Source organism: Parasteatoda tepidariorum, chromosome 6, assembly GCF_982258835.1.
Source record: "Parasteatoda tepidariorum strain Cologne lab strain chromosome 6, Ptep-v5.0, whole genome shotgun sequence".
Lineage (NCBI taxonomy): Eukaryota > Metazoa > Arthropoda > Arachnida > Araneae > Theridiidae > Parasteatoda > Parasteatoda tepidariorum.
The window spans coordinates 71,208,859-71,335,154 of NC_141760.1; the positions used below are offsets into that span (position 1 = coordinate 71,208,859).

A 126,296-nucleotide genomic window follows, 5' to 3' on the forward strand; every position below is an offset into this window, starting at 1 on the left:
ATATTATTTCTTCATTTTGACAAGTATTTTTTTATAATTAATCCCCTAATCAGTCAATTTTGACTTCTAAAAAATACTATTTATTAATATACTCTAAAAAAACTATTTAAAAAACTGTTTAAAAAAATAAAAATCTATTTACACATTTATTTCGCCAATCTTCCTATTTCTAAACTAAGAAAATTGTACTACTCATGAAGTGAAATTATGAAAGTTGCACCTACTAATTTTATTAAGAAATTACGAAGTTTATTAGGAATTTATTAAAATATTACGACATATTTTGATTCTCACAATCAAAATATAAGTCAGTGAATAAGAATTAATCTAAAATAAAGTAAAAGCATAAAGTAAAATTAATACTTGACCCATGAACATCATGCGCTTTTATCACGCACTTTTAATTATACGAGTGTTTTACAAAGTTTTGAAATATTAAAAATTCCAACTCACAAATTTTTTTCCCAATTTAAATTCGAAATAAAATATTCTTAGATCAAAAAATCATAACAAGTAAACAAGCCTTTATTAATATGTAATATTAATATATAGTATAAATAAGGATGTATAATAAGTATTTGGATAATGAATTAGAGCTGATAAAATTGAAGTTAAGATAAAGGTATGAGTAAGAATTAGCTTAGGTAAAGCCATATTAGACAGGTCTCTTTAAAAAAAAATTTTTTTTAAGTATGTTTTAGTCTTACTCTGTAATACAAGCTTGATTGTTAACATACAGGGTGTTTATAAAGTCCCGGACCCATTTTGATGTCTAATAACTCATAAAATAATAAAGATAGATTAAAATTAAAAACATAAATGGTTAGATAGACTCAAAAAGTTTCATGACCCCTGTCAATGAACTTCCACGTGTGCTCCCTTCGTCGCACGGAGAATATCAAGTCGATAGTCAATTTCACGCCAGGTAGCGGCCGGAATTGGCCGCTACCTGGCAAATCAGAGTTGTAATAGTCACCCTTTGGGGGCGTCGCCTTGAGGGAGGAGTGAATTGGTACAGTGACAGTGATATATGATAGAGGGTCAGTTAAACTATCCCATCCTTCCCTTAGCAAAACTGAACAATATAAGCATTAGTTTCGAAAAGTGATTCTGGGTACGCGGTCTTTTATTTTTAAACCCATTCTTAGTTTCGTTGTGAAATATCCAGAATAGACATTCTAACTATTTATTTGTATGTAAATAGGTGTTTACAAGATAATGGGGATTACTTATATCTTACAATTAATTCGTTTCAAATTAAAACACCAAGAAGAATATAAATTTTTATTAATGTGTGTGGAATTAATGGAATTAATTAAAGTAACTTAGTTTTAATAATCGGAGCTAGAACTGCTAATTATATTGAGCTGTAAATATATGAAGAAATATAATTATAAAAATTCTGAAAAATACATAATTTATTAAAACGTAGGCAATTTATTAAGTCATAATACAGAATTGAAAAAATTATTAAAACTTTTACTAATATAATAAAAAGTTATAAAAATAAAAAATAAGAATTAATTATAAAATATGATAAAAGAAAAATCAAACGCTTTTTAAATTGCATCAAAGAAAATTTTTGTTTTGATGTATCTTTTTCAAACTTACATTCACCATCCGGGAAAATTTTATTTTCCGTAAATAAGTATAATAATTTCTCAATAAATTTTTTAATTTATTTATATTGCTTTGTAATTTTGCTGAATTACAAATTACATTGTTTTGTATTTGTCTGAGAATTTTTCTCCTTTCATTTTCAATAGTTTAAGACACATACGTATATTAGAATATGGGTGTGTGTTTGTGCAAAGGAAAAAGAAAATTTAAAAATAAATATTTCTACACAAAAATAATTTTTTATTTTTTTCCGTTTCAATAATTTTATATTCTTTTCTGTTTCATACATTTCAATCTCCATTTGAATTATTAAAATTTCTGTTTGAGTATTATTTATTTTTGTATTTTAGTATTATTTATTTACTCTCCTTTTTTAAAGCGAATTCTCACCACATGTTCCATATTACTTCAGCCTCAGAAAGATGGAATTCAGATGAAACATCTGTTAGCGTATAGTTTGATAATCAACGAATTAAAAAAAAATTTCCCCTCGATTTTTATTTTTCTGCTATTCTACTTTGTTCTCTAAAGTTTTAAAATTTTGTTTTGATCACATCTTGAATTCTTTACTTTCATTTTAATTGTGTATCTATGAGCACACACCTGTTCATACAGATACATATAAAAGCTAAGAGACACTATATTTAAAAAAAAAATGGTCATTTTGTTATTTTGGGTGTATTCAGTGAAGAAAATTTTCTCGAACTACTTTTTTGATGTATGAAACATATGTTTTGTAACATATGTTTGAAACATATGTTACTTTTTTGTTGTTATTTACGTAATGAAATATAAACTTATTTATAACGCAGATAAGTTTGCAGACATATGTCAGAACTTCGCAAACACAAAAATAAATAATAAATCAAAAATAGAGAAAATGACTGTAATATTACAAAAAACTCTAATTTTGTGGGCGAAGCATGCAATTAAAAAAACTCTCTAATTAAAAGCATAAAAAATCTTTATTTATAACCATCCTGATCTTTTACTTCCGTATAATCAAGATAAAAACATAAAAAGGAAAGAATAAAAAATTTAAATTACAAAATAGAGCAAATATAAATAGTTTACATGTGTGCATTACAAACAGTATAACTTGAGTCACAAGAAATGTATAATTGCAATAGATTTATTATGTTTACATATGGTGACAAAATGAGGGCTAAAAGCAAGAACACAACTCTTACTTTATCACAGATGGAAAAAAGGAATGTAATATCAAAAAGTTAATTAAAGGTAAAATTGGCAAAGTAAATAATACAATGCTAATTATGGGCATTTTGTAGTAGTTAAAAGTCGAAGTAAACATTTATTTTCTTAAAGTGAACATTTTTCTGTCAATTTTAAATAGCCATCGAAATATCCTGCAAGATATAAAAACGTATTTCTCAACAAAAGATTTTTAATATAATTTTCTTTAAAAAAGTTTTTAAAGATAAAAGCTATTTTGCAATAAAATACTAAAAATTGGTGTTATATTTTTTTTTCTAAAAATTTTAATGCAACTCGCTAATATCACCTACATACTCCCCTATCCCCATTGTCTCATGATTAAATTAATCTGAATACATTGTATGTTATTAAATTTATGGTGTGTCTTAATGGATTAAAATAAATTAATTGTGACATGAATTAAAAATTGATTTATCCAAAATGTAGTTTTAGCGATGATTATTTGAATACATATAAAGTAACGACTTTTAATAGCAAGTCTGTCAAATTGCTATAACTACTTATTTTAGAGAATAATAATTCTGATTCAATAATTGCAAATAATGCTGACAAAAAAACAAAAGAAAAGAAAAGAATACTGAAATATAGAATTAAAATATAAAGTCAGGCAAGAATAAATAAAGCAAATAGGCATTATGATGAGCAGGCAATAAAAATTTTAAGAAATGTTAAAATATAATATTCATGTTTAAATCTAGCATTAGTATATAAAACAAAATAAATAAAAATCTGAGCAACAACATGTGTTGCTGAGAAATATAGAGCATTTGCGAGAAGGAAAATTATAATATACAATCGTTGACACTGTGAAAGCAAAATTTTACTGAGAAAACTCATGATACTAGGCAATTCTGCAAACTAGCACAAGTATTTTTTCGGGCAAACTCATGGTGCTAAATAAATGTGGAAATTTTGAAGATAAAATATGAGTAACTAAAACAAATAATAGTGAAAAAAAAAAATTCTTTTCAAGAATATACACTATGATGTACAGTTGCAAACATTAAATTTGAAAATAATAATAATAATAATATATATACTTGTATGTACATTTAGCACTGTCAGCAATGTGAAGAAAATATAACATTATTAATAAAATCTGGAAATACTATACAAAATAAAAATCTGGATGCTGAGACATAAGAAGCACTTGCTAAAGGGAAGGGAAAATTAAAATGTATGTATATGCATGTATATGTATGTATGTATATGCATGTATATGTATGTATATGCATATATATATATATATATATATATATATATATATATATATATATATATATATATATATATATATATATATATATATATATATATATATATATAAAACTAAAAACTTTAAAAAATGTAGATTCAATTCACTGTTTTGATTTCGAAAACCTCTATACTTCCCTTCCAACTAATAAAATTCATGATGACCTTCTTCAAATTCATAGCATGTTTAATCTCAGTGATATTATTAATGAAGATAACTGGAACTTTCTAGTACATATTAACCTTAACAACAATTATATTCTTTTCAATGACCACCTTTTTCAACAAATTAATGGTATTCCCATGGGAAATAATTTCAGTACTAACATCTGCAATATTTTTCTTTTTCTACAAGAATATAGATTTGTAAAATCACATGTTAATCTTCCAATTGATTCTCTCTTTCTCAGATTCATTGATGATCTATTAGTTATTAATTTTAATGATTTCGATATTCTAGCAAAACATATTTATCCAAATGAATTAATTCTTAATAAAACAAATAATAGTAATTCTTCAGCAAATTTTTTAGATTTGACTCTTAATATTAATGCAGATAAAAATATTACATTTAAACTTTTTGACAAAAGAAATGAATTTAAATTTCCAGTTAAAAAATGCATAGATTTCAACTCTAACTTAGCCAATAAGGTTTTTTCTAATATTATTGCCAATCAAATTCATAGATTTTACAGGAATAATTCTAACTATAACGAGTTTTTATTAGATACTGATATATATAAAAACGATTTAATTAATAGCCATTTTCCTAGTTCATTTCTTAATTTCTATTTTAAAAAAATCTTAAAAAACTTGGTACATTAATTTTTAATTTTTATTTAATTTTTCTGTTTTAAGAATAAGCTCTGATTTTTTCAAGGTAGGAACTAACTATGATAAACTATTCCTAAAGCCACTGGACGGAATAGTTTGGACCTTTTATACTGGATTAGTTAAATATTTTTTAGTTACTTTTTAATATTTGTAGCCTCTTAAAATTAATTTATTTTTAATTGTCCAGTATAATAAACAGTTTATTTATTTATTTATTTATTTATTTATTTATTTAATTATTTTTATTTTTGTATAAGTGGAATGGGCTCTGGTTCGTAAAGAACCACCCCAAATGAATGCAGGTGATACGTGTATACTTTAAAATTATGTAAGGTTGTATGAATGAAGAATAAAATCTATAAACGGTTTTCTATTCCTGTATGCAGGCTCTGATTTTTAAATAAGTCACCCTATGAAAGATGGATATGTGTATTCTGTAAAATTATGTTAGATTTTATGAATGAAGGGTAAGTCTATAAACGGCTTTCTATCCTGACAGACTGACTTTTAAATTAATTTCCCTATTAATGATTTTTTTTTTTTTTTTTTTTTTTAAGACTGCTAATTTATTCAATCCGTTAAATATTTTTATTATTATTTCAATTTTATTACCTTTTTACTAATTGTTTCTCATAGATGGCAGCACTAATATTTTACCTAAACATTTTTTTCTTCTTCTTCGATCAAATGTTTTTTTTAATTTTATTATATTCGATTCAAGCTATAAGCAATATTTTACATCTTCGCGATTTTTGTTAACTGTTTTATTATTGTACTTTTAAACCTAAACCGCGTTTTAATTCACGCCGGTAAGTTTGATTTCCTTTTACATTTTTCTTTTATTTCATGATTTTTACAACATTAGGTTTTTGCGATATCGACACATATAAAGAATAATTTTTATCTTAGGATAATTATTCTTTATTCAGAAATATCGCATTATTTATGGCAATTAGATGTGTCTTGACAACGACTATTTGCCTTTACCATTCTTGTTTCTCTACCATTTAGTTTTTTATTTTTATTTTATTCATGTTTTTCATGTTAATTTGTGTTTATATATATATATATATATATATATATATATATATATATATATATATATATATATATATATATATATATATATATATTTGGTGGCATTATTAATTATAAATTTAAAATTATGAAAATTATACTGCGATTTTTGAATTCTTTTCATTAATAGCTGCAATTATGTACTGTGGGTTTCTTATAGGAAGTGATCTTGTAAAACGAGGATCAATTATTTCTGGCAGCAGGCAGTCGAAATAGAAATTCTTTAATTTTTGTTCCATTTTATTTTCCCAAAACTCGTCATCTCGTTTTATGTTTTCTATTTTGATCCCTTTGGGTGTCCATAAAACAAAAAGGCAAAAACTTTTTCTAGTAATGTGTAATTGTCCTTGGACTTGATAATAAAAAATGTGGTTTGTATTGATTCCAAGGATATTTGTTTTAGTTTTATCTACCTTCCAAAATGTTACTTTTCGTGATAAAATTCCTTCGTCAGGAGTGATATCGTAACATTTGGCCGGGCATTTTACTTCGATTATACCATCATTACCTACTAAACCATCCGGCGAAGCAGCTAAAAATGGTAAGTCCTTATCAATGAAGAGACCGCATGGGGAGACATTGTGGTTTAGATTTTGCAAAGCATTTATTGCATCAACTTCATGTCTCTTCCCATACCTCATTGCTTCAGTGCTGAGATCGAAATAAAGAAGCTTCTTTATGATGGTGTCGCATTTCGTTGTGGGGAGTTTATTACAAACGACACCAAAATTGGAAGCTGTGAGGCGCTTCTTTCTCTCAAGCATCCATCTCGCCGAATTTTGTTGACCACGAGTGTCTTTCTCGATTTCTAGTATACCGAGTTCGTCGATGTTTATTTCAGCCAAGAATTTGTCTTTTTTATATGAGTAATCTTCCTCATTCAAATCCGGTCTCTCTGCATAGACGCCGTATGCCGCATCACCCGTTGTTTTATGAAATAGGCGCTTTCGACCTAGTAATTTTCGGCGAGCTTCTGTCTGCTGTCTCTTACGCACTCTGCGTTCTTCCGATCTTTTTGAATGAACTCCTGGGCTTCTCTGAAACATTTGTTTATAGAGAGCCCGTAATGGAGTTTTACTGTTGTGAGAGACAACTGCAGCGTTACACCGTGTTTGATAGGAGCCACGCTGACTATAATTGACCCTCTTTCCTCCAACAAATTTAGCAATTATGCTGTTGAACTGCTCAACGCTATTGTTGTTGGATTTGAACAGTAAGCTTCTAGAGTTGTCAGCCAGGTGATTCACTACTCCCATTACTTTCTCAAGTAGGCCACTAGATTTAAGATCTACAATGAAATTTTTTGGCATTTTCTGGTATTGCACTAGGCTACATTAATGCCAAGTTGAAAGCCTAAAGGCCCTTTCAACAAGCACTTCGCATTCTGGCTTTGTCTATGTGAAAAGTGAGAGGCTTAAAAAATGTTTTGTGTGAACGGTTTCTGTCATATATTCCGCAAATGTCTTTGCAAGTAGTAACAATGATCCAGGTGCATGATATGAAAGGGTAAATGTTGCATTTCACACTGACGTAAAGCGGCATCCAAGAAGATGATGTATATTTTGGAACTTGCCAAAACTTATTGGTTTTCTCTGTTCATGTCTAAAAAGAAAAGAAACAGGGAAAACCGATTCTCTCTTGTTTCTTGTTATGCTTTCTTCATGCACATTAATGGATTATTTTTTTTTTTTTTTTTTTTTTTGTGTGTGTGCTTTGTGCCCTTGCTATACCAGATATTTTCCGATGAGGTTCATTAAATAAACGTATTAATGATGACAGATAATTATAGTATAAATATCCAACGTAACCCACACGTATTATTCATTTCAACAAAATAACTAATTTTAAACACGCCTTTAAATGTGTATTACTCCATTTGTAAAAAAAAGTTGAAGTTATATACTTTTAAAAGTATGAGATAGTTTGAAACATATAAAAAAATTTAAATACCTGCGAAAAAAGAATTTGAGCTTACTTTAAACGAATTGCTAATTTTCTACCTGCTCACTGTATCTGGGTTTTACTTATTTTTACAGAATAGCGATCCTGATTCATTAACTGTGAATAATTCAGACCGAAAACATAATAAAAGGAGAAAATTATACTAAAATAAAGAACTGAAATACAATTTTAGACAAAAATAAATATAGCATACATGCATTACAGAAAATTAAATTACAACAAAAGTAAAAATATAACGGAAAAATTTATTTATGTCTGGTCGCACCGTGAAAAAAACCTTTTTTACAATTAAACTAAAGCATAACAGCTGTGAAAGTTTGCAACTATAAGAATAACATGTTAAACCTATTATTGCTTCTACTAAAATAACGTTTTTTGGAAAATACATATGATGCTGAAAAATAAGAAAAACATGCAAATATGCAGTTAAAATATGAACTATAAATCAGTAAACACTGTGAACGCAACATTTCTTTAGAATACCATAATACTAAAAAATAATTAGAATTTGCAAATGTGGAATACTACAAGGATCATAAAATTTATTGACACAGTCAAGAAGTATCTTTTCGAATAAACACATAATGATAAATAGTGGCAGAGATTTGAAAATGGGAAAATAAAACGGGAATAAAACAAATTATACAGGGAAAAAAATTTCCTTTTCAAAAATATACATGACTCTGCACAGTAATAAAAATTAGATTTGAAAATACTAAAATGAAATATGTTCATTTAACTCTGTTAGCACTGTAAAGAAAATGAAACGTATTTTCAGAAAAACTCATTATTATTGAACAGTTAGGAAAATTTACGAAATGGGAAAATATAATATTCATATTTAAAACTAGCAATCTATATTTACGACCATAAAAACCTGAGTAACATTATATGATGCTCAGAAATAGTTAGCATTTGCTAGTGAAGAAATTAAAATATAAATCGCATATCGGTTATTATATCGGATAATTTAAAGAAATTGCCAATTAATAATTTTAGAAAATTAACTTTTATTTAAGAAAAAAATAAATAAAACAGAAGAGAGAGAGAGAAGGAAATATGAATTGCCTGTTATGCACATAATTTCAGCCAAGGATTTGCCCGAAATGGATTTGCACACTGTAAAAATTGTATAAATTAACGAAGAAGTTTTTTAGTAAATTTATTCACAATAACATACAATTAACTTAATGTTTTTATATAGAATTTAATTACTTTATTTGGGTAACCATTGTTTTTTTTTTTATCAAATTTTGTCTATTTGTTTTTTGGATAACTAAACATTACTACATAATCTTTTAATTCTACACATTTGATTAAAAATGGTATTAAAATAGATATTTTTAAGAACATTAGAATTCCAAATAATTTATTTGCCTTAAAATAAAAATAATTTCTTTTATAAAATAGACCAACAAAGCAGATATTTTCTCCTTTTATAATACCCAAATCCAAAAAATTAAAGCTATCATTATGATTACGAAGCGAGGTTAATTCCTAGGGGTAAATATTATTAAATAAAAGAGTATATTCATGAAAATTGAAGATAATTAAATCATCAATAAATCTAAAAACAAATTTAATATTAAGAGTACAATTTCTTTTTTTTAGTGCAAACAAAAAATTAGCTAAGAGAGATGAAACGTTAGGTCCTTCCGGTATTCCATCAACTAGGAAAAAAAAATATCTTTTCCATTTTAAAGATAATTATTGAAAAGACAAAAATTAATTGGAATTTCCCAATAATCAAAATCGCAATTAAAGATTTTTTCAAAACATAGTAATAATTCAAAAGAACATCTTTTAGTTTAGAAAGGGGAATGCTATTGAAAAGATCTTGGAAATCATAAGTGACAATAGAATTAATTTTATTATGTTTAATAAATTCTAAAATCGGTGGATTATTAGTGATAATCCAAGAAAAATCCTCTTTAATAATATTGTTGATAATTTTATTTAAGTAGTTAAAGAAAAAGGTGCCAAGTTTAATTAGGAAAGTATTAGACCCACATGTGACTGTTCTGAAATTTATTGTAATTTTATGAAATTTAGGACTGATATTTAAGTAAAGAAATTTCATATTGCTAGTTTCAATTTTTAACCTCTTATATAAAGCTAAAAAAAATTTAATGACAATATTATAATTTAAATTACGAAGTTTAAAATTTTTACTATTTTTTAACTCCGTATTTAAAAGTGCTACATAAAATTTTTTACAGAAGATTGCATAATTATTGTTAGCTTAATTGATATATATAATTAACTAATTAAATATATTTATCCTATAATGTTTTGATAAGTTGTTATTGCCAAAATTAAGAAGAAAAAATAATAATAAATAACATAAGAAAATTCGAAAGAAAGTCTTCCATCCTAACTCATTCTAAAGAAAGAGAATGAAATAAAAACTGTTTTCAACCACAACAGAAGACCCCAAGGCTATTTAACCCCTCAACTATTCAAAGAAAGTAAAGAGGCTTTTCTCCTAACCCCCCAAAAGATCTCCCCACTAGAACTTTTACTCGTATTGGTAAATGAAGGGAGGACAGATGGGAGGCGTGGTTTAGGCTCTTTTCCCAATTTTTTTAAGAATTTTTTCATCTTTCTTTCCTAATAACACATTTCATAATTGAAGAAAATAATTACTAGTTATTTCTTCTGGTAGCTTGAAATGTATAGTTCGAGTAAGTGAACTCAAAAATAAGGATTTACTAAATGAATTTTGATAAAAAACGGATTTCAAGAAGATGTCTCTATTACCGATATTTAAACTCCATTAATAATTTAAAATTTATGGTAAAACAAAAAGTGATTTCATAAGACCTTAGAGTAAACTACGAACTTTCAAATGCTGAAAGAATTTTTCCAAAATATCAAAATGCAAAAAAGTTATTAGCAAATGAAGCTCCCATAGAAAAAGCATTAGCAGCTGGCATTGAGAGGGTAGGTATTGCGTCCTCTTAATATCCGCTCGAATAAAACATCACATAGAAAGTAAACGTAACATTGCAATAGTTGCCAAAAAAAAAATGCAATTAATAAGCAGACGATATTTAGAAAAGTACAGATATTTAGGCAGGAAAATGAAATTATCTGAAATTAACCACACGCGCAGACGATATTTACAAAAGTAAAGATATTCAACCCTGAAAAGGAAAATATATGAGTTATCCCATCAATAAATGCCATAAGTTTGTTTATATCTTCATTATTTTATGAGTTATTAAACAGCAAAATGGGTCCGGGAATTTATAAACACCCTGTATATATAGAATTCAATCAATTTAATTTAAATCAAGCAATTATATTTCATTTAAGTTTAGATTTTCTAATAAAATAATTTAAAAATTTTACCGCTGAAACCCTTGTTAAAAATTATAATATTGAAGAAATCTTAACTATTCAAAAAAAGAAGAGAAAGAAAATAATAATAATTTAATAACTGCTCAAATTTGTTTTAAATTGTTTTAATATTTGCTTAAATATTTAAAATAATTCTCATATGACTGTAAAAAAAGAAGAATTTAGTCCGTAATACAAGGTTGATTGCTAATATATAGAATTCGATCAATATACCACTGAACCACTTGCTAAAAATTATAATATTAAAGTGATCTTAACTATTCAAAAGGATTTAAATAATTATTTAAATTCTTTTAAATAATTTTAATATTTGTTTAAATACTTAAAATATAAGTCCCATATCTCTGTAAAATATATCAAAAAAGTGAAGTTAACTATCTATTAAATATCTGATGCAAAAATAATTTTAATTGACTGAATGCTTCAAATGATTTCAATCAATGACAATTAAATAAAAAATAAAGAATTAAATAAATTTCTCCAACTTTAAAATGAATATTAATCCAAACCTTCATTAAGTTTATATGCTATGTTTTAGTTACAGAAAATAACATTCTTTGGGAAAAACTGACCAAGTTTTGATGTCCTAAAAGTTTTCTTATGGAGTTTTCTTATGATTTCTAGAAAAAAAAATTTAAAAATAAGATTCCTTAGTTTTAGAATTTTTTAAATACGATGTTCCTCTAAAGAGAATAAATCAGAATTAAAAGAGAATAAATTTTACAAATTATTAATATCGAGTTGCTCAGATACATATTAAATTTAATGCAATAAGTACTATTCATGAAAAAGTATGATATAATTTAGGGTCGAATGTAGGTATAACTGTATCTACATTTTGCAAAATGCTCTGTAAGACTAAACCTATTGGGTGCTGCTATGTCGATTGAGAATATTTCTTTTTCTTTTCAATTTCTTAGAATTATTGCCTTTAATAATGAACATATAAAGCAAAAAAAAAGATTTTGTATTAAACAAATTTCTTTACTTTTATAGATAATTCCACACTTCCAACCAAAGCTCCCATTTCGGGACAGACGAACTGGGAGTCATTATCAAGTGCTAGTAATAAATTTTTTGAATTAGCTGGTATTAAGGAAAGCTTATTACCAAGCATTTTTTGCAATTAAAGTTTTTAGCATTGTGTTAAAAAGAAGCGATGGAAAAAAAACCACTATTTTCGTATTTTACTTATTTTTATTATAAAAATCGAATACAAATAATTGAACTTCTGGGGTTGTATCTAATATAAGGTTTATACCCTCTCTTGATGTTTGCACGAAATATAATGTCATAATATATTTAGCCAAGAAAAATAAACGGCTATGGAGGATAAGTTTTGCGATTTTTGAGAAAGAAAGGGATCTACATCTTTTTTTTTAGATTAATATTTTGGCAAAATAATCTGCTGCGAACTCGTCCGTTTGTGGAATGAGTATTTATAACATCAATTTCTACTTATGATATCGATATTGCTAGCTAGGAGTGCGATTTTCCATTATTTTGCAGTTTCGATTTCTCGAGCACGCGCAGTCAACTTTTTCAGGAGAATAGGGGTATATTTTTACGTTATGAGCTGCCAAGTTGCGATTCCCCACATGGCGAAACTTGTATCTAGTCCTTGGCATGACAATGACTGCAAACATACACTAACCCCTTTGCCCTACCCAGCCACTCCCTTTCAGCGATTGGAAGGGGGGTGTCAAACACGATGCGAGGATGAAAACTACATGTAACCGAAAAATTCTGGTATAATTAGCGCACTGTATTGTAATGACATTTCTGGTTTTGTAAAAAAAAAAAAAAAAAATAAATAAATAATTATTTCAGTTCATAAAACCAAAATATACAGTATTTAGACCATTTATTTGTTAATTTTTCCGTTCATTTAATAACGGTTCACTGAAAATTCTGTTTTTTTAAATTATAGTCCTTATTACCATAAATTTAATAAAAAGTACGAAACACGCTAAAACGTAAATTTAACCGAAAAAAATTATTTTTATGCCATGCTCTAAGGCATCATTACAAAATTACCAACTTTTTCCTCATTTTCTGAATTTTACCGCAGATAATAAAACCATATTTAATTGTTATTTATACCAAAATTATAACCAAAGTGCATCGACAAAAATTACCGAGCTTTTTGATGTTCCTTAGAACCAAAAACACAGCAAATTTTACCATATTTTGGTAGTTTTGTCCATACTTTTGATATCCGCAATATTTTCTAAGCTCTTTATGTATTGTATATTAGTAATAATTGAAAATCTGCCTGGCAGTCATTAAATCACAGAAACCAACGTAAATATAAGTTCGAGATATTTCAGCATAAAAAGTAAAAGTATTAAAACTATTTCCATCTTTGTCATGAAAATTTAAAAAAGAAAAAAAAAACACATCTTATTGCACATATACTGTACTACTTTCTCACTCACCTATTGAGCCATAATTTGAATACAGTGTAATATATATGCTATCCCTCGAATTAACTAATTATTTATCGATTTGCATGAAGCTTTTTATCCTATTTCATTTATCCTGAAGCGTATTTTCGCCGTTTAAATATTAATTGATAATCCCTGATGTGTTCAATTTTCAACTTCATATTTGTCAAGGATTTAAAAAATTTATATTAAGTGCGGTGATTACGAAGTCACTCTACATTAACTTTAACAACATTTATCCAAATTAATAATTAATTTTTAAAATTGTGAGTTGCGAATTATTAATTTATTAGCGTGAAACGTTTTAATCTATTCTGTGTACAGTGTACATTGCGTATCCTATTCTGTATTAAAAATAAAATGCATAGCACGTTTTAAATCATATAAATGGGAAGAAAAAAACTCCTACACCCATACTTGAAATACAGCCAAACCATAGAGCAACAATTTTAACATTTTTTTAATTCCCTTCACTCTTTTTTTTGAAATTCACTGAGCAACCGTCACCAAAGAAAAAGAAACAAAAGAAGACCTTTTGATGCATCCTTTTTTTCCTGATGGTTGCTAATGCAATGAGAACGATGTTTGGAAAGGTACTTGGGTGGTCTAGATTTGTTTGAGCGTCATCTGGTTCACCCAAGAATAACAATCATCCTCCAAATCCCCCATCTTACTAAAGGCATCTAAATATTGGCAATGCCTCCTCATCCAAGATTGTTTCCTTCTGAAGAGAACAAGTCTTCTTCGTCAACTCTGGGATTGTCGACCGATTTCAGTTACCTAGGTAAACACTCCACATTTTAAAGACGGGTATCCAGTCTGCGATTGAAAAGCGCCGACTCGGTCCTTGAACAAATCTCTAGTGATGATAATCGGCTAGGATGAAGGAAAAAAAATAATAAAAAGAGCTTGATTCTCATAAAGAGTAAACGTAAGGAGATAGAGACTATTTGCAACATTTTAGTGCGTAGTTTTTTGACCATCTTGAATCCAAAGCAAAAAAAAAAATAAATAAATAAAAAAAAAAAAAAACGAATGTAAGTTTTTTTTTTTCCTCGACTTCCTCTAGGTCTCTGACTTTTAACCTTTGATTTCCGAAATTAGAAGTAAAGGAACTTGAATGTATACAAGAGGGATTCAGTTCAACGGCTACAAACTGATTCTCACAAAGGATAAAAGTAAGGATATTGACTATTTGCGACATTTTAGTGCGTAGTTTTTTGACCATATTCAACTTCATATTTGCAAATAGTTCATAATATGCATGTTGCAAATAGTCCATAATAGACTATTTGCCTATTTGCAACAATTTATTGCGTAGTTTTTTGACCCTCTTGAATCTTAAAAAAAAAAAAGAAAAAAAAAACGTATGCAAGTCTTTTTGCAATATATATTTTTTTCCTCGACTTCCTCTAGGTCTCTGACTTTTAACCATTGATTTCTGAAATTAGAAGTAAAGGAACTTGAATGTATACAAGAGGGATTCAGTTCAACGGCTACGAACTGATTCTCACAAAGAATAAAAATAAGGATATGGACTATTTGCAATATTTTAGTGCGTAGTTTTTTGACCATGTTCAACTTCATATTTGCAAATAGTCCATAATAGACTATTTGCAACATTATAGTGCGTAGTTTTTTAACCATCTTGAATCCAAAGCAAAAAAAAAATATAATAATAATAATAACGAATGTAAATCCTTCCGCAATATATATTTTTTTCCTTATCTTCCTCTAGGTCTCTGACTTTTAACCTTCGATTTCCGAAATTAGAAGTAAAGTAACTTGAATGTATACAAGAGTGATTCAGTTCGGCGGCTACAAACTTAGAAGAAAGGAAGGGCACATCATAGAGAACAACGTATGGCTGGAAATGGTATCATGTAAGGCTAAGAGTGTCTCCTCTATAATGGACTGGCTGTCCGTGCGCATGTGAACCGGTACTTTTATTTAACTAAATTATTGTAGTTTTATATTAATTTCATGTTTACACAAGAATAAGAAAAACTTCCATCTTACCAAGGCATATGAATATTGGAAATATCCCTTCATTCAAAATGTTTTTCTTTAGAAGAAAACAAGTATTATTCGTCAACTCTTTGATTGTCCACTCAGGGAAAAGCGTCTTTCAGCAAATCTCTTATGGTAATTATCGGTAAAAATAATAATAATAAAGCTTGATTTTTCACAAAGAATAAACGGAGGATATAAACTATTTACAACATTTTAGCGCGTAGTTCTTATACCGTCTCAAATCTGAGCTAAACTTAACTTTTAAAAAAAAAAGAAATTGAATGGAAATCTTTTAAAAATACATATTTTTTATCGTTTTTCTCTAGTTTTCTGACTTTTAACCCCTGATTTTCAAGATACGAAGCAAAATAACTTTATAGGTTGATACTAAAAGAAAACACAAATATTTTTAATTCTAAATAGAAAAAACTTCTTTGAAAAAAATGCGCTAAAAAGCAACAGAAATTTCAGAAAAAAGTAGCAATAAAGAAAAAGAAAATGAAGGAAATAAAAATGAAAATATGACCACCGAAGCCGACGTCTTCAGGGGGTACCGGCCCGGTAGCCATAAAAACAAAACCATTTCTAATTGAGGGAGAAGCAAATGCTTAAATTAACTCCCTCAGTACCCCGATGGTTTTGTATAGAAGTCCAGGGAAGAAAAAAAAAGCATGCAATATAAATAACAAATTAAGAAAAGAAACTCAAACAAAATCATCAGAAAAATAAAAACTCACATAGTCACAGGTCAAACATCAATTTCACAAGCAAGCCGAATGAAAAGAAAAAACTAAAACCTAAAGAAAACAACAAGCATTCTATTAATTTGTAACGTTTTTCTTTCTCTTGACATTTTTCATTTTATTCTTCATTTGCGCATTGTAATAGAGGGCGTTGTTTTCTTCAGGTTTTAGTTTTTTCTTTTCATTCGGCTTGCTTGTGAAATTGATGTTTGACCTGTGACTATGTGAGTTTTTATTTTACTCATGATTTTGTTTGAGTTTCTTTTCTTAATTTGTTATTTATATTGCATGTTTTTTTTTTCTCCCTGGACTTCTATACAAAACCATCGGGGTACTGAGGGAGTTAATTTAAGCATTTGCTTCTCCCTCAATTAGAAATGGTTTTGTTTTTATGGCTACCGGGCCGGTACCCCCTGAAGACGTCGGCTTCGGTGGTCATATTTTCATTTTTATTTCCTTCATTTTCTTTTTCTTTATTTATAGGTTGATTTAATGCTTCGATGGCAAACTTAAGTGGGGAAGGGGAGGTAGAGCCATCATAAAGAATGATGATTGCATAACAACATATGACTGGAAATGACATCGTACGACTCTAAGGGTTCCTCCCCCATTAAGGACTGACTGCTCATGCGCATGCCAGCCTGCACTTTAATTTGTTAAAATTATCTTAATAAATTTATGTTTTTTAATAATTGCTGTCGAAAATTGCGTCCATACCATAGAAGTGCATTGAACTGGTGACTGACTTTCAGAACTCGCCAAATAAATAAGTTGAGTTAATATATCGATTTAAAGAAAGATTTAAATGCATTTATCCAAAATAGTCATTGAAAAATGCAAAATTACGATAATTTAAGTTTTGAAAAAATACTGATTCAAATGCAGCCTATATTAAACAGTCTATGTTAGACAGTCTACATTAAAGTCTCAAATTAGCGCTTGATCAAGGAAAATACAATTTCGGTACCGTAATCGGGGGAACCATTACGGAGGAAGGTAGGATGAGAAACATCTAAATGCGATTGATTGTTAGAGGAAACAATAATAAGATGAAAAGTGATTGTTATAGACACCTCTAAGGAAAAAATCATTACAGACGCATCGTATCGTCAGACAATCAAACTGGTTTTGATGTTTTTCATCCTACCTTCCTCACAAGTAATTTGGAGCTTTTGATCGCATTTCTGTTTCTTTCGCGCTGAGGCATTATATTGAAATGTCTAATTTGTTCCCTTTTTATTCCTTTTCTGAAAATGATTCTTAAGTAATGTCAAATTAATTATCATCTGTTATAAATAAATAATTATTATTTATTATTATATTAATTAGTATTAAATTATAATATAGAATCAAAATTATATTAAGAGCAGTCATTACAGAAAATCCTGTAAATGTTCGAAATCTAAATAAAAATATGATTAAACCAAATAAATATTGTAAAATGAAAAGAAGAAAAAACTTCATATCCTGATTTATTAACAACATTATAATTAACAAAAATAAAATTAATCTTCACTATTAATTTTGTATAATTAGACTAAAAATAACTTCTTCAGATGGAAAATAAGTATTAAAAAAATTTAAATACTCACTCTCAACTAAATTTAAATAGTAAATATAATCAATACTTGAAAAAAAAATCTTGAAATACATTTATTTTTTGTACTCCATCTAATAAAATTTCATTTCAAATAAAATTATACCGCTAAAGCGAAACTTATCATTTTCCAATGAGCCTACTTAAACACATTAAAGTTTCTCCCAAAATGTAACCCTTCGCTTTTGTATGATGAGAAAATATCGATAATTCTTCATATCCAATCCATCTTATAAGCATTCATATCCTGGCAATCCTCAGCGGAAACGTGTCCCGCAAGATCTGCAGAGAAAGCGGCTTATGTAACCTCAATATCAATAATCCTCCAGGAACGTCAATTGTCATTAATATTAGAGCCATCGCTCAAAATGGCTTCCCATCCTCCACCGTTTATGTGTTTAGAGAAAAGGCAAGCTGGAAGATATCGAATTTCCACTTCCATTATTGTGGAAAGGAAAGGCCGATTCGCCGCCAGCGACGCCAAGCCAGTTCATATAATTCCAACACCTCAACAATATCGACCCGATTTGTAACCTAATGGCTAATGTCTTTTTGACGTTATCCTTTCAGAGCGAGACAAAAAGTGTGTGTAAACTAGGATACAGTTACAGTTATGTTCTTAAGTTGGGATAAAAGTTTTAAAGTGGATGGATTGGTTGATAAAGAGAAATGGATATCATGACTTGGATTTTATGTAGCTTTACTTCCTGATATAATAAAATTATTCTATTGTTTTATGAATATATTTCATATCTTTTAAACAATGAATGAGTACTGATACTGAGCAATGAATGATAAAATATGTTATTGGTAGCATTAATTCCTGAAATAATAAAATCATTCTATAGATTTTGGTATAGATATCAGATCTTTTAAACAATGGTAGAATATTGATATTTTAGGAAGAATACTTAAATATGTTATTATAGTTTAGTCACTTTACGGATATAATAAAAAATTTTTATTGATTTGTGTATAAATTTCAATTTTTTTAAACAATGAAAGAATATCTATGTTATATGAATAGTAAAATATGTTATCTATGTGAAATGTTGTGAATGTTTCACATAATATGTTATCTATATATGTGAAATTAAAGTTAAAATATTATATGATATTTATATAGGTAATATTATATGAGTAGTAAAATATGTTATTAAAGTTCAATAGACCACAGACAGACATATTTTAATTCTGAAATAATAAAAGTATTCTATATATTTAACGACACACATCAAATCTGGTAGACTCTGAAAAAATAATATTTCTGAATAAATAAATTGCGTAACATTTGTTTGCTTCACGGGTGATTCATAAAATTATTTTAGAAATTATTGAGCAGATTTTAGGTCATGTAAGCAATGGTATGTAATAATATTGTGGTATGTAATACAGACTATGTTATTTTAGTTTAGTAACCTTACTTCCTGGACTAATTAAATTTTTCTTTAGATTTATCTGCGTACATAAAATAATTCTACAGAATCAGTATAAACAGTAGGAAAATATTTACATTGAAAAATTTATTGGATATTATGTAGTAATATTCTGGGTGTTTAATAAAATTATTCTATAGATTTATCTATTTACTTCAGATCTTTTAAGTAATCGATGAATAAATAATGTAATAACACTGAAGAAATATAGGTTATGGGTTAGAACTTACTGCTGGAAACAAAATTACTTCATAATTTTATCTACACCAAGTATTGCAAGCAGAAATAAAATATCAACAATATTTTGTTTATAAAACTGAATGTTTGTTTGCCCCACAAGATCTTCTAAGCCAGGGAGGGGATAACAAAGAATGATCTCCTAAACCAGGGGGGGGATAGTCAAGAAGGCTCTCCTAAGAAAGGGTTAAAATAGCTAAGAATGATCTCTTAAACCAGGAGATCATTCTTGGCTATCCCTACACTAGTTCAGATTATCATTCTTGGCTCTATCCCTATCCTAGTTGGAGGGTGGGGATAACCAATAAAGATATTCTAAACCAGGGTAGAAATAACCAAGAATGATCTCCTTAATCATTCTGAATGCCATGAAGCCATATAAATAGCAAAAGAAAGTAATAATAATCTTAATAACGTTTTTTTTTTTTTTTAATTTTCCTATTTGTTTATTTCTTATTTTATTTTATTTCTTTATTTCTTTGTCTTGCTTCTTTTTCTGCTCAATAATTTGAATTACTGTCCAATTGCAAACTGTTACGTGTTTGAATTGAGAGGTAAAATTTTGATTACCATAAGTTGGATAAAAAAAAGTAGCCTCATTTTGGGTACTAAATAATACTGTGTGTAGTGAACCTTTCTTTTGGTGATATCCACCTCTATAGCGTGAAAATGTTTGTAAAAAGATTAGTTATGTCATTGAGAATCACGATTATGATTATTAAAGCAGGGAATACTAATTATGTAAGTCAAGGATTTACCGTAAATCTTGACTTATACGAATTAGTATTGAGTAAGTAATGAGCAATCTCTAGAATTTTTTTTTTATTGTAATAACCCCTCTAAAATGTGTTTTGATGAATTTCTAACAATGTAAAGTCACTGGAAAGAGAAAAAATATAGTTACATACAAAGTGTTAGCTCAGAGGGAAAAATTTGTAACAGAGTTTTTAAAAAAACTGTCACTAGTACCTCGTCAGACCAAAAATTAGTCACCCCTGCCTACCATTTCTTATTACACTTTTTGTTTGAGCAACATCGGGCTCAGTCACTTGTGCAATAAATTATATAGTAATAATTTTATGCGTATGCACTGTTTAAAAAAATTGCTATTAAATTTACGGGAAAAATTGTCAGCTGATATGCCAGTATAAAATCGTTTATTTCACAGAAAATACTGTTATTTAAAAAGAGGCACCATTTTTTTTAAGCAGATAATTACTGTTATTTCACCAAACTCTTATGACAAGCACACAAATTTTAGAAAAGAACTACGCATTTTGGTCGGCGCCACCCGAAAGCAGCATTTGTAGGACCAAAGAGCAGGGATTCGAACCTCGAGCACCTCATTGAGAGGCGAGAGCACTATCCTGCGCACTTCCGCAGCTCTAGTATCACAGTAAAAAGAAAAAGCTTAAAATGACTTTATCTTCAAAGTCTTATTAATTGATGTAATATTTTAGTTCAAAAATATTTAAAACTATAGTGGCCCTCGTGTATAAAAATGTCTTACAGCTTCTTTTACCAAAAATTTATATCCAAAGAAATATGATAATCAAGTACAGTACCAATTTGTACCATATGATATTCAAAACCGTGAAATAATTACTGAAATATAAGAGCAAGTATTGAAAATATACGTAAAATGATTTGTAAAAGGGTAGAGTAACCAACCGTATACTAAGCAAAACTGCATGCCAAAAACTGGAATTTGTACTAACCGTTTTAATCCGTTTATGATTAGGATGAAAAACAGAGAAAAACCGTTTTGACAAAGAAACAGCTTTAAACCGTTATTGTACAGAGAATGTCAGTAAATAGAACGCGATTATTTTACAGTGTGTATCCTATGGAAAGAGCACAAATCTTTATTTTTGAGAAATAATATACTTAAAACGGAATAGACGTTAAAACGGAAATGCATAAAAACACCTATTTCTAATTCCAAATGTAAATTCATTTTAAAAACTACTTCCCGTTTCTTATTTCGCAGTTTATATGTTTTTATATTCATTTCGCCTTTTTTTTTCTTATCTGTTTCTATTAGGAATAAAAAAAAATCATTATTACATTCTTTACAAACTGTTTCCAATACAAACAAAATATTCGTAAAAGTAATTTGATAAAAGTATGTTTTTGTTTATGTAAGAAAGCAAAATATACTGGCAAATCAAGTGATAGAAAAAAAAAATTTCTTTCTACCTTATCAAAACCTAATTGAATATAAAAAAGACGTTGTCTGAAAATTTCAAAAAATGTTTCTATTGGCGACAATTAAATTAGAAAGGAACTTCAGGCTAGAAGGTTTCGTTTAAAAAAAAAAAATTTTTTTCTGTTTTATTTCTCAGAGACGTACCCTAAAGAAAACAAGAAAAGGGGAGGGTTTGAAAGAAGTAGAATAAACTTAATAAACACCCTCAATTCTGTTTTTTATTTCTTTAAAACGATGAAAATTTGAAATGTATATTTGTTATTGATATTTGTGTCAGCAAATGTTCACTTTCCTTTTTGCATTTTATAATAACAATAATGTTTCTTTTAACAATTTTTTTTTCAAACAATAATACTGATGCTCAATAAAATAAAAAAACATATCATAAAATAAAATATTACTTATACACATTAGCTATTTGTGTGAAAGGACTATTTGTATATAAAACTTTCGAAAAAATTCTGATGAGCACTTTTTGCTAATAGCAAGTGTAAATTACACTCTAAAAACTGTACCTCTGATTTCAGAGGCACATTTGAATCATTTGTGCCTCTGAATTTTAAGGGCACAACGTACCTTTAAAAATGAAAGGCACAATGTACCTCTGATTTCAGAGGCAAAATCAGATGTACCTCTTAACTTGGAAGGTACATTGTACCTTAGATTTTGCTTTTATGTACCGCTCATTGAAACAAGCATTTAATGGTACCAAAACCTGTTATTTACCAGATTTGAACACATTTTTTTTTTACCTATTTGTAATTTGCTAGCACTTTATATAAAAAGGGACTTTCTGTTTGGTTTACATTATTACCAAGATATTAATTATAATAATTCTTAATGAAAAATATTTCTCAATTCTTTGAATATTGGCCACTTGAAAGTGATCATTTCAAAAGATTCCATCTAAGGGTTTTTCATAGACAATTATAAAATATGTAAATTTATACCATTTCTTTAATTATGTAGCGTTTAATGATACTTCAACAACTACAATGATGCTTTTCTAATCAGATATAGGTACAAAAAGATAATATTTATTTCTGTTAAGCCAAGTCAATATAATTCATGGATTTTTTTTCTTTTCCAAAAAGCATCCTCAAAATGGAAATTTATTATAAATTTAGATATTTTTTAAATATTTAGAGATTTCATAAAATAGTTTTATAAGGATCAAAAATTAAACACTAAATATCATGAAATCTAATATCTTTTATTTTCACACATAAAGAACAATTTTACATAATTTAGTAACAGTTGCAATATGATGTATACAGTTGCACAAATTTGGAAAAACATAGAATATTTTAAAATGATAGATGTAGATTTTGACAACTTGGATATTTTATAACATGAAATATGCTTTAACAAATGACTTAACAAGTGTAAAATAAAAGATTTCTTTCCATTGAAATGAATTTTTTTAAAATCCAGATTTTGGCGAAACATATTAACCAGTTAGGCGCCATCATTCCCATTTTGGGAACATTAGCCTTCGATTTTTTTAGAACTAACTGTACTTAATATTATTTAATCGATGATTTTATTTGAGCTCAGAATATATGAAAAGCCTTCTGCAATTTTTTTGGAAAGCTTGTTTCAGAATTTTTTTTAAATTTTATTTTAAAAAACGTAAAATTCTGCATTTTTGCCCCAATCATTAAACATGCATTTGTTTTATAAATATTATTAAAATAAAAATTACTTTCGTGCTTAAACTTGATTACAACAATCGGATATAATTCTCTTTTCTATAATCCGAATTTCGATGTCTACAGTAGTAGGGGAAAATTGAGCGTTCAACCCCACTTTTTTTACTATGGGATGAGCGTTCAACCCCACTTTGGGTCGATGACCTCTTATACTATAGTCCTATGGGATGAGAGCTACACCCCACTTCGGATCAAAGACTTCTTGTCTACGAGATCCCCTCTTTAGATAAAGTTTTATCAAAGGGAAGATTTTTATTATCTCTTCTTTGGAAAGTGGAAGAATTATTTTTATTTTCGGGACTTAGAAATTTTTCGCAAACTAATATATTTTATTATTCTTTCAATATTTAAATTAATTTGCGAATTATTATTTTCTCAATTAAGCATTATAATTTCAATGACTTAATTCTAAAAATGAACTTTCAAAGATTACATTTTTATTAATTTTATACTATATAACTAAAATTTCTAAACTAATTAAATAGTTTCATAATCAGAATGTTTATATTTAATTAGTTTTCTTCAGTGAGTTGATCGCTAATGAGATGAGGAACGTTTTTTTCCCGAGGGACTTAGAAATTTTTCGCAAGCTAGTATATTTTTCTTATGTTTTTATTATTTAAATTATTGTGTGAATTATTATTTTCTCATTAAAGCATTATAAAAACATTAATTTACTTTCTAAATGAAACCTTCCTTAGAGATTAAATTTTTACCAATTTTGAATGATATGTCTAATAATTCTAAACTGATGAAATAGTTTATTAGTCAGAATGTTTGTATTTAATTAGCTGAGATAGTATATATATAATAATCATTCTAAGAGATAACTATACATATTCAGTTGAACAAAATGGTTTATGTTTTCATTACTTAAATTAATGTGTGAATTATTATTTTCTCATAAAAGCATTATAAAAACATTGATTTAATTTCTAAATAAACACTTCTTTAGAGATTACATTTTTACCAATTTTAAATGATATGTCTAATAATTCTAAACTGATGAAATAGCTTCATAGTCAGAATATTTGTATTTAATTAGTCGATATAGTAAATATGTAATAATCATTCTAAGAGGTAACAGTACATAATCAGTTGAATAAAATGGTTTATGACTTCAAAAAAACTTTACGAATTTTTCTACTCATTATCAGTAATATAGTGTAATTATTTTTCATTATAGTTTTCCGCTAAAACTCATTTGATTAACATAGTTTTCGGAAATATCGACAAAATACTAGCGTCTTTGACATTAAACTAAGAAAGTTAAGTAAACTCATATCGTCACTCTGAAACTAAAGTTTTAGGTAACTATGTCCCGTTTTTAATCACCTGTGTTCCAAAACTCTTCAGATTGGTTGTTAATTTGAAGTTAGAAAAATTTTCAAAATGCAGCAGAGTAGCAGAAGTTTGTATTTTGAGTAATTTTCAACTTGCTTCGACTTTGAAAAATTTTACAATTATATATAATTTGAAAAATTTTGAAGTTGTTTGAACATAGAAAAGTATTTTAGTAGAAAAAAACGGGATTATATAAAGTCGCAGAAGTTTAGTTGCGGTAAAAATTCGAAACTGTTTTGGATTTGCAAAACTTTCAAATAATTCGTAGTTTGAAAAATTCAGAATAGGTTTGTTTTCCAAAAACTCTGATAATGCTTAGAATTAGGAATATTCTGAAGGTGTTGTTATTTTGAAAAATTCCGAAGTTCTTAAAAACGGGTATATAAAGAATCGCAGAAGTTTGAGGTTAGAAATATTTCAAAACTTTTACGATTTTGAAAAATTTTCAAATTATTTGTACTTCAAAAGAATTACGAATCAGTTTGTTTTCAAAAAATTCTGAAAATACATAGAATTAAGAAAATTGTGAAGTTAGTGTTGCTTAGAAAAATTCTGAATCTTTTAAAAACGGGTATGTAAAGAATCGCAGAAGTTCGAAATATTTTAAAACTGTTTGTACTTAAAACATTTCTGATGTTATTGGTACTTAGAAAATTTCTTAATTTATTTGTACTTTGAGTAGCTTTCAAATTGTTCCGACTATGAAAAATTTTCCAAATTTTTCTACTTAGAAATATTTTAAAGCTTTGCACATTAGAAAATTTTCGTAGTTGGGAAAAAATGAAATTATTTAGGGAGTTACAGAAGTTTTATGTTAGAAAAATTTCAGATTTGTTTCGACTTTAAAAATTTTTCAAATAATGAGCACTTAGAAAAAATTCCGAAGTTGTTTTTTTTTTTTTTTATTTCCAATGCAGCAGGCGATACGGACATTATCCTAACGCTGTACAGAGATCAAAATGAAATAAAAATACAAATACAGAAGGAGATGAAATATACAAAATACAAAAACAAAAGCAAAACATCAAAGACAAAAATTAATTCATGAACTTAAATTGAACAAAAGTTCTCTGGCCTCCCAGTATCGGGAGTAGATACAGTTCTTTGTGAGAACAATTCTGAAGTTGTTTGAACGTAGAAAATTGTTTTAGTCGGCAAAAAAAAGTATACAAGATGTAACAAAACATTTTTTTTCTTTCAAATTGTTTTGATTTTGAAAATTTTTAAATTATTTATACTTTGAAAAAATTTTGAATCTGTTTGTGTTAGAAATATTCTGGAGTTGTATGTACATAAAATTGCTATTAGTAGGAAAAAAATGAGTATATATCAAGTAGCAGATGTTTGGTCGTGGAAAAGTTTTCAAACTGTTTTCAACTTTGAAAAATGTTCAAATTTTTTGTAATTTGCAAAATTTTTAATTTGTTGGTTTTTAAAAAATTCTGAAAATGTTCAGAATTAGGAAAATTCTGAAGTTGTTAGTACTTTTAAAATTTCTGAAGTTTTTAAAAAACGGGTATATTAAGAATTGCAGATGGTGTAAGTAATACTGTTGTACGGTATGTACAAACTGTTTGTACTTTGAAAAATTCTGATGTGGTTGGGACTTAGAAAATTTTTCAAGTTGCTTGTTCTTTGAATAATTTTCAAATTGTCTTGACTTTGAAAAATTTTGATTGAAATTTCTGATTTCTTGAAAAGTCTGAATTCTTCTTGTTTTGTACATAGAATTGTTTCTAAATTCTTTGAACATAGAAAATTGTTTTAGTTGGGAAAAAAGGGTATATAAGATGTCGCAGAAGTATTTTTCAAAATGTTTTGATTTCGAAAAATTTTCAAATTATTTATACTCTGAAAAATTCTTAATCTGTAGGTTTTAGAAATATTCTAAAATTGTTTGAACATGGAAAACTTTTTTTAGTTGAAAAAAAAAAAAAAAAACGAATATATCTAGAGAGTCGCAAAAGTTTGAAGTCAGAAAAAGTTTCAACTTGCTTAGGTTGTGAAAATTTTTCAAATTGTTTACACTTAGGAAGAATTCTAAAGTTGAGTGAAGTCTAGAAAAGGTTTCAAATTTTTGTTCTTAAAAATATTCGTAAGTTGTTTAAATATCGAGCTTTTTTTTTTATGTAGGAAAAAAAAAACGGATTTATAAGGTGCAGCATGTGTTTGGACGAGGAAAAATTTTTGAACTGTTTCGACTTTTAAAAGTTGACAAATTTTTCTTGCTTTGATAAATTCTGAAACTGTAGAATTTAGAAAAACTCTGAAGACGTTTAGAATCAGGGAAATTCTAAAGTTCTTAAAAAACGGGTAAGTAAGGAGTCGCAGAAGTTGGAAGTTAGAAAAAAGTTTCAATCTCTTTATATCATTCTGATGTTTTTTGGCATTTGAAGTTGCTTATACTTTGAATAATTTTTTTCCTTTTTTTGTACTTCGAAATATTCTGAAGATACGTGAATTTGAAAATTTCTGAAGTTGGGAAGAAGAAAAGGAATTTTAAAGTTAGAAATTTTTTTAACATGTTTCGACTTTGATAAATTTACGAATTCTTTGTACTTTGAACAATTCTTAATCGGTTTTAGAAAAATTCTGATGTTGTTTGAGTATAGAAAATTTTTTGAAAGTGAGAAAAACTGGTATTTAACGTATAGCAGAAGTTTGTTTTTGGAAAAATTTTCAAATTTTTTTGTAATTAGAAAAACTCGGATATTTTTATTACTTAGAAAAATTCAGAAAATGTTTTAACTTTGAATAATTTTCAAATTCTTTTGGCTTTGAAAAAGTTTCAAACAGCTAGTGCTTAAACATATTTTGCAAATGTTTAAACGTAGAAATTTATTTATGCCGGAAAAAGCAGCTTTATTACGCCTAACAGAAGTTTGATCTTGGAAAAACATCAATATGTTTCGGCTTTGAATATTTTTCAAATTATTTGAACTTAGAAAAATTCTAAAGTTGTTGGTACTTGAAAAATTTTTTAAATTGTTTTAAGTTAAAACATTTAAAAAATTTATGTACCTAAAGTTATAACGAAGTTGTTTGTACTTTATTATAATTTCAAATTTGCTTTGACTTAGAAAAACTTTAAAATATTTTCTTCTCAGAAATATTCTAAAATTGTTTGAATATAACACAATTTTTGAAGTTGGAAAAATGGGTATATACCGAGTCATAGATGTTTGGTCTAGGAAAAATTTTCAAATTGTTGCGATTTTAGAAAATTTTTTGAATTGTATGTACTTTGAGAAATTATGAAACTGACGGTATTTTGAAAAATTCTGAAGTTATTTGTGCCTAGAATTTTTTAAAATTTATTTCGATTTAATTTTTTGTTGATGCTTTTAATGTTGTTGCTGATTTTAAAAATTCTGAAGTTGTTTGTACTTTAAATAATTTTCAAATTGTTTTAAGATTTAAAGAATTTTTAAGCTGTTAATACTTAGAATCAAATCTTAAGATGTTCGAATTTAAAAAATTTTTCGAGCTGTTTGGACTTTAAAATATTCTGATATTCCTTGAGTATAGAAAACTTTTGAAATTTGAAAAAATGGCTATATACTAAGAGTAATCAGTAATACCTAATCAGTGGGGTTGAACTCACATCCCTACTAGGGAAGCGGACTGTAGCTCTTGAATAATTTTCACATTGTTTTGATTTTAAAAACGTTTTCAAACCATTTGTACTTACAAATATTTTGAAAATGTTTATACACAGAAATTTATTGAAGTCGGAAAGAAACAGTTATATAACAAGTAGCAGAAGTTTAGTCTTGGAACGACATTGAATAATTTTAAAATTATTTAGGCTTGGAAAAATTCTTAAGTGGTTGAGGCTGAAAGAAATTTTAAAATTGCATAGATTTGAAAAAGTAAAGAAACTTTCTTTACCTAAAATGATTATGAAGTTGCTTGAACTTGAAAATTTTTGATGTAAGAAAAACAGTGTATAAAGAGCAGCTGAAATTTAGTTAAAAAATGCTTAACTTATTAGGACTTGTTACTTACTTGACACTTAAAATTATTCAGAAATTCCTTGAACATATAGAAAATTATTTTTGTTGGGGAAAATGGGTATATAAGAAGTCGCTGAAATATTTTAAAATTATTTTGACTTTGAACACTTTTCAAAGTGTTCGTACTTGAAAAAAAAAATTCTGATGTTGTTGGTACTTAGAAAATTTCTGAAGTTGTTTGTACTGAGAATAATTTCAAATTGTTTTGACTTAGAAAAACTTTCAAATTTTTTGGTCTTTGAAATATTCTGAAATTGTTTGACCATACGCAATTTTTGCAGTTGGAAAAAATGAGCATATAACGACTCATAAATGTTTGGTCTAGGAAAAATTTCCAAACTGTTTCGATTTTTTTTTTTTTAAATTTCGAAATATATGTACTTTGAAAAATTATGAAGATGCAGGTATTTAGAAAAATTCTAAAGTTGTTTGCATCTAAAATTGTTTTTTAGTTTGTTTTGATTAAAAAAGTTTTAGTACTTTATTCACAAAATGATTCTAAAGTCGTTTGTACTTAAGGAATTTTTGAACTTCAATCTTCCGCAAATCATTATGTATACGTTTATTTTTGTTAAGAAAAGAACTTCAAAAATTCCTTAAGTACAAACGACTTTAGAATCATTTTGTGAATAAAGTACTAAAACTTTTTTAATCAAAACAAACTAAAAAACAATTTTAGATGCAAACAACTTTAGAATTTTTCTAAATACCTGCATCTTCATAATTTTTCAAAGTACATATATTTCGAAATTTAAAAAAAAAAAAATCGAAACAGTTTGGAAATTTTTCCTAGACCAAACATTTATGAGTCGTTATATGCTCATTTTTTCCAACTGCAAAAATTGCGTATGGTCAAACAATTTCAGAATATTTCAAAGACCAAAAAATTTGAAAGTTTTTCTAAGTCAAAACAATTTGAAATTATTCTCAGTACAAACAACTTCAGAAATTTTCTAAGTACCAACAACATCAGAATTTTTTTTTTCAAGTACGAACACTTTGAAAAGTGTTCAAAGTCAAAATAATTTTAAAATATTTCAGCGACTTCTTATATACCCATTTTCCCCAACAAAAATAATTTTCTATATGTTCAAGGAATTTCTGAATAATTTTAAGTGTCAAGTAAGTAACAAGTCCTAATAAGTTAAGCATTTTTTAACTAAATTTCAGCTGCTCTTTATACACTGTTTTTCTTACATCAAAAATTTTCAAGTTCAAGCAACTTCATAATCATTTTAGGTAAAGAAAGTTTCTTTACTTTTTCAAATCTATGCAATTTTAAAATTTCTTTCAGCCTCAACCACTTAAGAATTTTTCCAAGCCTAAATAATTTTAAAATTATTCAATGTCGTTCCAAGACTAAACTTCTGCTACTTGTTATATAACTGTTTCTTTCCGACTTCAATAAATTTCTGTGTATAAACATTTTCAAAATATTTGTAAGTACAAATGGTTTGAAAACGTTTTTAAAATCAAAACAATGTGAAAATTATTCAAGAGCTACAGTCCGCTTCCCTAGTAGGGATGTGAGTTCAACCCCACTGATTAGGTATTACTGATTACTCTTAGTATATAGCCATTTTTTCAAATTTCAAAAGTTTTCTATACTCAAGGAATATCAGAATATTTTAAAGTCCAAACAGCTCGAAAAATTTTTTAAATTCGAACATCTTAAGATTTGATTCTAAGTATTAACAGCTTAAAAATTCTTTAAATCTTAAAACAATTTGAAAATTATTTAAAGTACAAACAACTTCAGAATTTTTAAAATCAGCAACAACATTAAAAGCATCAACAAAAAATTAAATCGAAATAAATTTTAAAAAATTCTAGGCACAAATAACTTCAGAATTTTTCAAAATACCGTCAGTTTCATAATTTCTCAAAGTACATACAATTCAAAAAATTTTCTAAAATCGCAACAATTTGAAAATTTTTCCTAGACCAAACATCTATGACTCGGTATATACCCATTTTTCCAACTTCAAAAATTGTGTTATATTCAAACAATTTTAGAATATTTCTGAGAAGAAAATATTTTAAAGTTTTTCTAAGTCAAAGCAAATTTGAAATTATAATAAAGTACAAACAACTTCGTTATAACTTTAGGTACATAAATTTTTTAAATGTTTTAACTTAAAACAATTTAAAAAATTTTTCAAGTACCAACAACTTTAGAATTTTTCTAAGTTCAAATAATTTGAAAAATATTCAAAGCCGAAACATATTGATGTTTTTCCAAGATCAAACTTCTGTTAGGCGTAATAAAGCTGCTTTTTCCGGCATAAATAAATTTCTACGTTTAAACATTTGCAAAATATGTTTAAGCACTAGCTGTTTGAAACTTTTTCAAAGCCAAAAGAATTTGAAAATTATTCAAAGTTAAAACATTTTCTGAATTTTTCTAAGTAATAAAAATATCCGAGTTTTTCTAATTACAAAAAAATTTGAAAATTTTTCCAAAAACAAACTTCTGCTATACGTTAAATACCAGTTTTTCTCACTTTCAAAAAATTTTCTATACTCAAACAACATCAGAATTTTTCTAAAACCGATTAAGAATTGTTCAAAGTACAAAGAATTCGTAAATTTATCAAAGTCGAAACATGTTAAAAAAATTTCTAACTTTAAAATTCCTTTTCTTCTTCCCAACTTCAGAAATTTTCAAATTCACGTATCTTCAGAATATTTCGAAGTACAAAAAAAGGAAAAAAATTATTCAAAGTATAAGCAACTTCAAATGCCAAAAAACATCAGAATGATATAAAGAGATTGAAACTTTTTTCTAACTTCCAACTTCTGCGACTCCTTACTTACCCGTTTTTTAAGAACTTTAGAATTTCCCTGATTCTAAACGTCTTCAGAGTTTTTCTAAATTCTACAGTTTCAGAATTTATCAAAGCAAGAAAAATTTGTCAACTTTTAAAAGTCGAAACAGTTCAAAAATTTTTCCTCGTCCAAACACATGCTGCACCTTATAAATCCGTTTTTTTTTCCTACATAAAAAAAAAAGCTCGATATTTAAACAACTTACGAATATTTTTAAGAACAAAAATTTGAAACCTTTTCTAGACTTCACTCAACTTTAGAATTCTTCCTAAGTGTAAACAATTTGAAAAATTTTCACAACCTAAGCAAGTTGAAACTTTTTCTGACTTCAAACTTTTGCGACTCTCTAGATATATTCGTTTTTTTTTTTTTTTTTCAACTAAAAAAAGTTTTCCATGTTCAAACAATTTTAGAATATTTCTAAAACCTACAGATTAAGAATTTTTCAGAGTATAAATAATTTGAAAATTTTTCGAAATCAAAACATTTTGAAAAATACTTCTGCGACATCTTATATACCCTTTTTTCCCAACTAAAACAATTTTCTATGTTCAAAGAATTTAGAAACAATTCTATGTACAAAACAAGAAGAATTCAGACTTTTCAAGAAATCAGAAATTTCAATCAAAATTTTTCAAAGTCAAGACAATTTGAAAATTATTCAAAGAACAAGCAACTTGAAAAATTTTCTAAGTCCCAACCACATCAGAATTTTTCAAAGTACAAACAGTTTGTACATACCGTACAACAGTATTACTTACACCATCTGCAATTCTTAATATACCCGTTTTTTAAAAACTTCAGAAATTTTAAAAGTACTAACAACTTCAGAATTTTCCTAATTCTGAACATTTTCAGAATTTTTTAAAAACCAACAAATTAAAAATTTTGCAAATTACAAAAAATTTGAACATTTTTCAAAGTTGAAAACAGTTTGAAAACTTTTCCACGACCAAACATCTGCTACTTGATATATACTCATTTTTTTCCTACTAATAGCAATTTTATGTACATACAACTCCAGAATATTTCTAACACAAACAGATTCAAAATTTTTTCAAAGTATAAATAATTTAAAAATTTTCAAAATCAAAACAATTTGAAAGAAAAAAAATGTTTTGTTACATCTTGTATACTTTTTTTTGCCGACTAAAACAATTTTCTACGTTCAAACAACTTCAGAATTGTTCTCACAAAGAACTGTATCTACTCCCGATACTGGGAGGCCAGAGAACTTTTGTTCAATTTAAGTTCATGAATTAATTTTTGTCTTTGATGTTTTGCTTTTGTTTTTGTATTTTGTATATTTCATCTCCTTCTGTATTTGTATTTTTATTTCATTTTGATCTCTGTACAGCGTTAGGATAATGTCCGTATCGCCTGCTGCATTGGAAATAAAAAAAAAAAAAACAACTTCGGAATTTTTTCTAAGTGCTCATTATTTGAAAAATTTTTAAAGTCGAAACAAATCTGAAATTTTTCTAACATAAAACTTCTGTAACTCCCTAAATAATTTCATTTTTTCCCAACTACGAAAATTTTCTAATGTGCAAAGCTTTAAAATATTTCTAAGTAGAAAAATTTGGAAAATTTTTCATAGTCGGAACAATTTGAAAGCTACTCAAAGTACAAATAAATTAAGAAATTTTCTAAGTACCAATAACATCAGAAATGTTTTAAGTACAAACAGTTTTAAAATATTTCGAACTTCTGCGATTCTTTACATACCCGTTTTTAAAAGATTCAGAATTTTTCTAAGCAACACTAACTTCACAATTTTCTTAATTCTATGTATTTTCAGAATTTTTTGAAAACAAACTGATTCGTAATTCTTTTGAAGTACAAATAATTTGAAAATTTTTCAAAATCGTAAAAGTTTTGAAATATTTCTAACCTCAAACTTCTGCGATTCTTTATATACCCGTTTTTAAGAACTTCGGAATTTTTCAAAATAACAACACCTTCAGAATATTCCTAATTCTAAGCATTATCAGAGTTTTTGGAAAACAAACCTATTCTGAATTTTTCAAACTACGAATTATTTGAAAGTTTTGCAAATCCAAAACAGTTTCGAATTTTTACCGCAACTAAACTTCTGCGACTTTATATAATCCCGTTTTTTTCTACTAAAATACTTTTCTATGTTCAAACAACTTCAAAATTTTTCAAATTATATATAATTGTAAAATTTTTCAAAGTCGAAGCAAGTTGAAAATTACTCAAAATACAAACTTCTGCTACTCTGCTGCATTTTGAAAATTTTTCTAACTTCAAATTAACAACCAATCTGAAGAGTTTTGGAACACAGGTGATTAAAAACGGGACATAGTTACCTAAAACTTTAGTTTCAGAGTGACGATATGAGTTTACTTAACTTTCTTAGTTTAATGTCAAAGACGCTAGTATTTTGTCGATATTTCCGAAAACTATGTTAATCAAATGAGTTTTAGCGGAAAACTATAATGAAAAATAATTACACTATATTACTGATAATGAGTAGAAAAATTCGTAAAGTTTTTTTGAAGTCATAAACCATTTTATTCAACTGATTATGTACTGTTACCTCTTAGAATGATTATTACATATTTACTATATCGACTAATTAAATACAAATATTCTGACTATGAAGCTATTTCATCAGTTTAGAATTATTAGACATATCATTTAAAATTGGTAAAAATGTAATCTCTAAAGAAGTGTTTATTTAGAAATTAAATCAATGTTTTTATAATGCTTTTATGAGAAAATAATAATTCACACATTAATTTAAGTAATGAAAACATAAACCATTTTGTTCAACTGAATATGTATAGTTATCTCTTAGAATGATTATTATATATATACTATCTCAGCTAATTAAATACAAACATTCTGACTAATAAACTATTTCATCAGTTTAGAATTATTAGACATATCATTCAAAATTGGTAAAAATTTAATCTCTAAGGAAGGTTTCATTTAGAAAGTAAATTAATGTTTTTATAATGCTTTAATGAGAAAATAATAATTCACACAATAATTTAAATAATAAAAACATAAGAAAAATATACTAGCTTGCGAAAAATTTCTAAGTCCCTCGGGAAAAAAACGTTCCTCATCTCATTAGCGATCAACTCACTGAAGAAAACTAATTAAATATAAACATTCTGATTATGAAACTATTTAATTAGTTTAGAAATTTTAGTTATATAGTATAAAATTAATAAAAATGTAATCTTTGAAAGTTCATTTTTAGAATTAAGTCATTGAAATTATAATGCTTAATTGAGAAAATAATAATTCGCAAATTAATTTAAATATTGAAAGAATAATAAAATATATTAGTTTGCGAAAAATTTCTAAGTCCCGAAAATAAAAATAATTCTTCCACTTTCCAAAGAAGAGATAATAAAAATCTTCCCTTTGATAAAACTTTATCTAAAGAGGGGATCTCGTAGACAAGAAGTCTTTGATCCGAAGTGGGGTGTAGCTCTCATCCCATAGGACTATAGTATAAGAGGTCATCGACCCAAAGTGGGGTTGAACGCTCATCCCATAGTAAAAAAAGTGGGGTTGAACGCTCAATTTTCCCCTACTTACAGTATTTCTTAAAATGTCCTATTTCACCACAATAGAAACATTCACGTTCAGATCTAAATTTTTTCACAATACTTGGCGAATTCCATTTCTCATTAAAATGTTCTTTCTGCCGATCGTTATTACACGGAATAGCTTGTGGATCATACTGAAAATTGGCAATGAGATTTTCTTTAAAGTAATAATAATTATCATCATAAATTTCTAACCTTTCAGCAGGAATAAGCTGTAAAGCACACGAAAACCAAAGATCGAAATTCACACTAAATCTCTTCACTTTCTGTTCAAAGAGTTTGAAGTACCGTCGAATTCCACACTTCTTGGCATCAATTTCAAACATCTCATTCACTAATTTTTTCTAAAGTAGGAAATCCTTAATAACAATAATATGTGTCACCAATTCTTTCAAAAACTTAATAAAACATTTCTGGAACGGATCCCATCGCTGCCACCAATTAATACATAGCTGTAGCGTATCAAGCTATATTAAAGAACTGTTCAGTTTTTTTATAGAAACATTTATTTCACACCACAACAAATACAATAAGAAATATAAAGTACCCATAACGGGATAGTTAGATCTTATAAAGGAAACTAGAAAAAGTGCCCGTAGCGGGATATATGAAAACTCACCCGTAACGGGATAGATAAAATATCATAAAACAAACTAGATAAACCCGTTACGGGTAATATGAAAACTCAAATTCCACACAAAACTAATTCTAAAAAATCAACAACTTTCTGGTGTTCTAATTTTATCGTCTGCTTTTATTATTTGTATTTCGTCATAAAATATTTCATTGATGTGCGCATGCGCTTCTTCTCCGTTACATCGTACCGAAGAAAAAAAAAGGGAAGCCCATTTGAGAGGCACAGGGAACCGGTAAAATCCTTTCGTACCGCGCATTGACTTGCGTTTGCTTTGGTGCCTTTCATTTCTTCTGGTGCCTCTCATTTTTAAAGGCACATTAGTTATGTGCCTCTAACGTGAGAAAATAAAGGGTACATTTAGCATGGGCCTTTTATTTAAGAGGTACAGTTTTTAGAGTGTACAACTAATTATTACTTTACTAGAAAGTAAACACATGTATTATAGTGCATCATAATAATCATAATCGAGAAAATTAAAGTTCATTCAACAATAAAGTCCTTACTTTTTTTTATTCCAGCGTTATAATGTGCTCATTGACATTGCAATAAGTTTGCACACAATAAATAATTTTACATGTGTAAATGATACCTTGAAATTGTACAATATTTCTTTTATAAGAAACAGGGATATCTCTGTTAATCTCCTTTTTACTTATCTATCTTTGATTAGTGTTCAATTATTTTGTTTATTTTATTTTCCTGAATACTCGATTTTATAGTCTACATTTTACATTTATACTATCGGTATTGCAATTCTTTTTTTTTTTTTTTTTTTTTTTTTTTTTTTTTTACTATACATTTACCTTACACTTACACTTTGCCTTTTCTCTCTTTAAAAAAAAAATTTTTTTTTTTAAATATATTTTAAACATTATAGTTTTCGTTCCACACCAATCGTATATCATGCATGAGCATGAGCTACCCAGGCTAACCCTTGTAAACATAAAGAAGAAGAAAATTAATTCCTAGGAACACGTGACCACACTCCACGCTCTAATGTAACATTTTAATGGCCCCCGTAAAAAGAAACTCAAAATCTCCCACCTTGAATTTCACCTTTGACGCTTAGTGATGCCGTCCGAAGTTCTGTAATAAGGAAAACAAGGGAAGTTTGACTCGATTAATTCGAAACCATTACCCACTCTAAGAACACAACACCATATATAATAAAATTGCAGATATTTTGATAAGCAAAACTATTTAGAATTAAAGATTTATCCTAAAATCTTTATCTTTGACACGCAGAGTAAGTTCATCGTGCATAGTAAAATTACAAATATTTTGACCAAAAAAAAAAAAAAAAAATCAACTATATATCTTCACTGTAAAATCCTTATCTAGTGCTTCTCTGAGCATATGACATTGTCTATAGCAAATGCACTAATATTTTGATAAGAAAAAAAAATTAACAATAAATCTTTATCCCAAAAACTTTATCTGGTGTTACTCTGAGCACGTAACATCGCGTGTAGTAAAATTGCAAATATTTTGGCAGAAATAAATAAATAAATAAAATTAATTTAAATTTTTTTCTAAAAGCTTTTACCTGGTGTTATAACAATTGTTTTATAAAATTATCAATATGTTGAGAAGAAAAAAAAATTAAACCTTTTCCTAAAATCTTTATCTGTTATAAGTAACATTGTGTAGTGTAGAACTACGAATATTTTGACAAGAAAAACAATGATATTAAACTAGGATAAAAAAGTAAAAAATATGTTAGGACAGTTAAACTTTTATCCATTGGACAAAACCAGATTAAAAATAAAAAAATATTTATCAAAATAGTATTATTTTTCAAAATCTTACGTAAGCATCATTACGTAAACACTTGAATATTTTTTAAAGAAATGTAGAGCGGTGGATATACCCGAAAACGTAGATACATTTACAGTCTATCGCAGTCACTTTTAAGCAATTTTTTTCCATGCAATAAAACACAATTTTTTTTCCCAAAAAAAGAAGAAGAAAAAAGGATAGAAAAGAAAAAAGAAAGAAAGAAAGCTTCTTACACTGATCGCTTCAGAGCTGTAAAATCTTGCCTTAATATTGCTCTAAACATGAAATAATAAAAATCATTTACTCTTTGAACTAACAGATTTTTTTTCCCTCTCCCAGCATGAAACTTGAAACATGAACCATTAAACATACATAAAGATAGAAAACAAATGTCAACTGGTGTACGACTCCAAAATTACTTAAGGGATTGGAAGAAGAAGAAAAAATTAAAAAGATAGAAAAGAAAAAAATAACTCAACATAAATTTAGCAAGTTGTAATAGTGAACTTAGGTAACAAGGAAATTCCTGCGGTGAGGTAGGTTTTAATTACCACCGTTGACAAATTTCGTATCAGCTCAATTCTGTGTCGAGCAGACGACATCCCGCCGCGTTGCCATCTGCTACGGATTAATGTCAATCTTTAACACGTCAACGTTACTTAGTCGTCGCCAAATTTTTATTTTCTTTCGTTGGATTGTTTTCGAATGGTGTTCTGAAAGATTTAGAATGTGTGTTTCGACTTAAAAATAAATCTCGCTATTGTTATTTTAGAAATGATTCTCTTAGAAGCTATTGGCTTAGAATGAAGTGATCAAAACAAAAGATTAATTTTTATTTTAATTGTAAATTTTGGTTTCTCGAAAGAAACTGTAATATTCAATTTATAAGACAACTGCCTCTATCACATATAGCAAAACATCATTGTCTCTATCACATATGGCGAAACATATATCATTGAATCTATTACATATATTTTATTATTATTTTTTTCATTTGATAAACATTTTAAAAGCCAAATTTTTTATTTCATTTTGTTAGCTTATTTTCAAATGGAGTTTGGACAGATTTAGTATATGTGTCATGACATAAAAATAAATTGTTATTTAAGTTACTATTATTTAAGAAATGATTCTCGTAAAATCTACTGATGACATAGAATCAAGTGGTTGAAACAAAATATTATATATATATATTTATTTTTATTTGAAAATTTTAGTTTCACAAAACAAACTAGAATATGCAAAGTAGGTTTTAAGACTATCATAAGTAATGAGATAAAAATAATGCATTGAATCTGCATTTTAACAGTCAATTTCAGTCATGTTAATGCTAACAATAAACTCATTTTTGTTTCATTTTGATTTAGAAAAATTAAAACGAATGATTTTATCATGTTATTTTAAATATTTTCTATAGAATATATGCCAATAAGCAGTTATTTATCTATTTGTTTAGTCTAAACAGCACTAATTAATAAAAATGTGTTAATTTATTAATGCAGTACGAAAATCAAATTCTATTTTAAAATAAAATTTAATGAGAGATAAATAAATTCTATAATGCCCATATTAGGTAAAAATTCTCTAGTGAAGGAAAAATAATTATTTTTCATAAATTGGGTTGTCAGAAGATAAAGAATTTAATACCCAAATTAAAGTAATTAAATATGCTGCAGATAAACATTGGTGTATTTTATCTGCATTTCTTTGGAAAAATGAGAAATATTATCTCAATATCGATACCCTAAGACAAATCCTTAAGTATAATTTCATTCCGAAATACTGTTATAATTAATCTTTACATTATGATTTCAAATTGTACAGTTTATTGTAAAATAATTTCGCAGGAGTTTTTTCTTCTTCTTCTTTTTTTGAAAAAAATATATAGGTGATAAATTTACATTTAAAAAATTAACGATTAACGAGTAAAATTATTTTTAAGATTAAAAAAAATCCTTTTTTTTTAAATAAAATGTTTTAAAACTTTTAAGGTAGAATATTTTATGGTTTAAATAAATCATATATATATATATATATATATATATATATATATATATATATATATATATATATATATATATATATATATATATATATATATATATATATATATATATATATATATATATATATATATATATATATTATATACATTTATTTTTTGCTTCAAATACAATATTGCAGAGATAATAAATAAGTTAATTTTAAATTTCAGACTTCGTATTTTATTATCTAAGATATTGTAGCAAAAATATCTTCTTTTTTTTTAATTAATTTATTTTGTTATTTCAATACATTGTATGATATTATTTCAAGCAAATACCACTGAAAATTGAACCGCTGTACCACTTAATATCTTATATCATACTTCATATCAAACAATCTTACAAACCTCACTGCAAATTAAAACCATAAAACCATTTCCCCCCCCCCCTCGAAAGTGGTATGGCGCTTCACCAATGCTTCTAAATACGCCAATTCAGCAAAGAGAAGTGATTTTTTATTGTTACTAGTGCCAAGAAAAAGATTCGGTATCCATCAACTACAGACACATTTCAGGAGATGATTTAAAGGAGTAAAAATAGTCTAAGGAAAGAGTCTCGCCACAGTTGCACTTTTGGACAGTCAATGGCATCCACCTGCTCCTCCTGCATCCGCTTCTTTCCCTTTTCAATTGATGCGGAAGATGAAATGTGTCTGTATAAAGAACAAATTTATTTTATTTTCGTTGTAGCTGATCCTTGTGGGAGAAGATAACACGCTTTAACCAATTGTAGCTATAAAAAAAGTAAAATGCAGTCGCTCTCTCTGTTTTTTTTTCTTTGAAGACGGAAGAAATAAATAATACGGAAATCAAAAGTAAACACTCTTCAAATGGAGGAAACATAAAGAAAAAAATCATTCTTTTCTTTTTTTGGATTATATTAACAGCAATAAATTTATTTGGAAGTAGGTTCCTATCATGATTCCAACAGAGACAAAGTAATAAAGCAAAGAACTTTACTTTTTGATTTTATGATTTTTTTGTAAAAATTATACATACGTATTTCATTGTGGATAAATAGGATAAATTGGAAATGAAAAATATGAACGGTAAGAAAAAGTGGTAGATGGTGGAAAAAAGAAAATGCAAACTCCGTTCTCACAGTTCAGTAATAAATGAAAAATGGTAGGGGAAACTTCCGAGCAAGGGCTTACTTCTACATTTTATTTATTCATCTACTTCCTGAAATCGGGGAACAAATGAGTTAAACGATGTTGGAAAAAAATGAATGGTATATTAGGTCATAATATTAAAGTAGGAATGCCAACTTCATTCTCATATTAAAGCATTATCTGAGTGAAGGTGCATTACGCTTATTATTTATTTGTGTTGAATGCGTTTCTTTTTAAACTTATTTATTACATTTTATAGATTTTTCAGTAGAAGTAAATGATTTTGTAAAAGTTGTTTTATGATTTTTTATAATTTTTCAGAACCCTATTCTCCCTTCCATTTCATTGTATATGTTACCGTTAAAGTATATAATGCAGTTATTTCATAGAATACCTAGTTATTCCATGAAATAACTGCTCGTGTCCGTTAAAGTGTGTAATATGTTATTAATTTGACACTTTAACTAGTTATTCTATGAAATAACTAGGTATTCTATAAATTAACTAATGAGAGACAGTTAAAGTGTAAAATAAAAAAATTAGCTAAAATGAAATAACTAGGTATTCTATAAACTAATGATAGACAAAAATAATGAAAAAGAAGCAATGTATCTAATTTACGCAGCGTATAAATGGTATTTTTGGGAACGTACCATAAAATCATTTGTTACAACAAGGATTACTAAAATGACACTTGGAATTACAAAGAACATTATTTCTAAAACAAAAACATTTTTTGTTGACACACTGGGTTTTACACGAACATTTTTTGAATCCCTGTGATATGAAATCATTTAACCCTGGCGATTTTACACTTTAACGGGCTGCAGATCGTTATTCTATGAAATAACTAGTTAAACCATGAAATACAAGAGAGTTTTACACTTTAACGGACACGATCAGTTATTTCATGGAATAACTAGGTATTCTATAAAATAACGGATTTCATACTTTAACGGTAACATATATAATGCCTAAAACTAGACAGCAATGCATGAAACGATTTATATTTCTCACATTTCCTAGGCATTCTATAGAATACCAAATGAGAAACCGGCAATGTATAAAATACATCAATGAGTCGTTTCGAATATCACGATTTCACTTAATAAGAAAGGCATAAATTATGTTCTGCCTTTCTTAATGTAAATTATGTTTATGAATATCCTTTAATATCAATTGTGTTTCCCGTAATAAGAAAAGCATAAATTATGTTTTGTGCAACTTTCATTTTTCTTTTGCATCATCCAAAATTTTAAAGTAAAGTATCGTCATCAAGTAGTTAAAAAATTGTTGTCCGAAATGGAAGATGGGGTTTTACCGGTGTTAGTGTTCTACAAGCTATGCGAATGGCATGGAATGATGCGTCTTCCTCTGCGATAATGAATGGCTTCAAGAAGGCTGGATTCATTAAAGATCACGAAAGTAGTCAAACAATCAATATCGTTAATTCTGCTGAAAGCTACACCGAAAATGATTGGGACGGATTGACCGGACTCATGAAGCTTGATGACATGGAATTTCATGACTTTGTGAACGTAGATGATGCAGTAACAGTGTGTGGTCAGTGGGATGACAATGATATCATCGCTCAAACGAAAGCTTCTTGTGAACTATCAGAAGAAGAGAATGAGGAAATCGAAGATTTACCGCCCAATGTTACTAACAAACAAGCACTTTCTGCAGTGGTCACTGTAAGGAGATTTATTGAGAGGCAGACGAATATACCAGAGGAGACATTTAAAGCTATAGTCCACTTAGAAAGTGTTATAGACAAACTTTCTTGCACATCTCTAAAGCAAACGACAATTGAATCTTTTTGTGTAAAAAGTGTTTTTAGAATAAATATAGAATAGTAAATAAGGTATGTAAAGAGCATTTTTCTTTATTCTACCATCGATAACACGCGATTTTCGGTATCTCGAATTTTTTCTCCTCTCCCTTCAAGTTCGAGATATCGAGGTTTGACTGTGTATATATATATATATATATATATATATATATATATATATATATATATATATATATATATATATATATATATATATATATATATATATATATATATATATATATATATATATATATATATATATATATATATATATATATATATATATATATATATATATATATATATATATAAGTTCATTTAAATATAAACTGAACTGACATAAAATGATGTGTCTGATAATAACATTCTACTGATACAAAGTACTAAGTACTTAAAAGTACTAAGCATTTGCAAGTACTTTTTTCTATCCATTTCCTTCAACAGACAGAAGAAAAAAATAGAAAAAAATGAAAAATAAACAAATCTATAATACTAAATATTTTTTGAAATCAGAATGCTCTTCATTTATTTCAAAATCCTTAAACTCCAGATCTCCCCAATTTATCCCTTCGCAATTTTCCCCCAATGTTCGAAACAGCCCAAATCAATCTCAATGACACAATTTATTCTGCGCTGATATCGCACATATGCAAACACCCATCGATCGTAGGTCGCGGATTGAAAATCACAGAAATATTTTCCCCTCTTTCAACAGTCTAGAACCACAGAAATGCTCTGTTATTCCATATTGTATAAACTATCCCTAGGAAACAGTTCCTCAAATGTAAGCTTCTCTCACAGTGTCCAATTACAGCCCCCGAAGTCGCGACCTGAAAATGTGTCCAAAAAGCATTTTGATTCGAGAAATCCTGACAGCGAGAGTTACTTCCTATTGGCTTACTTTTAACTCCGCCTACTCTACTGATACTTCCCTCCCCTCATTCGAATTCGGTTGTTTCACTTAAGCAGGTAAGTTTTCATCATTTCTCTTTGTTTGGCTAGTTGATTTCATTCTTATTAAAAGTTATTCTTATAAAATTATTCGTATTATTTAAGAGGATTTCTTTTAAAAAAAGTTTTCTATTCATATAAAATTAGTTTTATTATTTAATACCATTTTATTTCTCTCAAAATTCGCCTATTCATATAAAACCAATTGTATTATTTCAGATAGCTTTATTAGTTTCAAAAATTCAAAAAAAACTCTTAAAGACTATTTAAATAGACTCAGAAATTGTTTATTCATATAAAACAATCGTATTACGTTAGACGGTTTTATTTGTGTCGATAAATAAAATTTACATTATTTAACTAAATATTAAATAATAACTCAAACCTACTCATAACTAAAATCAAAAGTAATTCGCATTATTTAACATGATTTTAAGTAACTCAAAAGATATGCATTGAAATAAAATTATTCGTATTATTTAATATGACTGTTTATCTTTCAAAAGTTTTCTATTCATATAAAATAATTTGTATTATTTAAATTGATTTTATTTTCCTCAAAAGTTCAGTTGAGGCAAATAAAACCATGTTAAATATTCGTATAAAATCATTAGTATTATATAACACCTTTTTATTTTCCTCATGGTATCTATTTAAATAAAATGATTGGTTATTCAAGAATGTTTTAATAGACTCAGAAGTTTTTTATTCCTATACAATAGTCGAATTATTTAGGGTGGTTTTATTAGTGCCCATAATATATAAAATTTACGTTATTACAAGCTAAGTAGTATTTAACAATAACTCAAAACTGCTCATAACTAAACTCAAAAGTAATTCGTATTATTTAATATGATCTTATGTGTCTCAAAAGATATCTATTGATATAAAATTATCCTTATTAATGACGATTTTATTATTTGTCGCAAAAGTTTATGTTATTAGGTACATTATTGATGACATTAAGTGAAATGCAATTCAATTATTTTTTAATTTTTTTAAAAATACTTTTATCGTAATTATAAATCATTATTCAAACTTTTTTTTTTTTTTAATTCGACGCAGTTTAAATATGCAATGGGGAGCTTTTGTTGAAATAAATGTAATAGCATGCGTCATATCTATAAACTATAAATATATGTGGGAACTTATATCATCCTTTTAAATAAATCAATGCCCAAGTCACAATTTTTAAATAATATTGATATCAAATAATAGAAATAAACTAGAAAATAGCAAAGGAAAAATTGCATCAGATTTTTTTAAAATTTTATTTTAAAAATTTGAGCATACTGTAATAGGAAAAAAAAAGCACATGTTTTTAAAAGTATTTAATATTACCATGCATTCTGACAAGCTTAATATAATTACAAAGTCAAGAAAAAAATATAATAGAACACGACACTTATGATATCCTATTTGATTGATGGACAATCATGATTTTCGGTTCAAGAAATTGAGACACTGGGAAACGCAGCTATTTTTCTTTGAAATCAAAAATTATTGTAGTCTAAGCGTAACAGTTCTTCTTCTTATTATTATTATAGCTTACATTTATCCACTTTGTAAACTAAAAACTAATGGTAAATGTGTTTTGCATTCTAAACTATTCAACACTAATGCTTGCTAATGTTTGTAACATTAACAAAAAATAGAAATCTTTTAACTATTTTGTCAAGTTTGGATTCAAGAAGCTAAAGCACATTCTCAAAAGTAACAATTTTTTGTTAAAATATTAAATTATTGTAATATAACGTGCAGTTCTTTTCTATGAACTCTGTTCAAGTTTGAATTCCTTTATATCTGAAAAACTTGCGATTAAGAATGTTTTATATTATCATTCTTTCTAAACAAGCTTATTAACAAAAATTTTCAAAAGGGGAAGAAATTGATATATGTTTCATCTTTTGATTCAAAATTTTAAATACTAGAAAACGAAACAGTTTTTCTTTTTTTAATATCAACCTATTAATGCCTTTATCTATTTTTTCTGTGTGCAATTTTTTCCTATCTTTTTTAACTTTTTTAAATTTAAAAACATTTAAAATTGTTTATATTTTTGTGTGTTCTAAACAAGTCTTGCGTTTTCAAAATTGGAGAACCAAAATTGTGATTTTAAAGCGGGAGTTGTATTGTACTCGTTCAGCATCAAATTATGCTAATTTTCTCAGATGAAATCAAAGCATTAAAAGACGCTTAAGTTTTTATTTGATATAATAAATATTTAAATTTTAAAAAAATGGAATTGGTCTAAAATGTATAATTATGCATTCAAACTTAATCTTAACCTTTCAAGTCATAAAATCTTTTTAGAACTCGGCAATTGAACAATAATGTTTCAATTAAAAAGAAGAGAAGTGTAAAAGATTTAAATTTTTAATAGTTAAACTAAATTGTTTGTCCGTAATTGCTGTTTAAAGATAATTGCTGTTTAAACTCTCACCTCCAAACGCGAAATAATTCACTGAAGCGTAACTTATGCCTGTCTTATTCTTTAATTATAAAATGTAAGAAATTCAGTAGTCAAAGCATTTTTCACCAACAGAATGTAGAGCAACAATATAGCAGCCAAATTACAACTCTGCAAAGATCAAATCTAAAATATAAGACAAAGAATGAAAAGTCATTAATTTAAAATATTAAAATAATTATGAAATAAGATTTATTATCATTAATCAATACCAGAGTTTAGCAGATAGCTAGATTGGTCTATGGTCTCAATATTTAAGTAGTAGAAAAATATAGTTTAAATTAACACATTTACTCCTAGAAGGGGTTTTAGAGAGCATAAACCTTTTTAGGTATGCATCATGGAAATGCATCAAAATCTGAAATAAATTTTTTTTGCATTAATTCTTATTAATAATTCATTTTTTAAAAATCATATCAACTTAAAAATTAGTTTTTCGTTGGTCAAAACGAAAAGTATTAGTTTGTTTAATTCTTTTGCAACTTCGAGTATGATTTAGCTGTTAGAGTTTAGCAAATATTTTAGAAAATATACAATTGAAAAATATTTTTTACTCTAATAATTTCCTAATTTTCATTTTTTTTTTCTTTTGCAGAGCTAAATATTAGTATTCAAACAAGACTTATTTTTCTTTAAATTTAGAATAACTTATTACATAAGATTATAATAATTTAAAATAGCTTAATACTTAAGATTATACAGAAGATACTCATATAAAATTATGACACAGGCCTTCATGTAACAAAATAAATCTAAGAACTTTATCTTCTTCAATTATCACCTTTTTCTTTTTCAAGCAGTTAAAAATAAATGTAAGATAAAATATTAATTTCTTCAAAATAATTGTGCTCTGATCGAAAAAAGTTTAGTTTTGAATGAATAATACAGGATGTTCTGTAAAGATCGCCCTTAACATGTATTATTAAAATACTTAGTAAAAATAAAAAGGGACGAAAAAGTAATTGGAAATATGAGCTAGTTGAATCTGACAAATTACAGTGTAGGAGATGTGTGTAATGAATATCAAAACAGGTTTAATCAGAGGTTGATACTTTGAGGTTTTTCAAGTAATTGCTTTTAAACTTCCCTTCGTTTCCCACAATCAAACCAATCTTGTTTATGGTTTCTGTACAGTTATTTGTTAGATTTCATTTCTATTATTTTCTTCAGTTAAATATTAACTTGCGACCCCTTATATGTACATTTTTTGGTTTTTATTTCTTATAATAATTTTAAATATACATTACGCTATAGCTCGTTGTGAGGCAGGTGGGTCATACGGATTACCCGGGTACTCGAAATGGTTTCACATCACGTTTAATCGCTGAATGACCACAGATAATGATTTAATCTTTTCTTCATTTTAGCATATTAGATATTTAATACTATGAGTTACTTAAAATAGTCATGTTAAAAGCTTAATAAAATATTACCATTCTATTATATTTTATTACCACGTTTATATAAACTTGCCTTCGTGTATGTCTGTCCGGGTGGAATTTTGTAATCGATTTTAAACTAACTTCCCGACTAGCTACAAACTTCAAATTTGGTACATAGTTCAGAATTGGATGACAATGCATGAAAATGAAGAGAAAAAAGACATACAAAGTAAAATAAAATTAAAATTTAAAAAAAAAAATTATTTTCAAGATTGTCTTTTGTTGTCGATTCCATTATTTCAAATTAGTATTACATGTCAGGTGAAAAGATTTTTATTGTCGGAGTATTTTTATTGGCTGAAAAATCACGTGGTAGGATCCAGTTTTTCCTCATTTATTTCCAGATTGTTTTGGTTGTCATCAGCATAAGACTAATGAAAGTCGTAAAGGTATGGTTTTTCTATAAAGATTTTTGTATCCCTAATTTAAAATGAAAGTTCTATTATTTTAGTAGTGGTCTTGTAGTAGTCTTGACTACTCTTGACTAAGAAAAATAATCTAAATAAAAGTATATATTTTTAAAAACCACGTTTTTTGCAGTGAAGAATAATAATTGAAAATTAGTAATTTTTAAAAAATATAAAATAAAAATTAAAAAAATTTTAATTTAAAATAGAAAATATCAAAATAAAAAAATTCAAAATAAAAAATAATATTTTTAAAAATCACGTTTTTGTAGTGGAGAATAATAATTAAAAAAAAATTGAAAAACGAAAAACGTGGGGCGCATGAAATACATAACAGTACACATACACATTTTCTTACTCATACACTTGCACAGCCACATACATATGCCAATACACAAACATATTCCACATCCACATTCAGATACAATTACAATTACAGATATACATACACATATTCTCAATACACGCACTAATATAACATTACTGTTATGCATTTCATGCGCCCCACGTTTTTCGTTTTTCAATTTTTTTTTTTAAATTATTATTCTCCACTACAAAAACGTGGTTTTTAAAAATATATTTTTTATTTTGCATTTTTTTTTAATAAAATAATTTAGATGTCAGTTAATTTTTTATTAACGTTATTTTGGAAAAGATTCTCATGGTACCAAGTATCGATAGATAAATAAATAAATGAATAAAAGACTCATTGAAATCAATTTGGTTCTCAAAAATGAAACTTGAAATCAATTTGGTTCTCAAAATTGAAACTTGAAATCAATTGAAACTTGTTCATCAATTTGGACAAAGCATTGCTTTTTGTGATAACAGGAAGTCCATAAAAGTTTTAATGTTAATTTTATGTAGTATTTAGGGATCAATTGTGAGTTAAGTACTCTGTTGTTTTTCAAAAAGCGTAGGTATATTATATATATTATATATATATACATATATACATATATATATATATATATATATATATATATATATATATATATATATATATATATATATATATATATATATATATATATATATATATATATATATATATATATATATATATATATATATATATATATATATATATATATATATATATATATATATATATATATATATATATATATATATATATATATATCAGTGGCGTAAGCAAGGGAGGGGTTTAGGGGTTTAAACAACCCCTTGAGCTCAGACAAAATGGCAAAAGTAAAAATTATGCGAGCTATTATTTTGTAAGACTATATATTTTTATGTGCCTTATGCCTACTTTTTTTCCTCATGCTATTTCTCAGAATACAGAAAAAGCATTTACTGTAATAGGGTTGTACTTTTGAAACTTACTTTGAGAAAAAATCACGACCTGAAATTAGTGAGGTGACAGCATCTAGTATCAATGTAAGTTTTTCTGTTGTACAGAAATGTGATACTTCCGTTGAAGAAAACGTTTCTAGCATAACAAAATCTGATGAATGTGAAAGTGGCCCTCAAAGTGTTACTTCCCACCCATATGACATTGGACTTTTTTCAGCAGATATTACATTATGTTCTTAAACTTAAAAAATCAAATCAAAATTTAACTAAACAATGTTGGTTAAATGTTGTCAAAAAGTCAAAGTTGTCCAGCTGTCTAAATTAGGGAAATAATAGTGCTTTATTACAGACTCGAATTTCTTTTAGTAGTTTCAGAAAATTATGAACACCCTCCTTGAAAAAATTCTGCGTACGCCCCTGATATATATATATATATATATATATATATATATATATATATATATATATATATATATATATATATATATATATATATATATATATATATATATATATATATATATATATATATATATATATATATATATATATATATATATATACAAATCTAGACAAATACTAAAAGTATCGTATCATTCTAATCCCACAAGCAATTGATAATACTTTACTTAAATGAGAACTCATTTCCCAAAAAATTATTTATACTCTTAATAGTTGAACTTTTATAGCACAGATGTAGTTCAATCTTTGTTCCTGAGAAGGAAAAAAGAGAAATATTATAGTGGAGTGACGCTATAAATTCTTCGGTGACCATCTCACCTTCAACTTTAGGAGGGATGGAAAAATAAAATCGAGGAGAGATGGACACCTTTCATTAACACCCATTGACTTATCATGATGGGGTTCTTAAAAGAAATTAAAAACAGGTGATTTACTTAAAATTCCACATAAATTTTATAGAATGAATAAAAACGTGAATTTTGTTTCATGCTAAATTGCATATTTATTTCATTTTTACTCTAAAATTATACTACTGCGTTCAATTTAGAGCAAATACCAGAAGTCTTTTTTTACGTAATCATAGGAGAGGGTTTGTGATTTGCTTATTTTTGCTGACAAAGAAGAAGAGGGAGTCCAAAATTGCCAAAAATATGCTTACGTAATATTTGAACTGCTCCCAAGTGCATATTTGTCGTATGCATATTTGAAAACAAGAACATTTATTTATTTAGAGCAAGGTATACAATTTTAAAGCGAATGGTGCTTTTTCGTTTTTTTCTATCTTTAATAGATTTGGCTGAATTTCGAATAAACATTTCAGGGGAATTCATACTAGAAATTAAATAACAGACGTAGAAAAAAAAGTGCTATTTTCTTAAAATTTCTATATCATTTCCTAAATCTTTTAATTAAAGATTTTTACTAGGTATTTATTATTTGAGATGTTTTCTAAGTGAATGAAAGTTTCTTTAATTAACTTTCTTTTTGCTATTTATTTAATTTTATTTTGTATGACAGTAAATAACTTTGTTATCTTCAGAAAAGAAAACCAGCATTGTTCAACTTCTGGTGTCATGTATAACCCAAATTCCATTTTTTTTTTCAAATGATTTAAAAACACTAATATTTTTCTCACTATATTTCATAATTGCATGAACAATTTTGTTAATTGAATACATTTTAACAATACAAGATACTGCCCTAGATTTTACGCTTGCAAGTTTTGTAACTTTTTCTCCCTCAATGCTTTAAATACGTTTTTTGCTTTTACTAGATGAGTAATTTTAAATAAATAATACTATTATTAAATTACCTTTAGTATATTTTAATTTTTAGAGCAATTTTTAATAAAACTATATGGCCTTAAAACTTAGAGTTTCATACAGTTCATGAAAATATATTTTTTTTTTGTTCTACATGAAATATACAACAACATTGGATGGAGCATTGTAAAAAATGGAATTTATTCTAACTAAATTATTAAATTTACATTTATTGCATTGAGTTACTGAATAATTTTCATATAAAAACATTTGATCGTTATACTTTATGTTAATACAATTTTATGTTATCAACTGCATTGTTTTGACAATTCATGAATTGAAGTTTATATGATGATACAGATTATTATTGGTGATTATGTGTACTGTTTTTTATTACGTGTATTAAATAGTTGAAACTTTTTATAACAAAATTGTATGCATGTTTCTATAAGTTTCTGCTTAAAGATATTTTTGGAAATCAATTAGATTGCTATTTTAAGTTAAAATATTTCAATGAAAAAATGTATGCCCTTCTAAAATATTTAAAATGAATTTGCCATCAATGTTTCTCTATCAGTATTTTAGTTTATCGTGATCTATTTGCAAATACAAAATTTTAATAAAACTTTTAAAAAATTTAAAGATAAAGTGGTGGTAAGTGCTGTAACATTATGAGGTATTTGAATTTTTTATTTTAAACTTCAGGTAATTATGTAAAAATAATAAGTGGTGAATTAATTATTTAATTAAATTATTAACATTCTGGGAATTAATTCTAAGCTACCCCAAATTTGAAAAAAATGTGAAACATTTTGCTAATTTTATAAATTAAAAATCTGTTAATAAGCTGTTAAATATTTATATTTTATGCTTCTAATTCATAAACACAATCAATGTATACATTTTTGAATATTTAATGTGTATATTTATATATTATCATTTTTATAAAATTTACCAAATTAATTGTTGAGAGAAAGAAGTAACATTTAAAAAAAAAAATCACTAATTCATCTATACTAAACCATATAGATTTAGCTTTTTTTAAAAGATAATTCGAGCAGATAAGCTAAATTTAAAAAAAAAAGTTTAAAAATTGGAGAAAAAAACGAGTTTAATTAGTCTTCAAAAAAATTAACAAATACAGGAGTATCAGAAAATAGGTATCAAAACTAATATTTTGGGGACTTAAATATTATAATTTATGTGTTATAATTGTAACAACACAATTAAAACAACATTTTAAATAAGAAGTGCAAAAGCTTCTAATTGCTTCTCTTAACTATTGAAATGTTTAAGTTCTCAGTTGAGCAAAAAAAGAAGGCAAATCAAAGCAATAAGTATTTAAATAGCTCAAAACATACAATAAAAATTACTCCACACTTAAGAAAAGGATAGTAAACAACTTTTTTGCATACATTTCACTCGTACATGAGTGAAAGTGAATTCGCGGAATTTATGAAACATAGAAATACATAAAAACTAATAAAACAGCAGAGTAACTGAATAATAAAATTAAAGTGAAACCTGTGTAAGGTTTTGCATTTTCTGAGCATTGCTTCAGTGGCCAACTTTGGTGGTCTTAGTGGTCAACTTATATAATAGGATGAGTTATTGTTTCCTTTTTCCTATCATTTTTGATGTGATGTAATTCTTATATTCAAACTATTCATGTTGCTCATCTTGTTCAATTCCTTATATGTTATCAACAAAATAAAAACAGAAGCAATTAATTTTTTTTAATATAGCATATATATATATATATATATATATATATATATATATATATATATATATATATATATATATATATATATATAATAAGTTTTCAAGCAAGTTTGAAAAATTTTGTGTCATTCCTATATGAAAGCTACCTCCAGGTCGTATAAAGAATTTTATTGGCGGTTACTGGCATGCACTTGTCTGGCCAAGTAGAGATACATGTTTTCTGAAGGATTACGATCAGTACTATGCCTTTTCCATTAATAGGACCTAGAGTTTTTCATTCTGAAACCAAATTTTAGTTGATTGAGACACATGGCGTGGCGCATTGCTTGGTGAAATTTCCAGTCTGACCCCTCTAATTGTGGGCCTAAAGGTGTAAAGTTTTAGCAAAGTAGTTATTGATAACAACTAGTATCTATTTTACCAGAAATTTGCTGCAGGTCACATTTACCATCATACGCAAAAGCTCCCCACACTATCACCGAGCTACCAGCCATTTGCCTACGAGAAGAAATCACGAGGTTCTGTTCGCAAATCATGTCAGTAGTAATTATTACCATTCGTCCCATTCAAATTGAACTTCTTTTCGTCTTTATTTTTCCCAAGCATCATCATGACTTTTCTTTGTCCATTTTAACCTGTCTTTATTTTGAGGCTTTAACAGTCATAGCTTTTTTTTTTTTTAATTTTCGAAGAACAACGTTCGAATCTGACCTCTCAGTGCGTCAGATTGTTGTGTGGGAGATCATTCTACTTGCAATCATTATTTTGCGAGCAGACACGTTCTTTTTCATTGCAAGTTAGAAAATGTATCTAATTTTGAGCTGATAATTTACGTCTAGTGTCAGATCATTTATAGAATCTCTTTTGCTTAAAACATTATGAATAGCAGTTTTAAAACGTTTAATTAATTTACATATTAGACTCTCTGATTTTCCAGAGCCTTTAAGAATGTGGCATTGTGAATTTTCTTAAGAAAACAAATAATTTCATTTTCTATAACATTATCGTTTGCGTTTTCTGCGTTGCAAAGTTGCACACGATTTTCAAAGAAAAAAATAAGAAGATTTCGAAAACTCAAACGATTTTGAAAAAAGAAATAGAGGTCTCATACTTACGTGTAACACTCAGAGTTTTAAAAAATCGTTTGCTGGGAGAAACAAACTTCATTTTTTTTTTTTTGTACTTTTTGATTTATTTCAGAAAATGTTACTTATTTCGGTTACTTCAACATTTTAAAATTATTTCTTTTATGCCATGTTCTATAAAAATGAGTGATATTTGGGGTGATCTCATAATTTTGTAACATTCTGTATTTCAGCGGTCAACATACAAAATAGACAGGTGAACATATTACAAATGTTTTGTCCGTTGTATTATGTAATTAATGTCAACAATGACAGACGATAAAACTATTTAGTTTACAACTTGACACATTTAACTTTTCAAAATTTAAACTTTTAATAATATCTATTAAGAGCATAGCTAACACAACTTAAAAAAAGAACGATACTGAAATTTAACTAATTTGTGCTTTTTAGCTTCCTTTTTAAATGAAAAAAAAAAATAGAACTCTACGTGTATAACCATGTTATGCTTTTATGCCCATATAATTGTTGAAGCCTTATATTTGTGCATTTACAGTAAAAACTTCATCTTTCTTTATTCAAACATCCATAGTGTTTACCGAAGACTATCAATAGGGAAAAAAAGCTACTATCTCGTAATATTAAAACTGTTGATTGGTTAAAATAGAATTATAAAAGACATGTAAAGTAGAGGGCATGTAATAGCCTAAAGAAAAATGGCTAAAGTGTCCATGATGGTACAAAAAATTAATTTCCCGACTATATTCGTATTGTATTTCGAATAAGGATAATGTATACTTTGCACTATGCAAATTAATGCACAAAAAAGTATTTGAGCATTATTTATTATTATTATTTTTCTAGTCCATATAACATAAAGTATTTCCTATCTTTTATAGATATTCTGGTGAAAACGTGCCTTTTTTCGGAAGGGGGGATAAATTTTTTTTGCCTTGGTCATATAATTTTAATATACCTTTTTTTATTTATTTATTTTTCTTACTGTGTCTCACATTAATCGGTCTCGTAACCTAAGACAAAAAGAGTATATTCTTAAACCGTAGCTTTTCCTCCCATTTTTCCTTCCTTCCTCAATGGCACGACAGCCCCGGGTGGGCCCTGGCCTTCTCAATCAACTTTCTCCAGGCCTGCCTCCGCCTGGCAGTTGTCTTCCAGTTTGAGACTTTTAAGACTGAAAAGTCTCTTTCCACGCAGTCTGCCCATCTCAGCTTTGGTCGACCTCTGGGCCTTGATCCGAAGGGCTGAGCCAAAAAGATTATGTTTATCGAACGCTCTCTGTTCATTCGAATGATGTGACCAGCCCATTTAATTCTTTGGATTTTTACATGCTTGACAACATCAGGCTCTCTGAAAGCCCGATAGAGTTCTGAGTTTGAACGTCTGTACCAAGTACCATCAACTTGTTTGCCCCCAAAAATGGATCTTAGGATCCGACGTTCGAAGATTCCCAAGGAATTCTCATCTTTCTGCGTTGTTGTCCAAGTTTCTGAGGCATATGTTAGGATAGGTCTGATTAAGCATTTATAAATTAACAGTTTAGTATCTCTTTTTAGTAGGTTTGATTTTAAATATTTTTTTAATCCATAAAAACATTTACTTGCACTATTGATTCTTCTTTGTATTTCGGGTGCGATATTGCCATTAACGTTGACTTCAGAACCAAGATAAAAAAAAAACTGTTTACTTTTTCAAACTTGTATTCACCAATTTGCAAGTGAGTTGTAGAATCAGTTATTTTGGCGCATTGCATATACTTGGTTTTCTCCTGGTTAATAGTGAGATGCATTTTTTCTGCCTCTTTTTCCATGGATAGAAACGCTTGCTTTAAGTCAGATTGTGTTCGTGCTATGATGTCAATGTCGTCGGCAAATGCGAAAATTTGTGAAGACTTATGAAAGATATGTCCTCTGGTATTGATTCCTGAATCTCTGATAATTTTTTCTATTGTCAAATTGAAGAGTAGGCATGCCAATGCATCGCCTTGCCTTACATCTTTTCTTACCTCTATTGGTTCCGAGAAGTCATTTTGGATTTTAACTTTCTGCATGGTCTTACACAGTGTAAATGTGGTGAGTCGTACAAGCTTGTCCGGGATATTGAATTCTCGCATAGCTTCAATGAGTCGCTTTCGGTTTACACTGTCGTAAGCAGTTTTGAAATCCACAAATAGGTGGTGGGCACCAATTCCAAATTCCCTGGTCTTTTCCAGAATCTGTCTTATGCAGAATGTTTGGTCAGTTGTAGACCCGCCCTTCCTAAAACCGCACTGGTATTCACCTATGATGTTTTCTACATAGGGGCTAAGTCTGCTAAATAGAATTTTTGAAAAGACTTTATATGCAGTGCAGAGCAGGCTGATACCCCGGTAGTTAGAACATTCAAGAATGTCTCCTTTTTTGTGTATAAGACAAACAGTGCTGTGTTTCCATTCTTCCAGGAGTATCTCTTTTTCCCATACTGATGTCAGAATATTATGTATGGCCTTTAGCCCATCTGGTCCTGAGTTTTTGATGAATTCTGGTGATATCAAATCTGGGCCAGGAGCCTTGTTGTTCTTAAGTTTTTGAACTGCTTCTTCAACCTCAATCATTGAAAGAGGTGCAATACACTCTTGGTTAACGTTTGGTGAGCAGGACTCTGTCTGAACGCACTCTACATTAAGTAGGTTGTCGAAGTGTTCATTCCACCTATTAAGAATGTCACTTTTATCGCTTAAAATATCTCCATCTTTATTTCTGCAAAGGTTAGTTCTAGGTTTGAACTCCTGACGACCAAAGTTAATGCCACGAAAGAAAGCTCTGCTCTCATTAGACCCTCGGAGATGTTCGACATCCTTAAAGAGGTCTTCGTGAAAAAACTTTTTCTTCAACCTATGAACTTTCTTTTCTTCTCTTCCTGCAGTTTTGTATTTCTCTACTGATGTTCTCGAGTGTTTTTTACTGAGCATCATATTATATGCATCGTTTTTTCTTTGGGTCGCGTTGCGACATTCTGTATCAAACCAATCCTTTTTCTCAGCTCTTTTTATTTTGCTTATTACATTATCACATGTGTCCAATAGGGCTTCTTTGAAAGAAGTCCACTTTCCATCTATGCAATCAATATTTTCGATTGCTTTTTCATCAAGCTTCATAGTTAGTTGTGACTGAAAGTCATCCCTGACTCTAGGGGTCTTTAATTGTTCGCAGTCAAATTTCTCAAGACGTTTCCCATGACATTTACGTGCATTAGATAGTTTGGCCTTGATCCTGCTCATTACCATGTAATGGTCTGAGTCAAAGTTGGCCCCACGATAGGTTCTAATATCTTGTATGTCCGTCATATGTCTAGAGTCTATCAATATATGGTCAATCTGGTTGGAGGTATCTCCATCTGGTGATCTCCAGGTCGTTTGGTGAATTCTCATGTGTTGGAAAAAGGTGCTGGATATGACCATGCTATGTTCTGCAGCGAAGTGAATGAGCCTCTGTCCATTGTCATTTGTTGTTTCGTGCAGGCAGTATTTTCCAATAGTGGGCCTGTGCTCAGCTTCCTTTCCAATTTTAGCATTTAAGTCACCCAGAATAATTTTGATGTCGTTTTGTGGACAGGAGTTACATAGAGAATGCAGGTTCTCATAGAAAATTTCTTTCTCGTCTTCATCCTTGTCTTCAGTAGGTGCGTGGGCATTTATAAGACTGTAATTAAAGAATTATCCTCTTAGCCTAATTTTACATAACCTTGAAGACTTTGGCACAAAATCCATGACAAGATGCCGAATGTGTTTGCCCACAACAAAACCCGTTCCAAAAATATGCCTCTTCTTATCACAGCTATAGAAGATTGCGTGATTTCTCTTCTCGATTATTCCATCGCTAAGCCACCTCATCTCTTGCAGAGCCATTACATCAGCCTTGTAATTATCCAGCTGTTCCGTTAAGAGTTGCAGCCCTTTGTTTTTATACAAAGAGCGAATGTTCCATGTTCCGATTCTCAGTTCCATGTAAGATTTGCCAGGTCGTCTTCTAAATTTCGGTCCGGAATCATTGACTTGAGACTTCGCAACAAGATTTTTTTACAGGGTAGGGTTGTTAGCCCTACGCCCAACCCCCAACCTGGAGGACCAGTCCCCTGATATAATCTCCAGGGGCAGGGTACCCGGCTATACCCCCGGACACTGGGTGCCCATTTTAGTCGCCTTCTACGACACGCATGAGCTACGTTGGGACTAGATTCTTAATCCCCGGTCACCACACGGGGCTTCCTCCTATTCCATCTATAGAAAATTATTCTTGCCGCCAAACTCTCGAATTCGATCTTTAACATTTTGATTACTTTACCTTATTATCCGAACATCAGTCCCCATATTGATAAAATTTTGAATAAAACTGAAGCTTAAAGTCGTTTTTTCTCTGTTAATAAACTAAATCTCACCAACCTTAAAGACCCCATTTTATTTTATTTTAAAACCGTTGTCGCTTATTACCGTTCCAATTTTAAGTTTACTATTACCAATATTCAGTTCTGCAGCTTTGTAATTTTGATCTTAATCCAGAAGACAAGAGAACTCCTGGATCAAGTATTAGGACTAACTAGCCTTTGTAGAAGACTTTTTGATTTAACTAACCCACATTCACCTCACATGGGGAACCACTCACGTAGGAAAACCTCCCACTGTTAGCTTGAAGGTAATGGATTTCAACCCATGATCTGTCTTCCCCACTGATGATATTTTACGTCAGCATTGTGGTCAGTATGAGTCTGGTGCAGAATTCGTATCAACCAGCTATCTCAGGGATTCGAACCCGGGTCTCCTCAATGGAAGGCTAAAGGTCTACGCAACTACGATTCAAATACTCTATTGTTGATATTAATAGCTTTGGTATTCATCAAATTTTTGGTCTACGCAACTACGATTCAAATACTCTATTGCTTATATTAATAGCTTTGGTATTCATCAAATTTTTAGTGATAATGTGGTCTTGCATATATTTCATTTCCCTTTATTACCAGCGTTAAATAGCCGATCCAATTCTGGATGTGCAACTATCAACATTCAACTCCATAACTTTGTAATTTTGAACCCAACCCAGAAGAAAAGGGAACTCCGGGGACAAGCATTGGGACAAACTAACATTCATGGAGGAAATTTTTTGTTGAACTAACCCACATTTGCGCTACATGGAAAGGGAAACAACGAAAACCTCACACGGCAAGTTCGACGACAAGGGAATTTTAACCCATGAATCGGCTAACACTGAGGATATTTTTTACTTTAAGGTTCGTATTTATAGAGCCGAAAATATAGTATGTCTGTACTTTGTTTTGTGGTTTATTCAGGCTTTTTCTTGCTTAGTTAATAAGAATGGTGAAATAGTAGTAATAAAAAAAATAAGGAAAAAAAAACTGTTGCAAAAGTCTACTTGAGATTCCCAGTAAGGAAGTCTGAATTAAAATAAGATTAAAATATTATTTAAAATTGCTAGTTTCTTAAAACAAAACCAACAAACATTTAATTAATATCTACAAGTATAGTAATAAAATTTAATCAAACATTTGATGGTATAAGACCTTTCACAATGCACAGAAAGAAAAGCTATTTCTTCCTCTTTTTTCCTCCGGTAAAAAAATATTGGCTTTCATTAGGTTTATATATTTTTAAAAAAAAAATCTTTTATTTCTATTGAGTAAATCCCAAGTTTCTGATTCAGTATCTCATCTTTAAGAAACTTTATAACTTTTTTGCTGAAGAAAGTATAGATTATAAGTTTTTTCATTTATTGTTTAGCCAGAAGCTAAGGCTTTTGAAACATGACCTTTGTAAACATTTCTGGCAAGAATTGATTTCCAATGAGACCATGTTAGATTTTCCAATTATTTTTAGGCTTAGCTCACTTTTATAAGGAACAATATATAAAAAAAATATTTGCTTTTAAAATAATATTTCGTCCTTTTTTTGTGAATGAAAATGAACCTTGAGTATTAAACAGTAAAGATGAAGGAGGAAAATATATGATCTGTGCTTGAATTAAAATCAAACCAAAAGTATTAAATTATCAAATTCTTTTAAAAGTAGAGCAGAAAATGGATTCAAAGTGCTTTATTGACCTAAAGTAAGCGAACAACCTTGGGGGCATAGAATGTAACTGGCAGAGCATGAAAATATCATACAGAAATATTTATTTGCTGTCAGAATTTGCTGCCACCCTAAATAACTTTTGATCTAATGATCAGATCTTCCCGTTCTAGAACTCAAGCTTAATGGTTTGAGGTGGCGACCTCAATTATGTTAATTCGTTAGTGCTGACGATGTTCCAAGTTACAAAATCTCAGACAACAATGTATACTTCCTCTGAATAAACATACCTTTTTTCCGACGAATTCTAATTTCTGACCCCCAAATAGGGGGCAGCCGCTATCTGGGAACAATGATCCCCATAGTTTGGTTAGGAGAGCGGTCCAAAGTTTGGACCCCTTAAGATTAATTTTACCTTTTGCTTATTTCACCCTTTTCAAGATCTTTTTAATAGAATTGAAACATGTTTTGCACGCAATTATAAAATTCATTTAGCCAAAGATAATTTCATGCAAAAAATGACTTTTAGTAAGTATTTATTTCTTATTATTTTATTAAAAAAATAGTCGAAAAAATTTGATTAGCAATCATACAATTTTTTATCCCATTTTAAAGTATATAAATTTACATGGCAGAATACAAAATTTGAGTGAAATTGTTCGAATATTTAATGAGAAATATAATTTTAAAGAAATCGTAAATTTAAATTTTGATTTCTCAGAAATATTTTGACCGATTTCGCTCAAATTTCGCATTTTGCTAAGCATTTTCGCATTTTTACATACTTTAAAATGATGTAAAAATTGATTACCTTACTGTTCATTTTTTTTATATACATATTATAATTAAATAAAATAATAAAAAATAGTAAATATTTACTGAAATTCATTTTTTGTATGGAATTAATTTTAGATAAACGAGCTTTATAATTGTGTGCAAAAAGTTTTTAATTCGCTTAAAAAGTTCTCGAAATATGGCTGATTACGCTAAAAGTCATATTAATATTAAGGGGTCCAAACTTTGGATCACTTTCCAGACCAAACTATGGAGACCATATTTCTTAGATTGAGGGTCATATTTTTGGGGTCAGAAACTAGAGCTCGTCGGAAAAAAGGTATGTTTATTCAGAGAAGGTACTCTTTTGTGTCTGATTTCGTAACTTAAAATAAGGTATGCATTAATTAATTATCATATTTGAAGTCACCCTTTCGAAACATTAAGATTGAGTCCTAAAACGTGAAGATCTGATCATTCAAATCAAAAGTTATTCAGGATGATCCTTTTTATTTTTTTGGCTCACTGTACTTATAATTCTCTAGCAAACGGGTTAAAATTTGGTGTGAATGTATTATAGACAAAAGCTCAAGGAAAAGGAAAAAAAAAGGGATTTTTCAGCTCTCCCTGCTATTTTCGTATTTGATTCGTAATGCGATAAGAAGCCACGATTACGCAATAGCCACAATATAATTGAGAAATAAGCTTTTTTTTTTCAGTAAAACTTTATAAAATAATAATAATTTTTTTTTAACTGAGGTAAAAGCTGTAGGGTGTATATATAAAAATGTAATATAACAAAGATTAACAAATTGAAACTTGAAGAAAAATGTTTGGGGATTGCTGAAAATAAACCAAGAAAATTGACATGTTCTAATGCTATCAAATAGCAATGCGTTAGATAACTGCTGTTCGAATGGGTGATTAACTTTGAATTTTAAATAGAAATAGCCAGAAGTGCAATTCAAATACAATATTTTATCCATTTATAAAAAAATTTTGCTAATTTCTTTTGCTCAAGAAAACACGTAGCAGCACATAAGCTATGCGCAAAAATTTTTTAAAGTAGAAAGTCACTAACTTTTGCGCATGATTATTTTTATCATGGTATTCAAAGCATCAAATAATATTTATGAAATAACTCTTTAAAAAAGTTAAATATTTAACGAATATTTTTCTATACAAAACAAATGGTTATTAACTACTATTGAGACCTATAACAGATATTTTAATGACGTACGGTTTTAAGGTGAGGAAAATAATTGCTTATTTTTGGGCGTATTTATTTGCTTATTTAACGCATATTATTGATGGCGCACAGTAAAAGCTGTAGGCCATGTTGCTATTTGCTAAATCACTATCAGTTCAAAATCAGAACATAGAAACTAATGAATTAACATTATGAAGTAAAAAAAAGATTAGCAAATAGGCAATTATTATGATTTGTCATTCATATCATACAAAAGAAAAAAAATTGTTTCATATCATTAGGTCTAAAAAATCATCATTAGGTTTAAATCATTAGGCTTCTTCTTACGACCAAGTATTTAGTATTAAATGCTTCACTACTTTTCTCCACTTTTTTCTGTGATCGAATCAGCACCGTAAATGATGAAGCAAGGCCGAAGTCACAAATTCAAAGCCAAATGCTGCCGGAAAAACAATTTTATAAGTTTATTAAATATAAATAAATTAACAAAATATAACAGATAATAAGTGCAGATTTTTAATAATAAAAATTTATTTCCATGTGACTGCCTTTGCAGCGATGCAGAGGCACAAAAGCATATTAAAATTTTCAGCAACTGGCCTACAAGCCCGAGAGCCCAAGGAGAGAATCCTTTTCACTAATACGAAGAGATCCTACAAGTTTATAACTCTCCGAACATTGAACATCGCCAAAATCCACCGTCGGTCACGTCTGGGGCAGAATCAGCACAAGCGGTAAAATACCTATGGTTTTTGTGGATGAGGGCATTAAAATGAATCAAAAATTGTACTTCCGTCGGCCAAGAAGAGCATCGACAATGTAAATTAGGCATTTTAGCAAGACTACGCATCAGCTCACAAGGCGAAAAAGACACAAGAGTTGTGCAAGACGCATTTGTCCGAACATGATTTCATCTGCTGACTGGCCACTCTGCTCACCAGATCTCAATTTTCTGGATTACGGCGTACGGTGTAGTTTGTAATCTATGTCCTACACTTAACCAGACAAAAGTTAAGACTCTCTAATGCAATTGTTTCGGCGGGGATAAAATATATAAAAATTAAAAGACTTGCGGCCCGTTGCGCGCTGCCCGTTTGAGCCTCAGAATCACTGAAAATGGCAAACTTTTGAAAGTCTGCTTTGTTTATTATTATTTGTTATTAGAAAAAGTCTGCTTTTTTTATTATTATTTGTTATATGTTTATTTATTTTTAATAAAATTTTAATAACAATTGTTTGTCCTGTTTTTTCCCACCAAGCTTCATAAATTTTTTTACATTTTGCTTAATTTTAAACTTAGCATAAACTTTTATAGGCCATTTTTTACATTTACAAAATACAAAATTTATTATTTAGATTTGATGTTTAATTTAAGCATTTAGCTAATATGTAAACATATGGCTCAGAAATGTAAGAAAAATTAATAATAAGTAAATATTTCAAGCGTTAAGGATTCATAAATTAAACTTAATTTTTTATGATAAATTGTTTCGAGTGCAGTATAATAATTTTCAATTCGTCTTGGAATCTAGCCCTTCTTTTTTTCCTTTAATTTTAGCAAAATTTTAGACTTTAATTATTTCATGATATTTTGCAATGTGACATCAGACTTCGTATTTCTTTTTTAAGTATAGACAGTTTTTCAAGTAGAATTAAAAAATATATATTTATTTAACTGATTATATAACATTTAATATTATTTTTCAAAATATTGCTGAAACACTGGAACCTATGCAATAATGCGTTAAAATGAAATAAATAAATAACTAAATAATTAAATTAAAGATACGGACTATTGAAATGAGTTAATTAGTTTTTTCTATCGGAAAAAGAGTTTTGTGAGTATATATAAATAAGATTTCTTACATTTCAGTTGCTAAATTGTTTTTTTTTTCTTTATAATCAAACAATTATAATTGTTGTGTTATGTTCAGACAAATACCAAAAGTTATAAATTTCAAATGTAAGTTTGTTTTCTCATTTTTCAAAAAAAAAAAAAAAAAAAAAAAAAAAAAAAAAATTAAATATTATTTTATTTTTATTTATAAAAATTACTGCTTATTTTTAAAGATTTTCATCTCAGTGTGATCGGGAACTGATGGAATCTCCAGATCTTGGAGTTCGAGGAGTTCGCCGACCCAAGTGCGCTAGGTGCCGAAATCATGGAGTTATCAGTTGGCTGAAAGGTCATAAGCGCCATTGTCGATTTAGGGACTGTGCATGTGCAAAATGTTCTTTAATTGCTGAAAGACAAAGAATCATGGCTGCACAGGTTGCTTTAAAAAGACAGCAGGCAGCTGAGGACGCCATTGCTATTGGCCTACGTGCTGTGGCCACTGGAACACCATTATCTTATTTACCTCCTGGGCCTATATTTGGTCTACCAATGGATGCTAACAAGAATCTTAAAGAACAAATGCAAAGGCAAGCAAGGAAAACTCCAGGTAATTTCTTTTAGTTATTTAGTTTTTTTGATTTTTTTTTATATTAATTCTCATATTAATTCTCTTTTTAAAAAATAAATCTTAGACTAGTATGCTATATTATTAAGTTTTATATATCATATGATTAAGAATAAATGAAATTTTATTTCTTGACACATTTAATCAATATTTTTTAAGGCATGTCATTTACACTTGTCAATATATTTATTCAGCTGATATAAAGAAAGGCTAAAATAATGGCAGGACAGTTAACAAAATGAATGATTAAATTAAAACTTAATAATGTAACTGGAAAAAAAAATCGATTATTTAGACGAAAGGTTTGCGTAATTTATCCTCTAATCCAGGAGCTGAATACATCTTGTCGAATAGATTTTACTTTTCATTTTTAATTTTAAAATGTTTTCCCTTTTTGAATCAGCATATAGATTCGAATTAGGCTTCGATCTATGAGTTTAAATCAGTCCATTTGCGAATAGCGTGTTAAACTTGGGCATTTATCGATGGCGGCTTATATTTTGTACAGCGAGATTCTTCGAAGTTCAGTTAGTCCGCATTCTTAAGTGAATTGCAATCTTTTGTGGTTACGATTCATTAAGCATTCCTGTATTTATGGAAAATTTTGAATTAACAAATTCATATAAGTGTGAAATGATCTTAAACATTGACAACGTAAATACTAGTAATATGATAGCTCTTACTCCCCTCTTTTAGTGTCTCAGAATTTAAAAAAGTTTTTTTTTTTAATTGTTTAGTTTAAAGACACAAACTCCGAAAACTATTAAGAAGACGATTTAGGAGTAATAATTATAACTTGAAGTATTAAGTATAACTTGAAGTATTAAGTATTAAAGGAAGAGCTTTGTCTTTTTAAAAACAAAAAGGTAAAACAAGTCTAACTTGCTCCAAAAAATAGGCAAATAAGTGCAAAAGATTTATTATTTAGTTATTTTTCTTTATAATACAATCTTAACACATTTGCTACTATATTGTACCCCACACTCTAGAATATAACTGTAAATTCTACAGAAAAAAAACATATTATTTTGATAGAAAATCTGTTTAAAGATAAATAAAGATTTTTTCTGTAATCGCTGGCAGCAAAAAAAAAAAAAAAAAAAAAAAAAAAAAAAGATTTTTTTTTTTCAAGCTAAATTTTCAAGCTAATCATAAAATAATTTTCAAGCTAATCATAAACGGATTAAAACTGACAATTTAAAATCTAGTTTTTGCCATCCAGTCGATTACATAAGAAAACTTCATATTTCTTCAAATCCTCTTACGATTATTTTCTGTACATGCTCGTACTTTTCAAGTACTTGCGTTTTTGACTGCAATCTAATCAGGAATTTTTTACATTTACACCGGAAATTATAGACGTTAAATTTATTTTTTTTAATTAAATTCAAAATTCAAGGAACTAGATAGTTGAAAAAAATTATACAAAAACTAATGCTCGAATTAAGGAAAATTAAAAATAATTAACAAAAGTACTTTTTGTTATCGTCTTCATAAAAAAAACATGACACATCTAAGAACTTTTTAGTATTTTTTGAAGGGTATGATAGACTTTGATATTGATAAAAAGTTATCACTGATTATTACAGCTTTTATGCTTTTTATGGAATACTGAAATATAAATTTGGCATATATATGGCATATATTCTCTATAAGTCTATATTTATCAATACCTCTTTTTGAATACTCTTTCCTAAACAAAATTGTTGGGTTTTTGAGTTCTTAACTTGCGTCTCAATGATTGCCCTATTAGTCTTATCTATACCTCGTAATCTTAAAAAATAAATGTAAATAATAGATTTATTACAATTAAATACTTTAAATTTACATTGAAGTAAGCATGGGCATTATCTACGAAATATTACTAAGTATTTTCCCCTAGCTGTCTTGGGCTACAAGCTGCACATATGCCTTTCAAATATGCTTGTTTGTGAAGCTAAAGGGGCTCGTACCAATACCTCGTACTCCCTCAATATTTTGCCAAAATGCAATTTTTTCTGATTTGATTGTTTAATTGAAAACGTTTTTTTTAATAACTGAACAAAAATTAAGATTATTACATCCACTATCCCATTTTTTCTATTCAAATCTTCTCTCGCTTATTATTATTATTATTTTTACTTCATCCGGCTTACTTTAGATTCCTCAAAGATAAAAGGTCACTTTTGAAACGAGAAAGGGATTTTAAATTATTGACTTAATAATCGTCTGCTTCAAAAATCTTTTTGGGCATTTTTGTTCCATGCACTAACTCGAGGGTGCTAGTAAAAGCAGCTGTTTGAAAAAGCAGGTGAAGTGAATATCGGTCTATTTTTTTAAAAGGGTAGAAAGAGATCGTTGATTAATAATTAAGGTTTCAGTAATGCACCCATTTTCTGAAATGTACTCGTCCATAAGTTTGATTTTTCGAAACGGGATCGTTTGTTTCATTTAAAATTTGAATTTTAACACTCGTAAGAAAAAAACAGTACCCTTAAAAATTTGACCTCTTTCCATTTTTTAAAACAAATTGCATTTCTCTTAAGGTAAGTGTAATATTATTATTTTGATAATACAGAAAATTATTGATTTAAATTGCATTAACTACATTAATGTCTAGTAATAAAACATAATTCTATTTTTCAAATTCATAGTTACTTCTACCGGTATATTTGCTAATTTTATCTGGATAAATTCAGAAATTGAATCAAAGCAAAACACATAAATAATAATAATAATAATTGCAGGAGGATGGTGTTATGCTGATATTAAGAAAGAAATAAAATCCGTCCCTTTCAATATAATAAATATCTCTATAAAAATAATCTATTTGTATTAAACTCTTTAGTGTTAAAGGTTTTACGAGAGAAACTCATTACCATACAACCATTGATACTTAAGAGAGGAATAAAAGGACATAATAAACTATGAATATTCATAACTCAATCTAAACTGTCACTAATCTAGCCAAAGCGTTAATTTCACTTTAAACTTTTTTTTACTGATAAGGGTTTTGCTTATTCGACATTTTTTTCACATTTGGTTAGCTATTTTTCTTCTTTTAAAGTTTATATTAATTAATATAATGCGCACCTTTAATATGAAAGCGTAAAATTAAAATTGTGTTTGGAAAATACTGTTATGAGCATGGCTCGAAAATTAAATTGCCCAACGTGAGCGTAACATGCATTCGTTACCCTTATATACCCGACCAAGCATGTAAATATTCAGAGATATCGTAAAATACCCATTAATCTCTCCTCAAATTTTGAGGAAATCCTTGAAAGCTGCGAATCAAAGTCACAGAAGAAAATTAAAATAATAAAATCGATTTTATTTTATAAGACCTAAATATTATTGAATTTAATTATCTAAATGAGAATTTATTAAACAAAGTTTTGACATTTTTCATTTCCCTAGTAATGTTCAGTAAAAAGTTTAATTTTACATAATTCAAACGCACACATTTAGTGCCTTGTGTTAAAGTGTTTGACAATTTTTTGAACTATTTGTTCCTTCTGCGCATAAATATCAGTTTTCATAATTGTCTAAAAATTAGAATAAATAATTTGCCTTCATTTTTATGTTTATTTCTAAATAAATACTCTTGTTTCAAAATGCATTTCTACTTGATTTAGAATATTTTATTTTTGAATTGTATGACTTAATGTCACTTACTTTAATTCATTCACTCCCTAGTGTCCATGAAAATGAAAAAAGAAAATTGCTATTTTCTTTTAAAATTAAGTTTTCTTATACCTTTTGTATCCTTAAAAAATTGTAATGTATCAAAAATAAAGTTTTCTTCTTTTCAAAACTATAAAAGTTCGTAGTTTTCATGTAATATGCAACAACTGTGTCTTCAAATCTATTTTTTGTCTCAAATCATGTTTTTAATAGAATTTTATTTCACTAAATTTCGATTTTTAATACAACGACATCGAGAATCGTCTTAAGGTGTGTCCTCTTATTATTTTTTTTTTAAATATATTATTTCCTATTTTAAGGAAACGTAGAAGTAGTTATGCGTTTTTGTCAGGATATTAAAAGTTTGCGAAATGCTCGCTGGGTGGTAAATTCTCTGTACAATTTAGTAAATGCATAAATGCAATTTTATGCATTTTAGTTTCAGTGTAAATAATTGTGTTTACATATTGACTACAATTTCAGTTGTTACTTTCATTTAAGTTATAAAACATTTTTAGTAGTTTTTTTTTAAACGAACTTTGCAGTAGCGAGGGGTTTTGTTCTATAAGTTGGATAAGTAGGGGAGAGTGGTGTCAATTGTAACATTTTTTACTTAACTATTTTTAACTAACAAAAAATCCAATATATTATTAGTATTAATTGACAGACGAGTAAAGTAGACTATCCTCTACTGGAAAAAAAATTAAATACCTGATTTTAAATATTATTATATTAGTTATTAACAATTTTTGACAGTCGTGCACTTGTTACAATTGTCCCCACTTACGGGGTCAATTGTAACAGTTCATAAATTCAACTAAAACATAGTTAATTATACATATTATCATAGTTGTGATATATTTTTTTATTGATCAAAATAGTAGTGATATTTTAGGAGTAAAAATAATAATGAGAGGAGACCTAAAGGGTTAAACTTTTAACTTTAAGGGGATAAAAATTTTAATTTATGCTGTGAAAGGTGACAAATAAAGCAATGCACATGCAACATAATATAAATGATATAGGAAACTATTGGTGGTTCTTAAAGAGTTAAGTAATGGTTTGTAAACATTAGATTATATGTTTTCAGCTGTTACAATCGTCCCTTTACTTATTGTTACAATCGTCCCCAAGACGCCATTTCAACTTCATGTGCTAAAAACAATGCTAGTTAATAAACAAAACTAATCTTTTTTTTCTGAAATGTTAATTAAGGTGTCCACTTACATATTCGGTTAATAATTTTTATTTGTTTAAACAAAATTACTTTGTTAGAATATAATATTCTAATACCAAAAAAAAGTACTTACATAGCGTGAAAATATCTTTTGTGATGTAACTCTTTCAAAAGTACATAAAAATGGCTGCCAGCAGGGGTGTACATGTAGATTTATTAAATACACCTTGTGTGCCACCTTGGAACCTAATCTAGAACGCAACACTCATAATATTTGCTCTGTTACAATCGTACCCTGTTACAATTGATCCCACTCCCCCCTATACATTTAGATTAAATGCTTTTCACTTGATTTTGTAAATATGTTTTTTTAATGCTGTCATTTCTCTCCAGTAGATATTATAAATGTTATAATGTACATTTAATATGAGTAAAATTCGCTTTATGATTACTTTAAACTTTTTTTCTTTCGATATGAACTCAAGTAAGTCCCTTAATTTCTCGTTTCACATACTTTATTTAAACTATTCGCATTTTTACATGCTTGGGAGTTATATGCATTTTGGTTTCAGTGTAAATTATTGTGTTCACATATTGACAACAGTTTCAGTTGTTACTTTCATTTAAGTTATAAAACGTTTGTAATCGTTCGTTTTAACAAACTTTGCAGTAAGAAATAGTTTTGTTCTGAAAGTTCAATAAATATACCTTTGAATCAAATGTTTTACATTTGATTTTGTAAATATATTTTGAAATGTTGTCCTTTCTTTTGAGTGAAGTAGGATGTGAGAAATATTTGCTTAATTATCATATTTTCAGATTCATTATTTAATTCATAATAAAATGCTAATAAAAAATAGAAAATTTAAAAAAAATTTTTTAATAAATTTATCATTTTAAGATAAAAATGCCATCGAAATTAAAAGGTGACCTATTAATGTCAGCTTTTTCAAAAAATTATTGGAGCCTGTGCCTATGATGTGAGTCACTAATATCCACGGAAGTTTGATTCAACACTATACAAAAATTTGCAGGTTCTTTAGTTTGTTACACAACGAGACTTAAAAATTAAAAGAAGATGAATTAAAAATGCACCGAGAAAGAAAAACAGGGTCATAACTCCCAGAATATGATAAAAATTACCGTGTTTCTAGCTCTTTGAAAGCACCAAAAAGTACAGTACTCCTTACTGCAGCTCTTTGGCAATGATTTCGGTAAAACTAACATTAAAATATTGTTTTAGAATGCATGTTAAAATTTGGTAAATGTGATAAAACTTGGAGATTTTATCACGATACTATAGAACATGCTCCAAAAACCATTTTTTTCAGTTAAACTTACTTTTCAGTTTTGTATTTATACTGAATGTGGGGCAATAAGAACTATAATTTTGCAAACCAAAATTTCCGGTAAACCTTTACAATGTGAAAGGAGTCTTTTACCATAAAAATAGTTTAAAAACCGTATGTTTTGTTTTCATAACCAGAATTATATTTATGTTTACCAGAAATGTCTTTGCGATACAGTACAGTAGTTTTACCAGAATTTTTTTCTCCATGTGAGATTAAAAAATGCTCCCAATAATTTTAATATTTTCAAAAACTGTAAGAATAATAATATTAAAAAAATCATATTTTACATAAAATCAATGTTTAGAAAATAATAAATTACATATTTTGTTTGAATATGCTTTTTTGGGAACATTTCGTTGGCACATTATTGAAGTATTTTAGGGCAAAAAAACTGTAAATTTTGCTTGGGATATTTTTGTGAGATAGTGGTATTTAGTATATTTCGTTATGTCATATGTGGAAATAAAGAATTATTTTGCATGAGAAAAATTGGAAGAATATTTAAAATCTTAAAATAATAAATATTGTTATTTTGTATCCTAATTTCATAATTAAATTTTTAAAGCTTCCGTTTTTAATCCAACAATTCTTTTAATATTTCTCTTGGACAATGCTCTATTACGTAACATATTCCTTTCAATATTATTATTATTTTATTTTATTTATTTACTTATTTTCGCGCAATTGAAAAGAATGCTTATTCAAAAATACACAGTTACAACTCTATATTGTTAGAATTTTAATTTTAAAATTATGGAAACGAAGAACAATAGAATCTTGAAGATTCATCTAATGACTGTCGATCCGGAAAAAAACGGACTTTTTTTAACTGTCCATTGCGGAGGCGCAAATTACGGTTGAAAGTGAATGAAATCGATCAATTTGACAGGGTGTCAAATTCCCTGAGAATTCCTGGTTTTGAGCTAAAATTACGTTTCTCAACAATTCAGGGTTTTCTGGATATTCCTGGTGAGTACGAACCCTAAAGAAAACTTAATTCTTTCCATTCTGAAGCAACTAATACGAACACAGCCAAGGAATTGTAAAATCATTAGCTTTGTCAACATTCCCTCCACACAATGAAAGCAGAATTCTTTACATTCCGCAGCAACTTATACAATCAAAGGAGTTAGATCTCAGAAAATCATGAACAAACTCGAATAATAATTATCACGCATTGAATAACCTAAATATAGTTAACAAGCATTAAAATCATTCAGATAATATCTTCAGATAAATTATTTCTTAAAAACAAAGATTTATTTCAACCAATCATAGCTAGTCCCTCTTCCATTCTGCAACCATGGAATGCAGATCCCATGAAATCTTAAGTAACGGGCCGTCATACCATTTCAACAGAATCAATGAATCGACGCCTTTTGATGAGGGTGTGTCCCAAGAGCTCCCATTCCTCCCAGCCAACGACTAGTATCAAGTAAATAAAGTAACTGCAGATCAGATTATTGAGTCGAGTTGCTGGCGGCCTATCGACATTGGGCCACTCGGGAATAGACCACTTACGGACCGGTAGCTAACAAACACGGGAACTAAACGAATTAGTTGGCTTTCTTAGTTTTCTCTTTTTTTTTTATTTTACCGCCAAGGCGAAACTCTCTTCAATATATGCTCTCGTACAAATAATACACGTCACTTTTGCGGAAGAATTACAGTAATTGCGTTACCACCACAAAAGTTTTATTCCGAAAGGATTGCTGAGAAAGATTTAGAACAGAGATTTCATGATGGTTTCTTTCCTTTTGGAATAGAATCTATTTGCCGTAACACTTTTATGGAAATTTTGTCTAGTTTTATTCTAAAGAGGGTTTTTTTTAGCACGAAAGTAATGATTAGAAAAATGATGCTGTTTTCTTAAAAGATTTTTTGTCTGTTTATTTATCGAAATCGGCAGAATAAATTTAATTTAGCAGTTTTTAAAATAGATTTTATTTTATAAGGTTGTGTATCAATTTTGCCTGTGTAAACTTAATATTGGAAGGGAACGTATTTTTTAAAAACTGTAGAATATTTTAAAATATTTTTTCATCATTATTTAATGAAATAGAATGAAAATGTAAATTAGTCTAAATTATATTTCTTACTTTTATGTTCATATTTTACTCTTTTATATCTATGTGAAACAATTATAACGGAAGATGATTCTTTTTATTATCAACACGAGGCAATGTTCTTTATAATAAAATATATAGACTAATGAAACAAGTACAGACAATGTTGTTGCAACTGAATAACATTGAATTGTTGTTATGTCATCCCTACTACAAAAGTGCTCTTAAATGCTAAAGATTCTTTTGGTCAAGGTTTCGATTTCGAAGATTCGTTGAAGATATTTTCCCCAGATATCTTATTTGTGCGATATTAAAATTTTAAATTACTTTCACATTTTTACAGCAGTAGCCTTTTAAGGGCATGTTTGCAATATTCATTGATTTTTTTTATGTGGCAGTTTAAACGAAAGTAAAAAAGGAAAGTATACGAATTTATGAAGGGGTAACTTAACAAACGAAGTAAATATTAACTAAGCGCATGAATAACTTTTACCACATTTGTAAAATTAGCTAACGATATACAGTATACTTTCGTTGAGGCGTACGAGGTATTTCCTTCCTGGAATTTCGCTCGCTGAAAAGAAAAATCCAATGGAGGGAAAGAGCATTTTTTATTAGAATTCACATACGGATATGATTTAAAAATAAAAGTTAAAAGTTAAAATGTACGAATTAATGAAAAAAAACTTAGTAAATGTGCTAAATATCAACTAAGTAAGTGCTTTAACACTTACTATTTTTGTAAAATTAGTCAAAGGTATACAATATGTTTTCGATAATACGGTAACGGATTTTCCTTCCTTGAATTTCGTTTATTGAAAACAAAGATACTAATGAGAGAAAAAACATCCTTTATTATAATTCAAGTATGGACATGATTTAAAAATACGAGTTAAAAATGAAAACATACGAATTAATGAAAAGGTAATTTTACAAACATAGTGAATATTAACTAAGTGCATTAATAACTTACCACAATTGTAATATTAACCAATGATCTACAATATATTTTCGATAATAAAAAATAAAAAAAAAAGAAGAAGAAAGAAAATTCTTTTCTGAATTTCGTTTATTGAAAAGATATACAATGGGAGAAAAAACAACTTTTATTAAAATTCCCGCTTGGATATAATTTAAAAGCAAAAGTTAAGAAATATATGCGAATTCATGGAAAGATAACTGAATGTATCGCCCCATAATGGACTAAATGTTAACCAGAATGTACTCTCCATAATAGCAAATGTACTACATATTAACTAAGTGACTTTACTTTCAATTCTAAATGTGCTGCTTATCATTAAAAAAAAAAGGAAAAAAAAAAGCTGATTATGCACCCGCCGACAATTGGGAGCTTACTGTACTACGATTTTTTTTATATTTTTGTAAGAAAAGCATCCTATCCTGTTAATATGACGCAAATGTTTTTAAGTTTTACTGCCGTGTGATTGAAAAATCAACTTAAGCGACAGAAAATTCAAAATTGAGATTTCTATATATTTGGCATCTTCGTATGGTAAGCTACATATTGCAATTAAAAAAATAAATAGATGAACGAGTTTTCTTTTATCTTTTTTTTTTTCATTTGAAATTGTATTTTAGTGTTCATAACATTAGTAGTAGAAGGAAAATAGTTAAGTCACTTTTCTCGGAATCAATCGTAAAGAACTTACGTAGTTTTTTGAATTGTACTGCGGTATAAACATATCAAACCATTTCAAGGTAGTAAGTGTAAAAATTATGCTAGTTTTAATGATCTATCAGTTTAAGAATTTATCTTATATAGCTATAGAAGAAGTTGATTGTTCAATTTATAGAGAACTCTTCTTTTCTTTTCAGAGAAAGTAACACTAGAAAAAATGGATGGTTCGTCACCTTGCCATCCGGAGCAAAACAAATGCAAATCCCGATCCAACGGGCGTCCTCCGTCTTCAGACTTTCCAAGTCCTGGAGCACTTCCAGCAGATTTCAGACCAGGAAGATTAAGTCCAATAGAAATCTTACATCGAATTTTTCCAAACCAAAAGAAGACCGTCATGGAACTTGTTCTCCAAGGCACCAATGGTGATTTAGTAAAAGCCATTGAACATTTTCTGTCTGCCAATGATGCAATGTTCCTACCTCACCCACCAGTTTCATACGGTTACACTTTAACCAATCAGGATGTGCCTTTTGTGCCAAGACCAATGCCCAGGCTTACTCTGGGATCTATAAAGTCAGCTTTTACACCTCTCGCACCTCCAGCAGCACATGCAACAACTTCAGCAAGAACTAATGAAGAAACGAATATTTTTGGATCTGTTCCAAGGCTTTCTGAATCATCACTCTATGTACCATATTCTCTTGCTCAATCCTCGCATCTCCTACTGCAGCCCTGTCCTGCAGGATGCTTACAGTGCAGGCGGACATTTTCTCTGGTGCCTGATAGTGATACCCACTTGAGCACAACTCCTGATGATCAACAGCTTATAAAGGAAACATGCAATAGAACCCAAGAAGCAGTAGATTTGTCAGATAGATCGTGGCAAACGGGCAGTCCAAGCGGCTGATAAAAAAACGCAACATTCTAGTTCATCAAGACTTTATTAAATTTTTTTTATTTATTTTGCATCTATTGAAGTAAAGACAATAATATCATGTATATAACTATTTACAATAAATCAAAAGAAATTATAACTTGCTTCTGAAGAAAACAAACACTAAAATTTTGCAAAGAATTATGTTTTTGCGTTTGATAAAATCTAACAATAAATTTGTAGATACGAGAATACCAGGAAATTGTGTAAAAATATTTAATGTTTGCTGTATAATGTTATTGGGTATAGAAATAATGTATATATGTTGTAAATTATATAGAAATACCAAAGAAGTCAAATAACTGTAAATAAAAATGGATATTAAAATATGCTAATATATAATTCTTTGAAAATTTTATTTTATTTATCCATCATATTACAAATTGTAGCTTCTAAAATGTATTTCATTTGAGTGGAATTAAAAATCTAATATCAAATTATCAAATTTTCCGACATCAAAACTACGAAATAAAAAAATGCCTGCTTATATCTGATCAATTGTCTCCCTTTAATCTTTGCACAAATAAGAAGGGAAAAAAATCTAAGTAATTTAAAAGAATTTAAACACTTTTCGATATGGGTAAAACATTTTGTAGAAAGTAGCCTGTAGACTGCATTTGCTCATAAACAAAGAATTAATAAATTTAACGAGAAATATTTATAGTTTATTTGAATTCTCTTGGCGTATATTTATAGTTAAAATAAAATTAAAGGACTCCAGACAAGCCATTTTGGTAGCCAAGGAAATTATGAAGGCTAAGATTTAACGATCTTGAAAACAACTAGGGCGGCGCCGGACCAATTGCATAATGAGAGTAATGTGATTAACATCGAAAATACCACATCGATCACTTTAATTTTCAGACAGCGTATTTCTTGGACCTACCGATCTGAAAAGCTGTATAGGCTTCAAGCTATCACCAAGGTTAAGACCAACTTCTGCACAATAACAGCTTAGTACCTTAACCACTGAAACATCGTGCCTTACAAAATAAATTAAACTAGCGAAATTTTTTTTTAAAATTCCAAATTATTAAAATCAGTTAAATAATTATAATCATTTAATCATTTAGTACAATATAATATAATATAATATAATATAATATAATATAATATAATATAATATAATATAATATAATATAATATAATATAATATAATATAATATAATATAATATAATATAATATAATGTAATGTAATGTAATGTAATGTAATGTAATGTAATGTAATGTAATGTAATATAATATAATATAATATAATATAATATAATATAATATAATATAATATAATATAATATAATATAATATAATATAATATAATATAATATCAAAGAATTTTGCAGTGAGCTATAAGAAAGCATATTTAGTATTTACTCAACAAAGTCCAAATAAACCGTTTTCCTATGTTTCTATACATTTTATTTTATTAAATTTATTATTATTATTATTATTTTGACTCTCTAAAATATAGTCCCCCACCCCTCATGCCCCACTGAATTCTTCAACTCTCTAATATGAAACATTATTTTCATTTATTTATGTTTATTTAATTCTTGATATCTGAAGCAAAAAATTTTTCAGTTGCATAGTTCCAAAATATTCCAGGATGTTTTATTTTTATTATTTTTAAAATTTCTGAACTGTTCTTAGTAAATGCTCTTGCGTGATGTATCTTAATTATTTTTTATCATTTATTACTTCTACTTTTCATAGTATTAGCTTTAATTTAATGAAATATTATTAAATGAAATAGACAAAATATGAAAGAATTATTATAACATAACTTAAGTATATTTCTTGGCACAGCTGTACATTTTATGCCTAACAGTATTTCGCACTTGCAATACAAAATAACATTCTAGAAAGTACTTTTAGTTTAGTACTGCACTTTCACGTAGTATTCCGCATATTCTCGTGCGTAGATGCAGCAGGTACTCTGTAGAGAAGAAAAAGAAATACAAGTGTAATACAAGTAATTTGTATTTCTTTTTTTTTTAAGTTAAGATGCAAGTGATTGTATTATTCAACTAAGTATTAGCGAGTAAAATAATTTTACTAATATTTTCATTTTTCATAACAGTAACGAATTTTAATTTATTTCTTTTTGTACTTCATCTAGTATGGTGTACTCTATTTAGTTTACCATTAAAAATCCAATGCGTAAGAATTGTGAAACAAATTATATTTTTACTTAATCAGTACGTTAAATACAGTCTAAGGCTTTTCTAAGAACTTTTTCTACATACGAAAACTTTACAAAATTTTGTTTAATATGTTTCAGTTATTTTGAAGTAACCTTTTTTAATGAAAATTAAGAACTCCGTTTAGTTTTTCATCTATAGTTTTTTTAAAAAAAGGCAGAATATGAGGTACGTACGTTAATTTTTTTAAACGAAATTATGAATATAAAAAAATAAAAATAATAAATAAAAAATTTAAAATATTATATAAGATCTTTAGTATTCGAAGCAAATGGAGAAATGGAGTTGTACTTTGATGTAAGTACCTTAAACTACTTCAAGAGTAAATTCACATTCGAAAACTAATTTTCTTCTTTTCGAATTATCAGCTTTTAATTTTTTTGAGAAAAATGAATGGAATAGGACATTTTCCAAAATGAAGTACTTTGGAGATAATAAAAGTTACTTTGGATTCATAAATTTTACTCATCTTAGACTCACACCCTTGTCATTCATAAAAGCAATTTATGTTCAAAAAATATACAGCAAAAATAATAATAAATAAAATAAAATAATAATAAAAGAAGAGCTCTTTTTTTAAAAATTTGCATTAAATCAATTTTCTTTTCAATGGGTAAATATTTATTTTATTTACTTAGTGGATTTCTTGCATGTTCTTAACCGTTCATCGAAAATGACAAAGAACAAATCGTTTTAACATACCAGTTTTTGAAATGTTGCCTTAAAATAATTTTTTTTTAGATTGAAATTGATTTTTAAAAATATTTTTCCTCCCGCTTATTACCTAAAAATTATTTAACTTTTAAGACCATTATTATTATTATTTTTTTTTTTGTTGGATAAAGTGATTTATGATTTTTCAAACTCTTACCTACTGTAAACAATTGAGCATAAACTTGAAAATCTGTACTTAAAAATAACTGAAATTATAAACTCCGTGAAAATATATACAAATAAAATCGATGATAAATGATCAAATGAACCAAAGCTTGACGCACAAGACAAAATAACTCTCCGATGTGAGCTTCTTGGCCCCATGCTAACCATTTCTATTACCCACATTTGTAAACAAAGCCCTTCATTACTTTCTCTGTTTTCTGAAATTATCAACAAATTGTCGTAAAAATCTTTAGTGAGAAAAAAGCTTTTCCGTCACGGTAAAGAATAAATAAATCTAATAGGAAGTATGTTTCTCATGGAATGAAAAAGGGTAAAATTAATACTAAAAATATCAATAAAAAAAATTCAACATGGTTTTAATAGTCGAAAAATATTTGGCAAAAATAAAAAAATATCAAAATTTAGGCTAATCGGGGCCAACTTAGGCCAATTAAAAATATCAAGTTTTGATTGGCTCCATGCTAACCTTTACTATTACCCACATTTGTAAACAAAGCACTTCATTACTTTCTCTTTTTTATGAAGTTGTGAACAAATGGTAGTAAATATCATAAGTGACAAAATAGCTTTTCAGTCACTGTTAAAAACAAATAAATTTGATGGGAAGTATGCTTCCCATAGCCTGGAAAATTGTAAAATTAATACTAAAAACATAAATAAAAAATATTCAACGTGGTTTTAATATTCGAGAAATCCTTTGCTAAAATAAAAATATCAAAATTTAGGCCAATCGAGGCTAATTTAGGACAATCAAAAATATCAATTTCTGTTTGGCCTCATGCTAACCTTTACTATTACCCATATTTGTAAACAAAGCACTTCATTACTTTCTCCTTTTTATGAAGTTATGAGCAAATGTTTGTAAAAATCATAAGTGAGAAAATAGCTTTTCAGTCACGGTTAAATACAAATAAATTTAATGGCAAGTATGTTTCCCTTGCCCTGGAAAATTGTAAAATTAATACTAAAAACATAAATAAAAAATATTCAACATGGTTTTAATATTCGAGAAATCCTTTGCTAAAATAAAAACATCAAAATTTAGGCCAATCGAGGCTAATTTAGGACAATCAAAAATATCAATTTCCGTTTGGCCTCATGCTAACCTTTACTATTACCCATATTTGTAAACAAAGCACTTCATTACTTTCTCTTTTTTATGAAGTTATGAGCAAATGGTAGTAAAAATCATAAGTGAGAAAATAGCTTTTCAGTAACGGTTAAAAATAAATAAATTTGATGGGAAGTATGTTTCCCTTGCCCTGGAAAAGGGTAAAATTAATACTAAAAACATCAATGAAAAAATTCAACGGGGTTTTAATATTCGAGAAATCCTTTGCTAAAATAAAAATATCAAAATTTAGGCCAATCGAGGCTAATTTAGGACAATCAAAAATACCAATTTTTGATTGGCCTCATGCTAGCCTTTACTATTACCCACATTTGTAAACAAAGCACTTAATTACTTTCTCTTTTTTATGAAGTTATGAACAAATGGTAGTAAAAATCATAAGTGAGAAAATAGCTTTTCAGTAACGGTTAAAAATAAATAAATTTGATGGGAAGTATATTTCCCATGGCCGAGAAAAGAGTAAAATTAATAGTACTAAAAACAACAATAAAAAAATTAAACGTGGTTTTAATATTCGGGAAATTTTTGGCTAAAATAAAAATATCAAAATTTATCGTAATTACACGTAATTCTATTTCTTTTTTTTACATTTTTTTAAACATAATGCTCAAACATGATGCCAAATCATGATGCCAAAACGCAGTAAAAAGCACAACAAAATGAGATATTCTCGAACGAGAAAGGGGGGAATTGGAGATCAACCACTGTTGAGGTGTGATCGATGATAATTGAGAGGAGGGCTGGACCCTGTGTCAACAATGTTCCTTTTCCCCTTCCTACAAAAGCTATTGTTTGTTTTGCGTGATGGCCTTCTTTTTAACCCCCGATTTATTGGAAGGGATTGGTTACACATGCGCCCACTAAATCGGATTCAATAACAGTTTAATGGATGAGTAAAGCATTAAGGTTTATTCAGTATCGTTTCATTCACATAGCTTCTGTCAGCGAATAGCTATCATGTTTATATTTCAAAATTGCATTTAAGAATAAGACGAAAATATGAACATTTTTACTCTGTTAAAAATTATATCGTGAAATATCGATAATAAAATAAAAATCGTGAAATATCGATCATTAAAATATCGACAATAAAATATCGAAATGAACGGCGATATATCGTTAAATATCGATATTTTTCAAAGATCACGATAGGGACAGTTTAGTATCCATAGGGGAGAGTGGAGTCAATTGTAACATTTTTTACTTAACTATTTTTAGCTAACAAAAAATCCAATATATTATTATTATTAATTGACAGACGAGTAAAGTAGACTATCCTCTACTATAAAAAAGAATAAATACCTTATTTCAAATGTTATTATATTAGTTATTAACAATTTCTGACAGTCGTGCACTTGTTACAATTGTCCCCACTTACGGGGTCAATTGTAACAGTTCATAAATTCAACTAAAACATAGTTAATTATACATATTATCATAGTTGTGATATATTTTTTTATTGATCAAAATAGTAGTGATATTTTAGGAGTAAAAATAATAATTAGCAGAGACCTAAAGGGTTAAACTTTTAACTTTAGGGGGATAAAATTTTTAATTTATGCTGTGAAAGGTGACAAATAAAGCAATGCATGTGCAACATAATATAAATGATATAGGAAACTATTGGTGGTTCTTAAAGAGTTAAGTAATGGTTTGTAAACATAAGATTATATATTTTCAGCTGTTAAAATCGTCCCTTTACTTATTGTTACAATCGTCCCCAAGACGCCATTTCAGCTTCATTTGTTAAAAACAATACTAGTTAATTAACAAAACTAATCTTTTTTCTTTTGAAATGTTAATTAAGGTGTCCAATTACATATTCGGTTAATAATTTTTATTTGTTTAAGCAAAATTACTTTGTTACAATATAATATTCTAATACCAAAAAAAGTACTTACGTAGCGTGAAAATATCTTTTGTGATGTAACTCTTTCAAAAGTACATAAAAATGGTTGCCAGCAGGGGTGTACACGTAGATTTATTAAATACACCTTGTGCGCCACCATAGGAACCAAATCTAGAACCAGACACTCGAAATTTTGCTCTGTTACAATCGTACCCTGTTACAATTGACCCCACTCTCCCCTACTCACGATACATTATGAATACTATGTCCTTTTTATAAATATGGAGTATAAGATCAGTATATCGTACTCTATAAGTATATGAGTAAATCGAGTATAAGATCATTTTTAATTTTCAATTCAGTTAGGTTCGGTTTTTGACTTTAAATATGAACTGTAAATATGTAATACCGTGTTAGTTTGTTTATTGTCTGGTTTATATGATCTGTGGTTTATATTATCATATCTAATTTGATAATATTTACAGGATATGTCTCTTTAAGGATCCACAATAAATTTCAAAATGCATACAAATCTCATCAAAATTGTTAAATAAAACTAATGTCATAAAAACAACATCATATTGGTTTGTTTTCCTTAAATAATCGCTTCAAAAGACTCCACCAGAAAAATCTTTTCTTACCTAGTTCCATTTTTTGATTTCTTACATAGTTCTATTTTTTGATTTCTCACCTAGTTTCATTTTGTGATTTCTTACCGAGTTCTATTCTTTGATTTCTTTCTTAGTTATTTTTTGCTGCTGTTAATTTACGTCGCACTAGAGCTACACAATGGGCTATTGGCGACGGTCTGGGAAACATCCCGGAGGATGATCCGAAGACTTGCCATCACAATTTTGATCCTCTGCGGAGAGGATGGCACCCCCGCTTCGGTAGCCCGACGACCTGATCGCGAAGTCGAGCACTTTACGGTAGCACAGTTTAACGAGGACCAATACCGCACACCCTCGGTCCCTACGCAGACTGATCCAAGTGGTCACCCACCCGCACACTGACCGCAGCCAGTGATGCTTGACTTCGGTGATCTGCTGGGAACCGTGTCTTAACGATCAGTCCACTGCGGGACAGTTATTTGTTTGAATGCAACTTATTGCGTTAATATTTAAATAATAGCATACATAGTAAATAAAATAAAAATAAATAAAATAAAAAAATAAATAAAATAAAAAATAATTGAAATGAAAATGAATAAAATAAAACAGCAATAAGCAATTATGTAAATTAATGTAGCTGAATATTTAAAAGCAAAACAGAAATAAAAAAGCAAAACAGTAGTAAGCGAAAAATAAACAAGATGTTTAGCAGGTGATTATTAGAAGTTCATTTACATTCGATGATATCGCACATTTGTTTGCTTTTAATTTATTAAATAAATTCCTTTTTATTTAAAATCTTTTTATTTAATAAAGTTTCTCTTTTAATATATAAAAACTTTTATTTTATTAAATAATTAATGAATTATTTTTAAGGGATTGTCAAGTCAAGAAGATAAATCAATAATAAGAATTATACAATAATAAGAATTATACAATAATAGAAGATAAACCATAATTGATTATCTATATATATATATATTTCTCTTACACGGCGACAAAAAAAAAAGCCTCATTACAACTCCCCGAATCGCAACGCTAGAAAATCGACCAATGATTGCAGCTAAAAATGTCACATGCCAAATCTAGCTGAGATGGCTCAACATATAGCGCTTTTAAAAACGGAAACGGAAATATCCAGAGAGAGCATAAGCTTGGCAGAAGTGAGTAGTCTTTGTCGATAGTTCCTATTTTAGTATTTTGTCGAAAGCGCTTTTTTTCACGAATTTATATATTGCGAATTTATTTGACGATTTTTGATTTATATCACGAATTTATTAGTTTTACTAGAATTTATTTGTTAATGCAGGTTTTTCCATTGCAATTCACTTATTTCAATTTTTAATAGACTTAGTTATAGCCAAAATTTTAACCTTTTTAAAGAGATATCAGCTTTAGAAATTTTATCTTAAGATTTTATACTACAGTACATTTCTAATAGGTTTAACGAATTACATATCATTTATTTGAATTCAAATTTATTTTAATGACTTAGTATTTATAAAAAGATGTAATTTTTTTTAAAAGAAAAGTTGTGATATGGATTAGAATGATTGTTTTGAATTCTTAGAATTTTCTGCATTTGCAATGTACCTAAGTTAGTAGCGAGCGAAGCGAACTTGGTTTGCGAAGCAAACCATATAAGATTGCGTAGCAATTTTCGGGGGTTGGCGAGCGTTAGCGAGCAGGGGCCCTGCCCACTAGTTACAATGAATATCGTAAGACATAACTATGATTCTTCAAGGACTGTGAATCAGGTGTTTATGTTGAAATTGTTGCTGAAATATAAAATAAATAAATAAAATTAAAAAAAAAGCTCTGCATTTCACCTTCCTATGTTAAAAGTATATTAAAATTTTTTACAGTTTAAAAACAACAGTAGTAGAGCGACTTCGTGTGAAAAAAGTGTTTTGAATTTATATATTTAAGAGCACGACAACAAAAGTAAAAATTTGAAAAATAGAGAACAATTCCGAATACCTAAGGGGGCTAATTTCAAAATGGAGATGCATTTAGAAATTTTTTTTCTGATAAATCTAAATATTGGAATTACTACTTAAAAATTTTTTTTAGCGTCAATTGGACTGTTTCTTGTTCATGAAACATAAAACAGAAGAGTGATTTTTGGAACATAAAATAAAAAATAAAACATTAGCTTGATTAAAAAAATAAATAAATATAAGTTACCTAAAACAGTAAAAATTTTTACAGTAAAATTTAACTTGGTTAAAAAATAAATAAATATAAGTTACCTGAAACAGTAAAAATTTTTACTCTAGTCAAATTTATACAGAATAAATTCCTAGAATAGCTTTTTATTATTTCATATGGGGAAATAAAGTTTAACAAATCGTAGGTAACGGAGGGTAAAGTTGAGAGAAGATCATAATTTTAATGTTCTTGCATTGCTAATTATTGAATGATACAAATATTGAAATCTACTTATTTTTCTTTATATAAACTTAATATTTAATAAAATGTTAAATTAAAAGTCAATAAATAAAGTTACCATGAATATGGTTCTAAAGTAGAACAATAATAGGAGGGGAAAAAAGAAACTTCAAGTCAATATACTTGGAAAGCTCCAATGAAAAAGAAAAATTGATATAAAACTGAAAAACGTAATTTGATATCCCCATATACAAATCAAATGAACATTAAAACAATAAATTTAAATCAATTATGCTAATAACTGAGGGAAAAGCGAATAAAACATCTTTACCTTGTCTAAGCTTTATTTTCTTGGAATACAGCAATTACAAGGACAATATTTAAAATGGCTGCCTAATCTAGAAAAAAACACCATCCAAGAAGCGATGGGCCCTATTTCTGAAAACTTAACAGAAATAATTTAATAGTACAGTAATAATGGTAATGGAGTGATTAAAAAATCTTGAGATAATACTAAAGTGTTTGATCTTTACTCAAAAGTAATTTTAAAATTATATATTAGCTGAACTATGCAGTAACTTACATAAACACAATTTTCACAGGTAACTGAATTAAAACAAATAATAGATGGTTTAATTGCAGTTAAATAAGAGGCTAAGCAGGCTGGGACATAGCAATTTAGCTGTATCTGTTATATTAAATAGGTATTACGCAGGCATTATATTTAAATGCTAATTTTTATGTATGTACAAAGAATATAATAAATTAAATTGAATACTTAAAAACATTATTTGGAATTTTATTTCAGTAGTTGAAATAGTTATGGGAGATCAAAATTGCAAGTTCTTTGCAGTTTGAAAGTGCAAGCTTTGACCCAAAACTATATGCTCAAAAGAGTGTAATTTGTGATTTTATTTTTACATTTTAATGCATAACTTCCTAATAAAACGGAAAATTAATTGTTTGGTTGACAAGTTTTTTTTTTCACTTATGAGTTAGCAAAAATTTATTAACAAATTTTCATTACAAATTCCTCTCTTCACGATTGTTCTTGTTTTCAAGTGGCGCCATCTATGGCCAAGCATTCGATTTCTGCCACACCCATACGACACACCCGTTTATAGGGCGAACCCATTCATACATTCACAGATCGTAATTTTGACCTGAACCAGAGAACGATCAGTCTCCAATCCAGTACCCCTAGATGTATAAATTTTTTAATGGGAACATGGAGGACTTAGTGACTAGGCAGATTTAATGTGCACCAGTCACTATTTACTACACTGGGAGTCTTCAGCCGGTTGGATTTGAACTCCCGTTGTCACGAACATGAGTCCAACGCCCTACAAACCAGGCTATCCCGGCCCTATATAAATTCAGTTTAGGAATTATTTGACAATTTCGATGGTTCTGAAATTGTTCTGAAATTGAGGACTAATTTTACGAGTAGTCTGAGCAAGAATATTGTTCTGACTGCGGGATATTCTATTCTGAACGAAGAAAATCAATGAAAAGTAAGTTTATGCAATGAATAAAGAAAATAATAATAATAATAATAACTTCTCAATTTTCCGTCAATCAATTTAAATATTAAAATTGTTGAATAAATTTTCCTAACATATTCTTTTAATAAAACATAACTACTTTCAGAACAGTATTAAGAAAATACAACATAATCAACCACTTAAAATAAATAAAAACGCAAACATCGAACATTTTAAAACACAAATCTATTCCTTTTTTACATTTATTTCGAACCATCTCAATATCGGCAAACAAAAATCCCTTCTCTGACTAGAAACTAGAATATCGAATTCTGACAAAAGAGTTGCAGCGCATATAGCATTCGCAATGGGTATTGTTTTCAAAAATGCAAATTTATTAATGCCGAGAGAAAGTAAAAATAAAAAAGAAAAGAAAAAAAAAACAAAGGAGCAGAGCGAAAAGCATCTCAATTCCCCTCTGGGCTACGAAGAAAGTTGTGTGGATCAAACAAAAGGCTTCTTAATTCTGGCGCTTTTCTGCACTCATGATTCTGTATCCATAGCAACGTACATAAGTTATATAGGAAGAAAAGCAGCCAAATATGATTAAGTGATACAGAGTTTAATGAAGGAAGCCAAGCTCAGTCATTAGGGAAAGGCCCCATGTCAACAACTGGCCCTCTGTTTTGACAGTATACTAAAGAGGAGTAATCCATTTAAATCTGTAACGACATCATAGAAGGTGTCAGAAATCAGTTTAAGGCGCCAAGCCCAATGACAAACACGGAGGAGGCTTTTCATGCCTCCCAGTCATTGGAGTAGTCATTGATCTGGGCGCCTAATTCGATTTGGGTTCTCAACGCCTCGCGCCAAACTAATCGAGGGCCTTGACTGACAACGTTTGGCTCTGGGCGGGCTATTTTTTTCAGCCAGTAATCTTATAGAGGTGAATGCAAAAACTCTTGCAGCATAGCAAAAGCGAATATCATATATTCCGCTACACACGCTGAAGCGCTTCCATAAATATACATAGCGGTTACTTCTTCACTTCAATTCCTTTTTTTATTCTTGCCGCCAAAAGCCTTTTCCCTTGTGTTATTTTTGACTCCGAATTTTCGATCGCTCCGGGAGTTCTTTCTCTTCAACTGTATAATAACGATTCATAAATAAGTTCTCTTTTCGAAGACGTCAATTTTTACATTTCTTTTGTAGTTTATTCTCTACCCCCCCCCTCCGTTCTTTAGATATCCATGTCTTTGGATATTATGCTGGAATTTTTCATTCGATGACAGGAATCTTGAAAGCAACTATTAGCATCTTATTACTGCTCCAGCAGTTTTTATTTGTTTAACTCAAAGAATTCTTTTTCTTTTTACCCTCTCCTGCTCACAATGAAGAGTGGGAGACATCGTAAATAAATTTGTGCGATGTTTTATGAAATTGATACACTCCCTTCCAATTTCAAAATGTCTGACCTCTTGGGAATGTTTTTGAGATGTTTAGTTTTATTACATGTACGTTGCTCTTTTAAGAAATTTTAAACAATTTTGATGCATTTTTTTAATTTTAACTTATTAGATTTAATCAACATCTAAACACGTGCCTCTAATCCATTTTTAGATGTTTTTTTTTTAAATTTGAGATAAGAAACTGGAGCATTTTATTTACGAAATAATGAATTACGGAATGAATTCAGAAAAAAAGTAGTAACTAACCTTTTGCCGTTATTCATGTCTTTAGATATTATGCTGGAATTTTTCATATGGTTACAGGGATCTTGAAGGCAACTATTTGTATCTTATTACTACTTCAGTAGTTTTTATTTGTTTAACTCGATTCTTTTTGTTTTCTCCTAACAATAAAAAGAAGAAGACTTAGTAAATAAATTTTTGCAATGCTGTATGAAATTGATATACTCTTTCCCATTTCAAAATGTCTCTTAACAATATTTTCGAGATGTTTCGTTTTAATACTTAAAATTAAAAGCTACTCTTTTATGAAATCTAAAATGACTTAGAAGTATTTTTTTAAAGCTTTTTGGGTTTAATCAACATCTAAGCATGTGTTTCTAATGCCTTTTCAAATGGTTTTTTAATTTTTAAATAATATATTAGTAGTTATTTAATACTACTCCTGCAGTTTTTGTTCGTTACAATTTTAGAACACTTTTTCCTTTCTTCTCTCTAATTAATGAGCATATTTGAAGTCACCCCCTGGAACAATTGAGATTGAGTCCTACTACTTGAAGATCCAATGATTAGATCCAATGATTTTTTTTTTAAATTTTTTATTTTATTTAATTTTATTTATTTATTTATTATTTTATTTTATTTAGTTTTATTTATTTATTTATTATTTTATTTTATTTTATTTTATTTTATTTTATTTTATTTTACTTTATTTTATTTATTTATTTCTGCGCACTGTACATCTAAGCTTGCGTGGATGAAGAGTTCTTAAACGAGATTTATGTTTTATATTAAACTTTCAATGAGATATTAGAACTGAATTTCCAATTTCTCGAAAATTGAATATGATATTTTATTAATTATTACGTAAATTGGTGTGTTAATAATTTCCAATTAGGAAAAGTATATTAGCACTTGGTGTTATGACGCGTATGAAAACATATTTCAAAAATCTAAAAATTCTTTTGGATTTTTTTTTAAAATGCAAACTAAGAACAAAGCAAAAATTTTTTAAAATTTTTAATATATATTTATAAATGTATAAAAAGTAGATATTGATTATGGATGTTCCGCATGACACATAATGGTAAGAAAAATCTCAGCAAATTCAAATTATTTTTCACAATCTTCAAAACAGCATTTAAATTTAATATTGCAATTTTTTGTATCCTAAAGTGTTTACTATGTCATAAGAAGATTTCCATTGTATAAATTAAGAAAAACTGTTTAAAAGATAAATGCAGATTTCATTTTATCGTGTTTTTTTTTCTGTAATTGCTGGGTTAGTTATTCTATACAGAAAGCCAACATCAAATGCAAACATCAAAGGGAAGGTACAAGGTAACGCTCTTTATATTGTCATCTAATCTTTCTTTCTTTCTTTCTTTTCTTTAAATGAAAAAATAAACATGCGAGGTTATATTTGTGATTTGTTCATTTTAGCTTGTTTTTCAGTAGTTAATAATGATACATTTCTATTCTCATTTTTTATAAATTTGAATTATGCATTATACATTGCTTTAAAGCAGTTTTTTATATAGTTTGAAATGAATTATTTTTTTATCTCAAAAATAATATTTCAAAAATTATTATATTGATAAACTTTAACTAATTATAAATTAAAGTTCTTAAAATATCCTTAAAAAAACACGAATCCTGATTATAATTCTGCCGTATTTCATGGATCTTGTCATTTTGAATCCTAATTGATAGTTTTTTTCATGGGATTAGAACTTGATTATAAACAATAACATTTAAAGTTTGTCTAATCATTAAGGATTGTTTAGAATCTTAGTTTTTTTCTACTTTTAATAGTTGCTAGGGCAGACTCGTTTGAAGTTTATTACCATATTAAGTAAAAGAAGTTGAATCAAAACTAAAGTGCAAGACACTTTGAGTTGTTTGTTGATTATAATTTATCTTCGGCAGATTTATATAACAAACAAATCTTGAAAAAATACCGATTCATAAAGTAATAAAAATTATAAATATATATTTTTTACCGTTAAAAACACTATTACTGGACTCTTGGGCGGGGCATTTCCATTAGAAGAATGTAGGCTTTAAAATAAATTTATTTTCAATGTTGAAAATTTTAAAATTATTTGTCTTCTGCTTCAATATATCTAAATATTTTCAATTAATTAGTAAAATTATATCTACGAAGAAGCATTGAAGGTGATTATTTCAATGAGGTCCATAAACGCAAACTTCCTGACCTCTATCATCACAACAACTAATAAATTATTTATAAAATTTCAAAATTAGCATAAATTTTAGAAATTAAATTTAAAAGAAGGAAAAGAATATTTGAAAAAAATTCTCAAACAAACTTATTTCAATAATTCAGACAAGAATCAAAAGGGGTCCTAGAAGCCCCAGTAAAAGAAGGTACTCAAAAAATGTTTTGTCTAAAGCCCCGCAAAGTCTAGGACCAGTAAACGAAGTAAGAGCAATCACATTTTTTTAAATGGATAAATTTTAACAGGTACAATAGAGATTTGCTGTTAAATATCTTGTATCAGGTATAAGAAAACCATAAATTATAAATATGCTTTAAAACTTTAATTAATTCTATTAGTAGTTCTATGTATGTACAAAACATGCTGCATTAAAAAAATTATATTTACTAAATGCATTAAAAAGGTAGTATTTTTTTTCTCGAAAAAACTGTGCTCTTTACTGTAACTTGTACATGGTGTTCTGTAATCATTGACCCTATACATCATTGCCCCTATATATTTCTCAAAAAATAAATCGTACAGTGTACTCATTAGAGGTCACAAATTAATATTTAAGCCTGGAAGAAACAAAAGTGATCATGAATTTTAGCAAACTACTACTAGGGAAATCAGGATTTAATAATCAATAAAGTTCTGTTTGCCAGATGAAACAAAGATGAACTGATAGGCAATTATTAGAAATACCACATTTTATCAGCCAGTCAAACAGGTTTTGAAAAAAATTGTATGTTTCTTCGGAGAATGTACATTTTCGTAATTAATTTCATGCCTTAAATTATCATCTGCACTAATTGATTAGTATATTTGAAGTCACATCTTTACATGAGGTTTCCCATTATTTTATTCATCGCTTTTAAAACTTCATTTTTATCAGATGATATTTATTAAGTTAAAGATGATATTTTGTTTCGGTTTTGTTTCTGTTTTCGGTTTAACTTTTAAACTAAACTGGCCGCCTTTAGCAAACAGCTCACTAACTCGCCCGCCTAATTTGTCCACTGTAGCCTAACTCCCCCTCCCCAAACTATTGAAAAAAGGAGGGGAGGAGAGGATTCGCTTGACATCGGAGACTTCGATTTCAAGATGATAAGGTTCATTGGGGATTTTTATTTTTATTTTTAGATTTTAATCCTGCATTTGTTACTATTCATGTGAGATTTAATAGTAATGAGATTTCTGGATTTTTAAATTATGATTTCATGTTTTCCCCTTCAGTATTTTATTTTCAAATTTTTTAAAAATAAAAATACACAAAATCTTAAGAAAGTTAAGCAAATAAATTACCCAAATTCAAATAAATATTGTAAAGAAAATTAAATAATCCAAAAATCAAACAGTTATCTTAAGTGGTGCCTTGTTTCAAAATTGGAATGAAGAAAGGTGTTTGCATTATTATCAAAAAAGGTAACCAAAACATCACCCTCAAATCAAACCTACTTTTTTTTCCTTTAATTACAGTTTGAGTTTTTGGTTATCTTATGAAATAATGTATATAAAACGTTTTGTCTATTTCGTATTGATTGTGAAGATATAAATTATTCAATATGCCGATTTGGGCAAAGAAATTTGTGAAGAATCGCAGATATTGCTCAAAAATGCATGGCAAATAACACATTTTCAAATATTACGGTTAGTTCTAATTCAGTTAATAGCTTGTGGTTTTAAAAATAATTGTAAAATGTAGAATTTTACAGTAGCTTTAAAACTTAATACTAAATAGGAAACAAAAGAATTTTTATTTTGAGCTTATAGTTTTATCTTTAAAATTTAGTTGTTTGAAACTTAATATCAGAAATTATGATTAGGGAGAAATCATCGTAGCATTTTATGCTTTTTAGCCAACAGGAATGATTTTAACTTGGTGACGTATTCAGGGTAAAAATTCTAGTTTTTTAATAACACTTGGTAAAAAAATTTTTGTTGTTGTTTTGCATGGGAATTTTTTAACGGATCATGTTTGTTTTCAAGTCACTGATTTCAAATCTGCAATCGGTTTTTCTCGTCAAGCTACAATTTTTTAAATGACATTTTTAGTCTATTTTTTGTCGAAATGATAAATGTAGTAAAACGTCGACGTAAAAGCATATATAGCAGAGAGTCGCATGAATGTTGTGACAAACTTCTAGAGGGGTTAGGACTTATCATCAGGATTAAAATTGCAAGATTGCATAGGAATACATGCCCGGATATGAAACGAAAGGCTAACCATCCTAACTGAAGCGGTAAAGGTCAATGCTTGGCGAACTTGGCTTGTTCAAGTGTCCCTAGAAACAATAGCAACAAATGCGATCCAATCTTCCGACGAATCCTTAAGCATTTTTCAAACTTGCATTAACTGTATTAAAAAATAAATTAGCTACCGACATATTCATGAAAACTTACTGGTTTAATGAAGACAGCCAGTCATTTTCATTGAGTCGATGGCACTTTTATTCATTTAATATTACTTACATACGCAGAAAAAAAAAACTTTAAAACTTAAATTTAATGATTTGAGCCGTGGTGGCTTAGGGCAGTGTTCCCCAACCTTTTTATCACCGCGGACCTGTCAACGTTTGATAATATTACCGCGGCCCGCTGGGCGTTTATTGTTTATATTTCAGATTATTTTGATTCATCAATTTTAATTTAATTCTATTTAAACATAATTGCATTCAAAATAAAATACAGTTACACCTAAAAATAAATATACAGTGATTTAACATTTTGACTTACTAGAACGTTAAATCAATGAGTTACGATCGAGATAGTAGACGAATTTCTTAATTAGTTCCAATATAAATTTCGCTCCTAGCTTTTGTGTTTTATTTATGATATTTATAATTATGATTGATTTTTTCATTAAAACTGATTGAAAGAAAAAATAGTTGCGGTGGTTTTCTTTTTCCTTTTTTTTTACTTCTTAAAACATTAAAAAATTTATGTCACCTACCTTCGGGGGCCCCTTCTTTTTAAATAAATAAAATTTTAATGGAACACAAATATTTTTAATTTAGGGTATAAACCTAGGAATTTAAATTCAGTTTCAATGAAATGTGTGGCCCGGTACCATTTGATCCACGGACCGGTACCGGTCCGTGGACCGGGGGTTGGGGAACACTGGCTTAGGGAATAGACCATTCGCCTTTCAATGAAGTGAACCGGGTTCGAATCCCAGTGGTGACTGGTCGATATGAATTCTGCACCCGACTCGCTCCGACCACAGTGCTGACGTAAAATATCCTCAGTGGTAGATGAATCATGTGTTAGAGCCCCTCTGCCGTCAAACTAACAGTGGGAGGTTTTCATTTTTTTCTTCTCCAGTTAGTTCCATCAAAAAAAGTCCTCCATGAAGGCATATTTCTCCCAATGCTTGATCCAGGAGTACCCTTGTCTTCTAGATTGGGTCCAAAATTACAAGGTTACGGAGTTGAACATACAGAGAGCAGTCGTAACCGAAGTATCCTCATCAGATTCCAAGTTTCTTCTTCAGATACCAAGTTACGGAGTAGTCGAAAACCCAAGAATTGGGTAGGCTGTTAAACGACGGTTATAAAATAAAATTTGATGATTTTAAGTATAATTTTGTTCAAATAGCCTACTGATAGCATCCTTTTCCCATACAAATTGTTTGCCGCTCATAAAAAAAATAATACTAAATATATGTTTTTCAAAATTTACAGTTGATCCTTCAAAAAAATCTGATCTTGTTTTATTCTACATTGTTCAATTGAAATTCATAATTAAGATAGCAATCCTAGTGACAATAAAAATAGAATAATAATAAAAAGAAAGAAAAAAACCCTGTTAGTTGTTACTAGGAATAAGAATAAATTGTTACTGAGAATAATAATTAGATAAATATAAAATAATATTGGCTCTATTCTGACCAGCTGCTCACGGAGCAGTAAGCAGCTGGTCAGAAAGGTTTTCAGATGATTATTTAAATGTACTTGGCTTTTAAGAGAACACGTGATTTACTTTTTAGCAGACGATCAATTTTTAATACGTAATCAGAGATCTACCGGGTCCTAAAATCTTGCTCAGTTAAAATTGAATAATTTTCCCTCGAAAATTCTGATTTAATACCCACCAGGGTATTACAAATTTTTTTGTAAAATAATATAAAAATAATATAGTTTTAAATATAGCAAATGTTTTCGAAGATAAAATATTAATCAAAATTTATTACTCGTCTATATAATTAAAAACATGCATTTTTATTTTTAGATTTTTTTTAAAACTAAATTTTAAAAAAAATATTCACAGAAGAAATTTGGGATGACTGTTCGGATGTATAATGATTGACTATGTATAATGATTGTATAATGAATTAAATTCGCATTTGAATTTGATCAATTTTCAACAACATTTATTAATGTAGCAGGTTATAATGTTTATTAATGTAACGTTCATTAATGTAGTTCAACGTATATTTAAAAATTACATTTTAAAAATTTTCATTACAATTCGATGTGTATTCTGCCGAATTGAAAATTGCAACTTTGAAAAATATACATTTTAAGATTTCTGCAAGCCAGTGAATTGTGAGAGGCTGCTCTTAAATTCAAAATTTTAGCGCAGAGCATAGGCATGTTGCAGTTATGCTCTGAATATGACCATGCCCTATATTCATTTCGAGTTATTAGTTCGGGTTATGCTAAGTTTGAGCTGAAAATTGTAACTTTTAGAAAAATTCCTTTTAAGATTTCTGAATGCCAGTGGATTGTGAGAGGCTGCGCTTAAATTCAAAATTTTACCGCATCGTCCTAAAAACGTCTCATGGATGGACTCTTTGAACTTTTTTTTTTTATTATTTTTTGCACAGTGCTTATATGTGTAGAAGCTTATGATAATATGTATTCTTGTCACGATGATATATTTTGAAAAATACAATTTTAATAAAGTGGTTTAGTTTTGTGGTTTGCCACCAGTTGAAAAATAATATAAGCATCACAAAATTAAGAAGAAAAATGATATAATAGGAAATCATAATGCGGAATATTTTTCAGCAAATGTATTTATATTTTTCGAACAAGCATATGTTGAGCTGGGTACTATTAATATCCTAAAAACAAGGAAATAAAAAAATATATAAATAAATAAACAAGAAAATAAATAAATAAATTAATAAGTAGTAATAATAATTAATCGTCAAGTCTCCAATTTATACGTATAAAGAAAAGAGGTTTCGACGAAATTTTATCTCAGAATTTATAAAATGTAAGTGATCATTTTTGAAACAAAATGTATTATTTCTTAATGGTTACAAACAGTTCTAACTAGATTAGTAATTCCTTTCTTCTTCTAAAACAATACTACTTATTTTCTACGTTCTTTCTCAAGACACGGGTATTTTTTATCACAATTTCTTTTAATATTATTAGTGCTGACATCTGTTGAGAAATTTTGATATAAAGACATTTCAGCGCGATTTAATACGGTTTCTTGTATTTCATATTATGATATAATTATTTACAGAGACATTTTTTTACAAGACAAATCACTTACTCCAAAATCGTTCCGAAAGCGTCGCGCAAGTAGCGGAAGATGCCTGACTTTTGCGGAATTTCCCTATTCTTAAAAAGGTATTCAAAGACTCATACTGCTTAATTTCTTTCTATGAAAAATGAGTAAATACAATTGGAACTGAATATTCTAATGTGTATTTTATGAATAATGTAAACATCCCAATTGTGACCTATTTTGTCTTTCTATTATATCTATCATGTTTTTATTTTATTTTGTTTAATTTATTTACTTTTAATTTAAGAAATCAGGCATTAATTAATCCCTTTTTTCGTTAAAGTTATTATAAATAAATATTTGCTACAGTTTTTTTTTACAGAATTGGTTTCAATATTTTATATAAACTAATGTCATATAACAGACTTGAATGCGGATTATAATGGGACGACAGAATTGAGATTAAGATATTTATAGCAATTTTTTATTGAAAATAAAATTTTTTATTGCATATTATACTTTTTGTTTTGCTGAAAATGTAGGGTGACTCATAAGGAGGAATATCCAAAACTTATTTTACTAACCACAGCTAATTTACAAGAGCAAAATCATAATATTGAAATTTTTAAACAAATGTCCTTCCCTGAACATATGTTTACAATAACTTCCGGAAAAAGTATAGTTACATATTCAACAAAGCTCCTGAGTAGTTACTGTAGATAATTTGCCTTTTGTCTGAATATTTAACAAAAAGAAACTTCTTTTCATCCTAAAGAATTTGTTTTTCAGTTTCTAAAATGGAAAAATATCTGACGCTTTTTAAAATTCTTTTCCTTTTCTTTCTTTCTATAGGAAAAAGAAAGTAAAACTGTTTTAATGACGAGAAAGTTGCAGAAAATGTAAATTTTATATACGATACTTTTTACAAAAAATATTTCTTATTTCATATTTGTGACCAGATGGTAGCATCAGTAAATAGGAGGCTCTTTTGTTTCAAACCGAGATTACTCTTTTCTTACAAAAATAATTATATGCAATTCTTACCATGCATTATTACATTTTTTAGATGTAACTCTGAGGGTTTACTTCAAAATATGAAAGCAAACACACCCAAATATAGTAAAATGTTCATGATTTTTTGTAAGAAAAAGAAAGTTATAATAATACTTATAAATTTATAGTCTTAGATATTGTACATTTGTTCATAAAAATATTTTTTTCATGTGTGCATAATTTTTTCAAGTTTAGCTTCATTATAAATTATTTTCACACTGGTACATTCTTATTTTTTTTTTTAACTTTGATCATTAAAAAAGCTACTCGTATTTTAGAAATATTTAGAATAAACAATGTTGCAAGTGGTAGTTTGTGAGGATAACTATATATAGGTTTATTATAGGTTTGAAAGTACATTATAATTCTTCTTCCCGAACGTTTTATCAAACTTTAGTGCTGCCATCTAACAAAATATTTTTGCAATTAAAGTATCAATATATGATAGTTAATTAAAACTTACCATATTATACGGAGCGATTTTCACAAAAAGTTTTAAGAAAAATAACTTAAAACTTTTTATTTCTTAATGTTTCACGTTGCTAGTGATGTTTTCTCGATATTTCTTCTTTAACAATTCATACCAATTTAATTGATTAGAAGGTTCAGGAATTTGAGGAAAGAAATCAGTATTATAGTTCAAAGCCGTTAAAGTTTAGTTTAGTTTAGTTCGAAAGATTAGCATTTCGAAATTTCGAAATTGAACTTTTCAAGTAAAAGTAAATGCTAAAATACTATTTTAATTAATTTAGAGATTTTAGTTTAAATTCAGAGAATAATTTCAAAATAAATAAATGTTCTTACTAAGTAAAATCTATTTATAATTCAAAGGCAAATTCTCTTTGCAACTTTATTTTAAGTAGAAATCTTGTTTTTTTCGAAATTGTTATATAAATCATCAGCATTTTAGTTTGAAAGTAAAATGGTATTTTAATTATTTTTTATATTAAATAAGAAATATTTGGTGATCAAATTTCATTGAAAAAGATTTTCTTAATCATAATTTTATTTTGAACACATAATTTATTGTAAAATGGCATGTAGTCGAGTCTGAAAATTCAAGGAACAGCCAGCAATTTTTAACTGTAAAAATAAAGTTTAAAGTATTTAATATTTAAAAGAAGCTATGAAAAATTTCTTTTATCATTTCTAACGGTTTTAAATAAACTTTATTTAAATTAAAGTAAATCATTGCAGCAATAGCTTGTGGGTTAAGAGTGGGTGAGAATAAAAGTTAAATCTCCTTAATTTCGTAATCAACATTGCACTTCATGATCAACATTGTGCTCAGCATTACATCCCTTATTGAAGTAAAAAAAATTAAAATTTTTGGAAAAACAATTTTACTTTTGCTATTTAACCAAAGCAGCATATATTAAAAAATTGTATTTCATAGTTGCATAGTAATAAAAAAAAAATAAAATTATAATGAACATTTATGAAAAATAATTTTTTGCAACGAATTATCTTTGGATAAACGAATTATTCGTATTTTAGTTTAGCCCCTCGAACCATTACTTTGAGTCCTATCTTGTAAGAATCTGAACCTTAGATCAAAAGTAATTCAGGATGCTCTTTTTTTTTCTCCTTTTTATTTCCGAATTATATATTTGCTGGTATTATCAAAAATGTTTATAAAATGTCGTGAAATGTTTATAAAATTACGTTTATAAGATGAATTATAACTAATTGTTCTGTCAACAATTGCAGCATGTGATGTGTCTTTTTAATGAATTACACAAACTTTTTTCTTGCTCTTAGTCTACAAAAACTAAACCTACAAATTTTATGATTAAAGAAAAAAAAAAAAAAAAATAATATATATAATGGAGAGAAGTGAGAAAAATGAAAATAAATAGTGCTGCCATCTATTGCAATATATTAAAAAAAGGGCAATGATTATTTTATATTAACTGACGGACAATTTAAAAACTGTTGCAATTTTATTTCTAATAAAACCAATATTTCTAGACATCTTTTATGTATGAAATAAAATTGACTAATTTACGCTTATAGCTGCTATAACGAGCGTGACTGTCATCATGGTACATAAAAATATGTGACAAAGAGAGGGAAAAAAGTGTTGTGGCTGTTATTAGGGAGGCTAAAACGCAAAGTTATTGCGTTACTTTTCCTCGTCACTTTATTTAGATAGATTAATGCCTTTAATCAAACTATATTAACATAGTTTGCCGGATGATTTGCAATTATTTTTTCTAGGGTACGGGTTAACGGCTTATTTTTGCGGATTAAATTGGTTTATAGGAAAAAATAATCATACTCTTCCAAATTTTACAAAGCCATTCAAGAATGTTTTAGTAATTAAATGTACTAACTGTAATAATTAGAAAGGAAAAATATCTTCATCGTAATAAAAATCTGAAGTTTTAATTTAGATATGTATCGCTTTAAATTATTACTTTAAACTTAAAAGCATAGATGACGCCACCATGCATGAATGTATACTACACAGGCTAAATCGGAAGCACTATTGGCGGCGACAGTTTCGCCATTTCTAAAATATTTTTCGATGCAGATGGAGAAATTTATGGAACTATTTTTTATTTCTTATTTTAAAATTATAAATAATCTAACTCATGTATATCGTTCGCTCCTCTTTCTGAAAAAAGTTTTTATAAAAAATTAGCAGCGAATTAAATTGTAAAACTTGTTGAATACGGATAACTACGCTCGCTACTTAATGTCACCACGAGATAACTACAATAAAGTTGCAGCTCATATGATACGTTGAATTTTTCGTATGCTGTGGTGGAAAAATTAGCTAAAATAAAAAATACTTAACCAAAAATAACATAATTTTTTTTTAGCTTTAGAAAATAGCTTTTTTACAAAGCGGAACAAGTCGGCATCTCTGCTAAAACTATATTGATATTTCGAGTTTTCATGCTAACTTTGCTTAATTTTTCAATGGAGCCTGATTATTTGTTATCATTTAGGCGTCTACTTTTGAATTTTCCTTTAAAACTTTTATGCATCATATGTATTTGAAACCTTTCTCATATGAAAGAAGGGACGTCATATTTTTCGGTAACATTCATATACGTCCAAAATTATTTATAGCCATTTAAAAAAAATAATTATAATTTTGTCTAAAACACTCACAAAACGAGAGCTTAATCGGTCCTATCTTCACGTTTATAAGATAGATATTGAGTCTGGAGGTTTTGATTCCAATAAACGACTGATTCCTTTAACCGACAATCTTTTTTTTTTCGAATGGTTTCGCCTAAGAAGATGCCAGAGTTGTTACTCATTTCACGTTACCCAGTAGGCACCTGTAAACCATAGCGGGACTCGAAACCGTGGCCATTGGCTTCGCAGTCAGGCGCGCTAACCGCACCTGGCCGGCTAACTGATAATCTAATTTGCATAAGAAATGAAAAGCATCTTCTTTGTTTTTTACGCCATTACTATTCTAAACATACACTAGGATTCATTAAACCTAATTTATTTAAATCTCCATAGTTTAATTTTTACTTAACACTATAGTGAGCTGAAATTACGCTATTTTTCATTTCGTTGGAAGGAAATATTCCTTCGCCATACATCCGATACATAATACTCCTTCACCATACAGCTGTTCACGTCTATTTTAAAAATGACACGAAGCGTTAATACGTGAAAAGTCACAGTTTTGTGAAAATGAAAAGTGTTTCAGATCTATTTTTTTAATATTTAAAAACTTACTCTAATGCTGCATTATCTGAGCTCATAAAAATTTGCAAAAGCTGAAAATATTACAGAGATTTTGATAATTTTCATCTAGGTGGAAAAATTTCACCAAATTGACAACTTTTAAAAAAGTTTAATAACTTTTAAATTATCTAAGTTATTTGTCTATTCTAAAGTCCGATAATTCTTCACGGCAAAGTTATATAGTTCAAAATCATCGCATTGCTTCAAGTGCAAGGCGCTTGAATTATGACATTTTTATTTTTCTTGGCGAGAGAGCTTCGAAAAACAGCGCTAAGAATTTAATTTGCTCAGTATCATTCATGATTAGGACTGGGCTATAAATCGATATATCGCGACATATCGATTTAACGCCTATATCGGCAAACCGATACAGCAACTTTCATTCCAAGCGACGCATCAGAAATCTGATTTAAGCCGTCGAGTGAAGAAGACGATATAACGATATAGCGATACACGCAAGGACTTTCTCTTACGTTCCGATGCCAACTCGCGCTGTGGAAGACGATATTGTTTCGTTTTGTTGAGACGGCCTTGACTGATGAGCGGTAGAATCAGAATCACTTTTGAGACCTTATATCGTTATATCACATGTTCGTTTTCGCATCTTCGCGATTTGAAATCGTTTCTTGTAGATTATTTTCAATGGGATTAACTTCGTGATCGCCGTCGTAACCTTGTTCTGAACGCAATCTATTATTGAAAAGAATTTTTAAAGAAAAGTTTCTTCATTAATTAGGTAAGTTTCTTATTTATTTTCTGACAAAACTTTTTTTATATTTTTAAATGTGAAAATTATCGGAAATCTAATTTAAGGCACCCATAAGGAATTAAATTACAAAGTAAATAAATTTGTTAGGTTATTTTTTTACTTTCTTTTAATTTATTAAAAACCTTTCGGATAAAACTTCTAATAATTTAATGGGCTTCTATTACTGATTTTAAATTTATAAATCTTGAGTTGTTTTTATTTTTAGAAATAAAGTTAAAACAAAACTTATTTTTTGGACATAAGTCAATAAACTTTATTTGTTCAAAAGAATTTGAAAAGTTTGCGAATTTTATTCATTTCTTTTTTTTTTTTTTATCAATTACTACTTCGTTTTATTAGAGAGTAAAATCATTATTTTTTTTTAATTTTCGTTTTATATTATTAGTTAATTAGCTAAATATATTACCGAATATCACAATTCTTTTGTTTTTATTTTTAAGAATTTAATTAAGAAACTTTGCCTTACTTTGTTTTTCGTTCATAATTCGGTCATTATTTAATTTAATTTAATTATTTATATGAAATAATAATAAAAAATGTGTTTAAGAAGCATTTTTTTCTAAAATTTATTTAGCTCTTTGTTTTAAGCATACAAATAATTTTTTAACGAACTTATTTTTTAAATTTTGTTTCTATGCTGTTAGGTAAATATATTGATAAATTTCACTTTTATTTATTTTTTTATTTTTAAACTAAGAAATCTTTTGTTATTTGCGTGATCATTTTTAGAAAATATAACAAAACTTGTGTTTACTTCTTCATTCAGAATTTGAACATTACGATCGAACTTAATAATTCTGTAATTATTTACGCATAATAGTACAAGCAAATATTGATTTGTTAAAAAAAGTTTCTTTTTTTAAAAAAAAAATATTTTTAACACTTTGTTTTAAGTGTATAATGAATTTCTTAACAAACTTTTTTTTTAATTTTTTAAATTTTCTTTCAATAATTTCAGCTAGATATCTTTATAAAATTCCCTTTTTATTTTTAAACTGAGAAATCTTTCAGAGAACGAAAATTTTAAGAAATTATTACAAATCTTATGTTTACGTTTTAGTTTAAAATTCGAGCATTTTTAATTTTAAACTTCGGCTTTTAGTCAATCTAACTTTTATTTTAATTAAAATATGTTTTGAAATTTTAAAATCAGCTTTTGTTTAATAACAATATTTTTTTTCATTAAGGGTGTTTTAGGGGTTAGCTTAAATTAAGACTGCTTATACCTTATAAACGATAAAGAAGTGCAAATATTTCATTCTGTATCTACACACATTTTTTTCAATAAATATTTTAAGTAAGATTTGTACATCTTAGTCAATTTATTTAATATCTTTCTTTAGCAAAACATATATATTTTCAAATTTATAAATTGATTTAAATCAATATGCGTATGAAGTCTTGATAGAAATCTGACTTTCTGTGCCTTAAAGTAAATGAAATTCAAAAATACTATATCGCGATACATCGCTATATCGCGATGCAAAACTGACGATATATCACGATATATAATTTCTAATATCGCCCAGTCCTATTCATGATCGTTGCGAACTCCTAGTAGTCAAAACTTGCCAAAATGAATAATTTTCTCCGATACATAACGCTGTAACGGCCGTAAAAGTAGCAGGTCAATTAGTAGGCCTTAAAAAACCTATTTCCACAATATGTTATGTGTCTTAGTATGATTGGTACCAAAGTAAACAACATCAATTAACATTATCCAGTGATACCTAGTGCAAAAATTAATTAAGCGCCATTGGCTTTATTAATAAATGGCGATTTTTTTAGGTTTTCCTATCTAATAAATAGCTTTTCTCTATTAATTTAAATTTTTAGCGCAAAATTATTTTTTTATTCAATTTTTACACATTACCGAAATTAATCAAGCATCATTAGCGCCAATAACAGTATGGTTACTTCTTGCGGTTCTTATAATTTAATAAAAACTTTTTCTCTTTTAATTTGACTTTTTATAACTTTTTTTAACTAAAATTTATTTCGATTACTAAAATAAATTAATCATAATTTACGTCAACAAAAGTGTGACGTTTTTTTACTGTTTTCCAAAACGAATTAGTGCATCCATACTTCATTAATTTTGTTTCTTAGTACATAACTTTTTATTTTTATTTTCAGTTACTATTTATTTTAATTTGTTTATTTCTACAGAAACATGTGCTAAAAGCATAACCATAAGCAAAATAAAAGCGTTGGTTCAGATAACTTTAGAAATTCTAATTCAGCGACTTAACCAAAACAATTGATATACGATGAGATCACTTAATCTTATTTGACGTAGCGAAAAAAAAAATACAATTAAAGATTAAAGAACGTGCAATAAACTCCTCTTTTGATTGAATTAAGCTATAGGCTAGCAAACATCACTGATGTTATTCTTTATTTGAAAAAGCACAATGATCTACAGTTTAATCTACATTTGTAAATGGCTAGTTCTGAACCAATAAGTAAACTCAATTTTTGAAACTCAAACGATCCAATTGAAATTTTTGAATGATTTTTAGGATCAGGCAGCTTACACTAAACCAACTGTCTAAATATCTGGACGCTATCACAATAGGTTCTGGAGTAATGACATGGACGCGCACTCAATTTCACATGAAAAAAGAAGAGAAGATATTTTCTGAAAACACTACGAAATGCCTTCTAAAAATATCATAAAAAACATCTATCTTTCAAATAATTTATTTTTTAATTTTACAATTTAAATTTTTGTGTTATACATTTTGTTTTATATACAGTGGTGGCCAAAAGTGTGGACACTTTTTGAAAGTTTCATGTTTTTCAACTTTTTGTGCTTGTAGAATATATTAATTTTCACTTAAATACAAACGTTTATATATCAAATTGAAGGTAATTTAATGTAGAATTTAATAATAAATACAGTATTGCAATATCTGTATTACAAAAAAGGTTATGCAACAAATAGTCAGATCTATCTTAGATTTGAATTTTTTTTAAAGTGATACTTACACAATCAATACTTAGTAGGATAACCCTTATTTTTTAAGACAGCTTCACAGCGTTTTTTCATCGAGTGAACGAGTGTTTGGAGTTCATCTTTCGTAATCACATGGTGCCAAGAATCAATTATAGATTCAATAAGTTGTCTTTTATTGGATGGGCGTTTTTTTCGTACAAGAATTTTCAAACGTCGCCACAAATTTTCAATTTTATTGAGATCATAGCTGTTTCCGGGCCATGATAATATATCTATGCCTTTATTTTGAAAGCATGCTTTGCATACTTTTGCTGTGTGGCATGGAGCTGAATCCTGCTGAAAAATAAATGGTGCGTTGTTGGGGAAGAAATCCCTGTTTGAAGGTATCAATTTTGGTTTCAGGGCAGTTTCGATGTATTTTTTGGCATTCAGGATGCCATCAATCACATGAATTTGGCCCACACCATCTGCAGACATACATGCCCAAATCATGACATTTGTTGTATTTTTTGTAGTTGCTTCAATGCAATCATGATGAAGCGCTTAACCTACTCTACGTCACACGTATTTTCTACCATCACTTCCAGAGAGCGATATTTTACTCTCATTACTCCAGATTACTTGCTTCCATTGATTTTCTGACCATTTAACGTGTTCTTTTGCCGACTTAACTCGTTTTTTGCGTTGCTTTTGACTTAAATATGGTTTTTTCCTTGGAATTCTAGCTTGTAGTCCAAATCCTGATATCCTTCTTTTTATTGTTCTTGAACTTACTGCTATACCAGCTACATTTATTTCCCATCTAATGGCATCTGATGACATTTTTCTATCTGGAAGGCATAGCCATTTAATTTTTTTATCGGTAGTAGCACTTGTGCATTTTTTTCGGCCTGTTATTGCAGCCTGAATGCCAAGAAATACATCGAAACTGTCCTGAAACCAAAATTGATACCTTCCATCAGGGATCTCTTCCCCTACAACGCACCATTTATTTTTCAGCAGGATTCAGCTCCATGCCACACAGCAAAAGTATGCAAAGCATGCTTTCAAAATAAAGGCATAGATATATTACCATGGCCGGGAAACAGCCCTGATCTCAATCCAATTGAAAATTTGTGTAGACGTTCGAAAATTTTTGTACGAAAAAAACGTCCATCCAATAAAAGTAAACTTATTGAAGCTATAATTGATTCTTGGCACCATGTGATTACGAAAGATGAACTCCAAACACTCGTTCACTCGATAAAAAGACGATGTGAAGCTGTCTTAAGAAATAAGGGTTATCCTACTAAGTATTGATTGTGTAAGTATCACTTTAAAAAAAATGCAAATCTAAGATAGATCTGACTATTTGTTGCATAACTTTTTTTGTAATACAGATATTGCAATACTGTATTTATTATTAAATTCTACATTAAATTACCTTCAATTTGATATATAAACGTTTGCATTTAAGTGAAAATTAATATATTCTACAAGCAAAGTTGAAAAACATGAAACTTTCAAAAAGTGTCCACACTTTTGGCCACCACTGTATATTTTACAAATTTTTTTCATTATTTTGAACTTATTGTATCACGGGTGGCATTTGAAGCCATATGATAAAATATGGGTAACATTTTCTGAAGACACTCATATCATTCCAGAAAACCACCAGAAAATAATCAAGACACTTTCATTTTTTAAACAATTTATATTCTCAAAAAATTTTTTTTAAAAATGTTTTATTTTTTAGATAATTTATTTTTTACTAAATTTAGATTTTTAAATTTATTGCATCGCAGGATGCATTTGAAATCAGTCTCACATGAAAAATCATATATCCTCAAAACCTCATATCAGTCCAGAAAACACTCAAAAAATAATCAAGAAACTTTCATTCTTTAAGCAATTTATTTTTTATATAATTTTCTTTTCTGTAAATAACTATTTTTTTTAAATAATTTATTTTTTTAAATAATCCTATTTTAACTGATCAAATTAGATTTTTATTTATCTTTTATTTATTGTATTGCATTTGAAATTAGTCTCATACTAAACAAAATGGATGTCAAGTTTTCTGAAAACACTTCTATCTGTCCAGAAAATATTAAAAAAATATCCAAGAAACTATAATTATTATTATTATTATTAGCACTTTTATTATTATTGTTGTTATTTTAATTTAAATTAGAGCAGAACAGTCTAAGACACGACAGACTTAACTCTTTACTTTAAAAATAGCTTCGATCACCAGTTTATGAGCTACATTCTCCCCAAAAAATAGTTTTTGATAAATATTTTATAATATGAGTGATTTGCTAGCTTGTAGTTCTAATCAATTAAAAAAAAGCTTTATCATACATTTTAAGGAAATATTTTTCTTTGGTTTATCACCAGTAAAATCAACTTTAATAATTTCCCGTAGTATTGTGATGACGTCACCGAATAATTATTTCAAAAGGTAAATGAAACCATATGTTTCTCATAGTTATATATTTGGATTGGGCTCTATTTTGGGGCTTTAAGCTTCTGCTATACATGAAATCCATCAGTTTCTTCTTCTTATTTTTTTTTATTTCTTAGTATTCGAAAATAATCTCACTTTTAAGTCATTTCCCATGTTTTCTGCAAGAATATAAATTTCCTTCTGTCAAAATAAGGAGGCAGCCTATATTTATTTACAAAAAGAAGAAAAAAATTTACTAATAGTTTAATTAATGGAGAAAAGATACCCATTCGTCGAGGAGAAGCATTAAAAGCCGCCATATTTCTATTGTTGCCCTTGACGCTTAATTTATTTTAGTAATGTAATAAGTAATACTCACATATTAATTTGTATTTTTTAATCATTACAAAATCTGCTAATGCTGGTATCAAGATGCCTATAGATACAGATACTGTGGAATGCCCCACTTAACGGGATTAGTACCGGAGAAAATTGTTGATTATGGTAATATTTGAGTTTTGGAATTTGACCTCGAGATGCATTGTGCCAAATGATACTAACTATGTTTCTCATATTTAATATCATAGTTAATCCTTTTGATTGGATGAGCTCCTAAAATCATATTTCACTTAGTTTTATAACTTAAGTCCACAAGCTCTTAAAAAAATAATTTCAGCTATATTATATTGAGCTATATTATTAAATACTATAAGAATAAATTGATATTTCTTTTCATTTTGCCATGCTTGCCAAATTTCTTAATAGAGTTTTATTAATTGATATAATGTAGGGGACAATTTCCGAATTACCTACACATTTCAAAAAAATTTAGAGAACATTAATATAAATGAATAATAATTTTGTACCAAACACACTCATTCAAAAGCGATTGCGAGGCTAAAATTTTTAGGTATGCATGTTCAAATAAAATCTGTTTTTAGTTCGGTGAAAAATTCTATGTAGTCGTCCTTTTTTCAAACTTGTCTTCCTTGCTTACTCATTATTTAGCATGTTTTTGTCACGAAACGCTATTTTGAATCTCTCATAAATAAAGAACTGTAGGTGTTAGGGTTGTGAAATACGAATTCCGCATCCGATATACGAATTCCGCACCTCATATTCGAATTCCGCAGCCGCTGGTCAATACGCATTCCTCACCCAGCTCGCACCGACCACAATGATGACGTAAAATATCCTCAGCGGTCGACGGATCATGGGTAGAGTCCGCTTGCCGTCAGGCTAACCGTGGAAAGATTTCGTGTCTTTCCTTGCCATGTAACGTAAATGCGGGTCAGTTAAATCAAAAAGTCCTCCCGTTACTTGATCAAGGCAAATTTCTCCCGATACTTGATCCAGGAGTTTCTTTGTCTTTTGGATTGGGTTCAAAATTACAAGGCTAAGGAGTTGAGCATCAGTAGTTGTAAGCCCAAATCGGGTTGGCTGTTCTACAACGGTTATGTAAGATAGTTATTTCGTCACTTTGATGAAATGCTCGCTCGCAACATATACCAAGCAACGGTTTCGTAAAAAAAGATGAAAATTTTCTGAAATTTGAGTATTCATTTTTATAGTGTTTATAAAACTATAAAAGTTACCTATTTTGTTAGCAAAATGTTATTTTTTTCGTGGAAAGTATTGACTTTTCAGATAAAAAAGCTGAGCCTACTAGTTTCAATAAAAATTACGATAAAGAGTGATGAAATTGGCAGCTTGAATGACTTGAGTAAAGACCATTCATTACAATCCTACATAACAGTTGTTTCCTCATTTTTCATGAATTTTTTTTCGTTTGTGTTTTGGCCTACTCTCAAAGAAGTTTACCATTTACAATATACGATTTCATCATTTATCTTTATTACTTTTTGCTTATCATTCTATCTCTGTTTTTTTTTTTTTACAATTTATTAACAAGTTGCCTTACATGTACTCCTATACTTCCATATCCAATACTTTCAAAAGAATCTGTTAATGCTAACAGCGATGATGATAGTTCATCTTTATACCATTGTCCGTTTTCAAAGTAACTATTATTCTACTTAACATCTTTCTAAAATTAAGACATAGTTGTAGCATACTATTCTTTTAAATATATTTCAAAAAAGAGTAAATCTTTCCAAGTATTTTGCTCTTATGAAGTTCAGTAAGTCTTTACGGTACTGATTTTTAATTATTTACATTGATTTTTCTAAGAGGGTAAGCATCTGTTAAAATTATCAACTTATCTACACAATTACGAAAAAATTGATGCATGTGTAGGTTTACGGAATACATATTTATCAATAAACTTAATCATCACAATATCATTTATAAAATAGAAGTACGTCTTTATGTTACTGGTTTTTAGATATTTGAACTAATTTCTTATGAGTGTAAGCATCTGTTAAAATTATCATTCTATCTAAACAAGACAAAATTGATGTAAGTGTGGGTTCAAGAAATACATATTTATCAATTTGCTTAAACTTCACAATATCATTTATAAAATATAAGTAAGTCTTTACGTTACTGGTTTTTAGATATTTAAACTGATTTTTCTAAGAGTGTAAGTATCTGCTAAAATTATCATTGTATCTCAACAAAATTGATGCAAGTGTGCGTTCAAGGAATATCATTTATCAATATGCTTAAGCTTCACCATATTATTTATTAAATATAAATATTTCTTTACGTTATTGGCTTTTAGATGTTTAAACTGTTTTTTTTAGGAGTGTAAGAATCAGCTAAAGTTATTATTCTATCTCAATAAAACCGTTGCAATGTGGGTTCAAGGGAATATTTATGTAACAATACGCTAAGGCTTCACAATATAATTTAATTTATAAAATATGATTAACGTTTGCATTATAAAACATTAAATGCAAATTTAATTCGGCTTTCAATTCTCACGGTTAGACCATTCTCAATAAACTTATTTTCTGAAATGTATTCATTAAAAAAATCAACAAAAAAAACTATTATTTTAAACTTCAAAGGAAAAATAGAGTTATTTAAAAATGTGGATTATATTTTAACCTCATTACCATATATATTTAAGACTTATTTTATGAATTAGCATTCTAAAATCATTTACATCGACGTCATTCAAGATAAGAATTTTTTTAACTCAAGATGAAAAAATAAATAAAACGAAAGAAAAAGTCTAAGCTCCCAAACTTTTCTTCATTACTGTTCGATGATGCCTTAAATTGAAGCCTTTTCATATTTTCTTTTTTCTTTCCTAAACTCAACACAAAGAAAAAAATTTTTTAATGCTATCCTTTCCTTCATAATAATAATAGGCAGTGAAGCTTAGTTGCCGACCAGAGAAAGAGTAAGCGAGAAGTCTGCCGGATAGGAGTGTCACGTTCGTAACTGAGAGGTATTGTCCGGCCGCCTCACACTCCACGAGAGAGCCTGAAAGGAAGCTCCTTTTATCAATTACTAGCCGCGCATGGTACTTTCTAACAGGTGAACTGAACCAGCAGAAGAGTCTGTAATGACCTGTCATCGGCACTCCACGCAAACCAGAAATTTTCCATTAATATGCGAAATCTGTCACTTGCCACCAAATTAACTCTTGACACTTGCGTGCTTTTTAGCCACCCCCCCTTCCGTGCGCGACAGATCCTGCCCTTTCAAGACTGGAATAAGGGGGCACATTCCAGAAAATCTTCCGCAAACATCCTACAGATCGGCAGAAGAAGGGGAATTTCGAAGCGCAGGAGAAGAGTCATTATGCCGAGAGATGGGGGATTCGGCATCTTTCCTCTCGGATGAGGATGTCCAAGAGCAGTGTCAAAGGTGATGAAGCGAAGAGAAGAATATTTTATTGCTTCTCTCGGCCGTCATGACTCTGACTAAAGGGGAATAATGGCTATGATGATTTGTAAGCGCTAGTGTAGTTTTAATTAGTAAATAAGGACAGCTGTAATAATATATGGGGTTTTGATAAAGGAGTATTTGATACTAAGTTTCAAAAGCTTATGGATGGGACTTTAATAAGTAAGGAATATTTGATACTAAGTTTAAAAAGCTGATTTGGTACTAGAAGACATATATACATATTTGACGCAGTGTTAAAAAAGGGAATAATGCAAAAAAAAGTGCAAAAAAATAAGGCATCTTTTTTGTTTGGATGTCCAAGAGCAGTGCCAAAGGTGATGAAGTGGAGAGAGGAATATTTTATTGCTTCTCTTGGTCGTCACGCCTCTGACTAAAAAGGAATAACGACCATGGCGATTTGTAAGCGCTATTATAGTTTTAATTAGTAAATAAAGAATGCAGTTATATTACAAGGGGTTTGATTAGTTATGAATATTATTTGATGCTCGCTTCAAATGCAGGCATGATACTAGAATACGGCTGAGGATGTCCCAGAGCAGCTTCTAAGGTGAATGTTGACATTTTGTAAGAGCAATTATAGTTTCTACGATGGCCACGTCTATGAATGGCTATGGACTTTAATAATAGCTTTGTAAGAGCCATTATAATATAGTTTTAAGAATAGAAAAGCAAATTTATAAGAGCTATTAATGCTTTTATTAGTAAATTAAGACTACTGTTATATTAGACGGGGTTTTGATAAGTTGGGAGCATTATTTGATATTAAGCTTCAAATTCCGTCATGATACTAGAATACATTTATAGATATTTACCACGTATACTCTATTGCAACAAATTTCTGTTTCAAAAAATTTGACACTTTTTTGTTCGGCTGAGGATGTTCCAGAGCAGCTTCTAAGGTGAATGTTTACAATTTTTAAGAGCTATTATAGTTTTTGCGATAGCTGTGTCTATGAATGGCTATGAACTTTAATAATGGCTTTGCTATTATAATTTTGTTTTAAAAATAGATATGGCAATTTATAAAAGCTATTAATGTTTCAATTAGTAAATAAAGACTGCTGTTATATTAGACCGGATTTTGATAAGTTAGGAACATTATTTAATATTAAACTTCAACGGAAGTTTTGATACTCTAATACATTTATAGACATTAGCCACGCATAATCTATTGCAATTAAATTATGTTTCAAAAAATTTGATATCTTTTCAAGTGAGGATGCCCAAGAGAAGAGTCAAAGAAGATGAAGTGAAGAGAGGAATATTTTTTATTGCTTCTCTCGACCTTGATGCTTCTGATTAAAAGGGAATAATGGTTATTGCAATTTGTAAGAGCTATGATAGTTTTAATTAGTAAATAAGGCTGTTTTAACATTGTGTGTGTGAGTGTGCAAAGAGTATGATAAGTTAGAAATATTATTCGTTCGCTCCAAAATCTTTTACGAAGTAAAAAAAAAGCTTCCATTCTCAAAAACTATTATGTGAAAAAGAAAATCATTCAAGTTGCTTTGTAATTAAGAAAAAATCTGGTAAATTTCTTTCATAATAAGCAAAATTCAAGATGGAGAAATAAAAGACAATGATGTTCAAGATTGTCTTTTCTTAGAAATTCTAACAATATTATATACAATATTAGATTCATTCATAAGTTTAAATTAATTTACGACTGTGTTAACAATAAATGAGCATAAGTTGAGGAGAGAATTATGATTTATAAATGAACGCATGTTAGTTAGAGGGTTTAGTTAAAAATTTTATTTAAGTTTAATTAGAGTCCTATAATAATATCGATTTTTCTAGAAATAAATTAAATGTTTATTTTTTATATAATACAAATCTATATTTGTTGCCTTCTTCAATATAACAGCATATCTGAATAGATAAGTTTTTCAACGTTTATATAAAGTTCTCAGAAAAATTCAGATAAATTAATTACTAAGCTGTTTGTTATTGAATCTATATTAAATATATCTTTTAATTGCATGAAACCCCATAGATTGTGGTAAGGTTTTAATTTAGATGATGTTAAGGTTACTCTTTTGTGTGGGATTCAAAAGTTTTGTTATGAGAAATTAGGAAGACTGTCACCAACCTCAAACCACAAAATTATTATAGGAGTGTTTCTTAAATTACAAACAAAATTCAAGGGAGCATATATTTTTGGGCAGCTGATCCACGGAAATTAATTATTTGAGTGATTTGTTGGACTAAAACTCAAATCCGAAATTGTATTTCTAGATGTCATAACTTTTTTAGTCCTTCATCTTGACTTCTGCTTATTATAAAAAAAATATCAAATTGCTTTCATTACAAAGTACCTTGTTTGATTTTCCTCTTTGCATAATTGTTTTTGTGTTTAACGGCTTTTTCTGATTTTTAAAAATTGTTTTGGAGAATATCAAAAGTTTTTTTTTATATTAAGTATTGGATAAATAGATATACAACTAACAATCCAACGCCGACTAAAAGACACAATTATCTAATCAAAAGTTTTTACATGAACTTCACGAGCGGCATTAACGAATATAATAGCCTCATCTTCAGTGAAGTGAATGTTTTTTAAAGTCCGACCTAAAAATTTAAAAAATTAAAAAAACAAATAATAGAAAACAATTCCCCAGAGGTATTGATTTCTGGGGGTACCGATCCAGGATCGACTGTTCAACGGCGGTCATAAAATAAAAAATAAAAAGGTGCCTTAAATATATTAGTTACTATATGCATATAAAATGTTTTTATTTATTTGTTTTTTAATTTTTTAAAATTTTTTTTGTTTAATTTTTAGGTAGGACTTTAAAATAAAATAATTCTGTAAAAATACAAATGCACACATGGAGCAACTTATATAGCCCCAAGTGCACCTTTGAAAAATATTTCTTGCACATATTCTGTTACAAAAAAAAAAAAAAAAAAAAAAAAAAAAGAAACGAGCATTCTATAAGTTTTTTTGAGCAGAATTTGAATCAACTTACCTGGGCTTCAAACTTGGATTACTCTATTGCGAGATGATCATTCTACACCGTGAGCCCTAGCGGTTTTTTAATTACTAATTTTAAAAAAGCTCTTGTTATGGATCTAAATATTGGTTCACATGGTTTGGACTAACCTTTAATTATCAAAGCTCAAATTTTAATTTTTGCCCATTTATTAAGTGCAATTGCGAAAATATTAAAACTACTATAATATTACAAAGCCTTACTATAAGATCCATATTAGATTTAGTACTGTAATTTCAAGTAATGCATTTTCAAATAATCGAAATTCAACTTTAGTAAAATAAAATTGTCAAAGAAAACAGTAGGGATTTGATTCTTTCCACCAAATTAAAAACTTTATGCAACTAATCCTCAATTATGCTTAAGTATGCAGTCTCAATCCTCCAAAGTTTTATGCAACTAATCCACAATCCTCAATGAAAAATGTCAAATCTTCTATTTACAAAAGAAAAAAAAATTGCGTGAGCATAAGTAATTGAGTGCTAATAATCAGTATCAAAGTGTTAAGATTTATTTATTTTTGTGACAAACAAACATAAATCATTTGTCTAACATCAAATGGAGATATCTATAAGCCAGGCGCTGAACAACATCATTGATTGGAATCAATCAACTGGCGTAATTTTGTTATTGTGAAGGACAACTAGATGTTTGCACTATTCTTATTAGACGATACTGCTTAGACTTCACGCCACGTCCTGATACGTCAATTTAGACATTTCTATTGCACCTACTAAATTTTTATTTCTGATATTTATTATACTTCAGTTGTAAGGGGAAACATACGGATGATATTACTTACTAGAAAACATCAGCATGATACAAGATAAAATTTTTAGATTTAAAACCAATTCTTTTAAAGGAAACAAATAAGCTTACACCATAGAGAAAAAGAATAAGAGGAGTGGACATAAAGTCTTATTGACAAAGAAATATATAAAGAGTTTCCACTCTTATAGAGTTCTGATATCTAACTTTAGATAGAAAGTTACAACAATAGCTTGTGCTGGAAGCTTTTATTTAACTTTTTTCTTCGTTTTTTAAGTACCAAGTGATGTTTGAGAAGATAGGTTAAAAAGAAAATTAAATTGCATTTTAATTATAATAGTAAATTGTAGATAACCTTACCGAAAAACTAATTTATAAACACTTAAGTAAATATTTTTAACTTGATTAAAATACCTTTTTCATTTTACTAAATTGTTATTAACTCAATGGAATGGTTATCTTTGAAAGGAAATTTCGATGGAATCTTATAGACAAAATTTAGATTGCTTTCCGATTAGCTACAGCACCCAAACCCGTACTGATGCCTGATGTCAATGCAAGATTTTATCAGTTTCCGGTCGCTAACAGCAGATTTTGTCACGATATAACAATCAAAGAGAATTTATCGTCCACATTTTCTGGCCAGATTAAAACTAGCTGGAGCACTCAAATTTTAACTGAAGCTCTATGCTGGATTGCAATATTGTTAGCAATAATTTCTTAACTGCTACAAGCAAAATGTATTGCGAAATTATTGCGGAAAGAAATTTAGAGCCTGTTGAATTTCAGGCAACTTTCAGACTTACTAGAGAGCTTGCATTATGAAGGTTCCTCCATGCTTGACGACAAGGCAAGTTTCAAACTTTTTCCTGATCTCTACAATCAGAACTTATCACCATCTTATCGCAAACTTAATTAATCACTGGTAGAAATTTTGATCTTGTTAAAACTAAAGTGTTTAAACTTCGACTAGAGCTCTGAACCTAATGACGAATTAAACAACTATTCGTTCCCGATATTTTAATCACAAGCAGAAAAATTTAAAGAGAAATTCTATCACGTGTCTATTTTTAGGTAAACACCAATTTAGATTTTCTTAAATGTGAAATTTCAGCGCTTATATATTTTTTACAAAGTGAACTTCTCATATGTAGTCTAAATCGAGCAAATTTAATTCCCCAAACATCTGAAATTTTGACAAATTAAAGTTTTTATTTATCTATTTATTTTTTTATTTGGCTCATATTTATATAGCAGCACCAAAATTGCGTTCTTATTACCTAATCAAAATGTATAAAAAAGAACTTCATGACTTATTAATTTTCAGCATAAAGTTAAATATTAATTAAATAATATCCAAAATAAACTTTGTTCAAAATTAACTACACAACGATATCGGCAATCGAAAGAAATATTGATTTTTGAATACCAATTGACGTATTTTTCGCCAAATTGGTGAGTAACCGTTGGTGTACAAAATCCAGATTAACATCTCTTAAATTTATGGAAGGAGTAAAATGTCATTAGAATTTTACCGTTGGTGTACAAAATCCAGATTAACATCTCTTAAACTTATGGAAGGAGTAAAATGACATCAGAATTTTTACTTTTTAATTGAAACGATTCTAACTAACGTTGTGATACGAGCTATAGACGAGTTTGGTGAATCCGTTGTTGTTGTTGTAGTTCATTTACGTCGGACTAGAGCTGCACAATGGGCTATTGGCGACGGTCTGGGAAGCATCTCTAAGGATGATCCGAAGACATGCCATCACAATTTTGATCCTCTGCAGAGGAGATGGCACCCCCGCTTCGGTAGCCCGACGACCTGCACGCGAAGTCGAGCACTACGGTAGAACAGTTGAACGAGGACGATTACCGCACACCCTCGGTCCCTACGCAGACTGATCCAAGTTTTCACCCACCCGCACATTGGCCGCAGCCAGTGATGCTTGACTTCGGTGATCTGATGGGAAACGTGTCTTAACGATCAGTCCACTGCGGGACTTGATGAATCCGTAATTATTATGACTGATAAAGAAACAAAAATTCTAGAACTAGTAGAGAAATTATTAAAAATAATTTGTTTAAGAAAGTTAATTCTAATTTTCATACTTATTTTTAAAGTCTAAAAAATGACTAGATTAGTTGTTTTTATACCCTAACTCAATATATTAATTTAAATTTAATTTTTTCGAATATTACAATAACAACTTTTTATAAAGAAATGCCTGTTCTAAATAAATGAGTTAATTTTTGGTAGTTCAAATATGATGCAATAATTTTTCATTGCTTCATAGCGATATTACGCAATAAAAAATATCAGCAATAAAACTAGCAAGCCAATCGTAAGTGCAATCGTATTTTTAACTTTCACCAAAATTTGCTCGTGTTAAACAGAAGTCGCAGTTGCCCAAACTATCAACAACTGTTTACCTTTTCAGAGAAAAAATTGTTTGTAATTGAAAGCAACTCACACTTGGTATTTTAGCTAGCATTTCATGAAACTTCAATTACCTGAAACTCCAGAAGAAGAAGGCCGCTGAAATATGTGGGCTTTGTATAAACGAAATAACCTGTTAACGTTACTGCCATTAGGCATGATTTATTATCACGCTGAATCATTTTTCGGATATGATTTAATCAGGTTCGAAACCTACGCGTGACGTTGCTTGCAGGTATCCGATCCCTTGTGATGACGTTGATGTAACGATGTAAATTAATTTTCGAACAGAATGACGATCGAAACTGAAATTTTCATTGATAAAATCTTCAGTTTTAGATTAGAAAACGACCGTTTTTTTTCTTTCTTCAAAAACTCGAACATTGCAAGGAAATGACAAGCAAAATGCTGTAAAAGTACAATATTTAAAACCAGCACAGCATTTAAATGGTGATAATTTTTTTTTATCTAGTAAGATTTTCTTTTATGTTTATTTTTTCGTTCTAATTAAATAGCGTCGGAAGCAAATTTTCGATTTTTTTTTAACTAGTAATCCTTTTTGTTTTTTTTTCCTCTCTCTCTCATTTTCTTTTTTAACTGAAACAATAAAAAGAAGAGTTTGTGTGCCGGTTCGTGTTTGAGTGTCTCTCTCTTATAACTCCAGAACCATTTGAGCTGGTGCTCAGAAATTTAGACAGTGATTGAAAGGGACAATTTTAGCCCCCGATCAAAAAACTTCGTTCAAGAATTTCAATTACATTTTCCGGAAGGGACGGTTAGAAAATTGATTGGTTACTATTGTCTTTAGGCCAACTAGCCATTGTTTTAAATTAAATTGTACACTATTCTGCTTTATGAAATATTTTTAAAAGATAACGTCATTGGCGTCTGCTAATTTATAGCTCTCCTTAATATAAAAAAAAGTAGTTTATGATCTTATTCATTAATATCAGACCAACTTAAGTAGAAGGAGGTGGACAACGTCAGCAAATTTTAAAGTTTTCAGAAACCACGAGTTTATTTTGTTTAACATTTTGCAGCTGTTTGTAAGATCTGTTTGAATAAAAAAAAATTAAAATCAAAAGTAAATAAAATAAAAAAATTGTACTAAGATGCAAAATTTATAGAGAAATTGGTTACTTGCACTTCAAGAAGATCAGATATACCCACACATGTGACCAATGACGTCAGCACCAGCTGATCGTCCATAAGCAGAATGAAGTGTTTAAGTTGTGCTAAGTTTCTGCACAAAAATTAGAACTGTATTTAATTAATGCTGTATTTAATTAATACTGCATTTAATTAACTTAAAGTAAATTAAATACAGCACCGTATGGAACACCGAATTTGTTGATATATAATTCTTTCTCATCTACGTATTTTACTTAACTTAGATTTATTATTTGTTTATGTATTTTATATTAACCTTGATATAAGCTTGTTTTGTGTACCTGGCAACTCAATAAATTTCGTAGCATCATTCTAGCACATAAAATTTAAAGTGCAATTCACTTTTTTTTCTTTTAAAATTTTCCTTTTCCTTTTCCCAACTTCTCTACTTTTCTTGTAATTTTCAACAATCCTTCCTTTTTTTTTGTGCATTTTGATTTGCGTAATATTTTGTCTATTATTTTTCAAATATGTATTTAATTATCGATACTTTCTTTTTCTAGAATGAAAGTAATGTTGTTTCATTTTCAAAAGAACAAAAAATGTTTTAGAATTATAATTTATCTTTTCGTAAACAAATAAAATTTTGATCTAATCACAAATATTACGAAAACCATTATATTTTCCATATTCTATTGGGATATAGAGTAATCCTAATATTGTAACTATAATTTATAAGATATCTGTAAGATATCTTAGTTGTTGTGCGATATCTAGTGACGTAACTGATTTCAAATTGATGGTGTCAAATCATTATTAATCTAATATTAATGTGCTGTTAATATTTTCATCATGATAGCGATCTTTTTCCCTTTTATTTAAGATATTTGACAGAATTCTGTAAGATCTTTCTGGTTTATTAAGAAAAAAAATGTGATACTGTTTCTTTTCTTGGAATTAAAATTTTCTAGAAACGTAAATAAAAATATCTCCTGACTGGAATATATTCTGAATGTAACACTTGATATGCAATGCTTAATTTTTTTTCAAATTGATGCACGTGTTATTTGAATAACAATGTACATTTAAGGTCTGTAAAAAAATTATAAATTTTACATAAAGATAGTGGTCTTTATAAATAAATCCTTTCCCTTGCTATTATTTAAATTTAATTTATCTATCGCATGTTAAGACAATTTATTTTAAACACTTATTACACTCATACACAATTATTGTACGCTTAATTATTGTACACAATTATTGTTCACAACTGTAATTTATATTTTTGCTTACCTAACGGACGGATGTATTTTAAATACAATTTTTACATTTATCACTTTGTGCATGAAGATAAAAGTTTAGTTCTGAATCATTAATAATATTCATAATAGAATTCAGATATTCTCTGGTTCCGAAGAACGAAGATTTAAAATTTTGTTACAGAATACATTGCGCTTGACTATGAAAGACTAATCTATTTTATTAAGTTGGTACGTGATTGAGTTGGTAAAGGCCCATTAAAATTTTTATGGTTTAAGTAATTATCTGATCATATACAATTAGTTTTAGCTACTTCTAAGAATGAATAAAATAAATTAGTACCAATGGACGAAAAAAAATTGCCAATGTAAGGTCTGTTTCCTTTGTAAATGCCATTGAATCGAAATCGGGATTGCCAAATTTATTTGATTTTAGTATAAATTTTAATGAAATGGTAAAAAAAAATAATTAAATTAAAAAAAAAGTTTTCAAGCTCTTTATTCATTCGGAGTAGATCATATTTCAATAAACTCGTCATTAGGTAACAATGAGCTTTATAGGCATCACTTAAAATTTGGCGATAAAGCTACAATCTTGCCTTGTTCTTTTCGCTTCCATTTCAAGATCACAATTCCATTTCCTGTTATATAATACGAATTCAGTAATTACTAATTTGGTATATAAGAAACAATAGTTTATTTATGTACAAAATATAGCAATAATTGTTTAAATGTTTTAAGTTGTTACCTAGATTTTATACTTATATTCATTTTTTAAATATTATGAGCGTGCATGTTTTTAGCAAAAATAGTGCAATTTATTTTACATAGTATAAACATATGCCAACAAAGTCCAATTTTTAAATCTTGTTTTAAATTCACACTTATTATTTTTTACTACACAATATTGAAATGTAAATTTAAAAAACAACCAATTAACAGTTCTCATAAAATGAATAATTTCTACCAAAATATGAGCATTTGAATCAGTTTAAATAATTTTGAGAACTGACAAGATAACTAACAGCGGTTGGAATCGCTTAATCTAATGTTCTAAATTGAATTTCCTAGAGAAAACAGGTTTTTAAATAACACGCAAAAACCAAAAATATTCATGTCCGTGAAAAATCATTTCGATTTTATTTTCTATGCCTCTTTGTGTATAATCACTAAATCTTTATTAACAATATTCTTTCTCTGTGTTTGGAATCGTTTTACGTTTCAATATAAGCAGTATAATGTTTTGATTATTCAGTCAATATTTGGATAATGTGACCCCCATAATCAAAATAAAGTCTAAGTTATGGGATACCATTTGACATATGTCGGCCAACGAAGCTGCCTAAAAATTAATTTAAAATCGGGAAATTTCCTTTGTGAATTGTGACTAATATACTGGGGACATACTTTCTAATTATAATTGATGGAGGGCATAATTAAAATAAGTACTACAAATAACATACGTAATACAAACAATCAATTACAACTAATAAAAAAGGAGTGACTAAAAAAAAAAAAAAAGAGTGGGAGAACAATATCTGTCTATCGAATTTACTCTTTCTTTTGATCTTGTTCCACTATTCCATTAGTTAATTTTTTTTTTCCTTGATGTAATTTGTATGCAATTTCTCTTGCATCTCTGTATTCTTACGGCACCACATTCCAAATTTTTCAACTATTAACGATCACAAAGTCATTACATTATTTATGCATCTTTTACGTTGTTGTAACTTTATTTTTTATCAAATCATGCTTTGTTTGATTTTTAAACAACGTGAGTAATTGGATAACTTATCACTTTTCTTACACAGATAGCAGAATTTTGAATTCTTGCATAGATGTTTAGATCATTGTCTTATATCAACCTGAATTGTTCTTGCTTAGTTTTAAGTACATTTTTTTCACATTAAACTATTAGAGTCCCGTAGTGGACTGATAGTAAAAGCATGGTTTCCAGTAGAACATCGAAGTCATGCATCACTGGCTGCAGTCAGTAAGCGGGTAAGTGACCACTTTGGTCAGCCTGCGTAGTGATCGAGGGTGCTTGGTATCGGACCTCGTTAATCTGTTCTACCGTAAAGAGCTCGACTCCACGCGCTTGTCGTCGGGCAATTAAAGCAAGGGAGCTCTCTCCTCTGCAGATCAAAATTACGATGGCATGCCTTCGGATCATCCTCAGGGATGTTCCCCAGACCGTCGGCAATAGCCCATTGAGCAGCTTTAGTGTGATCTAAAGCTGGTCAATGGGCTATTGGCGAATGTCTGTTCAATGGGCTAGCGTGATTTACCTTTTTACACTGAGAAAAAAGGGATGCTCAAACCTATCAGAATATGTAACAATTTGCTGTGTCACTGACTCGATAAGGAACACTAAAAGCTCGATAATTTTCACGAAAGTGCTTTGGTGATGATTTTGTGAAATTTACAATAAAACATGGTTTTATAATACGTTATAAAATTTGGTAAATTTTGGTATTTTTATCATGATAACTTAGAATATGGTGTAAAAACCAGTTATTCGGTTAAATTAACTTTTAAGTTTTTTTAAATTTTTTTTTTAATAAATGTGTGGTAATAAGAACTATAATTTTGAAAACCAATATTATGATTTGTTTTTTTCCGAAATGTCTAGCATGCAGCACGTTTAGTTTATCTTAATACCATACAGCGGATTAATGGAATTTTCGATAATGTACATGATTTTATTCAATACCCTAAGTTTTTTTGCCGAATCAACTTTAAAAAAAATTCAACTTAAAAAAAATGAAAATATTATTCAGAACTCTTTTCGTTTTAAATATTTAGTCAGGCTTCAGGTAGTTTGAAAATGAAAAATGTAGTAATCATTATTTTTAAACTGGATTAAGTTTTATTATTGGTTCGAGACTAGAAATTAACTGTTTTAGGCAAAAAATTCCTACTTTATAGCTATCAGTTTTTCTTTTTGTTAAATTTTATGTTTCAAATTGAGCCATTTTTGATTTTTCTGATTATTTGTGAGTCTTTAAAAATTATCACTCAATAATGTAAATAATGGCAGTTTCAAATTTAATTTTTAAAAGTAAGTTTGTATTAATACTTTTTTGAAGTTTATTTAAAATTTAATTTGCAGTGGGAAAAAAATTAAAAATAGAAGCAAAAAGTAGACATCAAACAAATATCATAACATAATGGATGGAAAAAGAAGTCATAGCACCAAATTCATTCAGTACGAATATTAACGACTAAAAAGGAAGTTTGCGATTCTTGTCTTTTTCTATTCATTGGTTATTCTAATTGTATATTTTACCATACAAATGTACAATAATTTTTAATTACATATAGAACTGTACGACCTTAGGTGCACAGGTCTATATTTATTACTCTCAAATATTAATACCCCACGGTACGGCAGTACGTATTCTGTTACGCCATGGTATGAACATGCTTATTTTGTTTTGTTAGTTGTAATTTTTTAATGCAAGAATGAGCAAATAGCGGTCAAATAGAACTTATGTAGGAGTAGGCCAGAAAATCCGCCTTAAACTAGAAAAACGAGTACAAATTGTAGAAAGAATACTTTCGATACTTCACTGAGAAAAAAAAGTATGGTAAACTACTAGAAGTCAACGCACCAAATTTATTCATAAGCACGTGTATTAACGACGGAAAATGAAGTTTTCTATTCTTCTTTTTTCTGTTCATTTGTTATTTCAAATTTTTATTTTACCACACGATTGGATTGTGTTATCATTTTTTAATAATCTGTAAAACTGTATGAATATATGTATCAAAAACTGTATGTGTTTAATTATATTTAGTACTCTCGAATATTAGTACGCCATGGTACGATCATTCGTATTTTGGTTCTTCTTACGCTATGGTGCAGACAAGCGCACTTTGTTTTGTTAGTTCAAATTTTTTAATGCAAAAGTGGGCAAATAGCGGTGAAATAGAACCGAGATAGGAGTAGACCAATGGAAGCTAAAGAAAATCCTCCTTAAACTAAAAAATCGAGTAAAAATTGTAGAAAGAATGCTTTCGACACTTCACTGTGAAAAAGAGTATGGTCAAAACTACCAGAATATAGTGAAATTCGGCATGTTTCTGCTTCTGTGATAACATTAAAAATGTAATTATTGTCTCAGTGGTTTGGTAATGTTTTTGGAAAAATGAACAATAAAATAAGGTTTAATATTACCAGATAAAATTTGGTAAGTGAGATAAATTTCGGTAATTTAATCACGATATTTTAAAGTATGGTATAAAAACCATTTATTTGGCAAATTTACTATTTTGTATTTTTAATTAAATGTGTGATAATAGGGATAATGACTTTGAAATCCAGAATTTGCGGTAAACCTTTGAAAGGAAAAAATACCGTATATTTTGGTTTTATTAACAAAAATTATGCTTTTTAATTAAAATTTTTTTTTTTTACTATTTTTTTTTAAGAAATGTCATTAACATGCAATGCTATAATTTTAAATTTTACCAGATTTTTTTCCGCGTTCTTTTTATTTTAATTAGAAAAATGTGATAGAGTATTACGTCTTATTATGATGCCCTTAAAATAGTATGTATGATCTAATTTTTGTTTTTTTTTATTTTGTATTATCTTATTATACTGCATTTATTGAGGAATTTTATTGAAAGGAATTTAGTGATATCAAAAAGTGCGAGTGTTTGCTCCACTTTATGAAGGAATAATTTTCTATAAAGTGGTGAGTGACATAATTTTAGTTTACTTTATTTTATATTATATTATTATATTGAATATACATTAAAGAATTTTATTGATATTATCTTAGTCATATCAAAAAGTGCGAATGTTTGTTTATAATGTTGCTACTCCACTTTACTGTTGTTGCTCCACTTTATAAATGTAGACTAAATCAATTATAAAGACCGAAAATTTATAATAAAGAATGCACCTCAGTTTTAATTATTGAGGTACATCACATTCTTTTTTGAAATTTTAAGTCTTAATACTTTATTAGGAAAAATTCAGTGACTTTGTAACAAATATTCAATTCATTTTAACATAAAAACTGACGCGAATTTAATTTAACAATTATTTTTATTAATCGTCGGAAGATTTATTAATCGTATAGAAAATAATTCTAAAGATAGTTGAATATAAAACTATCATAGTTGAAATTGTATGGAAGAATTGTTTTTAAGAATATGGAATAAAATTTTTTTTTATTATCGCTATTAGTTAAAAAAAAAAGCAATAGTTTTTGAAAGTATTGAATAAAATATTAATAATAACATGGAATTGAATATATGAATATTGAAAATAATATTTCACACTGAATAGAAAAATGTGTGTGAACTATGAAATTAAACTACTTTATAAACTACATATTTATAAAAATATTTCATAAAATTAGAGATAAGCTTTCTGTTGCCAAATGCACATGAATTGAAGAATGTTCCATGAATTGAAAAATCCCCCAATAACATGGCTATTTACTTCAATTTCATTTCACACTTATAAAATTGTTAAAAATTTGTTAAGTCATTTGTTGAAAAAAATCAGAAAAGCATAGTCAAATGATTCGAGAAACATCTTTAATTATAAGAAAAATTACTTTAAAGAATATTGGGCAGTAATTTCTTTTTATCGAAAATAGATTAAAAATTCTCATCAAATACGGAACAATTTATATTAAAAACTTAATTCTAAACTTTTTTCTGTCAACAGCATTTCGTCATTAATTGAAAAATTAACCCTTTAAACGGCTATTCTTTCAATTTTATTTTACACTGATGAAATAAATAACAATACATTAATTGTTAATAAAATCTGAAAAACATCGTCAAATGATACAAGAAACAACTTTAACTAATTATAAGAAAAACTGTTTTAATAGTAATGGACAAAAAAATTATATTAATTGAAATCGGATAATAAAAAATATTAAGAATTACCTATATTAAAAAATTCTTCATGAACTTAAAGTAAATAAACTTCTTTTTGTCAAAAGCTACTTCATTATGTTTTGAAAAATCCACTGCTTCAACGACTATTCCTTTAATTTTATTTTACACCGATAAAATAGTTACAAATTTATTGCATTATTTTTCAAAAATGTAAGAATTTATTTTGTAAAACTTAGTAAAATGACGTGACACCTTCAATTAATTGTAATAAAAACTGTTTTAAAGAACATTAAACGGAAAATTATTTTAATTGAAATTGGAAGAAAAAATAATGAGAACGGAATTATTTATATAAAAAAAATTCTTTGTAAACTTAAATCAAATAAATTTTTTTCTGTTAAACGCATTTCTTTATGATTTGAAAAACCCACTGCTTCAACAGCTATTCCTTCAATTTTATTTTACACCGATAAAAGAGTTACAAATTTGTTGCATTACTTTTCAAAAATGTAACAAATTAATTTGTAAAATTTAGTCAAGTAACGTGAGAGGGAGAAACACCTTTAACTAATTGTAATAAAAACTGTTTTAAAGAATATTGAACGGATAATTATTTTAATTGAAATTGGATGAAGAAAAAAATAGTGAGAACGGAATTAGTCACATAAAAAAAATTTTTTGCAAACTTAAATCAAATAAATTTCCTTCTGTTAAAAGCTTTTCTATATGATTTGGAAAATACAATACTTAAACGGCTATTCCTTTAATTTTATTCTACACTGTTTATAGTTGCAAATTTGCTGCATTATTTTTTAGTAATGTTACAAACTAATCTGTAAATAGTTAAATGATTTGAGAAACATCTTTAATTAATTGAAATGAAAACTGTTTTTCATAATATTAAAGGGAAATTTATTTCAATTGAAGTTGGATGGAAAAGAGTCAAAATGGAACTATTTATTTAAAAAAAAATCTTTGTAAACTTAAATCAAAAACACTCCTTTGTGTCAAAAGCATTTTTTTATAATTTAAAAAATTCACCACTTACTAAACTCCTTCTATTTAATTTTACACTAATTGAATAGCTACAAATTTGTTACATTATTTGTATCAATCTGTAAAACGTATCAATTTGTGAAATCTGCAAAATAATGTCAAATGATTTGCGAAACACCTTTAATTAATTCTAAGAAAAACTGTTTGAAAAAATATTGAACAGAAAGTTATTTTAATTAAAATTGGAAAGAAAATTCTCTTTACGAACGGAATGATTCACATTAAAAAATTCTTTATGAACTTTAAATCAAATAAATTTCTTTCTGTCAAAAGCATTTCTCTATGAATTGAAAAATCCACCAGTTACACGATCATTTCTTCAATTTTTATTTCTTTTCCTCCGATACTCAGATATTACATTTCTTTTACCTTGTTGCTGTAAACAAGTCTCTCCCATCATGCAAAGAAATACCATTAATAAATATCGCGTCAGTAGCAGGCGTCGAATCAAATACAAAGAAGTTTGCGGACACGTGTAAAAGTGATATATATTCGATAACTGTCTTCCCCAGCCTTATGATTCTGTCCCGCCCTCCGCATTAACCGCGATTCTCTTACTTGGCGGTTTATCCCCGTAAGGAACAATAGAATCCGAAACTGAAACATAACGATCACGGGGAGAAATAATCGTAAAATGAAGTAGTGGATCTCCCCGCCAGACGTTAAAAAACATCTGACTCACCCAATTCGGTAACCGCTCCGAT

General features: G+C 28.3%; 3 protein-coding genes across 4 annotated transcripts; 1 reads left to right on the top strand and 2 right to left on the bottom strand.

Moving 5' to 3' along the window:
* Nucleotides 1-6,116: 6,116 nt before the first annotated feature.
* Nucleotides 6,117-8,391, bottom strand: LOC122271504 (uncharacterized). Its single transcript, XM_087166875.1, has one exon. It carries the CDS (start codon nucleotides 7,329-7,331, stop codon nucleotides 6,117-6,119), a length of 1,215 nt encoding a protein of 404 aa, XP_087023001.1. The 5' UTR covers nucleotides 7,332-8,391.
* A 7,146-nt stretch (nucleotides 8,392-15,537) lies between these two features.
* Nucleotides 15,538-75,744, top strand: LOC107454114 (doublesex and mab-3 related transcription factor 3, truncated). 2 transcript variants are annotated; one of them, XM_087166020.1, is made up of 3 exons: nucleotides 15,538-15,733; nucleotides 64,177-64,550; nucleotides 74,666-75,744. In XM_087166020.1, exons 2-3 carry the CDS (start codon nucleotides 64,205-64,207, stop codon nucleotides 75,373-75,375), a joined length of 1,056 nt encoding a protein of 351 aa, XP_087022146.1. In that variant the 5' UTR covers nucleotides 15,538-15,733; nucleotides 64,177-64,204; the 3' UTR covers nucleotides 75,376-75,744. The 2 variants fall into 2 exon arrangements, with proteins under 2 accessions (XP_087022146.1, XP_042895074.1); XM_043039140.3 differs by lacking the exon at nucleotides 15,538-15,733 and adding an exon at nucleotides 43,693-43,894.
* On the bottom strand, nucleotides 53,354-58,049 carry LOC107456146 (uncharacterized). The gene is made up of 4 exons (XM_087166876.1): nucleotides 57,787-58,049; nucleotides 55,762-57,744; nucleotides 55,393-55,576; nucleotides 53,354-53,482 (listed from the first exon to the last, which is right to left on the bottom strand). The coding sequence occupies exons 1-4, from the start codon at nucleotides 58,047-58,049 to the stop codon at nucleotides 53,354-53,356; spliced, it is 2,559 nt and encodes an 852-aa protein (XP_087023002.1).
* Nucleotides 75,745-126,296: the final 50,552 nt, after the last annotated feature.

Excerpts from the sequence above, each read along its gene's own strand:
- LOC122271504 (XM_087166875.1), bottom strand. The coding sequence starts at position 7,331 with ATGCCAAAAAATTTCATTGTAGATCTTAAATCTAGTGGCCTACTTGAG.
- LOC107456146 (XM_087166876.1), bottom strand. The coding sequence starts at position 58,049 with ATGGAACTGAGAATCGGAACATGGAACATTCGCTCTTTGTATAAAAAC. Across the intron at positions 57,745-57,786 it reads TTTGTGCCAAAGTCTTCAAG|TCTTATAAATGCCCACGCAC; the intron begins GTTATGTAAAAT and ends CTTTAATTACAG. Across the intron at positions 53,483-55,392 it reads AGCCTGATGTTGTCAAGCAT|AACCTCGTGATTTCTTCTCG; the intron begins GTAAAAATCCAA and ends ATTTGCGAACAG.
- LOC107454114 (XM_087166020.1), top strand. The coding sequence starts at position 64,205 with ATGGAATCTCCAGATCTTGGAGTTCGAGGAGTTCGCCGACCCAAGTGC. Across the intron at positions 64,551-74,665 it reads GCAAGCAAGGAAAACTCCAG|AGAAAGTAACACTAGAAAAA; the intron begins GTAATTTCTTTT and ends TTTTCTTTTCAG.